The sequence below is a fragment of the Magallana gigas genome, chromosome 5, assembly GCF_963853765.1.
Source record: "Magallana gigas chromosome 5, xbMagGiga1.1, whole genome shotgun sequence".
NCBI lineage: Eukaryota > Metazoa > Mollusca > Bivalvia > Ostreida > Ostreidae > Magallana > Magallana gigas.
Genome location: NC_088857.1, coordinates 16,642,229 through 16,786,407, shown reverse-complemented (window position 1 = coordinate 16,786,407; position 144,179 = coordinate 16,642,229). Strand labels below are relative to the sequence as shown.

The 144,179-nt window shown below is 33.3% G+C and overlaps 6 protein-coding genes across 25 annotated transcripts; 3 read left to right on the top strand and 3 right to left on the bottom strand.

Annotated features, from left to right (window-relative positions):
- Window positions 1-22,915: 22,915 nt before the first annotated feature.
- LOC136275502 (uncharacterized) lies at window positions 22,916-24,621 on the top strand. Its single transcript, XM_066084914.1, has one exon. It carries the CDS (start codon window positions 23,422-23,424, stop codon window positions 24,454-24,456), a length of 1,035 nt encoding a protein of 344 aa, XP_065940986.1. The 5' UTR covers window positions 22,916-23,421; the 3' UTR covers window positions 24,457-24,621.
- A 4,191-nt stretch (window positions 24,622-28,812) lies between these two features.
- On the top strand, window positions 28,813-31,813 carry LOC136275487 (uncharacterized). Its single transcript, XM_066084861.1, has one exon. It carries the CDS (start codon window positions 28,866-28,868, stop codon window positions 30,036-30,038), a length of 1,173 nt encoding a protein of 390 aa, XP_065940933.1. The 5' UTR covers window positions 28,813-28,865; the 3' UTR covers window positions 30,039-31,813.
- Window positions 31,814-50,651: 18,838 nt separating this feature from the next.
- On the bottom strand, window positions 50,652-69,102 carry LOC105326846 (uncharacterized). Its single transcript, XM_011427053.4, has 15 exons — window positions 68,145-69,102; window positions 57,841-57,987; window positions 56,993-57,498; window positions 56,695-56,772; window positions 56,326-56,485; window positions 56,023-56,199; window positions 55,806-55,898; window positions 55,581-55,673; window positions 55,371-55,466; window positions 55,145-55,240; window positions 54,794-54,889; window positions 54,237-54,332; window positions 53,762-53,855; window positions 51,638-51,754; window positions 50,652-51,403 (listed from the first exon to the last, which is right to left on the bottom strand). Exons 1-15 carry the CDS (start codon window positions 68,605-68,607, stop codon window positions 51,346-51,348), a joined length of 2,370 nt encoding a protein of 789 aa, XP_011425355.3. The 5' UTR covers window positions 68,608-69,102; the 3' UTR covers window positions 50,652-51,345.
- Window positions 69,103-75,071: 5,969 nt separating this feature from the next.
- LOC105326845 (CLIP-associating protein 1) lies at window positions 75,072-126,751 on the bottom strand. Of its 20 annotated transcripts, none has more exons than XM_066085372.1 (42): window positions 126,709-126,751; window positions 125,632-125,968; window positions 124,288-124,366; window positions 123,841-123,884; window positions 123,056-123,115; window positions 122,454-122,545; window positions 122,133-122,208; window positions 121,295-121,392; window positions 120,183-120,253; window positions 106,631-106,780; window positions 106,143-106,193; window positions 103,622-103,686; window positions 102,891-102,983; window positions 102,301-102,446; window positions 101,796-101,931; window positions 100,841-100,911; window positions 100,548-100,685; window positions 99,809-100,009; window positions 99,567-99,625; window positions 99,414-99,446; window positions 97,589-97,762; window positions 94,432-94,524; window positions 93,795-93,950; window positions 93,382-93,509; window positions 93,001-93,108; window positions 91,274-91,333; window positions 90,456-90,559; window positions 90,122-90,185; window positions 88,928-89,091; window positions 88,590-88,668; window positions 87,229-87,372; window positions 86,812-87,026; window positions 86,174-86,417; window positions 85,622-85,694; window positions 85,295-85,321; window positions 84,321-84,365; window positions 83,279-83,339; window positions 82,359-82,485; window positions 81,876-82,142; window positions 81,358-81,426; window positions 81,097-81,213; window positions 75,072-77,288 (listed from the first exon to the last, which is right to left on the bottom strand). In XM_066085372.1, exons 2-42 carry the CDS (start codon window positions 125,806-125,808, stop codon window positions 77,211-77,213), a joined length of 4,437 nt encoding a protein of 1,478 aa, XP_065941444.1. In that variant the 5' UTR covers window positions 125,809-125,968; window positions 126,709-126,751; the 3' UTR covers window positions 75,072-77,210. The 20 variants fall into 20 exon arrangements, with proteins under 20 accessions (XP_065941444.1, XP_065941447.1, XP_065941446.1 ...); XM_066085375.1 differs by lacking the exons at window positions 91,274-91,333; window positions 99,414-99,446 and adding exons at window positions 92,614-92,634; window positions 98,606-98,644; XM_066085374.1 differs by lacking the exons at window positions 91,274-91,333; window positions 99,414-99,446 and adding exons at window positions 92,273-92,302; window positions 98,606-98,644.
- A 3,479-nt stretch (window positions 126,752-130,230) lies between these two features.
- LOC105326850 (zygotic DNA replication licensing factor mcm6) lies at window positions 130,231-137,770 on the bottom strand. Its single transcript, XM_034473704.2, has 17 exons — window positions 137,589-137,770; window positions 137,140-137,283; window positions 136,728-136,838; window positions 136,480-136,642; window positions 135,947-136,086; window positions 135,721-135,833; window positions 134,597-134,742; window positions 134,175-134,325; window positions 133,942-134,087; window positions 133,566-133,811; window positions 133,300-133,455; window positions 132,971-133,099; window positions 132,564-132,725; window positions 132,323-132,449; window positions 131,996-132,145; window positions 131,770-131,909; window positions 130,231-131,254 (listed from the first exon to the last, which is right to left on the bottom strand). The coding sequence occupies exons 1-17, from the start codon at window positions 137,678-137,680 to the stop codon at window positions 131,144-131,146; spliced, it is 2,427 nt and encodes an 808-aa protein (XP_034329595.2). The 5' UTR covers window positions 137,681-137,770; the 3' UTR covers window positions 130,231-131,143.
- A 106-nt stretch (window positions 137,771-137,876) lies between these two features.
- LOC105326844 (protein lifeguard 1) lies at window positions 137,877-143,428 on the top strand. The gene is made up of 11 exons (XM_066084265.1): window positions 137,877-137,897; window positions 138,348-138,449; window positions 138,612-138,690; window positions 138,975-139,028; window positions 139,597-139,687; window positions 140,058-140,095; window positions 140,876-140,921; window positions 141,180-141,221; window positions 141,398-141,487; window positions 141,850-141,897; window positions 142,234-143,428. The coding sequence occupies exons 2-11, from the start codon at window positions 138,377-138,379 to the stop codon at window positions 142,384-142,386; spliced, it is 714 nt and encodes a 237-aa protein (XP_065940337.1). The 5' UTR covers window positions 137,877-137,897; window positions 138,348-138,376; the 3' UTR covers window positions 142,387-143,428.
- The last annotated feature ends 751 nt before the right edge of the window (window positions 143,429-144,179 follow it).

The following is a 144,179-nucleotide window of genomic DNA, read 5'->3' as shown; positions in this document are numbered from 1 at the left end:
TCCATTATTCAAGCGGGGCCCTTTAAGATGGCCACCCTCTCAATGTTGTCTAGTTGTGTATTATTTTAGGCATAACTTAACTTAATTGACATTTGTAGCTTACGTAAGCGATTCTTGATTTAATTGTATCTAATGTTGTATGTTAAATACTGCGGAGAACTGTTTAAAAGTATTCACATATATATGCATGTCGTCCTTTGGTTTTGAATGACATTGAATTTTGTACCTGTGCTATATCTGAGTTCAATCATAGATATAAACCGAGCAAACATTAATTAAACTTTAGATTTTCAAATATTAAGTACATGAAATGACATCTGAAATCAACACGCCATTTTGCGTCAAAAATACTATTACAACAGATATTTCAAATTCATTTTTTGTGACACTACGCAAACGTTTGAGATTAAATTTAATTTTCATGCAAATTCTTTTGACGTTGGAGCTATACTTGCTTAATACGCAAATTTTCAAATATTTATGTAGATGATTTTGTAATAATTATTAATCTTAACTTATAATCTGTACTAATTAATAAACTTTTCAACTGGGTAATTACAATTTAACATTGGTGTTTGGAAATGAATAAAATGATAACTTCTTTCTTTTTAAATGTACCATGTAAAGTTTAATTAGAACAACTGTGAAAAGCTATGGTATATAGTTTGCATCATATTATTATAGTTAACTTTATATATATGTTAGTAAAGTTAGATATTTACAAACATGTAAGCATCGATCAATTAAGCAAAATGTGATGTGTTGATAGCTTGGAACATAGCTCAGCCCTATTGCGAGTGAAAACCTTCTCATAAATTATTTTGTTTTAGCAATTGTTCTGGAAAATACTGTTGTTTAGGAGGTTGTTTAAGTTTAGAGTAACATAAATGTATTCCTAAAGTCAAATATTGTCAAACTTTGTTACATATACACGAAATATATATAATTATTTAAATTCATTTATTCACTAGATTAAACGTCATTTGTCGATTTATTTCATTATCTTTAGCATCAACCTGGTCTCATGCTTGCATTTTAAGTGAGGCAGAACCAGTGTTTTTAGTATCCTTGATGATGGAGATCTGATTATTTATCTGAAACTAGCCTTCATTGTCTTTGAGATCCAAAGTCACAGGAATCAGACAAATTGGTCAATGTAACATTTGATTTTAACATTCAAACCCGTTTTGAACTACTTGAATAAAAACATTTCACCTCACTCGGCATCCAGACAATCAAGATCTGATCAACCTCTATATTACACATCAATAATTACATTACCTGTCTGATTTGGCATGGACAGGATATATTATATAACAAACTTCATCCAGAGCATCCAGACTAGGCGAATCAGTATTACAAGACACATCATTCAAACATGTATATGTGTATATGTATCAGAAGATGCACAATCAATGAAAGTCTGGTGAAGATAGAACAAATAATAATTTGTAAATGGTAATCAAAAGGCACCTGCTTAAGAAACCTTACCTGAATTACACATTGCAATATAGTTAACAATATTGCAGTATATCACCATTTGAAAGTCCAATGCAATACTAAGCCCAAACTTTTAGGTTAACTTATACTCAATTTGGTTGTTTTGTTTTCTGTTCAAGGTATTATATTTCTTTTCACGTATAAATTGTTTAAAAAACTCCATATCGTTAGAACGGTCTTCCTTAATTGTGTGCATTCAACTGGTTTTCTTTCAAGGCTGCCAATTTCAGTAAATGCACAGTTATTTATAAACTAAGAATTTGGAAAACCCCCAAAAAGATTTGCGGTTAAACTTGGAATGTATTGTGTTGCCAGCTACCAAAAAAGAAAGTATATTTAACAATGTATCTAAGACCATCAGATATCAGATTTAGCCAAGATTCAATTGGACGTACGTTTGGCCGTTGCACTTCACATCCATACAAACCCATTGGGGAAACGCTGGACGATATCCTCAAAGGTTTGATAAATGTGAACTATATTCCTGGTATATCTGTTTACAAAAAAGATGGACTATGGTTTACTGCTGGCAACAGAAGATTGTGGGTGCTCCAAGAAGCAGAGAAACGGGGAATGTGTAGTGAGATTTATGTTAGAGAGACATTTTGTATTGATTATTACAAATTTACTACCATAAACAATGGCATTTCCGTGTTTGTTCGAGGAAATCCGGGTGGATATCTTTGGCAAACCATGCCAATTACGAAGATGAAACTAAACAGACCACCTAAAACAGCGTTTTGTCCAACAAAACCTCCCGGTTTAACAAGTTCTTTCAAATACAAAAGACATACTGAGAAGAAAAATACTGGTGAGTTACCTGCAAAACATAGTAAACACAGGGTTCCGACAATCCATGAGCGGATAATGTCGAAGCGTGGAGAAGGTTTACGTTTTGGACAGAAGGTTTCAAACAATTTTGACAAAATGTCTGCACACATGGGAAACCAATACAGTACTAATGTTGACTCTTATTCGGAAAACGATAATGTTGATGAAAATATATCCAATCTTTCCCCGGGATCGGGAGCCTCACAACAAAATGACATAGCCTATGGTTGGTGTCAAAAGTGTGGAATAGCTAAACCAAGGGAGTCGGAAGTAAAAGTCAACACAACAAAAGAGAAAAAAATTGTGGAAAAAAAGAAAATAAGAGATGACACATCTGCTCTTATAAATGGGCCTAGCATTTCAGGAATCCAAAATTATAATACTTTTTTGAGATCAAATTCAGACACATTTAGACGACCGGAAAATAAAAATGTTGCAGTGACCATATCTGATGAAACCAATGCCCGCTTTCACAAATGTACCATCTATGATCACTGCTTGGCTTTCTTTGTATTTTTCTTGATTGTTGCTTTCATTGTTTTATTGGGATTTATCATAAGTATTGCAACATTTTAAATGAGATATGTAGCCCACAAATGAAAAGTTATTGTTTTGACATGCTTTATCTCTTTGTTTCGCAAATCACTGAACTTATTCATGCAATGATATATATTTATTACATACATATATTACATGGTTTTGATTTCGTTACATACTCTGCTATATTTTACTTTACCGGTATCCTTAAAAACAGAGACACATGCATGGTATTGATTTGGTCACACAGTGTGTTATATTTTTAACTATATCTTAACAATTATCAAACAAAACCGTTCGTAATGTGAACAATGTACAATATCTGTACAATGTTTGAGAGAAATAAAATTGAGTATTAATGTGTAAATATTACTACATTAACGAAATATACATGTTTTCTAAATCACTATATTCAAACCACTATGATGTCCTACAACATGACTTGTTGATTGATACACCATTACACAAACTTTCAACTTGCTGTAGAAGGATCTCATTTGTTAAGAAATTTCACAAAAATGCATACATGAATTAATGATGTCGTCATTCATGTGAAGTACTCGTCTTCTAGTAATTTTGAAATACAGAGCGACCCGAGTTGTTTTCCTTACAAAACTATGCACATGAATTGCTGTTTACATGTCGCATTACCTATTTAGTTCATAATTTGATTCTACAATAAAATTTTGAAAAAGACTTTACAATGTGACATTCTTAAAATGGCCTTTTTATTCAGACAATATATTTTCCTCTTTTAATTGTATATTTTGTCTTAGAAAAGGATGAATTAGTTAAATGTTAAGCCGAGGCAATATTCATGTACTAGTGTCTGATTGTTGAGCAGAAATTTAGCTTAGAACCGTTTTGAGAAGAGCTTGGACTTTCGTAAAAAAAACAAAACTCCGATTCGATGAAGTTAACTCAGGTTAACTGTTCAGTCATTGGCTTCAACGCAATGACTATCGTCCGACTTCATCCAGGAATGTACATTTCGTTGATGTAGCGTCAATTTCACACAACATAGCAGATGATGGCAAACAACTTTTCGGTTTTGACAATCAGTGAATGTTAATGAGCTTCTGATATCTAATCAGAAGAAAAGAGATCAATATTTGAAAGCTGTATGTATTTCAAAATGATAGCCGTTACTTTTGGGCATTTAAAACTGTATAAATTCAGAGCAATGATAAATGATGGAAGGTACCCCTTCTTTAACACTTACTAAATACTAATATACAAATTGCTAAACAATCAGGCCTTTCTAGTTCAGAAAGACTGTGTTTATGACTTTTTACATTGTATTATTAGGATTATTGATACTTCTGAATGGTTCACTAATCACAAAAACTTCGAATAAATTCTTTTGTTTATTGTAATATTATATGTTTTTGGAAAAAACACTTTCCTATTTTTTTACTTAATAAATGAACAATAAAATTCCCCTCACAATATATTGTGTTGCATTGTGTCAAACTAAGCACGACCCTATTAGTTATCCATAACAGGTCTTTGGGGATCGAATAAACCCACTAAACAATCTCATGGATAGCAGGTTTATTGTCAGTTACTGCCTCCAAAGTTCTCCGATAAGACATTGAACTCTTTACAACATCTTAGGTCCTTGATTACTGCATTTCCTGAACGTTTGTTACTTTGTTTTTGTATTTCATTATCCAGTCAAAGAGAACTAAAAGTTCTCAGTGATATTTTACTTGAAACTTGAACAGTTTGAGAAAAGAGATGTTGCTTTGAGCATATGCGATGAACCTTCAAATGGTCTAAATCTAAAAAGTGTATTTTATTTCTATTTTGCCTAATTCTGGTTTCCGTTGCTTTATGTGCACTATTTTAAGCATAACGTTTACTTAAATGACATTTGTATCCCGCGTAAGAGAATTCTTATTTATTGTATATATACGTACATGTTTGTTTTATACTGCAGAGAACTATATGGTAGTATTCATCAATAAATGTATACAACCATTTCTTCATCGGTTTGAATTATGTTACACATTGTGCCACTGTCATATTAAAGTTCAATTTAAGAAAATAGCTAGCAAAAATTAATTGAGTTTTTGTTTGCTAGATATTCAGTATATGAAAAAACATGTGAAAAAAACCCACCCCATATTAGGTCAATAATACTAGTAAAGGTATTTTAAATTTAATCATTTGTAACACTATGCAAATATTTGATATAAGATAATGATGTTGCTAGTAAGGGACTATATTTTGTGGTGGAAGGTTTTCAAGAAGAAAATAAGAAATTTTCATAACTCAATAGTTTTAGAGTACTGTTACTTTAGCCTCCTAATTTTCAGTGCAAACTAAGCATTGATTTTTACATGTAAACAAATTTAGTGTTATATATGTATGAAGTTATTAATTTAAGCATATTTAGGTATATTATTTATGTTCTTAGCTTTTATGCCAATAACTTTTATATGTACAGCACTGTAGAGTAATTTTACATAAATTAAATTTGGCGCTTTATAGATTTTGTATAATATTAATAATTTCCAGATAGTTTGTGTATAACGATATATTTATGTTGTTCTGAAAAAAAATTTTGAACAATAAATTGATATTTCTATGGATATATTATGGCATATTAAGCTTATATTTCATAGAAGTCAAGAAAAAATTAACTCCAATTTTTGCTAAAATTATCTTATTTCATGTCATATCTCAATTTTTTGAGATGTGACCCCTATTTTTTTTCTTTTATATGAGACATTAAATATATGTCCATTTGTATGCAAAGTTTTGGAAAGTTGACCTTACTATTATATTTTTATTTGCGTTATAACTTGTTTACTCCAAACTTTTGTAACAATCTTTACGTTTGCTGTTGTATTCGTTATATACTAGCCTTTGAAGCTTTCAGTAAAACAAGGTTTTTTAAACTTTGACTTTGATATTACTTTAATAGTCACTATATGTGTTTAACTTCATATTGTATTGAAATTATAAAAAAGTAATAGTTCAAATTATAAATATTTGTTTGAGTCTTCAAATAATCACTTTCCATGCCAAGCAATAATTTCAGGAAAATGATCATTTCTGTTTGGGGATAAAAAAAAATGGCATATGACATAGCTCACAAATTAAATAAATGAAAATAGTAGGCCCCCATCTTTATATCGAAGATGTTTTTGGATGATTGACATTACTAGTATTTCAAGTGCAAACCTCCTTAAAGGACAGATGACACAATAACAAAAACATTGAAAAATTGTCTCGAAATATAAAGTGTGATTCTCGCATAACGATTTTTTTTCTCTACATGGTTTGTATTGATTTTACCTCAACAGTTAGATCACACTCAATCATAATTAGAATTAAATCAGACCAAGAAAGATTCTGAGTCAAAAGGAAAAAGTAATGGTGATGATGGTGTGTATTTAAGCTGAACTTAGATAAAATTTTGTTCATTACTATTCCATTCATAATTTATATTTGTTTTACTTTTCCTGGCTATTTTAAACATCGAATCATCCGTTTAAATTTTTTTAAGAAAAAAGTTTTTAAGGAAATACTACTTGTAGCTTTATAGATTTTAGAAGAGTACTTTTTTTGCAAAAAAAAGTATGGTTCGCGCTACCTTACGTATATTATGTTCTTTGTACAATGCTATTTGCTTTTTTAAGCAAACAACGTGTGATCCAATTGAATATGTTAAAGTGTTGGTTTAACGTAGTGAAAAGGGAACTCGGACCTTTTACGAAATTCATTTTCAGGAGACTTGTGTTTTTTAAAGTCATTCATTAATTTATTTTGTTTGTGAAGTTTGATATGATGACATCAAATCATAAAATAAATAATGACAGCTTTAAATAAAGCCATGAAGTTAATCATTGGCTTTTGTTTTAAAAATTACTATTCGTTATACAGTGTAATCTTTATGATTTCAACAAAGTTTAAGAATTCTTTCTGATTCCCAAAAAGAGTCAAAGGAACAGATATCGACGGCAAATAAGTTTTAGATTTTTAGTAATTCATCTTGGATTGTTCCTACACCCTTTTTTGTTAAACTGTAACAGTAGAAGTAGTATCTTGTATGCTGTACCCATGAACGTATATTGTTTGTAGTTAAAGAAACATAAAAAATTACACCCCTTAATAAAACGTTTATGCAGTACATAGAGGACAAAACTAGTGAAACATTGACATCGTAACTGCTGCATACTAGTTTTAAAAAGTGATCAGTTAATATGTTTTTTTAATTACTAGGTTGTAAGTTTACTAGTGCTCTCCTCATTCACCTCTGTATTATCTGTGAGTGTGAAAAAATAAGCATATCATGCAGTCATGTATTATTCTGAAAAAATGTACGAGACATGTGTGTCGTATTACAATGCACCGGTTTAAATATAATATAAAATAGACGGAAGTTTTCACATGCATGAATGGGATTGTGTTCTAAATTGTAATAATACTTTAATTTTTTTCAAGGCTCTCTTGATTTCAGAAAATGCTAAGTTATTTATAAACCAAAATATTGGAGAACCTCCAAACAAGGGCTTATTAAACGTGGAGTAAATTGTGGACAAGTTACATGTTTCTGAAAAAGAAAGTATACATGTATTCAGCAATACAATGTATCTACGGCCATCTGAAATCCGATTTAGTCACGACTCTATTGGGCGTACCTTTGGCCGTTACACTCCTCATCCATACAAACCGATTGGTGAAACACTGGATGATATTCTCACTGGAAAAATCAACGTTAACTCCATTCCCACTATTTCTGTGTACAAAAAAGATGGACAGTGGTTCACCGCTAACAACAGAAGATTATGGGTGCTTCAAGAAGTAGAGAAACGAGGAAAGTGTTGTGAAATTTATGTTAGTGAGACAACGTTTGTTAATTTGAGAATCTTTACTACCACAAACAATGGCGTTTCCGTTCTGGTCCGAGGAAATCCGGGTGGTTATTTTTGGCAAACCATGCCAATTAAGACGATGCAGTCAAATGAACCCCTTGCGTCTGTGCCACCAACAAAACTCCCCGATCTACCAAGTTCTTTTCATTGCCAAAGGTATTCCGAGGAGATAGATAATGATGAGATATGTGCAAAGACAAGTGTACGCCTTGATTCCAAAACCGTTAATGTTGATGATAATGTTGATAATATTGATGTTGATGATGATTTTTCTTCCAGTTTGGAAGCCTCGCAACAGAATGACATAGTGTGGGCTTTTTGTCATCAATATGGTACAGCTGAACCAAAAGGGAATGAAATTATAGGCGAAACAACGATAGAGAAAGTTATAGAAAAAACAAAAAAGACAGATATTGAATTGGCTGTTATGAATGGGCCTAACATTTCTGGAATTCACGAAAATAATACTCTGTTGAGACCGAACGCAGGGGCATCTAGACAATTGGAGAATAGAAACATTGCAATGACTATACTTACCATAATCTATGGTCGCCCTTACGAATTACCTATTGCTAGATCATTTCATTACTGGGCTTGCTTTGGATTTATCTTGATTATTTTTTTCATTGTTTTGTGGACATTAATTATATGCCAAACGGCAACTTAAAAGAAATATGTAGTCAACAAAAGAAAAAAATCATCGTACTAGCATGCTTTTTTGTAAGTTTGTTGCACAGAGCTGTGAAATATCTTGATGTGTTGTTATACATTCATAACATACTACATTACAGAGAATAAAAAACAAATATAAACGCAAAGATATATTATAGTCTGTCCCAAGATATTTATGCAGCACATTTGGACGATTTTTAATAAAAATACACATACCTGTGAAAGAGGTGCATTTAAAATAGTTGAAATTTCCAAGATAATTCCATTGACACATTGTCATCTATCACTCGGAAAATTCACAGGAACAAAAACAGATTCCTTACGGAGATATATAATGGGGAATGTTTACATCTTTTCTCCATTCGGAATACATCGTGCAATTTTTCAACGTTATCATCCGGGCTTGCTGCAATACAAAATCCCCGTAGACACCATATTTTTTAGCATTGTATTGAAACCTGATAAGCTAACAAGGGCGTTTCGACTGAGAAGTCTTGGACAATTTTCATACTTTTGAATGAACATCGTTTGGACCCTAGGGTATTTCTAAATATCAAGCAATTAAGCAGAATCTATATTCAGGATATCTCGGGACAGACTATAGCACAATGTAAAATTTACTACTACATGTATGTCAGACCTGGGGTAATGGTAATTTGTAATTGTAATGCATTATAGTGCTCTATTTTAGTAAAGTAAGGTAATGCATTACTTTCATAAAAATGCCAGTAAAGACCATTACTTATCAATTACATTTGAATTACACTTAGCCTATTTTTAGCTCACCTGAGCTGAAAGCTCAAGTGAGCTATTCTGATCACATTTTGTCCGTCTGTCCGTCCGTCCGTCTGTCCGTCTGTAAACTTTTTACATTTTGAACTTCTTCTCTAAAACCGCTTATCCAATTTCAACCAAATTTGGCACAAAGCATCCTTATGGGAGGACGAATATAAATTGCAGAAATAAAAGTCCGATCTGTATTCAAAGCGGAGAAAACCTTGAAACTGTAGAAAAAGGGGGGTGCATTTTTAAAAAACTTCTTCTTAAGAACTACCGAGGCAAATTCAACGTAGTTTAGCATAAATTATCCTTATGGGAAGGAAAATATAAACTGCAAAAATTAAGGGGTAATTCTGTTTCAAATCTGAGTTATTACGAAAATAATAATAAAGGAAAGGCGTGTTTCAATCAGTTTAATAGCTTCGGGCTCAGCATCCGGTAAAATGGGTAGACAAGACTTGGCCTGGGCAAAACAAAAGATTGGCAGTTATTAATCTGCCAATCTCATCAAAATTTCAGGGTATTTGATGGACTAGTATATTTGTAGTCGCTGTAAATATTGCTGCAAAATAATATGCGTATTTGGAATTGACGATTGCCGATCTGCCCCGGCTTTTATTTTGCCACGGCCCGGGTTTGCATACCCATTTTACCAAGACTCGTATTCCATACTTCTAAAACGAGGTTCTTTGTTTAAAGCAGCCATGACATTATACGAAAAAGGGTCGATCTGACTATGATGAATTTGCTTGTTGTGCAACAGATCGCGCATGAAGGGAAATTTTGAAACATGCAAAATATATTGGTGCCGATTTTGTGAAGTAAATTGAGGCTAAATATTTCAATGCGTTGACAGTTTTCACACATGACGTTGGTGTTAGCTGTTCTGATTTTCGTTTCGTTTTCATTATTTATGCTTTGTAACCTGGAAACTATCGTCTGTATTTCGTGATTTTTACTTATCAAATCAAACAGAGACTTCGGTAAATCAAACAGTTAACCGTTTACCTGCGCAAATTAAGCAAAATCTGATGTAGGGGTACTGAAATACAATTCATTCTATCGGTAATTCGGCATTATCTTTTGCGTAATGGTAGATTAATGCAATATGTTTTGTTGAGATGCTCGGCATTTTCTCGAGTTTATTCAGTTTAAACAGTTAAATAGAGTTTGATATCGCTGACGGAAATATGTAGGTAAATACATGTATATATATGATTCATTTCGAAAAAATAAATTGTGTTCTTTATTTGTTATACATGTAGTGCATGTTTCTTGTGTTTAATTGTTTACAATTTCTATTTACTAACCATATTTGAGTGTTAAGCTTCGAATTATAAGCAAGATACAGAGATTTACTCACAATTCTATGTTTGTACACAGATCTTAAAAACTAAAGATTAAAAAAGTAAAAAATTTGTCAATATTTATTAAGAAAATTTTCAAAGTCTGTTCTTCCAGAAACCAACTTTAACAACTTATTGTATTGTAAACTTAACCTTTTTAGCTCACCTGAGGGTGGGGCCACAATGGGGGGTCAAAGTTTAACAAATGAATATATAGAGTAAATCTTTAAAAATCTTCTTCTCAGAAACTAATCAGCCAGGAAAGCTGACGCTTGTGTGAAAGTATCATCAGGTAGTGTAGATTCAAATTTGTGAAAATCATGACCCCCGGGGGTAGGGTGGGACCACAATGGGAGATCGAAGTTTTACATAGGAATCTATAAAGTAAATCTTTGAAAATCTTCTTCTCAGAAAGTAATCAGCCGGCAAGCTGAAACTTGTGTGGAAGCATCCTCAGGTAGTGTAGATTCAAAGTTGTGAAAATAACAACCCCTGGGGGTAGGCTGGGGCCACAATGGGGGGTCGAAGTTTAACATATGATTATATAGAGTAAATCTTTATACATCTTCTTCTCAGAAACTAATTAGCCAGGAAAGCTGAAACTTGTGTGGAAGCATCGTCAGGTAGTGTAGATTCATATTTGTGAAAATCATAACCCTGTGGGTAGGTTTGGGCCACAATGGGGGGTCGATGTTTTACATAGGAATAAACAGAGTAAATCTTTAAAAATCTTCTTCTCAGAAACTAATCAGCCAGGAAAGCTGAAACTTGTGTGAAATCATTCTCAGGTAGTGTAGATTTAAAGTTGTGAAAATCATGATCCCCAGGGGTAGGGTGGGGCCACAATGGGGGGTCAAAGTTTAACAAAGGAATATATAGGGTAAATCTTTAAAAATCTTCTCAGAAACTAATCAGCCAGATGATTCTTTATAATTGTTAAGACTTTGGCCCCAGAACAATTCTATGGCCTCACGAGAAGATTCAGAGTTTGATGTACGTTTATATCCCATATATAAACTATTGTTAAGGATCTTTTTGAGAACTGCAATACTCAACATATGATATGACTATAAAATCATCCTGTTAGAAAAGGGACTAATGATTATAAACATAAGACTATCCAGGGGAAAATGGGTTTTATTTATACAGGATCTACAGGTATTATTGTACATTGTCCAGATAGTTTGTATTATGACTCCATTAAGCTGATTTTATCATACCTATTGTTCCTCAGGTGAGCGATGTGGCCCATGAGCCTCTTGTTTATTTAAAGGTCATATGAACCGATATCCTAACCATATTGAGTTATATACAAGAATGAGTTCATAAGTGCCTATTTAATAAGACTGACATTGTTTTTTGGATATTTTATGCAAAATGTGAGCGCCTCAGTCGATCAAAATCAAAATAGGGAAAAGGAACATTGACTTACGCGGCTTACCTCCCTTGCTTATGACGTCAGTAAGACCCAATAGCCGTATAAACTTAAAGCTATCCTGTGAATACAAATATCCATGTCATTCTGCAGCATTTTAAAAGAAAATAAATACTATTTTATATAAAAACTTGTATAATTATACAATAAACAACCACGTCAATATTTTTTCTCTCAAGAAATGAAATCATGTGCGTTTATATTTAATAGCGTGTACATACGAGACTGCACGGAAAATGAATGATTTTCCTCATAGATCCACATGCAAGTATAATATAATTTTAATATATGCATGTATAGATGTTTTATTTCGATCTTTTTGATGAAATTGACAAATTCAAAAATAACTGATCGTTTTTGCCCATTTGCACGTTCATGCAAAAGATTTTTTTTCTAAACAACTTATAGGCCTCATTGTGCATCATATTCGCTTCACGATTATATTGTTTGTTTCGCTTTCAAATTCACAAATATGTTACCATTTAATTATTTTTAGTCTAAGAGAAATTTCTTCAAATGTTTTGTTTTTGAAACGTGTATACTTGTATGTGCGGTGTTTTAATTTTACAACGTGTATATGCGGTGTTGACTCACAGATCCCTTCTATCTCACTTTCTTCCGCAATGTTTTCTTTCGTGTTTTTTTTTATCATTATTGATGCTTGTTCTTAATAAAATCTGTTGATTATCTTCACATTCGTTCACAACTATTTTTATCAAACAATCGATTTATCTTACCGGTACATTTCTAAATCCTTAAATGCCACATTTCCGCGATCTAATTTAATAAAACGTTAATACACGTGTACACAAAGTATTTTCTAAAGATATTGCTACATGTATATATCAATAAGTCAGAAATTTATATTATTTTAAAATAAAATTTAAGAATAATTTTGCGGCATTTTATAGCAGCTCTTAAATACAAACTATGTACACAATGCCTCAAACATTTTCGAATTCATTGGCCTGCCTTATATTTATTTAAATGACAAAATAAATCAAATCAATTAAAATGCTTTAATTCCCTTTAAATGTAGCTCAATCATTATACGTACCGAAGAAGAAAATGATGTTTCTATTTCAAAAGGATAAGGATAATTCATTAATCAGCTGTTAATGTTTGAGCATTTCTTTCGTTAAATTTCCATTGCAGTACGGGATCTTCTTCATGATTTTACTCTGGTTAGAAAGCTGATATTAGATTTATTCATTAACGACCAATTAAAACTAAGTCATCTCTAGGTTACTACGAAATCAAATGATCTCATTTGAAAAGAAAGACACGTTCATATATGCCAAAATTACTAAAACTTAATCGATAAACTACTGTAAAATTACACTAGTTTTAATGCATTGTTTACATTGGTGGGTCTGTGTGACGTCATAAATCCACAAAATCAAGAACGATAAGCGGGCAAGATTTTTTTCATGTGCTCAGTTTTCACGGTTATTTCTCAGTAATGCAAAGGCAAAAAAAAACTTACATCACGTATTTTAACATTTGTTTACACCAAGCTTTATATTTATGAAAGAAAATCATAGTGTTAAAAAATCGTTTCATATGACCTTCAATGAAATAAACTGATTATCCTTTCAAAAATTAAAAATAATTTTTCAAGATTAATATGACTCATTCTTTTTTTAAGTGTTAACATATATTCGACTGTCACCTATAAACTTTTAAATATTTCTTTTAATTTTTAGAAGAAGTTAAATTACTGACCCATGATGATAGTCAACCAGTTCGTGTGATAAAAACAGTTTAACAAAACATCACCATCTTGTGACGTATTGTCTTAAAATATTAGTCTTTGGGTAGTGAGGTACCTTAAACCGTGTAAAAATTACTGTAGGTGTTAGAAACATTTAATCACACAGGTTGTTTTAACAAATAGTTGACTCCTGACAGTTATGTGCTACTGTTGGTGGAGATAATAGAGAGGTTAAGTATTTGAACGTGTATATGTACGAGTACGTCTAAATGTAACTAAGGGAATCCCCTAATTTTATATGTATTACATGTATGTCATAATATCTGCATACCGCGTAATTCTACAAGCTGTACAAAACGTGTAGAATCAAAAAGAACACGGAGGTGAATACTTGTAGCATTTTTAATTAGAAATACAATCTCTATATATACCAAACGTTGTTTTAATTAATTTTATTTAACATATGCCAAATGTTGGTACGTGCACGTGTAAACATACTTGCAGCTCTACAGGTATTCGTAGACGTACACGTTCAAATGCTTACCCCCTCTAATTACTAATTGGCCTCTGTTTAGGTCTTTTGCAGACTAAGGTAGTGATAATTGTATAGATTGCATCTTTACCTGTTCCAAGTTTTGATACGGAATACAATCAACCATGTTTTAATTATGCATAAGTAGATACCCTGCACATCAGTGGGTAGACACTTTAAGGTTTATTTTGTAGTTTATTTCTCAGTACAGTACCTCTTACACTAGTGAAACTCACACATTTTAGCCATCCCTGAATTAAGATATGTTTAGAGACATTCATTCAATACATGAACTGATTGTTCAATTCCAAGTATAGCCTCAAACTAATGTTACCGGTTCACTTTTCTCAGCTTTGGCTACTTTTAAGCATGCTAACGTCAAACTTAGAAAGTTAAATGAAAATGATTTGTTACCAGAAATTATTCCTTTTTTGTGGTGTAATTTATTAATTTTAATTTGTAATTTAAATTATTACTTTTGTAAATGAAAGTAATGGTAATTGTAGTTGTAATGGAAAGAATTCCCATCTAGTTGTAAGATATTGCATTGCATCTTAAATTAATTGACTCTTGACTCCAGGTCTGGTGTAAGTGTATGTATTCTAAATCACTTGTTTAAACAACTACATTATAATATGTAATAATGATTTTGATAATAATTCTTCTAACCTGTAAACTACACAGATCATACGCAAAAAATAGACAATGTTGTTATAAAATGCAAGATTTTTGTGAGTTTCAAAAAATGCAGATGCAAACAATATTGATTTTATAAAAGACAAAAGAAACAGTAAGAAATGTTTAATTGCCGCTGATCTGGTAAGAATTGATATATACCTTGCATGTACACCATTTTTTCTCTTTCCAAGAAAACGTAATTATATTTCCTGCATTTTATCTGAAAGAACTATCTCTACCCAGTACTCAAATACAATATTGTGCAACCGAACGCAATTTTGAAGAATAAGAAAGCAAATACAATCAAAATTAAATAAAACATACATTAACTTTTATAAAAACACACATTAACACATCCCACATTAAATATAATAAACGATGTGATTGTCAGTAGTGATTGGTCAGCATCTGTATCTTGATTGACACAACATTTAGCAAACTTTCAACTTTCAACTTGTAAAATCATCTCATTGGATGAAATATTCCACGAATATTTAGGCATGAATTAACAAGGTTGTCAGAAAAATCACTTCACTAGGCAGGTAGCTATGTAGAGTACTCATCTTCTGTAAGTTTTAAAATACATGGCAGTCCGAGTGGGTTTTACTTGCATAACTCTGCACATAAATTTCTATGTACGTGTCGCATTACCCATTTAGTTTTAGATTTAATTTTGCGATAGTATTTGAAAGAGACTATACTACATGTATATTACAAATATACAAATGATCTTTATATTAAGATGTTTAAAGTCAATGACAAAATATTTTCCTTTACATTTTTCTATTGTAAATTTTGTCTTAAAAAAAAAGAATTGATGCCGGGCCAATAATCATTTTATTTACACACCTATGCACATAAATGTCTGTATACATGTTGCCTTACCAATTTAGTTTGAATTCAAATCTATGATAAAATTTGACAGAGATTGTACAATAATAAAATGTTAAAAGAATGATTTAGTTTGTCATTTAACGTGGCAATACACATGTACTAGTATCTCATATAGGTGAGCATTGGCACATAAAATGTAACCATTTTTGCTACCTATTTAGGCATTGAATGCTTATTTTTGGATGTTGTCGGTCCTATGACACACCAAGCGGTGTAAACAAATTGAATACCGCGTGGTAGCGGGGATCTGGCAATCATAAATGTTAAAGGTTTTTAACGTAGAATGGCACTAATTTAATATGTAAATAATCAGGGTTAATAAGTTCAGGTTTATTCAAACACAAATTGGTTTTGACTAATTATTTTGCACCTCATTTTTAGGATTAAGGCAACTTATTAAGGTTTAACTAATCACAATTACTTCTAATGAATTCTTTTGTTTATTGTTATATCAAATGTTAAATATGTTCTTGGCAAAAAATAAACATCTATTTACTTAACAAATTACAATTCAAATTCCTCTAACAATATGTATACTTTCAAGTTAAATACTAAAATCTGATTGGTCTATACGCAGATTATAAACCGTTCTATTACCCTCAGCGTTATCAACAAACTTGACTACGGGTAACACGACAAATTTTTACCTGCGCGTAAATATTGCGCGAACGGTTCGCCGTAGAATTTACGCCAAGCAGTAACATTTTTTACAAAATTAAGACATTCAGAAGAATTAAATGAATATTGCCTGTTGGGGGATTGGTTGGGGGTGGGGGTTGATGTCAGTTGAAATTGACAACCTCGAAAACCATTGTCAACCGATGCGAAGCATCGATAACCATTCTGAACCGTCGCGAAGCGGCGGTTGACAATGGTTTTCTCGGGGTGTCAATTTCAACTATTACCCCCCTACCCATAAAAAACAGGCACTATTCATATAGTGTTGCATGATGTCAAACTGAGCACTGTCCTATCAGTTATCCATAAAAGGTTTTCGGGGATCGAATCAATTCACTCAGTCTCATGGATAACAGGTTAATTGTCAGTTACTACCTTCAACTTTCATTCTTTCTATTTAGAAGGGGGGTATTAATTTATTTTTGTTTGTTTGTTGTTTGTTTTTTTTTTAAATATTGAACTTTTTACAACATCCTAGCTCCTACATTTCCTGAATATTTATAAATTTGGGTTTTTTTAGGGTTTTTTTGTTGTTGTTTTTTGGTGTTTTTTTTAATTCATTATCCAGCCTAAAAGGAGGTAAAAGTTCTTGGTGATATTTTGCTGTTTATGAATTTATGCATGTACCCTATTCATTTTCTTATAATATAGATAAAATAGCTAAATTAGAATTAGCATGTCAACATAATTATATCATATGTCAACCTTATTTTGGAAATAAAACAAACTTTATGGTTACTAACCTTACAGCAATGCCTTTTCTATCGGTAAAAAAATTGGTTTTTACCCAATTGTAAGAAAAAATATAAATATTACATATAGTTTAAGAACAATGAGAATTCAAGGGAAACAACAGTGGATTTAAATAAAGGCCGCATTTAAATGCTCTAAATCTTAATCTCAACGAGCGATGACAACTTTGCTTTTTTGCAGAGTCTTTCCAAATGATTAACATACAATGAACTTATACATAAACTACTGAAGGGGCTTCGTGTCATTGTTGTTCAATTGTAAACTTTCAATGCAAATGCAATGGTACTTGAGCAAACAAAATCACGAAATCGCTTCTTTTTATTTCTTTAGATGGAGAAAATGGTAAGTATAAAACATCATGTGTATATTCCGACCATTAACCTTGCAAATTCAATTGATGCTTGCATTTATGTTAGTATCTTGATTTTTTTCAGGCAAAGTTTAACCATGCAAGGGTCAAATAGTATAACGTAAAATTATAAAGGGATTTCCCAGCATCTATAAATAGAATATTATGTAATTCCCTGTTTGTTGGCGGCATATAATGTGCACAGTATTGATTAATGGTATTTTCAGCTCATCCAGTTTCAGAAAATCTAAAGTTATTTATAACTAACGGTAGTGAAGACTGCAAGATATCGGATAGTTAAATCTCAGGTGTATTAAAGCTTTTAGCCATTGAATAAGAGTGTCCTTAGCGAAATAATATGTATCTGCGACCATCAGAAATTTGTTTCAGCCAGGACTCTATTGGCTGTACTTTTGGTCGTTGTACCTCCCATCGATACAGACCAATTGGAGATACACTGGACGATATTCTGACTGGGAGGATTAATGTCAACTCCATTCCATGTATTTCTGTTTATCAAAAAAATGGAAAATGGTTCACAGCTGACAACAGGAGATTGTGGGTGTTCCAGGAGGCAGAAAAACGAGGAAAATGTACTGAAATTATTGTCCGAGAGACCTTCTACATTGATAACAACAAATTTACGACAATGAACAATGGTGAATCCGTTTATGTCCGAGGAAATCCGGGTGGTTATCTCTGGCGAAACATACCTACAAAGAACATACAACCGAACGAAAACCCTAAAATCACGTCTTTGCAAACGATCCCAAAGAGTTCCTACACAAACCAAAATTATATCGAGGATGTGGATACTACTGATATATGTTCGACGGAACTTGAACGGAATGTCCCAACGATCGATGAGATGTCAACGGCAGAACGTAAAGAAACTTTATCTCTTGAAAAAAATATTTCTAGAGATGACAGCGTAATGTCTGTAGATAGTGGAAACCAATATAATATAGATGTTGACTCCGATTCTGAAGAAAATAATGTTGATGAAATATCACGCGATTTCTCCTTCATTTCAATGGCTTCAAATCAACAGGACAGTATACTGTGTCAGCAAAACAACACAGCAAAACCAAATGCAATGAAGAGAGCAATGGAAGAACAAGTTGAAGACGACAGAGAAATTATAAACAATGAACAGACTGTAATAAATTCATCTAACATTCCAGGAAGCCTTATCGGCAGTACCTTTTTAAATTCAAATTCAGAGACTCTTGAGCAGTTGGAGAATAGAGATGTTGCTGTAACCATGTGCGACGAAGACAATGCCAAGTCCTCAAAATGTTCTAATTCTAAAAAGTGTATTTTATTTGTATTTTGCTTGATTCTGGTTTTTGTTGCTTTATTGTGTACCATATTAAGCATAACATTGACTTAAATGACAGTTGTAGCATGCGTTAGAGAATTCTTATTTATTGTATATATACGTACATGTATGCTTTATACTGCAGAGAACTGTGAGGTACACTTCATCAATAAATGTAAACAATCAAACTTCATGTGGTTGAACTATGTTACACGTTGTTGTTGTGTCAAATTTCAGTTCAATTTTAAAAAATATCGAGCAAAAATTAATTCAATAATTATACGGGTTTTTTTTACTATTCAGTAGATGCAATAACGTGTGAAAAAATACCCCTTTTTGTGTAAAAATACTACTAAATATATTTTGAATTTAATCATTTGTGACACTATGCAGATATTGATATAAAAATCATGATGTGATTTTGAAGTTATTATTCATCTAAGCGTCAAGTAAAGTGTATCTAATAAACTGTCGAAGTTTCGATTGGTTTATCAGAATTAAACGTTGGTGCTGGGGAATAAATTAAAAGATATCTTTTTTTTAATGTACCATGTGCAGTTTTACATGGTTATCATCAAAGTAATAGAGTAAACTACAATGTGTATTCTTTTTTGTAAAATTATGTATTTGCAAACATGTAAGCATCGCTTAACTAAGCAGAATGAATTTCAACACTGTTTTATCGGAAGAGACTTTCTGAAGATTACAGACACACATTGGATTTCCTAATTCTCGTTATTAGGGGTTTTACACAGTTGACCGTCCCGTATTTTTTTTTCTGGATAATATCAATATTCTTGAATCAAAACAATCGATGGATGGAACCCTCATAGTTTTCCAAGGTACATGTATGGCAGGGTCTGGAGTTCATGAACCCACTTCTATTTACAGAAGGGACTTTGTTTCATTATTAATCAAGTGTAAATTACCTTTTTAGTAAACACAATAAAAACAATTTAGCGGTAACTTATCAAAATCACTTTTTTATAAGAAAATATTTTGATAAAGATATCTGTTAGAATGAACATATCATGTATTAATCCTGATCATTATTTATGCACTTAGATTGATGCTAGAAACTTGATTCTAACCTGTCATAGAAAATGAAGAAAGCTACAAATATTATGAAAATTATAAAGAGAATCTCTAGCATGTATAAATTGTCTGTTTATCTTGTAGTAGGCACAATATAATATGCACCATATCGATTGTTTTACGGCAAGATTAAGAAAATTTAAAGTTATTCATAACCCACAATAGTTAAATCCCAAACGATATCAGCTGATAACCTTGTTATGTACGATGTTATTAAATGTTTTCAGCTATTCAAAGGTTGTATTTTTTGCAAAGCAACATGATTCTGCAACCGTTAGAAATATGTTTCAGTCACGAGCCTATTGGCCGTACTTTTGGTCGTTGTACCTCTCATCCATACAGACCGATTGGAGAAACACTGGACGATATTTTGACTGGAAAGATTAATGTCAACTCCATTTCAAGTATTTCTGTTTACAAAAAGAATGAAAAAATGGTTCACAGCTGACAACAGAAGATTGTGGGTGTTCCAAGAGGCAGAAAAACGTGGGAAGTGTAGTGAAATTTATGTCCGAGAGACCCTCTACATTGATTACAACAAATTTACGACAAAAAACAATGGTGTATCCGTTTATGTCCGAGGGAATCCGGGCGGTTATCTATGGAGAAACGTACCTAAAAAGAACATACAACCGAACAAAAACCATAAAATCACGTCTTTGCAAACGAACCCGACCAGTTCGGCCTACACACACCAAAAGTGTAGTAAGGAGACGGATACCAGTGGTATACGTTCGACGAAACTTGAACGAAATTTTCCAACGTTTAATGAAATCTCCATGAAGTACCGTGAAGAAGATTTATGTTTTAAAAAAGAAACAAGAGATATTGAGCCAATGTATGTAGATTATATAGAAACAAGAGATATTGAGCCAATGTCTCTAGATTATGAATATAATTATGGAAACCAATATTATAGTATTGATGTTGACTCTGTTTCTGAAGAAAAAAAATTACCCAATGTTCGTTTCGTTTCAAAACTTTCAAACCAACAGGACAACACCAATGTCTTTTGTCAGCATTGTAGCAAAGCAAAGCGAAAGGTAACTAAATCAGCGATGGAAGAAAAGGTTGGAGACGAAAGCAAAATAAAATATAGAGAAGAGGCTGCAATCAATTCACATGATATTCCAATAAATTCCATTTATAGTCCCTTTTTGAGTTCTAATTCAAAGAGATATGAATCATTGGAGAACATGGATGTTGTTGTGACTGTTCGTAATGAAACCACATACGTGATTGACAACTTCCGTAAATGCTCCGAATTAAAACACTGTAATTTTGCTCCAGTTTGCTTTATTTTGTTAGTTATAGCTACATTGTGTTTATTTGGAAGCATAATACATGAAGTAACTTAAATAACATTTTAGCCGACTTCAGAGAAATAATCTTCTTGCTTGTTTCTATAGTTATGATGAAGAATACAGAGTATTGTACATGTAGTATTCATCTATAAAAAACATTTCTTCGTTGGTTTTGAATTACGTTACACCCTAAGACTGTGCCATATTTGAATTGCATCTTAGAAATATAGCGAGCAAAAATTGGATTATACATTTTGTTATATTTATAGTATATGAAACAACGCCATTTTGTGTTTTTAAAAAGAATACTACTACTACTACTAAAGTAAGTCCCTAGTCAATACTTTGTTGATAAAAGTAATGTGATCTGGTTCAATATTCTTTAAATCAATGGGAAAATACTATGTAAACTATTTTTTTAATATTTAAAAAATACATGTCTTGACTCTTGACCATACTATGCAGATCATTAATATGAAATGATGATTCTGTTTACTCAAATTGTGAGTTTAACGTGGTCTTCACGCCAATAAATATAGATGAATTTCAAATCATTATTTATCGTAAATTCTTGTGTAATATGTACAAATGAATTTCAAAAGTTTAAGCTGATTTATTGCTATAAAATATTGGTGTTTGAAATTTGAAAATGAACAAGAATAGAATTCCTGGGTCCCCCGCCGGTCAAGCAGTATACTAGTATCGACCAAGGCTGATTTAGGAACTTGACCAAGGTATTAGTGGTATAAACATTTGGTATAAATTTAATGAAAATCCGTCAAAATTCGTAGGCATGAGAGCGCTTACAAGGTCAATTTTTGGATAAAACATTATTGTGGTCAAAGTCCTATAACTCCAACAAAAAGTATCGACCAATGCTGATTTTCGAACTTGACCAAGGTAATAGTGGTATAAACATTTGGTATAAATTTAATGAAAATCCGTCAAAATTTGTAGGCATGAGAGCGCTTACAAAAAAAAATGTGACGGACGCACGGACACACGGACGGACGCCCGGCATTTCTATGTCCCCGCTCCGCGTTGCGGCGGGGGACAATAAAAAAAAAAATTTAAATGTACCATTTACAGTTTTTACCTGGTACAAATGTGTAAACTATGGTATTTATCTTTTAATTGGAATATAAAATTGAACGATATAGTTACCCTTCAAATCTTCTAGTAAGATCCCTATTTACATGTACATATTGGGCCATTCAGACATGAGTTTGTTTGCATCAAACAACCTTCCGCAAACAAACATCAAAAATAAAATTAATCTAGAGATAAGGGCTTATTAAGGTTGACCCTGTCGCGGGTGGAAATCCCCTAATGTTCGGGAAATTGAAAAATGCATGACGTCATTTTGGAGAAAACTCCTGCGACCAAAATAGACTATCGAAAACACATGACACACTGATACTATTGTTTTGAACACAAATAACGACGTTCGTGCATTTCATAAGCCACATGTTGACTTACATTTTTGCATGTTAGTTCATTAAATGTCTAAACCGTTTAACGAACATGCACTTTTATCGTTTTTATCATAAAACTATATCTTATAAAAAAAACATTTTCAGAAAATAGATTGTTCTTTATTGCGCAAACTCTACTTTCGATTCTATTACCAAGAATATATACCCAAGCTATAGACATTAGTAATGCTTCCCGTATTGTTTTTACTGCAAAGATTCTCGTAACATGGAGCTTAGACCATCTGAAATACGATACAGCCAAGATTCTATCGCAAAACAATTTGGCCGTAGCACTGGACACCCTTTCGACCTATTGGTCAAACACTGAACGATATCTTATCCGGACGATGTAATGTGAATTCGATTCCTCGGATATCTGTGATATACAGACACGGCCATGTAACGTAAAATTATAAAGGGATTTCCCAGCATCTATAAATAGAATATTATGTTATTCCCTGTTTGTTGGCAGCATATAATGTGCACAGAATTGATTACTGGTATTTATAACTCATTCAGTTTCGGAAAATCTAAAGTTATTTATAAACCACGGAAGTGAAGACTCCAAGATATCGGCTGATAAACTTTAAGGTATATGAAAGCTTTTAGCCATTGAATAAGAGTGTCCTTAGCGAAGTAATATGTATCTGCGACCATCAGAAATTTGTTTCAGCCAGGACTCTATTGGCTGTACTTTTGGTCGTTGTACCTCCCATCCATACAGACCGATTGGTGAAACATTGGACGATATTCTGACTGGGAGGATTAATGTCAACTCAATTCCAAGTATTTCTGTTTACAATAAAAATGGAAAATGGTTCACAGCTGACAACAGGAGATTGTGGGTGTTCCAAGAGGCTGAAAAACGTGGAAAGTGTAGCGAAATTTATGTCCGCGAGACCTTCTACATTGTTTACAACAAATTTACGACAATGAACAATGGTGCATCCGTTTATGTCCGAGGAAATCCGGGTGGTTATCAATGGCAAAGAATGCCAATAAAGGAAATACAACCGAACGAAACCCCAAAAATTACGTCTTTACAAACGATCCCGACCAGTTCCTACACAAACCAAAATTATATCGAGGATATGGATACTGCTGATATATGTTTGAAGAAACTTGAACAAAATGTCCCAACATTCAATGAAATTTCAACGGCAGAACGTAAAGAAACTTTATCTCTTGAAAAAAATATTTCTAGAGATGACAGTGTAATGTCTATAGATAATGGAAACCAATATAATATAGATGTTGACTCCGATTCTGAAGAAAATAATGTTGATGAAATATCACGCGATTTCTCCTTCATTTCAATGGCTTCAAATCAACAGGACAGTATGCTGTGTCAGCAAAACAACACAGCAAAACCAAATGCAATGAAGAGAGCAATGGAAGAACATGTTGAAGACGAAAGAGAAATTAGAGATAATGAGCAGACTGTAATAAATTCATCTAACATTCCAGGAAGCCTTATCAGCAGTACCTTTTTAAATTCAAATTCAGAGACTCTTGAGCTGTTGGAGAATAGAGATGTAGCTGTAACCATGTGCGACGAAGACAATGCCAAGTCCTCAAAATGTTCTAAATCTAAAAAGTGTATTTTATTTGTATTTTGCTTGATTCTGGTTTTCGTTGCTTTATTGTGTACCATATTAAGCATAACATTGACTTAAATGACAGTTGTAGCCTGCGTTAGAGAATTCTTATTTATTGTATATATACGTACATGTATGCCTTAAACTGCAGAGAACTGTGTGGTACACTTCATCAATAAATGTAAACAATCATTTCTTCATGTGGTTGAACTATGTTACACGTTGTTGTTGTGTCAAATTTCAGTTCAATTTTAAAAAATAGCGAGCAAAAATTAATTCAACTAGACTCTTGTTGCTATAGCAACAAAAAGGTCTTCCGTTCCTGATGTATAAATCTGTACAAAAAGTTCATTTCTCTTGTAAACAGAAAATGGATATAATTTATACCGTTAAGGAATTCCCAAGAAATAAACAAAACAAAAAGACAAAACGTCATTTTTTAGTACTTTCTGTGACGACCGGAAGTTACGCCGGATTATACAAAACATAGTAAACATATCTTCATACATTGCTTTGTCTTTCCTCAAAGTTTGGATGTTCAAGTTTTTGTTAGTTATAATATCTCGTTGAGAAAAGGTTTTTATCTCGGGCCCGGAAACGAACGAACGGAAGTGATTAAGAAATTGCAAATACGTATTTTAGTACATTTACCTATGATGCGTTTTTGTTCATCACATTGAGTAAAATGTTAAAAAAATTCTAATGTTAAAAAAAAACAACTTATATTGCTTAAACACTTCGAGTGAAAACCGGAAGTGATGTACGACCAAACGGAACCCGTTAAACACATGTTCATTCAAATGTCCATTATCCATTCAAGTTTTGTGTATTGATCTCTCACAGTTTCTGAGATCTTGGGTGTAGTTTTTTTTTTAAAAAAAGAAGGCTACCTAAGATATTTGAGATGTCTCACCGGAAGTAGATCTTTTTAAGGTTTTTTTTACCATGTGTGGATGACCTCTTGTATTTTTATAACTAAAATGTTACTTCCTTGCTAAATAACCAAAATATTTTTTAAAAATCAGAATTTGGTGTACTTCCTGTGACGACCGGAAGTTACGCCGGATGAAACAAAATAGTGCTAACACATGTCCATACACAGGTCTATAATCCTACAAAGTTTGGTTGTTGAAGTCGTTACCGTTTTTGAGATCTCGTCGATATACATTTTTTTGTCTCGGGACAGGAAACGGACAAACGGAAGTGCTTAATAAAATTTAAATGTTTTATATCTTGTTATTTTCCTATTTTACATTATTATTCATCGAAATAGCTAAAACTATCAAATAAAAACAGTTTAACGGATAAACAGTTTGATTTGTTTGAACTCTTCCGCTGTGGACCGGAAGTGACGGAAGACAAAATGAAACTGTTTAAACACATCTTCAATCAAATGTCTATGATTAGTGATAGTTTCGTGTCTTGATCACGTACAGTACCTGAGAACTTGCGGGTACAAAATATGTTTTAAAAAAGCTTCCTGAGATAATCGAGATATCTCACCGGAAGTAGAATTTTTTTGTTTATTTAACATTGTATAGATGATATATGTAAGGATCTATACTAATATCTTTATTCTATGGAAAATAAATTAAATACGTAAAAACAAAAAAAATTGAAGAGCTTCCGGTGACGACCGGAAGTTACGACGAGCAAAACAAAAATGTTTAAACACATCTACAACTATAGGTCTATCATCCCACAAAGTTTGGATGTTCAAGTCTTTACCGTTTCTGGGATCTCGTTGGTACAAGCTTTGTCAACGCGGGACAGGAAACGGACGACCGGAAACGATTTTTGACAAAATGAAAAAAAGCCTCGAGATATTGTCATTCTCTTTCCTTCCAGAAAATTTCACATAAACCTATCCAGTCATCTCTGAGAAATCTTGTGGACAAAAACTGGGAAAAAAATAATAATAACTAGACTCTTGTTGCTATAGCAACAAAAAGGTCTTCCGTTCCTCATGTATTAATCTGCACAAAAAATCCAGTTATCTTGTAAACAGAAAATGGATACATGCACATTTTTTCTTTCCTCAAAGTTTGGATGTTCAAGTTTTCGTTAGTTATAATTTCTCGTTGAAAAACGAACCAACAGAAGTGATTTAAGAAACGGAAAGTAGATATTTTAGTTCATTTACCTACGTACGTTACTGTTCATCACATTGAGTAAACTGTTTTTGAAAAAGTTAAAAGTTTTTAAAAAAGTTATATTGCTTTTGAACGTTTCAAGTATTAACCGGAAGTGACGTAGGACCAAATGAAACCCGTTAAACACATGTTCAATCAATGTGCATTATCTATATAAGTCTTGATCTATCACAGTTTCTGAGATCTTGTGGGTACTTTGTTTTTAAAAAAAGAAGGCTACCTGAGATATTTGAGATGTCTCACCGGAAGTAGATCTTTTTTTTACCATGTGTAGATGCCTTTTTGTATTTCTATAGCTAAATGTTACTTCAATGCTAAATAACCAAAATATTTCTAAAAAATCAAAATTGGGTGTACTTCCTGTGACGACCGGAAGTTACGCCGGATAAAACAAAATAGTGTTAACACATGTACATACATAGGTCTATCATCCCACAAAGTTTGGTTGTTCAAGTCGTTACTGTTTTTGAGATCTCGTCGAAATAAGGTTTTTGGTTTCTGGACAGGAAACGGGCAAACGGAAGTGCTCAATCTAAATTGTATTCAATATTTCTTGTATACTTGCCATTTGTACATTATTTTTCATTTATCTAACTAAAAAATATCAAAGGAAAACAGTTAAACTGATAAACAGCTCGATTTTTTTTATCATCCATGAAAGTTTCGTGTCTTGATCGCTTATAGTTCCTGAGATCTCGCGGGTACAAAATGTGTTTTTAAAAAGCTACCTGAGATAATTGAGATATCTCACCGGAAGTAGAATTTTTTTGTTGATATTACATTGCAGAGATTTCCTATGTATAGATTTATTCTTATATATTTATTCTATGGACAAAAAATTTGATGCGTAAAAAAAATATTTTTTAAGTGCTTCCAGTGACGACCGGAAGTTATGACGAACAAAACAAAAGTGTTTAAACACATCTACAGCTATAGGTCTATCATCCCACAAAGTTTGAATGTTTAAGTCTTTACCGTTTTTTAGATCTCGAGGTGACAAGCTTTTTGTCGCGGGACAGGAAACGGACGACCGGAAGTGAATTTAGAACAATTTTAATTAAAATCCTCTAGATCTTTTTATTTTCTGTCATTCCTGAAAATTTTATAAAAATCCATCAAAACATCTCTGAGAAATTCACGATAGAAAAAGGGGAAAAAAATAAGAAGAAGAAGAAGAAGAAAGAAAAAACCTAACAATCACTATAAGGTCTTCCGTTGGAAACGGAAGACCTTAATAAAAAAACCTTACAATCACTATAAGGTCTTCCGTTGGAAACGGAAGACCTTAATAATTATACGGTTTTTTTACTATTCAGTAAATGCAATAACGTGTGAAAAAATACCCCTTTTTGTGTAAAAATACTACTAAATATATTTTGAATTTAATCATTTGTGACACTATGCAGATATTGATATAAAAATCATGATGTGATTTTGAAGTTATTATTCATCTAAGCGTCAAGTAAAGTGTATCTAATAAACTGTCGTAGTTTCGATTGGTTTATCAGAATTAAACGTTGGTGCTGGGGAATAAATTAAAAGATAATTTCTTTTTTTTTTAATGTACCATGTACAGTTTTACATGGTTATCATCAAAGTAATAGAGTAAACTACAATGTGTATTCTTTTTGGTAAAATTATGTATTTGCAAACATGTAAGCATCGCTTAACTAAGCAGAATGAATTTCAACACTGTTTTATCGAAAGAGACTTTCTGAAGATTACAGACACACATTGGATTTCCTAATTCTCGTTATTAGGGGTTTTACACAGTTGACCGTCCCGTATTTTTTTTTTCTGGATAATATCAATATTCTTGAATCAAAACAATCGATGGATGGAACCCTCATAGTTTTCCAAGGTACATGTATGGCAGGGCCTGGAGTTCATGAACCCACTTCTAACTACAGAAGGGACTTTGTTTCATTATTAATCAAGTGTAAATTACCTTTTTAGTAAACACAATAAAAACAATTTAGCGGTAACTTATCAAAATCACTTTTTTATAAGAAAACATTTTGATAAAGATATCAGTTAGAATGAACATATCATGTATTAATCCTGATCATTATTTACCCACTTACATTGATGCTAGAAACTTGATTCTAACCTGTCATAGAAAATGAAGAAAGCAACAAATATTATGAAAATTATAAAGGGAATTCCCAGCATGTATAAATAGTCTCTTGATCTTGTAGTTAGCACAATATAATATGCACCATATCGATTATTTTACGGCAGCCAGTTTTAAAACAATTAAAGTTATTCATAACCCACAATAGTTAAATCCCAAAAGATATCAGCTGATAGCCTTGTTATGTATGATATTATTTAATGTTTAGAGCTATTCGAAGTTTTTGTCTTTGGCAAAGTAACATGTATCTGCGACCATTAGAAATATGTTTCAGTCACGACTCTATTGGCCGTTCTTTTGGTCGTTGTACTTCTCATCCATACAGACCGATTGGTGAAACATTGGACGATATTCTGACTGGAAAGATTAATGTCGACTCCATTTCTAGTATTTCTGTTTACAAAAAGAATAAAAAATGGTTCACAGCTGACAACAGAAGATCGTGGGTGTTCCAGGAGGCAGAAAAACGTGGGAAGTGTAGCGAAATTTATGTCCGAGAGACCCTCTACATTGATTACAACAAATTTACGACAAAGAACAATGGTGAATCCGTTTATGTCCGAGGGAATCCGGGTGGTTATCTATGGAGAAACGTACCTAAAAAGAGCATACAACCGAACAAAAACCCTAAAATCACGTCTTTGCAAACGATCCCGACCAGTTCGGCCTACACACACCAAAAGTGTAGTAAGGAGACGGATACCAGTGGTACATTTTTGACGAAACTTGAACGAAATGTTCCAGCGTTTTATGAAATTTCCATGAAGGACCGTGAAGAAGATTTGTGTTCTGAAAAAGAAACAAGAGATATTGAGCCAATGGCTGTAGACTCTATAGAAACAAGAGATATTGAGCCAATGGCTGTAGACTATATAGAAACAAGAGATATTGAGCCAATGGCTGTAGATTATAAATATGGAACCCAATATTATAGTATTGATGTTGACTCTGATTCTGAAGATAAAAAATTACCCAATTTTCCTTTCGTTTCAAAACCTTCAAACCAACAGGACAACACCAATGTCTTTTGTCATCATTGTAGCCAAGCAAAGCGAGAAGTAACTAAAACAGCGATGGAAGAAAAGGTTGGAGACGAAAGGAAAATAAAATATAGAGATGAGGCTGTAATCAATTCACATGATATTCCAAGAAATTCCGTTTATAGTCCCTTTTTGAGTTCCAATTCAGAGAGATATGAATCATTGGAGAATATGGATGTTGTTGTGACTATTCGTAATGAAACCACATACGTGATTGACAACTTCCGTAAATGCTCCGAATTAAAACACAGTAATTTTGGTCGATTTTGTTTAATTTTGTTAGTTATAGCTTTATTGTGTTTATTTGGAATCATAATACATGAAGTAACTTAATGACATTTTAGCCGACTTCAGAGAAATAATCTTCAATCTTGTTTTTATAGGTATGATGAAGAATACAGAGTACTGTACATGTAGTATTCATCTATAAAAAACATTTCTTCGTTGGTTTTGAATTACGTTACATCCTAAGACTGTGTCATATTTGAATTGGATCTTGGAAAATACGAAGCAAAAATTAGATTTTTCATTTTGTTATATTTATAGTAAATAAGATACCGCCATTTTGTGTTTAAAAAAGTTACTACTTGTTTTTCAAACTAAGGAAAGTCCCTAGTCAGGACTTTGTTGATAAAAAATAATGTGGTTCAATCAGTGGGAAAATACTATGTATTTTTTTTTAAATCAAAAATACATGTTTTGACCATTGAATCGTCTGATTAGAGTCTCCATAAGATGTTTCTTTTTGCAGATGATAATGGCCTTCAACATGCTGCAATCAATGTACACGATATGGAATCTTATCTTAATCGGGATCTTTTAACTTTAGAGGTTTGGTCTAAGAAATGGCTTTTAAATTTTAATCCTTCAAAAACTAAGGCTGTTTATTTTAGTAATAAACCTAACACAGTAACCCCTACGTTAAGATTTCAAGGATGCGATTTGGAATTCGTACCCACCCATAAACACTTAGGTGTTATATTTTCTGAGGACCTTTCCTGGTCATCTTATATAAATTCTATTATAGCAAATGCTCAAAAGAAATTGGGATTAATGAAAAAACTTAAATTTAAACTCAATAGAAAATTACTGTCACTATTATATACTTCATTTATAAGGCCTCAGTTAGAATATGCATCTGTATTGGGCGGATGTTCTATTAATGATTCTGACAAATTAGAAAAAATACAATTGATTGCAGCAAGAATTGTTACAGGTTTACCTATTTTTGCATCTCGGGAATCTCTTTACTTTGAAACAAGGTGGGAAACGCTTTATAGTAGAAGGAAAATATCCAGGCTAAGAACAATGTATAAAATTGACCGAAACCTTTTACCCAGTTATGTAATGGATATTTTTTCCAAAATAAGCGTGCTAATGTATCTAACTATTCTACCAGAAATGCACATAATTACTTAATACCAAAATGTCGTTTGGAATTGTATAAATTTTCGTTTGTTCCTACTGTTGTTGATGAATGGAATGCGCTTTCAACGGATGTCCTCGGAAGCGACTCTGTTCGCATTTTTAAGGGAAAAATACATGTTTCTGTCAAAAATGAAAATGTACTTACATGTAGAACTAGACCTAATTTTTTTATATATGGGGATAGATTTTTGAATATTATTCATACTAAACTTTGTCACAATTGTGCACTAAATAATGATTTATTTCGATGTAATATTATCAACAGTCCACTCTGTTCGTGTGGTAAGATAGAAGATACTTACCATTATTTTTTTACATGTAATAAATATAAAGATGCTAGAGATGTTCTATTTAATGACGTTTTTCAAATTGTGGATCTTAACATTGTCAATACTCATGTTTTACTTTGGGGTGACAGTTCAATAAGTGACAATGAAAATAAGCATTTATTTACATTAGTTTATAATTTTATCAAAAATACTGAAAGATTTCTTTAACTGATCTTATAACTACGAGTACACCGTTGTTAATTATATACATGTCAATTGCATATATGTATATGTCCATTCTATCCACTGACCTTTATTTATGTTGTGTACACATATATTGTATTATATCTTTGTATTGGGAGAGGGCGGTCTAAGTTATGGAACTTGTGCCCAATCCCAATTGTAATTTTGTACAATTAAAATATGTTCAAATCAAATCACAAGATGTTACTCCATTCTTTAATCTGACAGATGATTTCAGCCCGAATCATAAAATTGCTCAGATTCAAAAATGATCATAACAAAACAAGTTTCTAAAATATTGATTTATTACGGAATATGTGAGAAAGTCATCACCAGGGTCACTTTTATCATTGGATTGATTAAAAAATTGTTTAAGTAATGTTACAAGAATGATATCCGAAAATTGTTACCAAATTTCACACACACACACACACACAGATAGATAGATAGATAGATGGATAGATGGATAGATAGATAGATAGATAGATAGATAGATAATTGGCATGAAATGATTTTGTTTACTTAATGTGGTCTTCACACCGATAAATATATTTAAAGAACTATATATGATAAGAGTTAAATTTGGCCCCCATAATTCGCCATTTTTTAAGTGTTTCAGGTACAATAAAATGTTAACTAATTTTTTAGAAGAGTTGATATAAAATATATCTTTCATCTATTTATTTGATTTGTTTGCACTCACTGGCAGTATATGACGTCAGAAGTGACGCCATTTCTATAATTCAATCAAAATCAGCCAAAAATTGACATTTTTCTTATCTATTTACGAATGGGGAATATAGAGCGCATGCTTGAACAAGGAAAATATTTTTGTCACTTATTAGTCTTGGCTAGATACATCTCTGATTAAAATATTTTATTTGTTCAAGAATGCGCTCTATGTTTTCGGAAGGAAAACATGCTTGAAGACAAGCTGTTTTACGCTAAAAATGCAAAAATGGCGGGGAAAGGTTGTCTTTACAATGTCATAATTCTAAATTGTGGGCACTTGAACCAAATGAATATTATGTAAACACATCACATACATATCTGTGCTAAGAAAACAAAGAATGATAGTAAAATGATAATGTTCATCTTAAGGGGCCATTTTAGGCCCTTATCATATATAGTCCTTTCAAATCATAATAATTTATCTTAAATTTTGTGTAATACTAGTATGTACTCATGAAATATCAAAAGTTTTAGCTGATTTATTGCAATAAAATATTGCTGTTTGAAAATGAATTAAAAAGTTATATTAAAAATGTACCATTTACAGTTTTACTGGTACAAATGCGTAAAGCTATGGTATTTAGTTTTCATCATAATATTAGAATTAAACTATATAGTTACCCTTGAAATCTTCTAGTAAGATCCCTTATTTACATATTGGGCCATTCAGACATGAGTTTGTTTGCATCAAACAAACTTCCGCAAACAAATATCAAAAATTCAAATAATCTCCGGGGGGGGGGGGGGGAGCTTGTTATAAATGGTTGACCCTGTCGCGGGTAAAAACCCTTAAGTTCGGGAAATTAAAAAATGCATGACGTCATTTTAGAGAAAACTCCTGCGACCAAAATAGACTATCGGAAACAACAACGCCGTTCGTGCATTTCTTAAGTCACATGTTGAATTACATTTGTGCATGTTAGTTCATTTGTTTCCTGAATTATAAATGTCGAAGCCATTTAACGAACATGAACCTTAATCTTTTTTATCATAAAACTACATGTACAGTATATCTAAAAATAATTCTTGACTTATAAAAAACATTTTCAGAAAATAAGTTGTTCCTTTTAGCGCATAGACGTCTACTTTCGATTCTACTACCAAGAATATATAACCAAGCTACTGACATTAGTAATGCTTCCCGTATTGTTTTTACTGCAAAGATTCTCGTAACATGGAGCTTAGACCATCTGAAATACGATACAGCCAAGATTCTATCGCAAGAAATTTTGGTCGTAGCACTGGACACCCGCTTCGGCCTATCGGTCAAACACTGGACGATATTTTATCCGGACAGAGTAATGTGAATTCGATTCCTCGGATATCAGTGGTATATAGACACGGCCATTGGTTTACTGTCGACAACCGTAGACTTTGGGTCTTTCAAAAAGCAGAGGAACGGGGCAAATGTGACAAGATATTTGTCTACGAAACAAGTTTCTTTGACGATGAAAAATTTACCACCACAAACGAGGGACGATCAGTGCAAGTGCGGGGAGACCCCGGTGGATATTTATGGAGGCGGTACCCTGTTAACAGGGAACGAAGAACCCCACGAACTTATAGCGTCGGAGCATCAGCATATGGTCAAAGAAGTCCAGTTCGTACAAGCAGACCCTCCTACGAGTATTCTACATCCACGGTGTCGTCTGCTTATCGTCCCGGGGAAAATTACTATAACTCCGTCTTGTACAACAATCGACCCTATTCAGCCCCAGTGAACTCATATGAACCAGAAAGAAGATACTCTTCTCCGTTGACTTCAGAGAGGAATTACTCGACAGACAGATCGACATCGAGTGGTTCTGGATTCTGGGACATGTGTGTCATATTATAAAAGCACGACAATCGATTTTGCTGATTCAGCTCAACTCACAGTATTTATTTATTGAATGCATGTATTTTTTTTTTTTTATTGTTAAAAGATTAAATTTCTTGTTATCATATACGAATCTTTTTCTTCTCTATTTGTTTATTCGTTTATTTATTACGCTGCAGCTACTGAAGTGTTACTTGGTAGTAAAGTGTGAAATAAAGCATAAACAGTCAGATAGGTAAAGTTAGCTACTAGTAACTGGCTACTAGTAACTGGCTACGAGAAGTAAAAAAAGCTAGCTACTAGTAACTGGCTACGAGATTAAATAAAAGTTAGCTACTAGTAACTGGCTACGAGAAGTAAGAAAAGCTAGCTACTAGTAAATGGCTACGAGATTAAAGAAACTTGGCTTCTAGATACTTCTTACCGTCCATGGGAGAACACATACCAAGGATTTCTATTTTTGTTCTTAAGATGTACATTGCACTATATCACTGTCAATTGTCAATATATCTCAAGTAGCTGTATATATAGACTGAAGATATATGCCTGACTTGCTAATATCAACATTCTGCCGAGTCATCCACATAATATTACCACACAATTACTCAGATATCTCTCTTTATGTAGTCAGCTACTTGTGCGTTTCGTTACAAATATCTTTATTTTTTGGCTGTTTTGTCAATATATCTCAAGTAGCTGTATATATAGATTGAAGATATATGCCAGACATGCTAATATCAACATTCTGTCAAGTCATCCACATAATATTATGACACAATTACTCAGATATCTCTCTTTATGTAGTCAGCTACTTGTGCATTTCGTTACAAATAACATTCTTTTTTGGCAGTTTTGTCAATATATCTCAAGTAGCTGAATATATAGATTAAAGATATATGCCAGACATGCTAATATCAACATTCTGTCAAGTCATCCACATAATTTTACAACACAATTACTCAGATATCTCTCTTGATGTAGTCAGCTACTTGTGCATTTCATTTTAAATATCTTTATTTTTGCCAGTTTTGTCAATATATCTCAAGTAGCTGAATATATAGATGTAAGATATATGCCAGTCTTGCTAAAATCAACATTCTGTCAAGTCATCCACATAATATTACGACACAATTATTCAGATATCTCAATTTATGTAGTCAGCTACTTGTGCATTTCGTTACAAATATCATTCTTTTTTTGCAGTTTTGTCAATATATCTCAAGTAGCTGAATATATAGATTAAAGATATATGCCAGACATGCTAATATCAACATTCTGTCAAGTCATCCACATAATATTACAACACAATTACTCAGATATCTCTCTTGATGTAGTCAGCTACTTGTGCATTTCGTTACAAATATCTTTATTTTTGGCAGTTTTGTCAATATATCTCAAGTAGCTGAATATATAGATTGAAGATATATGCCAGACATGCTAATATCAACATTCTGTCAAGTCATCCACATAATATTATGACACAATTACTCAGATATCTCTCTTTATGTAGTCAGCTACTTGTGCATTTCGTTACAAATAACATTCTTTTTTGGCAGTTTTGTCAATATATCTCAAGTAGCTGAATATATAGATTAAAGATATATGCCATACATGCTAATATCAACATTCTGTCAAGTCATCCACATAATATTACAACACAATTACTCAGATATCTCTCTTGATGTAGTCAGCTACTTGTGCATTTCGTTACAAATATCTTTATTTTTGGCAGTTTTGTCAATATATCTCAAGTAGCTGAATATATAGATTAAAGATATATGCCAGACATGCTAATATCAACATTTTGTCAAGTCATCCACATAATATTACGACACAATTACTCAGATATCTCAATTTATGTAGTCAGCTACTTGTGCGTTTCGTTACAAATATCTTTATTTTTTGCTGGTTTTGTCAATATATCTCAAGTAGCTGAATATATAGATTGAAGATATGTGTCAAACATGCTAATATCAACATTCTGTTAAGTCATCCACATAATATTACGACACAATTACTCAGATATCTCTCTTTATGTAGTCAGCTACTTGTGCATTTCGTTACAAATAACATTCTTTATTGGCAGTTTTGTCAATATATCTCAAGTAGCTGAATATAAAGATTGAAGATATATGTCAGACATGCTAATATCAAAATTTTTTCAATTCATCCACATAATATTACGACACAATAACTCAGATATCTCTCTTGATGTAGTCAGCTACTTGTGCATTTTGTTACAAATATCTTTATTTTTTGCTGTTTTGTCTATATCTCTCAAGTAGCTGTATATATAGATTGTAGATATATGCCAGACATGCTAATATAAACATTATGTCAAGTCATCCACGTTATATAATCACACAATTACTCAGATATCTCTCTTTATGTAGTCAGCTACTAGTGTGTTCCGTTACAAATATCTTTATTTTTTGGCGGTTTTGTCAATATACCTCAAGTAGCTGAATATATACATTTTGTAGATTGAAGATATATGTCAGACATGCTAATATCAACATTCTGTCAAGTCATCCACATAATATTACGACACAATTACTCAGATATCTCTCTTGATGTAGTCAGCTACTTGTGCATTTTGTTACAAATATCTTTATTTTTTGCTGTTTTGTCTATATATCTCAAGTAGCTGAATATATAGGTTGCAGATATATGCCAGTCTTGCTATATCAACATTTTGTCAAGTCATCCACATAATATTACGACACAATTACTCAGATATCTCAATTTATGTAGTCAGCTACTTTTGCATTTTGTTACAAATATCTTTATTTTTTGCTGTTTTGTCTATATCTCTCAAGTAGCTGTATATATAGATTGTAGATATATGCCAGACATGCTAATATCAACATTCTGTCAAGTCATCCACATAATAGAATCACACAATTACTCAGATATCTCAATTTATGTAGTCAGCTACTTGTGCATTATGTTTGAAATATCATTCTTTTTTGGCGGTTTTGTCGATATATTTCAAGTAGCTGAATATATAGATTGAAGATATATGCCAGTTTTGCTAATATAAACATTATGTCAAGTCATCCACGTAATATAATCACACAATTACTCAGATATCTCTCTTTATGTAGTCATCTACTTGTGCATTTTGTCTCAAATATCATTCTTTTTTGGCGGTTTTGTCGATATATTTCAAGTAGCTGAATATATAGGTTGCAGATATATGCCAGTCTTGCTAATATCAACATTTCTTCAAGTCATCCACAGAATATTACAACACAATTACTCAGATATCTCTCTTGATGTAGTCAGCTACTTGTGCATTTCGTTACAAATATCATTCTTTTTTTGCAGTTTTGTCAACATATCTCAAGTAGCTGAATATATAGATGTAAGATATATGCCAGTCTTGCTAAAATCAACACTCTGTCAAGTCATCCACATAATATTACGACACAATTACTCAGATATCTCTCTTTATGTAGTCAGCTACTTGTGCGTTTCGTTACAAATATCTTTATTTTTTGGCGGTTTTGTCAATATACCTCAAGTAGCTGAATATATAGATTGAAGATATATGTCAGACATGCTAATATCAACATTCTGTTAAGTCATCCACATAATATTACGACACAATTACTCAGATATCTCTCTTGATGTAGTCAGCTACTTGTGCATTTTGTTACAAATATCTTTATTTTTAGCTGTTTTGTCTATATCTCTCAAGTAGCTGTATATATAGATTGTAGATATATGCCAGACATGCTAATATAAACATTCTGTCAAGTCATCCACATAATATTATCACACAATTACTCAGATATCTCTCTTTATGTAGTCAGCTACTTGTGCATTTTGTTTCAAATATCATTCTTTTTTGGCGGTTTTGTCGATATATTTCAAGTAGCTGAATATATAGGTTGCAGATATATGCCAGTCTTGCTAATATCAACATTCTGTCAAGTCATCTACATAATATTTTCACACAATTACTCAGATATCTCTCTTGATGTAGTCAGCTACTTGTGCATTTCGTTACAAATATCTTTATTTTTTGGCGGTTTTGTCAACATATCTCAAGTAGCTGAATATATATATTGAAGATATATGCCAGACATGCTAATATCAACATTCTGTCAAGTCATCCACATAATATTACCACACAATTACTCAGATATCTCTCTTTATGTAGTCAGCTACTTGTGCATGTTGTTACAAATATCTTTATCTTTTTGCTGTTTTTTCTATATATCTCAAGTAGCTGTATATATAGATTGAAGATATATGCCAGTCTTGCTAATATAAACATTCTGTCAAGTCATCCACATAATATGATCACACAATTACTCAGATATCTCTCTTTATGTAGTCAGCTACTTGTGCATTTCGTTACAAATATCTTTAGTTTTTTGCTGTTTTTTCAGTATATCTCAAGTAGCTAAATATATAGATTGGAGATATATGCCAGTCTTGCTAAAATCAACATTTTGTCAAGTCATCCACATAATATTACGACACAATTACTCAGATATCTCTCTTTATGTAGTCAGCTACTTGTGCATTTCGTTACAAACATCTTCATTTTTTTGGCGGTTTTGTCAATATACCTCAAGTAGCTGAATATATAGATTGAAGATATATGTCAGACATGCTAATATCAACATTCTGGTAAGTCATCCACATAATATTACGACACAATTACTCAGATATCTCTCTTGATGTAGTCAGCTACTTGTGCATTTTGTTACAAATATCTTCATTTTTTGCTGTTTTGTCTATATCTCTCAAGTAGCTGTATATATAGATTGTAGATATATGCCAGACATGCTAATATAAACATTATGTCAAGTCATCCACGTAATATAATCACACAATTACTCAGATATTTCTCTTTATGTAGTCAGCTACTTGTGCATTTTGTCTCAAATATCATTCTTTTTTGGCGGTTTTGCCGATATATTTCAAGTAGCTGAATATATAGGTTGCAGATATATGCCAGTCTTGCTAATATCAACATTTCTTCAAGTCATCCACATAATATTACAACACAATTACTCAGATATCTCTCTTGATGTAGTCAGCTACTTGTGCATTTCGTTATAAATATCTTTATTTTTGGCAGTTTTGTCAACATATCTCAAGTAGCTGAATATATAGATTGAAGATATATGTCAGACATGCTAATATCAACATTCTGTCAAGTCATCCACATAATGTGATCACACAATTACTCAGATATCTCTCTTTATGTAGTCAGCTACTAGTGTGTTCCGTTACAAATATCTTTATTTTTTGGCGGTTTTGTCAATATACCTCAAGTAGCTGAATATATAGATTAAAGATATATGTCAGACATGCTAATATCAACTTTCTGTCAAGTCATCCACATAATATTATGACACAATTACTCAGATATCTCTCTTGATGTAGTCAGCTACTTGTGCATTTTGTTACAAATATCTTTATTTTTTGCTGTTTTGTCTATATATCTCAAGTAGCTGTATATATAGATTGTAGATATATGCCAGACATGCTAATATAAACAATATGTCAAGTCATCCACGTAATATTATCACACAATTACTCAGATATCTCTCTTTATGTAGTCAGCTACTTGTGCATTATGTTTCAAATATCATTCTTTTTTGGCGGTTTTGTCGATATATTTCAAGTAGCTGAATACATAGGTTGCAGATATATGCCAGTCTTGCTATATCAACATTTCTTCAAGTCATCCACATAATATTACGACACAATTACTCAGATATCTCAATTTATGTAGTCAGCTACTGGTGCATTTTGTTACAAATATCTTTATTTTTTGCTGCTTTGTCTATATCTCTCAAGTAGCTGTATATATAGATTGTAGATATATGCCAGACATGCTAATATCAACATTCTGTCAAGTCATCCACATAATAGAATCACACAATTACTCAGATATCTCTCTTTATGTAGTCAGCTACTTGTGCATTATGTTTCAAATATCATTCTTTTTTGGCAGTTTTGTCGATATATTTCAAGTAGCTGAATATATAGATTGAAGATATATGCCAGTTTTGCTAATATAAACATTCTGTCAAGTCATCCTCATAATATGATCACACAATTACTCAGATATCTCTCTTTATGCTGTCAGGTACCTGTGCATTTTGTTTCAAATATCATTTTTTTGGCGGTTTTGTCAATATATCTCAAGTAACTGAATATATAGATTGAAGATATGTGCCAGACATGCTAATATAAACTTTCTGTCAAGTCATCCACATAATAGAATCACACAATTACTCAGATATCTCTCTTTATGTAGTCAGCTACTTGTGCATTATGTTTCAAATATCATTCTTTTTTGGCGGTTTTGTCGATATATTTCAAGTAGCTGAATATATAGATTGAAGATATATGCCAGTTTTGCTAATATAAACATTCTGTCAAGTCATCCACATAATATGATCACACAATTACTCAGATATCTCTCTTTATGCTGTCAGGTACCTGTGCATTTCGTTACAAATATCATTTTTTTTTTTGGCGGTTTTGTCAATATATCTCAAGTAGCTGAATATATAGATTGAAGATATGTGCCAGACATGCTAATATAAACTTTCTGTCAAGTCATCCACATAATATAATCACACAATTACTCAGATATCTCTCTTTGTTGATATTAGCATGTCTGGCATATATCTTACATCTATATATTTAGCTACTTGAGATATATTGATAAAACCGCAAAAATATGAAGATATTTGTAACAAAATGCACAAGTAGCTGACTACATCAAGAGAGATATCTGAGTAATTGTGTGGTAATATTATGTGGATGACTTGACAGAATGTTGATATTAGCATGTCTGGCATATATCTTACATCTATATATTCAGCTACTTGAGATATATTCACAAAACCGCCAAGAAATGAAAATATTTGTAACGAAATGCACAAGTAGCTGACTACATAAAGAGAGATATCTGAGTAATTGTGTGGTAATATTATGTGGATGACTTGACAGAATGTTGATATTAGCATGTCTGACATATATCTTACATCTATATATTCAGCTACTTGAGATATATTGATAAAACCGCAAAAAAATGAAAATATTTGTAACGAAATGCACAAGTAGCTGACTACATAAAGAGAGATATCTGAGTAATTGTGTGATCATATTATGTGGATGACTTGACAGAATGTTAATATTAGCATGTCTGACATATATCTTACATCTATATATTCAGCTACTTGAGATATATTGATAAAACCACAAAAAAATGAAAATATTTGTAACGAAATGCACAAGTAGCTGACTACATAAACAGAGATATCTGAGTAATTGTGTCGTAATATTATGTGGATGACTTGACAGAATGTTAATATTAGCATGTCTAGCATATATCGTACATCTCTATATTTAGCTACTTGAGATATATTGACAAAACTGCCAAAAAATGATGATATTTATAACGAAATGCACAAGTAGCTGACTACATCAAGAGAGATATCTGAGTAATTGTGTCGTAATATTATGTGGATGACTTGACAGAATGTTAATATTAGCATGTCTGGCATATATCTTACATCTCTATATTTAGCTACTTGAGATATATTGACAAAACTGCCAAAAAATGAAGATATTTATAACGAAATGCACAAGTAGCTGACTACAAAAAGAGAGATATCTGAGTAATTGTGTGATCATATTATGTGGATGACTTGACAGAATGTTGATATTAGCATGTCTGACATATATCTTCAATCTATATATTCAGCTACTTGAGATATATTGATAAAACCGCAAAAAAATGAAGATATTTGTAACGAAATGCACAAGTAGCTGACTTTATAAAGAGAGATATCTGAGTAATTGTGTCGTAATATTATGTTGATGACTTGACAGAATGTTGATATTAGCATGTCTGGCATATATCTTCAATCTATATATTCAGCTACTTGAGATATATTGATAAAACCGCAAAAAAATGAAGATATTTGTAACGAAATGCACAATTAGCTGACTACATAAAGAGAGATATCTGAGTAATTGTGTCGTAATATTATGTGGATGACTTGACAGAATGTTAATATTAGCATGTCTGGCATATATCGTACATCTCTATATTTAGCTACTTGAGATATATTGACAAAACTGCCAAAAAATGAAGATATTTATAACGAAATGCACAAGTAGCTGACTACAAAAAGAGAGATATCTGAGTAATTGTGTGATCATATTATGTGGATGACTTGACAGAATGTTGATATTAGCATGTCTGACATATATCTTCAATCTATATATTCAGCTACTTGAGATATATTGATAAAACCGCAAAAAAATGAAGATATTTGTAACGAAATGCACAAGTAGCTGACTACATAAAGAGAGATATCTGAGTAATTGTGTCGTAATATTATGTGGATGACTTGACAGAATGTTGATATTAGCATGTCTGGCATATATCTTCAATCTATATATTCAGCTACTTGAGATATATTGATAAAACCGCAAAAAAATGAAGATATTTGTAACGAAATGCACCAGTAGCTGACTACATAAAGAGAGATATCTGAGTAATTGTGTCGTAATATTATGTGGATAACTTGACAGAATGTTGATATTAGCATGTCTGGCATATATCTTCAATCTACATGTATATATTCAGCTACTTGAGATATATTGATAAAACTGCAAAAAAATAAAGATATTTGTAACGAAATGCACAAGTAGCTGACTACATAAAGAGAGATATCTGAGTAATTGTGTCGTAATATTATGTGGATGACTTGACAGAATGTTAATATTAGCATGTCTGGCATATATCGTACATCTCTATATTTAGCTACTTGAGATATATTGACAAAACTGCCAAAAAATGATGATATTTATAACGAAATGCACAAGTAGCTGACTACATAAAGAGAGATATCTGAGTAATTGTGTCGTAATATTATGTGGATGACTTGACAGAATGTTAATATTAGCATGTCTAGCATATATCGTACATCTCTATATTTAGCTACTTGAGATATATTGACAAAACTGCCAAAAAATGATGATAATTATAACGAAATGCACAAGTAGCTGACTACATAAAGAGAGATATCTGAGTAATTGTGTCGTAATATTATGTGGATGACTTGACAGAATGTTAATATTAGCATGCCTGGCATATATCTTACATCTATATATTTAGCTACTTGAGATATATTGACAAAACTGCCAAAAAATGAAGATATTTATAACGAAATGCACAAGTAGCTGACTACAAAAAGAGAGATATCTGAGTAATTGTGTGATCATATTATGTGGATGACTTGACAGAATGTTGATATTAGCATGTCTGACATATATCTTCAATCTATATATTCAGCTACTTGAGATATATTGATAAAACCGCAAAAAAATAAAGATATTTGTAACGAAATGCACAAGTAGCTGACTACATAAAGAGAGATATCTGAGTAATTGTGTCGTAATATTATGTAGATGACTTGACAGAATGTTGATATTAGCATGTCTGGCATATATCTTACATCTATATATTCAGCTACTTGAGATATATTGATAAAACCGCAAAAAAATGAAGATATTTGTAACGAAATGCACAAGTAGCTGACTACATAAAGAGAGATATCTGAGTAATTGTGTCGTAATATTATGTGGATGACTTGACAGAATGTTAATATTAGCATGTCTGGCATATATCGTACATCTCTATATTTAGCTACTTGAGATATATTGACAAAACTGCCAAAAAATGATGATATTTATAACGAAATGCACAAGTAGCTGACTACATAAAGAGAGATATCTGAGTAATTGTGTGATCATATTATGTGGATGACTTGACAGAATGTTGATATTAGCATGTCTGACATATATCTTCAATCTATATATTCAGCTACTTGAGATATATTGATAAAACCGCAAAAAATGAAGATATTTGTAACGAAATGCACAAGTAGCTGACTTTATAAAGAGAGATATCTGAGTAATTGTGTCGTAATATTATGTTGATGACTTGACAGAATGTTGATATTAGCATGTCTGGCATATATCTTCAATCTATATATTCAGCTACTTGAGATATATTGATAAAACCGCAAAAAAATGAAGATATTTGTAACGAAATGCACAATTAGCTGACTACATAAAGAGAGATATCTGAGTAATTGTGTCGTAATATTATGTGGATGACTTGACAGAATGTTAATATTAGCATGTCTGGCATATATCGTACATCTCTATATTTAGCTACTTGAGATATATTGACAAAACTGCCAAAAAATGAAGATATTTATAACGAAATGCACAAGTAGCTGACTACAAAAAGAGAGATATCTGAGTAATTGTGTGATCATATTATGTGGATGACTTGACAGAATGTTGATATTAGCATGTCTGACATATATCTTCAATCTATATATTCAGCTACTTGAGATATATTGATAAAACCGCAAAAAAATGAAGATATTTGTAACGAAATGCACAAGTAGCTGACTACATAAAGAGAGATATCTGAGTAATTGTGTCGTAATATTATGTGGATGACTTGACAGAATGTTGATATTAGCATGTCTGGCATATATCTTCAATCTATATATTCAGCTACTTGAGATATATTGATAAAACCGCAAAAAAATGAAGATATTTGTAACGAAATGCACCAGTAGCTGACTACATAAAGAGAGATATCTGAGTAATTGTGTCGTAATATTATGTGGATGACTTGACAGAATGTTGATATTAGCATGTCTGGCATATATCTTCAATCTACATGTATATATTCAGCTACTTGAGATATATTGATAAAACTGCAAAAAAATAAAGATATTTGTAACGAAATGCACAAGTAGCTGACTACATAAAGAGAGATATCTGAGTAATTGTGTCGTAATATTATGTGGATGACTTGACAGAATGTTAATATTAGCATGTCTGGCATATATCGTACATCTCTATATTTAGCTACTTGAGATATATTGACAAAACTGCCAAAAAATGATGATATTTATAACGAAATGCACAAGTAGCTGACTACATAAAGAGAGATATCTGAGTAATTGTGTCGTAATATTATGTGGATGACTTGACAGAATGTTAATATTAGCATGTCTAGCATATATCGTACATCTCTATATTTAGCTACTTGAGATATATTGACAAAACTGCCAAAAAATGATGATAATTATAACGAAATGCACAAGTAGCTGACTACATAAAGAGAGATATCTGAGTAATTGTGTCGTAATATTATGTGGATGACTTGACAGAATGTTAATATTAGCATGTCTGGCATATATCTTACATCTATATATTTAGCTACTTGAGATATATTGACAAAACTGCCAAAAAATGAAGATATTTATAACGAAATGCACAAGTAGCTGACTACAAAAAGAGAGATATCTGAGTAATTGTGTGATCATATTATGTGGATGACTTGACAGAATGTTGATATTAGCATGTCTGACATATATCTTCAATCTATATATTCAGCTACTTGAGATATATTGATAAAACCGCAAAAAAATAAAGATATTTGTAACGAAATGCACAAGTAGCTGACTACATAAAGAGAGATATCTGAGTAATTGTGTCGTAATATTATGTAGATGACTTGACAGAATGTTGATATTAGCATGTCTGGCATATATCTTACATCTATATATTCAGCTACTTGAGATATATTGATAAAACCGCAAAAAAATGAAGATATTTGTAACGAAATGCACAATTAGCTGACTACATAAAGAGAGATATCTGAGTAATTGTGTCGTAATATTATGTGGATGACTTGACAGAATGTTAATATTAGCATGTCTGGCATATATCGTACATCTCTATATTTAGCTACTTGAGATATATTGACAAAACTGCCAAAAAATGATGATATTTATAACGAAATGCACAAGTAGCTGACTACATAAAGAGAGATATCTGAGTAATTGTGTCGTAATATTATGTGGATGACTTGACAGAATGTTAATATTAGCATGTCTAGCATATATCGTACATCTCTATATTTAGCTACTTGAGATATATTGACAAAACTGCCAAAAAATGATGATAATTATAACGAAATGCACAAGTAGCTGACTACATAAAGAGAGATATCTGAGTAATTGTGTCGTAATATTATGTGGATGACTTGACAGAATGTTGATATTAGCATGTCTGACATATATCTTACATCTATATATTTAGCTACTTGAGATATATTGACAAAACTGCCAAAAAATGAAGATATTTATAACGAAATGCACAAGTAGCTGACTACAAAAAGAGAGATATCTGAGTAATTGTGTGATCATATTATGTGGATGACTTGACAGAATGTTGATATTAGCATGTCTGGCATATATCTTCAATCTATATATTCAGCTACTTGAGATATATTGATAAAACCGCAAAAAAATGAAGATATTTGTAACGAAATGCACAAGTAGCTGACTACATAAAGAGAGATATCTGAGTAATTGTGTCGTAATATTATGTGGATGACTTGACAGAATGTTGATATTAGCATGTCTGGCATATATCTTCAATCTATATATTCAGCTACTTGAGATATATTGATAAAACCGCAAAAAAATGAAGATATTTGTAACGAAATGCACAATTAGCTGACTACATAAAGAGAGATATCTGAGTAATTGTGTCGTAATATTATGTGGATGACTTGACAGAATGTTAATATTAGCATGTCTGGCATATATCGTACATCTCTATATTTAGCTACTTGAGATATATTGACAAAACTGCAAAAAAATGATGATATTTATAACGAAATGCACAAGTAGCTGACTACATAAAGAGAGATATCTGAGTAATTGTGTCGTAATATTATGTGGATGACTTGACAGAATGTTAATATTAGCATGTCTGGCATATATCGTACATCTCTATATTTAGCTACTTGAGATATATTGACAAAACTGCCAAAAAATGATGATAATTATAACGAAATGCACAAGTAGCTGACTACATAAAGAGAGATATCTGAGTAATTGTGTCGTAATATTATGTGGATGACTTGACAGAATGTTAATATTAGCATGTCTGGCATATATCTTACATCTATATATTTAGCTACTTGAGATATATTGACAAAACAGCAAAAAATGAAGATATTTATAACGAAATGCACAAGTAGCTGACTACAAAAAGAGAGATATCTGAGTAATTGTGTGATCATATTATGTGGATGACTTGACAGAATGTTGATATTAGCATGTCTGGCATATATCTTCAATCTATATATTCAGCTACTTGAGATATATTGATAAAACCGCAAAAAAATGAAGATATTTGTAACGAAATGCACAAGTAGCTGACTACATAAAGAGAGATATCTGAGTAATTGTGTCGTAATATTATGTGGATGACTTGACAGAATGTTGATATTAGCATGTCTGGCATATATCTTCAATCTATATATTCAGCTACTTGAGATATATTGATAAAACCGCAAAAAAATGAAGATATTTGTAACGAAATGCACAATTAGCTGACTACATAAAGAGAGATATCTGAGTAATTGTGTCGTAATATTATGTGGATGACTTGACAGAATGTTGATATTAGCATGTCTGGCATATATCGTACATCTCTATATTTAGCTACTTGAGATATATTGACAAAACTGCCAAAAAATGAAGATATTTATAACGAAATGCACAAGTAGCTGACTACATAAAGAGAGATATCTGAGTAATTGTGTGATCATATTATGTGGATGACTTGACAGAATGTTGATATTAGCATGTCTGACATATATCTTCAATCTATATATTCAGCTACTTGAGATATATTGATAAAACCGCAAAAAAATGAAGATATTTGTAACGAAATGCACAAGTAGCTGACTACATAAAGAGAGATATCTGAGTAATTGTGTCGTAATATTATGTGGATGACTTGACAGAATGTTGATATTAGCATGTCTGGCATATATCTTCAATCTATATATTCAGCTACTTGAGATATATTGATAAAACCGCAAAAAAATGAAGATATTTGTAACGAAATGCACAAGTAGCTGACTACATAAAGAGAGATATCTGAGTAATTGTGTCGTAATATTATGTGGATGACTTGACAGAATGTTGATATTAGCATGTCTGGCATATATCTTCAATCTATATATACAGCTACTTGAGATATATTGAAAAAACAGCCAAAAAAAAAAGATATTTGTAACGAAACGCACAAGTAGCTGACTACATAAAGAGAGATATCTGAGTATTTGTGTGGTAATATTATGTGGATGACTCGGCAGAATGTTGATATTAGCAAGTCAGGCATATATCTTCAGTCTATATATACAGCTACTTGAGATATATTGACAATTGACAGTGATATAGTGCAATGTACATCTTAAGAACAAAAATAGAAATCCTTGGTATGTGTTCTCCCATGGACAGTAAGAAGTATCTAGAAGCCAAGTTTCTTTAATCTCGTAGCCAGTTACTAGTAGCTAGCTTTTCTTACTTCTCGTAGCCAGTTACTAGTAGCCAGTTACTAGTAGCTAACTTTTATTTAATCTCGTAGCCAGTTACTAGTAGCTAGCTTTTCTTACTTCTCGTAGCCAGTTACTAGTAGCCAGTTACTAGTAGCTAACTTTACCTATCTTAAACAGTCCTGAAATTCTTCGCAAGAGTTACCTCTCTTTCTACGTACACTTTGAGGTAATTCAAAAGTACAGCACAGTGAGAAACTGTTCAATTTTCTATTATGATAACTTTATTTGATTTATAAAAAATATACATGTGAAACGTGTGCGGATCTAAAGAGGTCGTGGGAAGGGTCTGGTCTCCCTCTGAAAAATTCAAACTCGACCCCCCCCCCCCCCCCCGAATAAATTCATCGCTTGGACACCCTCCCATCCCCCCCCCCCTTTGAAATTGTTGTTTTTGAGCAACGCATATGTAAGGCTTATTTTTATTTTATTTTTAAAAAAAAATTGAAAGGGAAGCTCCTGCGCATCTGCTCAACCTCCTATATATCGCATAATGGTGTAGCAGTATAAAAATAAATAGTACTTAGCATTTTTCAAGATATTATTGACCTTTTTTTAATAAAACGAAAGTTTGATCATAACTGACCCTGGGAGCATTTGTTTAACTTATTATAAATGCATCGTCACTTATAAGCAATATTATATACTGTTTTGAGGGACAAAAAAACCAACTTTTTACATGTAATACTGATATCATATCAGTTGTAAAATAAATTGTAGGTTGGGTAGATGAACCAGAAGCTTATTACTATTTGTAAAGAGGTGCATTATGTATATCTCTTATATTTGTATGGTTAACTGGTGAAGCAGTGAGGCTCAGACTACTACTAGTATTGGATACTGTTACATGTAGTTGGTGGCCAATGCTTTGCCCATGGAGATGAGTTTCTCAATAGTTAAAACATAATAGTAAATTGTATTTGAAAAGATGTTCAAAAATTTTGGGTCCACCTCCTTTCCCGTTTATTGGGAGCGGACTGGACCGAAATCCCTGGCTAGCGAAAGTGATAATTCTTAACTTTAATATGTATAAACAATATTACAGTGTATATAATTATGTTTACAGATTTGCAATATATGTATATGGTATTCATGACATTTTCTAAAAGCAAATTGTGTGTGTAAAAAAATATTTATTGAAAATATAGAACAATGCCGCTACAATTGCAACATTTAAAAAGTACTGATTGGTAAAACGATAAGTTTATCATATATACTTAAGAAATAAAGTACGAGTTTTCGTGAATGTTGCAGAATAACCTCCGAGGTCGAGAAATGTTGTTTTGAAATATAAAGGCCGAGGCGTTAGCCGAGGCTTTTATATTTCAAACAACATTTTGAGACCGAGGAGGTTATCCTGCAACATTCACGAAAACAAGAACTTTATTTCTATTCTGCTAACAGCACAGTATTTCTACAGATCGTTTCTCCTATAGAGAGACGATCTAGGTCATTTTGACGGCTGTTCCGTGTAACCCCAACGGTTTAGTTAGTAATGTTTACATGTGTATCGATCAAAGGAATCACATGCAGACGACAGAATTTTTCTTTGGATTTTTAATACTCTTCACTTATTTATAAAATATATTTGAATCATGTTCCTAATATTTTAAGGACAATTTAATACGATTATTACTACTACACGTGGTATATTTTATGTAAAAATACGCAGTGAAAATGTGGTAGGGAGGTCCTAGGAACAGCCGCATTGATCTCTTAGAAATAAACATTTGAGGCAATACACATCGTTTTGACTGGAACTAACACGTGAAATTGACATGGTTTTAAAAAGGTTTACGGTTTGAATTTGTACTTTCATGATCAGTGCGAGACAAATAGGTATTTCTGATCTGATAATTTACTGATGACGTTCGTTATATATTGGAGAATAATGTCCGCGGCATCTCTTTGATCTCGGCAATAACTGTAGTAGAATTGGTAATAATATTCAAGCAATGGTATGATTTTGTAAATGAATATGTTTTATGAAATACATAATTTGTGCCACTTGATGGCAAGTAAAATGATAATTACAAATCAACATAAAATGTTGTAAATGAATATTCATGAATTAAATTTGATAAAGGGTTCCACATTTTATTTCTCCCCATAATTTGGTTATCTTTCATTTTTTCTGCCACTGAATGCTTCACAAGTCCAAATGTTTCTGGATGAAATTACCAAATATAAATACAGTACATGGAATGCTTGTGAATGAAATGAGCTGAGGTATCTTAAGAATGAGGATTTGATTCCATGGTAGTCACTATTTCTTGTCATGTGACTTTATCACGGTTCCAGCCGTGAATTGTCTCCCCCTTTTTCGGGCGTCTGTCTAATTCGTATTCGGGTACAACACATACCCCAAGATGAAAAGTTTAATCAAATTTGTAGATTTTTTCAATTAGAGCGTTAAAATCTACTGAAAATGGTCCGATAAAAGTCGTCTTGAAAATGACCAGCACACTAGGGACGTCAGATATAACAAGATGCGTTGTACTTGGACATTGTTGTTATCAACAGACGTCGGTTTTGTTGCTGTTGCTGTGAATGTTGCTTCTGCCTTTTGTCGCTATTGCTCCTGGTGCCGCTAACTCAGAAGTATTTTGATAACGGGCCTTGCACTTCTATTCTTAGTTTTGGTTCTATTTTTTCTCAGACACACTTGTAGGAATATTTGTAAGTTGTTTTCGTCACAATTTCATAACGAATTCTGTTTAAAAAAAAAAGAAAAAGAAACATAGTTTGAAATCAAAAGAATTTGAAAACTACATGTAAAGAGTCAAAATTCTGAATTGGGAATTTTAAGAACTGTTTTATTTTAGAGAATTTATTTTTTAAACACAAATTATTCAAACAGCATCGCAGTATAGATTTGTTAGAAGTTCTTGTTCATTTCTCAGTTACCTCGCTTCGAAGGTACAGCACACGGGCATTGTAAACTGACCTGGTTTTGACACAGGATTTCCAGCTCCAGGGTCCACACTTAGTGACGTATTCTTCCCTGACCATTCTCTTGTAGGATCTGTCGTACGGAACAGTGTACCGCTCATAGCTACAGCCTCTGTCAAATAATCAGATATACAGTGAGACAGTATTCTTATAAATTATGCACATCACTGCGATAATCTCAACATATTATCGATAAAGCAAGTTGAAATCATTGTTGCTATTTTAATTAAAATCATAAAGATTATAAAAATTGTGTTATTTCAATATTACATTGTATTTCAATATGTTGAGAGATTCATAGAATAATATCGACAGAATATCTGAAGATAAACAGGAGCTATGGAATTTGAATTTGCATGTGTATTAAATATGCCAAAACTTTTCATTAGGAATTTTAACATGATATCTGATAGATAGAAAAAGTATTATAATATCATGTATTCATACATTATATTGGTGTAACATCAGACTGAGATTGAGCTCACTAATATCGGACTGCCGAAATGACATCACGGCAATATTCATTGGTGTCAAAAAAAGGCTGAAAATGGGCAGCTTTGCATACACTTAATCCCGTATTCTAACTAAATGCTGATTTCATGGTGAATTTCAATATGCCAGGGTGACTGAAATTGATGCATTTGATGAAAACGTGTCAAAACTCTGTAACCACTACCTTTTAAGTCTAGAGTTACTCCTAAATTTTTATAATTAAAGTGTCAGAGATTAAAACAATTTCACCTTTGTAAATTGAATTTGAAATATATCTCTATATTATTGCAAAGCACACGTAGTTCATGTTCCGTAATTGGGGTATCAGATTGCGAATTTACTCTGTTTTTAAGCATTCGGTGTTAAGACTTTTTACGGTTCTTGAGAAAATTACAGACTTTTACATTTGAGCATATAAACAACTTAAATGTCAAAGACCCAAGACTGAAAAAACCGTAAGGTATAATTCAATAGCAAATAAAAGATGAGATTTATTACCTAAAAGAAGGATTTTTCTGCATTCGTTTTTTTTCTCTCAAGCTTAAGTACGCTGCTATTTGCATTTGGAATTTAACTGGCTATATTGTCTAATATTACGTTTTAAACTAACGCCAAAAAATGGAATGCTTAATTGTTACTCTAGACACACCACTTTTTGGTAGCCGAACAGATAATTTATTGGAATATTTTATTGGCTGTCGATTGTCAAACAACACTGATAGCATTTCAGTTCCAGGAAATGAGTTATGACCATGATTTTAATATTTTTAGAGTTATATATCCCCCCTTTGTTCTTGTTAACTGCATGATCTGTGAAATTTTTCCAGGAGGTTTTGATGACCAAGAAAAATTCTTGCTATCTAGGAACCAATTTAAAAACAATATTAAGTGAAAGATTTTTTTTTTTCAATTAAAAAACCAATTCTTCTAGTGGGTTAATTTTGATGTTATTTCTTATCATGCTCTGAAATTCTTCAGGGCAAATAAACGCTCTACTCAAAATGTCAAATCTAAATTCGGAAACTAGAAACGATGATTTTTTAAATAATTTTTCTGATTTAGAATAACATGAAATCAAGCAACATGAAAAAAACCTGCACGTGGCATGCCATTTTTATGCACATTTCTAAGTAAATTGAAATCTAAAAAAATCAATCACAAGTTGACTTTAATGATAAAATGACGAATAGCTGATTCAGTAACTTTCACTAACAAACTTACACAAACGCAAGTGTCTTTTTGATACCTAAACTTTCAAAGTCTCTATTAATAATACTAGTATTACAAGTTTGGTCATTTCAGTTATGCAGTTCCCATAATTAGGGAATTTTTTATCGAGTTTGAGACTTCTGAATTTAAAAAATGCGTCTTAACGTTAGTTTGCGCGAATCTAGAATTTTTTTCAAGGGGAGGGTCCGAGTGATATTTAAATTTGCAGGGGGGGTGGGGGGGGGGGGGGGTCCGAGATATATTTTCCTTAGTTTTCTACATGTATGTAAATTTTAAAAAAAAAATGAATTTTCCGCGGGGATTCCGGGCCCCCGATCCCCCTCTATATCTAATAGCTGCATTTAGACACAATATAAGAAGCAAAGACATCAAGATAGGTAATTCCTATATGTTATACCTGACGGTGCATCTCTCCCCTTTCCATCCGGCAGTACATCTGCATTTGTTGTTTCGACATTTCCCGCCATTTAGACAAGGATGATTGCATCGACCTGAAAGCACATAAAATAAAGTTCTGTCTTTTTATTTTCTGTTTAGTCAAAACAGCTAAAATTAACACTTTAACACTTGATTATTTTTCCCTTCCCAAACGTGTCGCGAGTAGAAAACAATGGAAAAATTATTTACCAAAACTTTGGTTAAATTTTGATTAATTTTGATTAAAGAAAGAAAATTCGTATAAAATTGCGGAAAACTGAATAGACTTTTCTTCACATTTTGCATGACTTAAGTTTGACTTTTTTATGTCTTATAAATACAAAACAGATTAATACAATAGAACGATGCCATTATATTTCACTCCTAGTTTATGACCAACAAGAGTCACAGATACTTGTCCCTGTTAATTTGTCCTGTATATATGTGTTACATACCTATTTGACACCATTTCCCCGAGTAGCCCGGCTGACAGCTACATTTGTTGGGCCCCACACAGAATCCGCCGTTCTTACAACGTCTTCTGCACTTATCTGAAATATCAGTCAATAAAAATTAAATTAATGTAACTTTACTTCATAAATATACATATATTTATTTTATTTGTTAGGCACATTAACTTGGATTCCTCAAACTAATATTTTTGCGCCAACTTTTGAATGACTTTTTTCATTCTAACGTTATTAAAATTCTTAAGAACATTGTTTAATTAATGATTTCTAATAGCAGTCATGAATTTAAAAATGCGTGAATTTATCAATTTAAATTCACATGTACTAGCAAAGTACATTTTAGCAAAGTAGCACCGTACATTCAACAATTTGTTGCAAGTTAATCAGAAATATAAGAGTGCATTTGGCTCTCTGGATATATTTTATGCACTGCGCCGATTTATCCCCCTTTTCTTTTTTTTTCTTGTTTATCAGCATGAACATGACATTTTAAGATGACCAAATCAACCCAGATCTTGAAACTGCTGACATCCTTTACTTACATTGTTCGCAGTGGGGACCATAAAATCCCGCATTGCACTTGCAGACGTTGGGAAATATGCATGATCCGCCATTTTTACATTTAGGCTTGCAAATTGCTGAGAGAAAAAATACCAACAACATAAATTGATCAGACGTATGATGCAAGAAATAAATTGTATCTATCACAAACGTCAGCCATTAAATTTGACAAAAATATTATTTATAGGCGATGAATCGCAAAAAACTGTGACAAAAATATTTCGTGATTATTTTTTTCCTCCGGGAATCTACAGTATTTTATCTCGATGACGGGATATTTCATTCCAAGAATGATGTCAAGGATTATAAAAAAAACACGAAATGCACTTTACCTTTTTGACATCGTCTCCCCTTGTAATCCCGCCGACATGAACACTTATTTGGTGCTACACATTTACCGCCATTACTGCACTTGCGCCGACAGACCGCTGTTAGTGAAACATAAAACTATGAATTCAAATCGGTTTACATTCATGTAGCATACATCTATGAATCTTTTAAAAATGTCTGTTATATCGTTTTCAAGATATTTTAGCACAAAATAATTATGTTGCTTACGAATAGAACAGTCCTTTCCTTTGTAACCCTTTTTACACTTGCATTTGTTTTTTCTCCAACATTCTCCTCCATTTTGGCACTTAATATTACATCCACCTACAATAAAATGATAATATATTTACTTGAAACTTACTGCATGAAGTATTTTATTATGATTGATTTATATATTTCACATAAAATTTATACTTGAAAAATAACGTTTTCACTCACCTTTGCAGGTGGGCTTTCTGTAGCCCGGGGGACAGTAACACACCCCCGGGCGTACGCATTTCCCGCCGTTTTTACAACGTGGACTGCATATTGCTAAAAATAATTACCTAATTATATAATATTTGAATCATCAACCAAACAAATGCTCTGCTTTTTTGTAATGGTAATGGTTCTATGCGGAATTATTGGAATAACTGAATTTGACATCACGTGACTAGTAAGTACCTTTTTGGCACTGTTTTCCTTTGTAACCTTTGGGACAAACACAATTTCCGTCCGACCTGCATGACCCCCCATTAAAGCAGACAGAAGCACAATCTGTAATGAGGAATATTGCAATGATAAAAAATATTCGTCATAAACATAAACACACGAAGAAAAATATATTATTAATTTAGAAAATATTCTATAATAGCTGACATCAATGACTTCAGGATGATACCTTTAACAGCATTATCAGAACATGTTTTGCCCCCACAAGGCCTCGTTTGGATCAGTTGATTTTCTTTTTCTAGACAATTGTCAAGGTCATTGTTGCCACAGTAACGGGTGCGGGACTGAAATCCCATCCCACAGGAGGCGCTGCATGTTGACCACTCCGACCAATCAACATACACGTCTGTGAAAAGATGTGATTTTCAAAAGGATTATTTCTCAATCTCTTATTCGCGAGTAATGATATTAATGTTAGAAATCATTATTTTTAATGCATTTAATTTCTTTGAAAAACAACAAGTGGTCATACATTGGTTTGCTTGAGTATTCAGTGTTGATGTGGTTGCGTTTTTTACAGCAGGTTTGGAATCCGTTTTATCCGGCTGGGATTGTTCGGACTGAGTCTGCCTCTGTGCGGTGCTGACCTGACTGTCGTCTTTGACAGCTTGCTCACGTACACTTCTGTTGCCCTGTTGGCATAGTGAGAAGTTGAAATAGGATGTTTACAAAATTAAGAAAGTGAACTGAATTCGATATTTGGAAATTTTTAAAATGTAATATTTTACGGTGAAAACCGCCTCGTGTATCATCGACAACTTGAAGGGTTTTGCTCCTGCAATGTTGTTTTGAAATGGAAAACAACATCAGTAGATCAGTGTCTGACACTAATTCGTCTTACCCCATTCTGAAGTTTGGTCGAACACTGCTGTTCGGCTGCAGAAGGGTCCTGAGCAACTACCAACTGCTGGATGGAGCCCTACGAACAAATATCAATAAACATATCGTTTTAAAGGATGTTTTTACTTACAAGTTTTCCAGCCTCTGTATCTATAGAACGGTTAACGAAATAGTCCATATGAAATTTTATATGTATTTCATTTATTATTCCATTTTTGTCTTAAATGTTTCACTATAGAAACCAGTCTTTTACCGTATGACAACGATGCAAATGGTTCTTGTATGTAACATATTCTAACCTCGAAAGGAGAGCCGTATCTCGCAAAGTAGGGACCCAGAGCCAGCATAAGGTTGACCCCTACATACGGGTCCTTTGCCCGCCCAAAGAACTGGGACTTCACTTTCTCACAGTCAACAAACAGCGTCACAAGCTGGTCCTCCACACTAAAGGCAAACTGGTGCCAAGTGGAATCACTCAGACTCTCCCTAAATCCGGGAGATTTGGGCCCAGGCAGTCCGTTCTGATCGTAGTATTCCAACGTAAGTCCTTCGCCATACTTTATGGCCATTTTCTGTTGGCCCATGATATCACTAAAGGTTAATAAATATCCATCGGACGATGTGTTAAGCTTGGCAGTGATTAATATGGAGAAATCCTTCGGAAATTTACCTCTGTAGAGGTCGGAGAGCGGGATGTATAAATTAGCTTCACTGTTTACAATGTAAGCCGAAGTTCTATTGAGATCTGTAGAAACACCGTGAGGGAACTTTGGTAGTCCTAATGCTTGGAGTACATCTGTGGTTCCTAAAACAACAGTATACAGAATAAACAGTCCATAAACATGACTCGAGATCACTCGAAAGCTTACTTAACACAGCAAAACGAAATTCCACTAAAGGTTGAAGATGTAATACTTAGTACGTGCATGTGCATGTAAGTGGGAAATGTCACCATAGAGGGACCGAGTTCTACAAGTAATTTATGTAATCAACCATCTGACGAAATTAACCTTTCTATTCCTTGTATACCATCAAAACACCCCAAAAAAATTTAATTTATACTTTCCTTAATTGTAGATACAGATTTATGCAATATATTATGTATTTTTGAAACTCTTTTATATGGAGTCTGTTGTTCGTGTGTTACCTTTGCATGAGAAACCATTGCAGGCTCTGTTCTCTGAAGCCTCGCTCGAACAGGAAGTGGCTGGAGTGCTGCAGCCCCGTCGTCTGACCTGAGTTCCTCCCCCACAGGTGGCGCTGCAGGATTCCCATGGCGACCAGAAATTCCAACCTTAATGTATAAAGTTACCATTGGAATAAACTGTATAACTAAGAAGTATTTTTATAAAATGACCAAATGCAAGCAATACAACGAAGAACAGTTTTTTAAATATATTTATCTATTTTTTGGTAGAAGAGCGATGACCTTACTAAACGAAGCTTATGTATAATAGAGTGCTAAGTTAAACAGATAAAAAAGAAATGAACAGTCGAGGGTTGTTCAAAAAGAATGTTTAAAACGCAAATATGACACTATATCGAAAAAAGTTTTAAAAATCATAATGCAGGCATTCTGCTACGACCGATATGAATTTTTGTATTGCTGAATAGAGATATTGGCCTTTTCTTTCTGAAGCATCTACTGTACTTTAACAGCTAATAATGCTATAGTAGGGGTAATATTTGTCATTAAGGGGGATACCGAGTAAATTGTTACGGCTAAACTATATGACAGTATTCAATTTTTCAACTGTTTAAACTAGACAATAAACAGAAATGGTACAAATATTACTAAAACCTCTTTTTTCTATATTTTAATTGAACTTTCTCTACTTTTTAAACCACACTCTTTCATATTTTTCATATATTTTAATTCACTGAAAATACGTATTGTTTACTCTTTGTATCTTTTCAACCCAGTATAATTTACCAAATCATTACAATATACTAATGTAAAATATCCGTAAAACAAAGCAATAATTTACTACAACTATTCCTTTTAAGTAAATGCATGATACAAGTTTTCTCACGGAGAGGGAATTCAGAAAAGAAATCTTAACTACAACTTAAAACCATTTTAACAAGAGCTTGGACTTTGGGTAGTTGTGTTAAACAGCAATGTGACGTAGGCCTGTCTATTTTATTGTCAGCCACTCATCTATGGCTCTCTGAAATGAACACGATTTGTCTGGCTTTTGAGCTAAGACTACGCAATCGGTGCATATTTCGCTTGAAACCGCGTCATTTTTAACTTCTTTTGTCGCAAGAAATAGATAGCTACGTCCTACTGAAAGTCCAAGGTTGTTAAAATGGTTCTAAATAATATTAACAATTATTTCACACAATACTTTACTATAACATACATAAACACCACATTTTACTTGAAGAAGCCAGTATACTTGAATTAATATAAACATAAAATATTCTAATCATAATTTGCCATAACTGCATGTCTTACATACTAAATATCAAACTCGCCAATGTACTATAATTTGCTGTAATAAGTATGACTATCTATGTGCTATTTTTTCCCATACATTGTTACTCGATCATACTTCATATTTCTACAAACTTAAAGAAGCAATGTGCTCCAATAAAAATATCATGAATTATAAATATTGCCAAAAACAATCAAGGTTCCTTACAGTGTTTTGTTTTTTACGTGCTCTGAGTGCTTGGCATTTTATTACGCTGTCCCAGGGTATCTTTGATCATCTTTGTGAATGACCCTGGTTACAAAATTCACAGGTGCTCGATTCGGAAGTTGTCAAATTATGTTTTTTAATTACTTGCTCCATGATTAGCAGTATGAATGGCGCTGTCACGTGACTGGGTAGTTATCCTGTCCCATCTACGTCACATGTCTACCGTTTGTAACCTTAACTGTCTTTAGACATTTGACAGAGGCATTTCGCGTGTGATAATCTATAGATATATCCCACTGATAAGGGACCTTATCGGATCCCTGATCTGACAGAGACATATTAAGTGTCATGAAACTCGTTGGGACAGTTATTCCGCTAACTTGGAGGAACACGTATGCGCTTCTTGTGTCTTTTGCTCTAATGCAACGAGCTCGAGGGGCTGGGTAAATCTGGCATACCTGTTTTTTAAGATGTTCCCGTTTTGTGGTCATCTACACCTAACTCATCACGACAGGTTCTTTGCTGTGCCAATTTGATTATTTAAAAATCATTACAATACAAGATTATCGATTAGGTGTTTGCTATACAATCCAGATTACATCTTATCACCCGAATCCTGTCTTACGTATGAAACAATATTCTTTTTTTTATTCCTGCTCGTCATGAACAAAAAATATTTCTAAATACTATTAAATGCATGCAACATAGATTTGTTATAAAACTGTGTTGTCAATAGATATAAAACATTGATATTATGATAAAGCTTTAATGACCATATGACTGGGTCAAATAATATTCTTACTTAGAAAAAAGTACGAGTTCAAAATAATGTGCTTTGATTTAAATGTGTTTAATAGGCTTTTGACTAGGTATCAAGTGACAAAAGTAGTTCTAGTTCTAATTGAAAGTTGTTCGCAAACAGCAATTAATCAGTGAAAACCACTAAGTAACTTTGTCACCCTAACATGGTACTAACAACAATTATTCACCTGAAATGGCAAATCTGTATCAAACTAAACACTGGAGGAAATGAGGTGGAAATTTTAATGCTAAAACTTTTAATATTCTTCTCATTTTTTAAGTATCTAAAGCCAGTGGAAGGTCAGTTAAAAATCCATTGAGACAGATCAAAGAAATATTACATATTATACCAAGATATAATTTATTGACTGGGAACCCATAATAACTTAATCTCAACTAAACCTCCCCTCCAGACATTTCGAAAATTCTTGGTATATTACGGAGCAAATCTTTTCAGAAGCAGCTTCGCGCCCTGCGGCCAATCGGCGGCACTATATTTTTCACTTGGCTGCTCTTTTGAAAAGAAGGTGAAAAAGGTTTAAACGTCTCTAGAAAAGGAGGCGAGAAAAGTATTAAATTGCTCTTGTGAGATATAACGAAACACTTGAGCAGCTTAAATAGACCTCTTAAAAGTTGTTGTTTTGATTAGAAAGATCGTTTTGAAGTGCTAAGATGCTACTCAACTGCGACAAACCGTTTGAAAAGTCTGTAGGGTATCTAAAGACTACCGGAGTCAAACTCACATTCAACAAATTTATACAAACCAATGGGTTTTAACTATTAAAGTGCTTGCTTCGACTAATTATGTATCACAGATCATTTATAAACCGACTGTGGGGTCTCGGAATGTATTCGCGTCTAACATTTCTTGAGAGAAGTTTATTCAGCTTATGAATTTCAATTTACTCAAGATTTTAGTTCCATTTCGACCAACAAAGAAAAATGAGACAATATCGACACAAGTCTGGCCGCCTGGCGAGGGCAGAGAGACGGATTTATTCCGTGAGCATTACCCGCTATTTTTCGCATCATTTTCATACCTAACTTTCATATGTTATTACATGGGAGGCATCGTAGATATGTGCCACATTCTGAGCAGTAACGAAATTCCATGGACCGAATCAAAATAGAAATTCGAAATACCTCTTTGTGATAATTTGCGAAACAAAAAGTTAAGTTTTTGCCTTAAAATTGGAAACTTGCAGTTGTAGTGTCTACGAAAGTCTGAAAATATATATGTGCCAGTTATATGCATGCACTTATATTATGTAACTAAGTCTTAATCAATATATCACGTCTGGTTTTCGTGAACATTCATGATAGTTTCTCGATTAGAGTAATTTTAGCTCACAGAAACAGATAAATACTACTTCTAAAATAGTTTCCTTTTCTGAAGATTACGAAAATTTTCCAAAATACTCTTTTAAGAAAAATGAAAAAAATTGTTTTGATAAACTATAAAACTATCGTGTCTCACAACAGTTATTGATGTCTGTAGAACTTTGGAATGATCAATCCTTTTACATAAATATTGACACGTAAACTTCATGGAGATGATATCATGTTCTTCTTTAATGTGGCGGTTCTCACCGATGTTTGGTAAACCTGCCAGCGTTAGAGCTATCGGGATGAGACCCCTAAGCCGATAAACTTTATTTGCTTATAAATCTATCCTTAAACAGGTTAAATAACTGTACGAAATTCCAATTAATGTTTATTTACTGTTCAATTATTTAAGAATTTTTGATCAATATTGATTTTCGCATGCGTGACATTCCGGAAGGGGGACCCTGATTGACAAAGTAAACAGAGGAAGCCAAAAGGGGTGCGAAGACTCGCACACAATTCTCTCTCTCTCTCTCTCTCTCTCTCTCTCTCTCTCTCTCTCTCTCTCTCTCTCTCTCTCTCTCTCTCTCTCTTTCTCTCTCTCTCTCTCCAACAAAAAAAACAGAATTCAAAGTCGTGACCCCTCTGAAACACATGGAAAATATGAGCTTAAAAAAGATTCAAAATTGACAAGATAATCAAATAAACCAATTCTAAAAAATTTACTATTTCTGATTGAGCAAAAACAGAGGCATGAAATGATGCTCTTCTGGAGTTTGAAAGGTTAAAAACAGCATAAAAAAACCTTTGCATCACTGGAAGTGTGCAAGAGGAAAATGTATTTTCGTAACCTTGACAATTTTATTTTAAAACAAACATCTTGAAATAGAATTTGAAAACTTAACTTTGCATCATTTGATTAGGATTAGGTTCCATGGTGTCTTTAATATTTAATTTTATGGGGATCACACACAACTGCAACGTTCTATGTAATCCAACCAAAGGAAAGGACAAAAGACAAATATTGGGAAATCTGATTAATTTCTCACATCTCTATACGATTTTCCAACACCTTGTTAGCTTACAATTTTCTAAATAAATATTTGATGCTGTATAGTCTGTAAGTATTTCTGAATAGGATATAAATATTGTCAGAATTTGGGAGGTTGTCTACACAAAAACTGTGTACATCCGGGTATTTTTACACCTTGCGAATGTACTCTTTAGTTAGACACCCGTAGAGTCGGTTTGATATCAACAAGCACCTCGTTTTCGTATGATTTTCTCCTTGCCAAAATATTTGATGTTTTTGAAAACTCGTTTTCAATCAATTTTTGGAAATACATAAAATTTTATATTTAGACATCAATTACCAAAAGTTTGAAAATAAAAAGGACGGCGTGAAATTAATAATAAAATTTGCATGGAACCTAAACTTTTGCATTGAAATATTGATAGAAAAAAATTGCGCAGTGTCGTGTAGCTTTCCATGTTCGTTAGCTGCAACATAGTATGTATTGAGAGAATACATTAATTCATTTATACATGAATTTTTAATGTCATCGTCAAGACATACTGAAAAACACTTACATATATTGACATTTTTATGTAAGTTTTCAGTATTATTATTACTGTTTCAAATACTAAAGTTTTTTTTATACTACGACTAAAAAAATAGAACAATTCTACTTTAAGAAAGGGGTCTCTAAATGGAATGACAAAGGTTGGTTTCAATTCTTTATTTTTTTAAAAGAAATAGTAAGGTGACAGGATTGAAAGACTTTGCGAATGTTCCACATTTTTTATCATTTCCGCTTGGTATACGAGGGTTAAATTAAAAACAAATCTTGGGTACAGGAAACTGGTCTGAAAAGCGTTAAATGCCGCTTAACTCTACATTAACCAGGAGACCACACTCAAACAATAGATCCCTGCAAAGAGAAAATCAGACTTTAGGATTAACCAAGGAGTATATTCCTGTTAAAGACTCGCATCATGCTAGGGGGATTTGATTGTGACCAAGAAAATGAAGTCATTTTGTCGTATTAATTACCGGGTACAAAACGTATTTCCGTGCAGTGTCGTCAACCAACTGTCGTCTGCTGAGATCACGACAGGGGTCACACAAGGAACATCATTGTAGGGGACACAATACTCACTATGTAGGGGGAGGGATACCTCAGAGGCGGGGAGAGGACCCGTTTTGTTCCTGGCTTATTAAGGAGTTTACTTAGGTCTATTGAGTCACTGCCACCCATCTTGAAAAACTCGCTTTACGACATCCCGTAAATGAAGCCAATATAATTTTTTATGCTACTGTATTGTTCAATGATGAAGAAAATCTGTCCTTGTTATATTTTAAGCTTTTTGGTTAAATCTATGGCCGGTTGTCCTTGGCATTTTATAATCATTGATATCTGATTCAATCAATTGATTAAAATCATTGATCAGATAATAGAATACCCTTTAACATTTTTTAATTTAAGTACATTTGTTCTAACACTGCGTGGATGTTGTTCATTTTTGCACAGGAACTCGCATTAACAATTTCATTTTTCTTTGTTCATTTTTGCATTTTTTGAATTCTTGTTTTGTGGTGTGGTTTTTTTGCTTGTTTAGAGGTTTGATTTTGGATTTTTTTGTTTAATATCATTTTAAGAGATGCATTTTAGCGTTTAATTCTATATTGTATGTATATGAGTGATTTCAGAATGACAGACGACCAACTGACAGATGATAACAAGAGAAGAAGAGTATTGTGAAACCACGCAAGTCAATAACACCCAGTCATCTCTTTAAACAGAAAACTCTTAACTTCTGAAATGTGGATATTTGTGGAAAATAAATCGCTACAATACTCTATTCAGATTTCTGAAATTCAAGCTCCGGATTCACAGATCAAGCTGTAATGAACCGCTGTGAACAAACAATGCAAATAGTTAATAACTGTCCCGCACTGAAGAAATAATTATATGTCCATTGGTCACCCGCTATCAATCCCTCACCCATACAAAAGATGGCTGTCTTAATCCGACTGGCTATCATGCGATAAATGGCATGATCTCCGCTAAATAAGCTGTTCTGATCATACGCTGGGTAATTTTAAGAGGATGGGGTAGAATTTATTTCTCTATAAAATTTTAATTGTAGATCACTTAAAGGAGTATTTAATCCCGCGGTTAAAAGTATTGTAAAGGGGACTTGAAATGTCTTAAGGAGTTTTTGAATTTTACATGTAAATTTATTCATGTAGGTAATAAATGCATTTCATTCAAATTGAGTGCATTACTTTGCTGATTCAATATTCTTTTACTAAATATACAGAGACATAAACGTGATTTTCTTTTGAAATTGAATATTAAAAAAACCTTAATAACTTTATAACGTTCTTTTCAAGCACTGTTCAACGTTTGCAAAGATACAATAAAATATGCATGTTGAATAATAAAAAATTCATGATTGATGCAAAATGTATCATGTTCATGATTGATACAAACTGTGTCATATTCATAGATGATTCAAATCAATCAAATATTACATCGTTTCTTACACAAAAATATTTTAATGAATGTGTCATAGTTTTAATAAAATCATTTGATTAGTTTTGATTTTTTGCCCATAATTAAATGATTGATTTAAAATATATTAAATTGGCAACTATTTTTTCATGGAGTGTATGTCATGTGTGAGTAACATTAGGACTAAAAAATCAAGATAATTTATCATTCTACTTGCACTTTTTTTATTTAAAATATAAAAGATCTATTTTCTATAACAATTTTTTGTAACATTTGAGAAAATCTAATGATGATACAATTAGTACTTCTTTATAAAATAAATATTGAACATATTACATAATCTTTGATACCCATACAAAATATACTATAATCACATATTTTGTTTGCAGGACGAAAATTTTAACTTGTTAAAAACTATGCGCCTGCTGCACTTTTACATATACTAAACTCGTATGCATAGGAATTTTTTTTAGAACAATTGAATTACGATTTTTCAGCATTTCCAAATCTAAAAAAAGAAATGGAAATAAAATCTTATCGTTATGTTGTTCCCCCAATGAATTCTTATACCCGCTGTTTCACACGGGGGATTTTGAGTACAGTATATGTGAACTGGTGTATATGTGGTTTTCATTTCGCCAGTTCTTGTGGTTTAACGATTAAATTAAGATTTTTCTTACTTCAAGGTTGACAAATACAAAAAACCAACGATAGGATATCAAATATATGTCACGTTTATTAAAATTGTGCCATAAATTTTGTGTTAAAAAAATTCTGCTGACAGGCAAATGTTCAAAAAAGATATTATGTCTAGAACGTCGTATGCCCTTTTTCTAATATTTTGTATCTTACTTATCATCTAAATATAGATAATAACTGACGACAATGTCGTTAAGATTATGATTAACAGAGCTCGTTTTATCGATTTTCCATCAAACCAGTCACCGGGGACACACGGGGGGATTGATTCAAGTGTTCAGCACTGACAATCTTGTCGCAACGGACAAAACCTGGGGGGACATAGATCGCCTTAACCCCCCTAGTTATGTGTGACCTGATGTTTCAAACTAACTGATAATCCTCCAATAATATTCCGGTAAATATCCGGCCGATATTGACAGGGAAAAAATTGTATTTTATGATCTATATATATCAAATCGGCTGATAAGGTTTTTCTAAAAATCAATTTCATAGATAACTACCTAAGAATTTATCGAATTAAATATCAATTTTCATTGAATAAAGGTATGAAATTGGCCTTTTCGATCGTTCGAATTCCGGCGATTTATGAGCACGAAATTATGACCCCCAGATCCCAGACCAAACAGAAGCTAAACTAAACGCCGGAGTCCAACTCCATAAACCTTGCAAATCAGAAAAAAACCCAGACTTAATCAAACATCGCAAATCAGGCAGTGATCCGCCACATTCAATTTCAATGAATCTCTCTCTCTTTCTCTCTCTCTCTCTTTCTCTCTCTCTCTCTTTTCTTCTGAAACATTTCTGAAAACATATTCTTCATATTTATGAGGGGAAATTAGGCTTACTCCTAACAATTACTCATACTTTTACATAAAGGGTCATACCAAAAAAATTCTCATTATTACGAGACGATTAAGTTTGTTTAGATCTCTATGAAGATTGAGATAGCCTAAATTAGAAATCATATCCTTAATTTGTGAGGTTTAGAGGCTATTATCTCAATGTCAAAGAACCAGATCTATATCATTAACGACTGGCCAAGGTTGTTCTACATTTAGAAGGAAAAAAAAGTATCCAAAACTTCCTATCAATCTGGCCGAACTTTCCAAATCAAAGACAGCAAGTGCTGATACCGTGATCTCTCTCCATTTTTCTGACCCCCCAAATCCTATCTGTGCATATATCGTTGTTGCGTCATATAATTGCAAAAAAGTATCAATGTTTTCTTGCGATTTAAAAGATTTTCCATTGAAAAAAGGTAAATATTTGTCAATAGGCATAAATAATCGGGATATTTGATCAGTTCTCAAGTCTTTCTTTCGGTTAGCTGTTAGTCACTTGAGGGGAATTTCGTTACATGAACCTTACACATGGAGATCACATCAAGCTAAAAATTATACAATTTAAAAGTCAAAATGGAATCTGTAATTAACAGAGATAATTCTCTCTCTCTCTCTCTCTCTCTCTCTCTCTCTCTCTCTCTCCATTCTATGTTTTTGCAAAAGAGTTCAATTTCAAAAGTATATTTTCAGTTTTCTTGTTATAATAACCGATCTTAATCAGTATGCGAAATTGGAAGCAAGAATTTGGGTGACATTCATTTATCAATAGTTTAACCTGTTGGTGCTTCAAGTGACTAATGAGTAAAAATCGCTAATTACAGTTAGACAATACAAAAGAACAGAAATTACTTGGCAACTGGTAAACATTTTTCGTGTTTTAAGTAATGTTTGAAATTCTCCCAGACTCGGGTGATTGAGATTTATTTTCATAAATCAGATTCAGAAATGTTAGCGTTGTTGAGGTACAAATCTCTCAATACGTAATTGCCAAGTTTAAGGGAGGTATTATAAAACAGATAATTTGACCTGATGTTACACACTTGATTTTCAAAAACATTTGGCTTCTTTACATTATCCTAACATTTAAATTTCAATTACTCAACACTTTAGAAAAAAGCCAAAATGTTTATTTAATTTTACAAGGTGCAATATTTGCACAGTTCGATTTTTTGAGCATTAAATGGCTATATTTCGCCGCAATGAACTCAGCGATTGGCAATGCATAATCGCACATTAGTATAGAATGATCATGTTCAGAAATGTATCAGAAGATATGAGTAGGTTAACAGGAGCACGAGATAGAAAAAATGCGTGTTTTTGTACATGGACATAGTTTTTTCTAGACATTGACAGCATTCATTTACTCAAATTCTATAAACTCTGACAACTTTAATTTCATAACATCCGTTTTCACTATTTGCTAAACTACTGGTCAGAGAGAGAAGGGGGGGGGGGTATTTTGCAGGGGCGCATTTTTTCCCGTACTCTAAGAATAAAAAAAAATACCGGGGTCAATAACTAACGCTTGGTGGATATGTAAGTCATGCTGTAAAGATGGGTGAACCAGATCGCAGTTGAGTTTTATTGGTAGAAATGGAGAAATGACCAACGTACCTAAGTGAGTGAGTATCTCTTCCTCCCTGGGTTTTGTGAGTTCGGTGGCAGCGCCGAAGATATCATCATACTTGGCTGACAGCCGCCGCTTGTACACCGTCAAAAACAATATGTACATTTCATTCTCCTGGATGTCGGCATAACACATTTTCTTATCCCCGAAATTACTGATGACAAATGTATTCTTGGCCACAGAAGTCAGATTGTCGACCAGTTCCTGACCTTTATAAACGGTAACCAGTTCTATTTTGGCACTGTACGTCAAATCCTGGGACCGGAAGTCCTTGTAAGTTTCATGCACGAAACCGGAAACGACAACGTCTGCTAGGAGCGTTCGGTTGTAAACGGACATTGGTGTCCAACCATTTAGCAATAGAATACAGCCTTGTGTCAAGAACGCAACCTCCAACAATGTAAGATATGTTAATATTAATCCATTGAGTCGATGTCTGTTGAGCCACATATCTGATCGGCAAATCTCAGGTGTCGGGTGGATTGTTTAAGCGGCAGGGTAAATAATATTGCGTTTGTATACGAGATCATATTTCATCATGAGATGAAAATAATTCTCAAAGTAGAGTGACAAAATTATAATCTTCACAAATAAATATTTTTATAACAGAAAAATCACAGTTTTGTCTTATCTTCAAAGATTTTCACAAAGTATATTGAAGTTTTCTCTGAAAGAAACGAACTACCAAAAATCAACTCACATATTTTTTTTTCCGCTTTCAAATACCGAAGATAGCGGCGGCACCATTGAATTAAAATTCCATAAAACTAAATAAAATCCATTTTTCGGTTTTCTCCTCATTAACCGTTAATTGAGAAATGAATTAATGAAGTTGACATCTCGGGTACTAGTCCTATGATGATAGTAGAACAGCGTCGAGTTCCATTTAATACCATTCATAATTCTCTCTCGCCCGTACACCCGAGCGCGCATTGGCTGTTTCCTCTGATCGACACACTCCCTCCAGAGATCTTTAGATATGATGTTCCATGGTTGAAGTCCTGCCTCGAGAATTGACATTGAATTAGATTATCATTTAGGAATTCATATGCAGGTTTTTTTAAAATGTGTTTTCACTGACAATCTTACACAAAAGGTGATAAGGTAGTGAAGACTCCTAAAGTAATAGCGAGAGTAATTTTCTTGTTGAAAGGCATTTTCATATTTTCTAACATTTCGCTAAGATGAGACTTTAAAGATTAAACTGGAGATAAATCTTTCATTTTTATTTTAAATTTTTGGAAAGAAATCCTATTTTTACTTCAAACATTGATGATTAATGCTGCCTTGAATACAAGGCCTTTTCAACGGTTGATAAATTTTTTTTTCAGTTCAACACACATACTATTTATATAAATGTACTTTTATGGAATACTTTCTGCTGTTATACTTAAATATATTGAACAACTTAGATCTGAATATAAGTGGGTACAATAATTGAATTTTTGGAATGAATATCTATAAATGTTTCATGTACGAAGATTTCAATATCGAGTTTTTGTCACGACTACTAAAATTAGGACCTATACAGCAGTAAAACAGATGTATATAGAATCGAAGGTAGGTTTTGGAGAATGGTTTAGTATTAAAAAATAATAAATGTTTTTAGACCACCCAAGTAAAATAATATATAAATGAAATACAAAAACACGAATTTATCATAGAGTGGAATAAAAACTTTGTATATATCGACAATCTTTAATGTTAAGAGAGATGCTGATATGGCGGTGTTTTAAAAGTTTGTTTCAAAACAAATAACCTGACATACTTCATGAGAATATTTTCCTATGAGTCATTTTCTTAAGATGCAGGAGGAAAAAAAATAACAACGCTTTCGCACATTGTTTCGTGTATTCTTTAAGTGTTAACAAAATATTCCATCGACATTTTCTTGAGTTGGGTGTGCAAAACGTTTTAATTCATGTTCTTTTTCCAGTACTTTAACAGGTGTCAAGACGAAACAGATGCTACGATGCTCGCTTAAAAAACAATTGTTTTAAAAAATGCACAGGGCATCACAGATATGGATGAGAGAAAAAGCTAGCGGCAAACATACACTGCGGTTGGTAAAAATCAAAGAATTTTTGTTTGACTGCACGCGAATTTGTACATAAAGTAAGAGCTTTTAAAAGCACGCTGTGGCCCATCTTGTAGGGGGTGGGGGTTTAAATGATATATCTGTTGATTAGATATTATAGTAAACTTTTTTATTGTCTTCAATATCATATTTAACCTTTGTGTTTTTGTTGTCTTAATTATTATCTTATTTATCTTTCATCATGGCTGAAAAGTTGTTTTAAAAAAATTGATTTCTGTGCGCGGGGGGGGGGGGGTCTATGAATATCAAATGAGCTTTTGAATATTTATGACAATATTTGCATATTTAGTATCATTAAATTTTCTTGTTTATTGATTATTGTTAACTATTCATAGGTTTGAAAACCGGTTCAGTTTGAACAACCACAGCCACATCATTCAAGATTGCACAAGTTTGAGGAGTTTTTAAAAAAATCTATACTTAAAATTTAAACTTTGAGTATCCTTAATTGGTGCAGTAATTTTTGAAAACTCTAAATTTCTTGTGATAAAACTGTATGCATGATTTCCATAAATGATTAATTTGGTTCGTTGTATATCTTCTCTTAGAGTACAATGTGGTGATTTTCAAGATATATTGGAATTTTTATACTAAAAAAAAAATGGTTCTATAATCATTATCTAATAGTTCCATCGGACCTAAAACAATGAACCGCGGTACAGGTCATGATGAATAGGTTATTGCCAATAATGTATTAATTGGGAAAAACATAGATATTTATCAGTTTTGTGAATATGTCCAAGTCACTTATATCAAAATGAAAAGTCGTGTGCCATTCAACATAGGTGGCGAGAGAAGAATTTTATTTCTGTACTAAAAATTACCATCGGAATGGTTTTCAATATTACATTTGCACCTAAAGCTTACGAAAATATTATTATATTTCCTGTTGATATTACCGATATATCCTGAAATATAGCGAGCTATCTGTCCCCCGGGTTTTTGGCATGCCTAAGCCAGGGCTAAAGATTATAAGAAACATTAAATTTCTATATTCCCGGCGATTATCTAACGATTCTGTCTCTTGCTATTTCACATTCGTCACTCCTTGCTGAGTTTTCATTCACAAACGGCCAACAATTTTTTTATTGCTCAAGAGATGGAAAGAAACACTTAATATTGAAGAAGAATTGGGTGAAGATATATTCTAAACTATATACATCTTGTACCTCACACTTGACATATTTTTTTAATAAGACTTACACTTTGTTGGGAAAAAAATATACGATGCATATGTATCAAGAAAGGTAATACTATTATGTATCTAATTTTTGCAATTTAAAAGCATAATCAAATCTGAAAGATTCTTTATCTCCAGAAAAATATCTCCCCTTCATACTTTTATGGTAACGACTTGAAGTAAAATAGGTTATGAAATATACCCCAGATATTAACTTCGTAAAGTTGAATTTTATTTAACTTGACTTTTTATTGCAGTTAACGCACTAGTATCTCTTAAAGTGTAACGACAAGCTATCCTGATAGAACATTGATAATTTTTTTACTACGACATCATTTAATACAAAACACAGAGCGATTATTCAATTAATTTCATATATCCTGTATTTTTGCACTATTGGAATAACTTTGAGCAGAATTCGCTCGATTTTAAAAGTATGATATTTCAAAAGTGCAACTTAAATTCTCCATTTTCCTTTTTAGAAGTGCGAAGAAAATCACGCGAACAATGTAGAAATGTCCTTGGCATATCAGCAAATTTTCACCAGCAAGTTCCTCGAAATCGGCGGTCGATGGCATTTTTCCTTACAAAAAATGAAAAAGGATTTTCCTGTTAGTTAACACGTCATCAACCAATTGTCGTCTGCGAGTTGATGCATGTGATCAAAATCACGGTATTTTTGAATTGTTCTGCCTCGTAATAGTAAACTCGACCAGAAATTCAACCCCTCTTACCTCAGTTATAAGGATAAGTTTTCTACCCTATCAATCATTCTTTCTCCACTAAATAATATTGTACTGAATTTAATCACCAATGTTGGAATTCTTTACTTGAATTTTTCGTATAGGCTAGTACAGACGTTAAAAAAATTATGGGGGAAAAGGATGCATGGAAGTACCCCGTCGATAAGCGGGTGAAAAAAAAATTGACAGATCAACCCAACTGCTGAACAAATGTTCGCTAGCTTTTAAGTGAAAGAGAAATTTGTAAAGCCATTGTGAAAAGTCTAATGGCCAGAGATGTGGCGATAGTGATAGGAGATGATAGACGGTTATAAAGAGATAATTTAACCTGCGCAGTGTGAGATAATCGTTTTCATTACGAGAGGCGACCGAGCTGAAAAATGCCTTTATCACAACTGACGAGACTATGATGTGAATGTTCTTGGCCGATCTTTATCAGTTAACTTCAAACACTGTCCATAGACTCCCCCCATATCTGTAGCCATTGCTCTCTATGGCTACAACCGGGTACCAGTAAAAATTGGTTCATGCAACAATAGACACGAGAGATATCGATGCTTGCTTTTAACGTTTACATGAATTTATTTTGATAGAAAAAGGCATCAGAGTAATAAGTGTCTGGAAATTAATTAATGGCATATATCAGCGCCATTAAACTTTCAAACAGCGGGGGAGCGGAGTGAAAAGTGAGATATATGTGACAGAAATCAAATCCTGCGGAATTCCAGCGCCTCAAAATTGACTTCCCTGAATTTTTGAACTGATGAAAGATTGATATTACCGATAAAAGAAATGAAAAGCAATCATTTTTTGAAAAATTGTTAATTTCAGGGTCCACATTTTAAAAAAAATACTGATATAGAAATTTTCGTCCGGCTCAATCACTCAGGTTTTCAAAAGCAACTGACACTTTATCATTCAAACAGGCGGACGTTCTTTAAGAGAGAAAAGTCTGTGGTCCTATGGACAATTAGATTGATATAACTTCTTTAAATATCTTTATAATAAATTCGTTAAAATAAGTAAAGCGAATTCGTAATATACATGTTTTCTTCTGTATGACTACGATATATATGCTAATTGGTGCATTTAATGCAAAAACATTCTTAATTAAGCCAGCTTATATTGTTATATTTTAAATTACAAACAATTTGTTATAAAGAAAATGAAGATTTCGCTATTTTTCACTTCATGACTCGTTATGTATACGAGAGCGTTAAAACCATAAATAGTTAAAATTGTAGCCGGAGAGTCCGCTTTATCCAAGATTTCGGTATATCCGTGTTCGTATTAAACTCATTTTAATGTACATAGTCTGGTTCTAGGTTAATTAACAAATGTTGTCATGAACCGTAAAGTAACCACAAGAGATAAGTTACAATAAAAGTGCTTTTGTTTGCTTTTGGCTTCTTTTAAAACTCAATAACTTCTTAGGCAGCATCTCTACATTCTTAGACGATGTACGAAACAATAAAACTGCTAATTTCAAATCATATTTATTGTACATCTATAATATCTGGGGTTGCATTATAGTATGAAGCTTCATTTCAAAGACAAAGCTGTACAAAATACATCCAATCCTCTTATGAGCGTAACCATCTATGAGTTTCAATGCATCTTTTTAAATTTTGAACTTTAAAATTTATATATTTACTTTAAATAAAAGTATTCTCGAAATCATATAAACGAAAATATAAAGAACCACCACTGCAAGCTACATTTGCACGAATGACTTAAAAATTCATTTATCCCTTTTCTTCATCGACCAGTTGTTCCCTAAAATAAAGTACAGAAAAAAAACCCTAGATGAATTGTTCACTTTATTATTGTGTTATACATGTGCAGTGGGATTGTTGATGCTGCTGTTGGGGGTTCCCAGCACTTTCCATAACTTACATTGTTAATGCATTAAAACTTAATCTTTATGCACCGTACGGCACGTTCCGCCCAGTAAAAACATGACGATGTATGCGAGGATCTGTCTCTCGAACCAATGACGTCATTTACCAGCGTATGAACAACCAAACCTTTACATTTACGCTACATGTAAGGTCTCCAAAACATTTTTAAATGTATAGTTTCCTCTGTAGTGTTAAACATCGTCATTAAACAGACCTTGTGTTCTTGAGCTCAATCCCAATACGTGAAAACCCCGAAATTAGCATCCAGTAAGCAGTAATTGTGTTGCTTAATAATACACTCTTGCTAAAGAAGCGATAGCTGCTGGCACAGAACGTATATTAGCAGACGTTGGTATGACGAAGGCCCCTCGCTGTTCCTCCTCTCTTAGGGGCCATACAACGATCACGTGGCTCTTGGTTAATATGGGTGAAATCTCGCCGAGTCAAATAGTCTCGAACTGGATGTTAAACAACAATCGATCAATCTAATCAATAAAGGCATCTCTTTTAATGTCTCGATTAACAAATTGGACTGCAGTGTATCACCCATTAAGTTACTTGACTTGTGGATAGAAAATACTAATTGAATCTTATTAAGGCTAATATTTACCACCTAGTTAAATTGTACCCACATGACATATACAGGTTGAAAATGCTTCACTAGCATTTACCAACAGAAGTCTTTCCCTGGCATATATGGTACATGTTTAACGTCAGAATTAAACACCCATCATTAGCAATAACTGTGTGATATTATTGATGGGCTTAACCAAGTCTTGCGTTATTTTCCAGATAATAGTAATTATCTAGCAGTCAAATATACTTTGTAGGTCAAGGTCATTCATTTATAAACCTTGTAGAAGCTAAAGCTATTTCTGCTTACATTTGTTTTGCTGGGCTCTTTTTCTCAATCAGCCCTATGACATATAATGTAAACTGACATTGACCTTTAACACTACAGTATATCAAGAAAACAAACAAAAAAGAGCATGTCCCGTTTTATGATGACTTTATTCTTGTCAGTCATGTTGTTCATAGATGAAGTTATACACATTATAATTAATTAAGATTTGTACATCAAAAGCATTTACAACTCATGCATGTCGACACAACCCACACATGACATTGACTCCCTGACCCTGGACTGGTTCTGACCAACCTGAGGGTCTGGGGAACAAGCTTACACAAGATAGACAAGATTTCTTATACACAGACACAACAACAAATAATTTCACAACAGTGGCTCCTCTCTTTAAGCCAAAAAACCTTTCTGATCAAATTTCTATTTCATGAAAGGTTAACTTTATGATATCTGGGGTTAAAATGTAATATTACATGCAAATTGTGCATAAGAGTTTTTCATTGAGAACCTCGATTCGCGGAGATTTGTCTGAGAACTTCCTTTGTAAGCTGATCTATACAAGTGTCAAGATGGAGACAATTATATGAGAATGAATGATAAAAAACAATGATAAGGTGAAAAACACCACTTTTTGTATACACAGTAAAAAGTCCTACAACAAACCCCTATAATATTTTGTTCAGGTTAAAAAAAAATATGTATGATACACTGAATATACCATTAACATAATAATCTACATTTTTCTCTACATCATTGTCAAGTTTACTCTGCTTCCATAGCCTACATGTACACTTGAGAGAAATTTCTGTGAGACTAAAAGACTCATGACCCTGTGTTGCTTTCCTATAAACTTCTATTCTAGTCAACTATGAGACAAATTATTACCTTTTTTTTTTGAGAAAAAAAAAATCTGATTGGCAAGAATAACAGTCTTTGGAATATTTGTAATATGTTAATTATTTTCTCTCTATCAGTACTACAAGACATAACATGACAAAAAGAACATGCAATCTCCATACAGACCAACCAATCTCATTCTTTTACACCTGAAAGACACAGTTAACTGAATTTCATTATAATTTCAATGCTTAGAAGAATTCCAACATGATTTGTATGCCAACTTCATTTCCTCACAAGGAAATTCCTTTCCTCTAACACAAGACTGTTACAATACTGAATGGGTTTTCTTATCTCTTTCCCTTTTGTTCCTTGGGCCAACACAAGCCCCACCCATATCAAAAGCCAAGTTGAGGCAAACAACCAATAAACTGACAACAAATCATTCATGAACAGCTTAAATATATTTTTTTCTGTCTCTTTCTTCATACACTGAGCATTCATAAGCTTACAATAGATCCTACAATAATGGATGAGCTCCCCTGATAGGTCCTATAACAATAGGTTAGCTCCCCTTGTTGGATTTTTTAATCACTTGTTCAAATACTGGCCTCACACCCATTTCTGTTACATGATGATTTTTAAAAAATTACATGAATGACATTTTTTTTCGTTTCATCTAGTACAGTTGTAGAATACACCCATTTTACTGACTCAGGTCTACAAAACATAACTGTGATCTATTGTCCAACACAAAATGTGATTATGTCTCTGGGGTGAAGAGTACAAGCTACGATAGTGAAAACTTAACTTATGAATATCATTATCTGTTCAGGTTAAATAGTTAAGAGGTGCCTCTAAATAGTTTTAGCATTTTTTGTGTGATATATAGAGTCAATAACTTTATATCAAGGTGTACATTATTAATAAGACATTAAAAACTTTCAGAGAACCGTACAAATCCTTAATTACTTTCTTGAAGATCCTCCATCTTTCCTGTCATTTTTAATTCCCTTGTCAGGGAATACACTCTTTCTTATGAACACACTACAATTAAAAAAAGAAAAAAAAAGAAATAATATCATTAAGTATACTCCTGATAAAGTACAACATGGATTCTGACGCCAAGCACATAGAATGTTCATCGGTGTACTGTGAAGCCAACATCGGGCTGAATTCAACAATGCAAGCCATGAAGATATGTTATGTCCTTGACATCTGTATTTCTCCTTGACCTCCAAATCCTGGCTCTAAAACTATCACCACCAAGTGAGTCCATTAAAAAGCTGTGTTTCTTTCACAATTTTCACTCAAGGACACACAGTTCAGTTGTACTTTTAAGTTTTCACATGGAATAAACCTTTTAAGCTCTTCCTGTGGAATGGTATCATCGGTTTCTATGGCAATGTAACATGTTGCTATGGAACTTGTCTCATGTATCTAAGGAAGATGCTGAAGTACCACTACTAGACTGCTGAGCTCGTTTGATGTATAAATTCAATAATTTTACCTGAAACAAAATAAAGGAATTAGAAGTATTTCATAATGAGACAAAGTGGTGAGGCCCCCTTAAAATATTGTTTGCTTTCTCCTGATTTGAAATATTTTGATAAACATTGGGAGCCCCAAAAAAATTTTTTTTTTTTGAAAATCATTTGTTTGCAGATTTGGTTCCTAATTAATTTTAGTAAAAACTTTAAAAAACAGAAATGATTTTTTATCTACCAATCTCTATTTTAAACATTCAAAAGGGAAAGAAAACAATTTTTTCTTCACATGGACCTAATGTAACAAACATGGTTACCCTATAGGTCATTATCCAGTTGCTAGTGTGAGGTATTTCTAAATTTTTATTTAAAACTAAATTAGGCTAAAGTTAAAATACCTCACACTTAGAAATATGATCAATCCATTAAAAAAACAGGTCTTATAATTCCATAAATCCAAAAGGTGAGTCAAAATTGTTCACGAGATATATTTTCTTTCAGCAGATAACGACAATCATATATCACCTACTCCAATAGCCTGCACTTGCTAATCCTACTACAAATCACATTATTGATGTGTCTAAAATTACAGCCCAGATAATTTTGGAAATTTATCGCTGACAAAAACTTGAGATTTACGAGATTTGTCATACCCCGGCTGTATTAAATATTGGACCATAATTTCATAATTTTCTATCTTTTAAATTTTGAAAAGAGATACATTGATGTCACTGCACTGATAATGGTAATAGGTGGGCTCCATAAACTATATGTGGAGGCACGCACTAAATTTAATTGGACACTTTTAACAAAAAAAGATATCTACCATGCTATAAAAGTTATATCACTCGTGTAAGTTTTTATTTTTCATATGAAGACAGTTTAGTCTGAAATCGTTTCAATATTTTGATTTTTACGTGATTTCAGATAAACAATATAAATAGTAATGAAAGAATGTTCTAAATTGAAAGGGACGTCCATTGAACGGATCCATGAGAATCAGCTAGAATATCATCTAAATTATGAATCGTTTCAAGTTTAAGAAATGGCTATAAAAAAAAACTGCATGGACCATTAAACCGGAATACGGCATGAAAAATATTGCAGGCAAGCGACAGATCCTAATCTATTCACATACGACTTTGAACTCTTTACAGATTCATAAAATGCATTTTCATATTCCCATAAATCTAGTCACAGCATTTTGTCTCTCCAGCCGATTCTGATCACAAAATTCAAAAGCATCAAATTCAAATTCCGATGCAGAGAGGACACCTGCATCTCAATGTTGACTTCATAATCAAGTGTATGATAAGGTGCATAAATAGTCGTCAAATAAGCTGATTAAGAAGCACATCTATGTCAAATCTCTATCTATATGGTGTAAACTGAGACCTACGAGGTGATAATATTTCCCCCCTTCTTTCAAATTTATATCGTTTACATCTTCTTACCAAAAAAGAATTATGGCTAGGAGAGAAAAACAACTGAATTCATTATCTATCAAAGCTGAAAAATATAAATGTGGAGAAATTCGAATGTGTGAAAGAGAGAGAGTGCTTGAAAGTCAAACTCCTAAAGTTCTCCTGGTGAATTTAACACCATTATATACACACAATATGGATGCTGGGCTCTTTGATTACAGTGAGTATTCACTTGGTTATTAACCAGAGGCATCGTTTGACAGCACCTTTTCATCAAACCAACCTCCCTCACTGCTAACACAAAAACAAAAAACAAGGCCGAGAGCCTCTGTAAAACAAACTACTCATCTTGTGTTTACAAACTCATCGCAAGCAAAAGTACACACATCAATTTCATTGCCCGAAAATGTCTCTCTGTCAGGAATTACATAAGATGGGGAGAAAATTTTCCAGTTTTATTTTTCCATCAAATTCAATTACCCCTCAAATCCCTGGCCAATCCTTCCACAGAGCAAACCCCATAAGCTTGGCTCAGCGGTGGTCTGTTGTGGTGGTGTTCAAATCCCGGTGCAAACACCTTACCCCTTTCATATGTGGCTTAGCATTAACATATAAACATTACACCACACAGATATATTTATTAAGATATATCTGTATGACTACACTGCAAGCTGCCTAAATCCTGATCTCCACATTTAATATGTATTCCTTCTTCTTAACACCTTCTCATTTACGAAAAAGAATTCTTGAAGCTCTCATGGCCCTGACACAAAAATGATAATATTGTTTATCACTCAAGACTGCATCACACTTATCTAAGAACAAAACAAAACCCACATCAATTCACCGCAAATTTAATAGCCGACATTAAAATCTTCTTTGGAATATACCTCTTTGATGGATTACCACTAGTGTCTGATAACATCTTTTAAATTAAATGGAAAATTGCCCGACTGTTGCTTAAATATAAAATACATATGAAATCCAGATTCCTAACCATACAAATTATCTCTTTTTCACAGAGAAATGAATAATACAAATTTAACTGACTTGTGATTTCCAATACAAGAGATGCCGAATAAAAAGGCACTAAATCGTCAAGCCATATTAAAGGAAAATGTTCAAAGTCTACTAAGCACCATTTAACACTTTGTGTGCAGTGAGAGTGAGAGGAAGGGGAGTTTAACTCTAGTCTGATTGGAGAGATTATCCCTTCTACTTGCATACATTAAAGTGCAATCAATTTTTCATTTCTTGCAAGAATACTCTTGTATAGAGGACAGTCATTCATATTCTATGTAGAACCCTGTCTTAAAATTTCTTATTTCAATACAGTCGATTAATGCTCATCAGTGAATAAGGTAGGAGGACAACATTTAACTTTCTTTTATCTTTCAGGTCACACCCAATGTAAAGTCAGAAAATTCTTTCACTCTTTATTTTCAGAGTTCAATAGCTGGATAAGAAATCAAAAATAAAACCTTTAAATGATGTGAACGTATAAACAATAATAACTCTTCCTGTATATCTGTTAATTGTTGTAATATCTTAATCCTCCAAAGATTTAACGAACCTAACTGATAATCCAATCCTGATTGCACCAAGATAACTTGAGCCTGGAAGAGTATCAATACAAAAATTTGTAATCTTCTTTCTACTAAAAACTAGTGGAAACAACCTGATATCCCGAGTGATGTATGTGTTGATTTCCCAGGGCTGGGTGTGATCCTCTCAACACACCGATTACAAGGGTAAATATCAAGTTCTGTTCATTTATCATCCAATATTAGCCCTGATTTAATGTGTTCCATAAACCCTCCGTAATCTGACAGTAAATGAGCTAACAGTTTGTCTTAACACAGAATACATCAACCTTGTTTCCTGCATTCCAATACGAAATTCCTGATAATACAACAACCAGTAATGACCCAAGATTATCAAAGCTGCAAGAGTGACTTCCCTTGCCTCGTGTTCATCCCAGAATTCTGAGCTCTCAGCAGGAACAGGAAGTTTGAGTGACTGGTTTATATCACATTTTAACACTAACTTCTCCATCCTCCCTCACTCCTTTATATATTTTTATCAGCTATCCTAGAGCTACATGTCTGCACTGATCACAACAGATACCATACCTGTTTAACATCTAGCATGTATTTATACACTGTGTTTTTGGGCACCGAATGTCAAAGAAATTTTGCTTAAATGAATGAAATATCCTGCATAGTACACAAAACAAGCAAGTTTGATTGAAGGCAAGAAACTGATACACATGCATTACAATAAATCTAACACAGTCTTGTTCTAAAATAGATGTGAAGAGGGATTAGGAACAAGATTACACCAGCATCTACAGACATCAAAACCTATCTGAGCTTGATACAGCTTTTTCTACAGCTTTTGTACTTACTTTACTATAGTTGAGCTTAGTGAGGTGATTCCAGATCCCCTCGCCGACCTTCAGATAAATGGCTACCAGGCAGAAGACAGCCGACTTCCTGACTGTACTCTGCTGGTCATCATATCCCTGGAAGACAGAAAATATTACACTCACACCTCTCAAAGAATGGGACCAAAATAACACATAGTTTGACAGCAAATGACATTAAAGTGAAATATCAATTTGAAGGTTAACACCGCCAATTGAAGTGTCTATATACAGGTTCCTTACCCTTAGTAATCCAGGAATGATTTCTGCCATCTGTGCTTCTAATGTGTCTTTAGGTAACAGCTCTAGCACCTGAAGAAAGACAAACAATGCATACTTTAATACATAAACACTTTGTATACATGGAGGCATGAAATGAAAGCAATGGCATCAATCCTAGTCAAATTGTACCCAACTGTATTTACTCAACAGGTTAAAACAGTAAACCTTGAAAAAGGATGGTTACTCAGGACAAAATTGGCATTTACCATGCAATTAAAGTATTTATTAAACTGGCAGCAAGATATTTTGGAAAAATTTTACTTTGACAAACTAGTTTGGAATACATATACTGACATATCATATTTTCGAAGACTTTCAGTTCAAATAAATAACAAACTTTTACTTCTTTGGAAATTTATTGTTATCCGCCATAAAACCAACAATATTACATCGTACCAAAATTATCTGATTTATATGATACACGTCATCTTTCAATCATGAATAGGAAGCACAGTATGCCAATTTACAATGATGCCCACCTTATTCTGCATCTTAATGGCGGCCAGGCTGACCGGGTAGTTAGCGGTGCTGATGATGGGGTTCAAGATTCGAACACAGGTTTCGGGTGGCAGGTAATTAGCCAGCGTATCGGCACACTCTTCCGCCGATCGCACCACCTCCCGCTCCGAGTCCTTGTGAGCCTCCAGAATCCGAAGAATCGTCAGCTCTGTGTAATCCTTGAATCGACTAGGTTGATTTTTAAGAATTTCTCTAAGTACCCGTAATGCTAATGCCCTTATATGGCCCTGGGAAAAATTAAAGATACAATCATAATTGCATTGTCATTCTACCAAAAACATTAACATTCAATCTAGTAATATTTTCAAGATTTGCAAATAATTATGTCTCAGAAATTTTCCCACTAAGTTTTTATTTTTATGAGTGCTAGAATGATTAAATAGAGGACAGAAAGTTTTCATTTCACTCTGTGTACATGTATGCACTTTTACTTATTTTCTTACATTTGTGTCCCCAAGAGTTTCCAATAAAACAAAAAGAATGGTTTTGAAATGTTCATCCCAGAAGTTGAAATTTCCTTCTCTCGTCATTTTGATCAAGGAAAGCATGGCATCCTTTCGTTCATTATTCCTGGGAATCAAAGAAATTAAAACAGATTTAAAACACATGTAAATACAACATCTTTTCATGTTCAATCTACAGTATGCTTTAAAAACCATTTTTATAACTATGCCAAAACATAATACATACATGTAAATAGATAAGGTACCATATAATAAAATTAAAATAATGTTGATGAATACTGTATACAGGGTTACTTTCACCCCGTGTTATTTTGCCTTTCTACACTTGCAAACAATTTCACTCTGTCCTCAAATCCCCCCAACAAAGTTGTGTTAAAAGAGAGATAACCTTAGACAAAGGAATTTACAGAGTCTTAAATCTGTCCACTGAAAATATGGGCGAAAGGGGCGAAAATAAAATGGGGAGAAAATATTTCAATGTATACAGTAAGTCATATTGTACATATATATTTACATTTTCCAGTGTCTTCGCCTGTGATAACACTACGTATCGATTTTGTACTATATAACCCATAATACAAATGACGCCAAATTGAGGCGCCAGCGCGGTTTGCTTATTGATATTTAAATATTTAATCGTACGATGGCTTAAAATTATATAAATATTAGTAATAAGGAATCATTCTTTGAATATTATGAGGTGATAATTTTGGTCGGGGCGTGATCAAATCTATCATTAAGCCCTTCGGGCTGTATTGGATTTGATCACGCCCCGACCAAAATTATCACCTCATAATACAATTGTACTCAAAGAATGATTCCTTATTCCTTATATATTTACTGGTACACATTTTAAGAAATTTTTACAGGTGCTCCTGTAATTATTAGTAATAATTCACCTCTTGTTATGATTGGATAATTCCGTTAAAATGGTGGTGATGACATCATTATCTGTAGACTCTGAAATGACATCAACAAATCTTGTCTTATACAAATGAAAGGCTTTCTTTTTTCATCTTTAAATTTTAAATAAATACAATGATGATGAAAGATAATACATCTGTACATGTTTAAGGAAAGAATATACAAATCATATATCATAATATAACTTTATATAAGAAAATTATATATGATAACTAATGTTGACTTATTAAACATAATTCAACTAACCTAGAAAAATTTCAAACCAACATAAAAATACTTCACATGCTTTCAGATAAATGAAATTTGATTTGTTTCAAAACATGATATGATATAAATGTACATGGTAATTCCAAACCAGCTTCCATCAAGGATTCTGATTAATTTATGATTTATAGAGAGTCTGATAATGGTGCAGAACTATAATATGAACACAAAAGTGAAAGTGAAACTTGAGCAGGCAAATAATACTACATAAAAGCATGCATACACATTAGTTTTGTGTTAGAGGTATTCTCATAACGCACTGTATTCCCTTGTTTTTGTTTTTTTTTTCTCATTTAGTTTTGAAAAATGTGAGAATGATTTTGGATGCAGTGAAAACTTCCAGAACAAAGAAAAAATGATATATGACATTTTAATGGTGCAGAAAACAAAACCCTAAACAATAGCTATTCAAAATAATAATGTGTAAACTTTGCTGCAATAATGTAGACTCCCCACTTTTTCCTTAGGACAATTTTTGGGGGAAGGACTACATTACCTAAGCTGTCCTTTACTATACATCAGAAGCACTAGAATAATTTAACAAGTAAAAATTCCATTCCTTGATTTGGATACATACATTAAAACACAAACACTGACTATATAGGAACTTTCACTCTAAAGTCACATGACTATGCATGCGACTTACATTACAAGTTAGAAAGTTAAGTTTTAATCAGTGAACATGACAACTGTCACATAACAAAAGGGGAACAAAAAATGGATTCCAAAATAAACACCATGAAAATGACCTACCATCATGCTCAGAGCATGAGAATCCTAATATGGCTTTCCAGGGATCTATATAAAAACAAATAGGTTGTAACCTTTGGAGCAATGATTCTTGACCTTTATTAACTCGGCCAGAGAAAAAAAATCTAGTTTCTACAGCATTTTTTACTCATGACGATGAAATGATTAAATGCAATAAAATGAATATGTGTAGTTTTAAAATGCATGATTTCTCTCTCTCCCCCCCCCCCCCCCCCCCCCCCGGAGACATTTATTGTTAAATTATTTTTTTTTCCAAAACATTTTTTTTCCCCAAATTTATCTTCCCTTCCCAATTTCCAATCTTCAAAAAAAAAACTCATCAAAATTCAGTAAAATATATGTCAAGATTCTGTATCATAATAATTTTAAAAAATCCCATCTTCCTTTCTAGCAAAACATCTGTAATTAACAACACATAATTCTTACTGCAACCACAATGAAAGAATATAATAGCAGGTAAACCAAATGAGATACTAAATCAGAATGCTTATAGCAAAATTTTGCAAATAAAAGCCAAAGTGTGATGCATGAATTCATAAATATCAGCCACCACAAATTGTGCTTGCCAGGCTAAAGATTACATGTGATATCAACGATATGTAAATTTCCTCATAAATTACACCAAACCTTAAAGTTTTAAAGCATACAGTATTAGCATTATTTTTATTACTAACGTACATTTACTTAGTACTACAAAAACTTCTTTAATCTACAGTGCTATATTCATATTGTGATTATCTAATATTGTATTGCATAAATATCAACCCCACCCAACCCCAACCCCCTTTTTTTTTTCTTTAAATTTCAATAAAAAATTCTTCCCCTTTTTTAGTTGATACACATTTTAAAGTGGTAGATAATTGAAGTAAATACCAGGTTGTAAATGTATGAACACAGATAAGTAAATAGGAATATATCGCTACAGAATATACAGGCCAGTGGCCAGCACAACTAACCTGGAAGAACTATTGAGTTTATCAAGTCTGAAAATTTCAGGAAATTTTTAATCAATTTTTTACAAATTCGGAAATCAAGAATCTTGCCTGAATTCATTCTCTTGAGTTGAAATGTACATCAAAATCTAATATTTTTTTTCTTTGATACAGTTTTTAACAATAAATATTTGGATATACACATGCAGCAAGAAACTGTTTATATTTGTACTGCTGGTAAACTCACATATACAAATATAATCTTCTCTGGCAAAAGAACATGTTTTATGAAGTTGTGTACAAAGACGTGTACTGATATAACAGTGTTTAATATTCACAAACTTTTATTACCTTCGTTAAATAGTTCACTATCATCTAGTTCAGCATCTGCTAGGCGAGACCTGTTGTTGTACCCATTCATTGCCTAAAACAAAACAGAAAGTTGTATCCAATATTGTTTCGTATAGCTTACATTTCACCAAACTTCCAAGGATCACATCATTTATGACCTCTGTAAAGTCATTCAAATTAAAGGAGGCCAATTTTTTCGTAATTCAAGATTCTTACAGGTTCATCAGGATATATTGTTGTGGGTATGCTTTACATGTAATAAAGAAAGAGCAGGCTTTTTCAACTTTACAACAATCAAGCTTCTATGAATTCCATTGATCCACAGTCCCCTTTCAGTTATTCAAAAATTGAATACCCAGCAATATTCAAAAACAATTTGAAAATCTTATAAAATTAAAATTCAATTATCATTCCATGACAATTCTACAAATTTTACATTTTTTATAAAATCATCAATAACGTCTGTGAAAATTTTAAAACTGATATCTTTCACAAAATAACGTTGAAAATCATGCATCACGTATTGGTATGTATAGTTAAAGCAAGCGTCACCTCATCTGAGTATTGGGAGGGGTTGTAGTTGCCTTTCCTGGAATCAACGGCATCTGGACTATCGTTCCGGAGATCCTGGATCCCGCTGTCCTGGGAGGTAAACTCCCGCTTCTTCTTGACCGGATCATAACTCTCTAGCTTACTGTGGAAGCTCAGGTTCTGAATGTCGGTCGTCGTCTGCTTGATGGAGTTGTAGATGTCCTCGGGGTTCATGTTCTCTGTCTCCATCTCATCATGGTGACCCCTGGAAAACATCAAGTACAACATCAGATTCAATGTCTGAATGAGATTCTCAATAGTAATTCAATAGTAAAAGCAACGTATTCCTCAGATGAAAATAAACTCTAAGATTCCCTCCAAAAAGGGTCACAGAATTAAAAAGTTCAGCAAAGCTACTCTTACACTACATTACTTCATGTTCTTTGCAATGAAGTGCTGTATCTAATGTCATTAAGTTTCCTCCTGATATCAAATATGACTATATCAGGGTAAAAAAAACAAATTAAAATAAATCACGACAATATCTCTAGGGGTTTTTTTTCTTTGAGCTCTTTTCCTAAAATTTTCAAATGTGCAAGATGTTTCTTAAGATTCCTACTTTTAAAACTCCTTCACTAAATGCACAACATCAGCCTTACCTGGAGGGGGGTCGGCTCCTGTTCTGTTGTGGGGTGACGTTTTTGGGTGACAGCACATCACTGGTACTGTCGCGACTCTCACGACTGGCACTCCTCATGTGGGTCTGTAGGATCTTGGTGGCACTGTCTTGGAATGGTTTAGGCAGATTTGTCAACATCATAGACAGTTCTGGGGCATTCAGGTTAAACAAGTCAATCAGTACTAACTGGGCGGCCTGAAAATTAAAACATGAGAAAAATGAATTACTGTTGTCAACAACAAATTTTTATTTAAAGTCATGAAGTTCATATTATACATTAGATGACAATCGAATCAAGTTTACACATATTTCTGGAAATTTTTGCATATTTTGCTCAAGTTCATGTTATTGATGATGATGATGATGATGATGATGATGATGTAGAAGCAAAACCTACCTTCCTGACTTCCACACTTTTGGGTTCCGTCGTGAAGTTGATGATGCGTGACAGCACAAGCCTCGTGTCGGCAGAGTTGACAAAGTCTGTATCATTCATCACTAACACCAGATTATGCATGTAGTTCAACAGAGAAGCCTTCACCTAGAGGTACGCAAAAACTGATCATGTTAGCTTTCATTTCTTTTTGAGAAAATTTCAAAAAGGAATACAAAAGGATTACCACAAATTGTTTGCTGAAAATAAAATAAAATTCACATGACTGGCCTAATTAACAAATTGAAATTACTGCCCAGCTGACACTGCAGATTAATAAAATTGCAAATAAAGTTATTATATTGCTAGGAGTATTAATGGGTTTTTTTCTCTTTGCTTTATCAAAGCTGTAGGCACCAGTGAAGCAATTTACGAGACATGTGCTATTGTACACAGAACGAGGGCAGGCAGTGAAATATTTTAAAAGAGTCAAGAATAAGACCACCTCCTGTTGAGTAACTGACACATTTAGCACACAGACATGAACCCTTAATTCTGTAATTCATCAAGAAATGTAGAAAAACAAAATTTTTTTTTTCTTTTGCTTCTCATTTTTGACAACACAGTTTGAATTGACAACATTAACTCCATGCTAGCATAGTGTTCAAAATTAAAACCACATGAAAAACAAGTTTAATCCAACAAATTCTACATCCTAGATGAAAATTATTTTTTCTATACACCAATCATGCTTGTTATTAAGAGTTAGTTCTAACACCGATGAAAAACAGAAATTACTAAAACCATATACTTTAATTAACTTTCTCGTTTGAATGACAAGATATTTTTCATGGAATTTTAAAAAATTTTAAAAGGTTTTTGAGAACCCGTTAAAGAAAGTTTATAAAATTTTACACTAAGATTTCCAATGGAAGGAAAATGTAAATTTCATGACAATACATATCTTAAAAGCACACAGGGCCATTATAAGACATAAAGGAAAGGATCATTTTTAAAGGTTACCTTTGGCTATGTTGGCAAAATTAAAATAAAAAAAATTGAATTAATAAGAAATTCTCATTCCAAGAAATTATCAATGCAATACCAATTTAAAAAAAACCCTTCTTTACATTTCATTCTGACATGAAATCATCATGCATAAAGAAACTAAATAAAGATGGTATTTTTCAAATGCACAACTGATGCAATCTTTATCCAATATTAGAATACACATGATATGCTTTCAAATTATACGAATTATACATGTTAATGCAAATTAGGAGAAAATGAATTACAATTGAATGATAATGAACTAATTAAAATGAATTGAAAATGATCGAACATCAAAACATGGGTATAGAGAAATCCCATTTCGAACTACTCACCTTCAGACTGGCTGATTGAGTTTGATCCACAATGTACTTGGACAATGCACTAAACTGTTGTTCTGCTGGAAAATTTTCTCTGGAAAAGATGAAAGAGATTCAATCACATCGCTGCCACTTTCACCTTTAAATTGTCCTCTGGACAGGAGTTATACATGTACCCCGTACATTGTGATGAAATTTTACCTCTTTCTTTTGGAAATGCAATTAACAGAACTCTATATCCATTTGAGGAATTAAATTATCATTTCCACATCAGAATGATCTACACCCCTTTACACGTACCCCACCCCACAAATATAATCCACCCTTACTTGATCTCCCTCCTCATGACTTACCTGACGGCATCCAGGGCCCTCTGTACCCGATTCTGAACGGAGCCCAGCAAATCCTGTCCAGACTTGTTCAGTAGACGAGTTAAAAATGGAAACATTTGATTGGTCAAGTCTTGGCTGTGGACTTGAATCAAATCAACTAATGTATCTAAAAATAAACTTAAAACCTGCAAAACAAAATTAGTAAATTAATTTCTTAGAAGACTATTTCGCTCTGTTTTATATTACTGCTCAACAAGTTTTAAATTGTTATAACAATCTTATTGAAACTATTACAGAACAATCAATTTGTCAACTCTAAATCACTCTCAGTTAAAGTTTAATTGGCAGTAATATTTCTGCAATGGCAAGTTCTACATCCCTTTAACGATTTTTAGGCGAAATTTTTTTTAAAAATTGGATTACGGATTTTTTATTTTAAAAATTGGGTCGGTAGGTCGAAAAAAAAAAAGAATAAAAAACCTGGCAAACTTCAAAAAAATAAAATATGTCTTATGTTTTTATTTTTTTTAATTTTTTATTTACTATTCCATGTACACATGCTTAAGTGTGTCTTTGGGCCACTTTCAGGGCATTCCTAACCGCATGTCTCACACCTCTATTGACACACGATTTACTTAAAAACTTTGATTTACTTTGAAAACTTTGAAACATAATACGTGGGCTCTTTCACTTTCAAGAACTTCTGACACCGCTTGCCCCACAGTATCTGTGGGACAACACTGTTTCAAGGTCTTAAACGACAGTTTAATGTCATTTTTGCAAATGACAGGTATGTGAAAGTATGCCATTTAAATGATAAAACACAAACCACCGTTAGACAACATGGCACGTGTGTGATAGAGAAGTCCATATTCCAAACCCGATCAATTTTAAAACCGAAAGTGTAAAAGTTAAGGTATTTTTTTTCGTGAATGAAACAAATTTATGTGGTTTTTATTGATATTTTTCACCAGTCATTTTATTTTATTTTTTGTATTTCTTTTAATTGATGTCGGTCAGTAAAAAAAAATTTGGAAAAGTGCATTTTATTTTTTTTCTAAAAGTCAAAAAAATTCGGTCGGCGGATCCGTAATCCAACTAATAAAAAAACGTTCGCCTTATTTTATTTAAACAAATGTATACTTATTCAGAATAATTCTTATTTATTAACATCACAAAGAATTACACCTTCACAAGACTTGAATAGTGCCTTACTTTGCTGTGAGGATCATGGAACATTCTGTTAAAAACTTCGCACACTTTCTGCAGTTCCACCCGACTGAAAAAACAATTAAGAACATGAATTCATTCATCTATTGTTTAAAAACACTTCATTCAACAACAGTAACAACATACAATTTTTTTTCTTCTTTTTTTAAAGGTCTCTATATTAATCAAAACAGAGGAAAAATGTGATATAAATTGTTCAAACACATAAATTTCCAAATAAATTTTTACTTCACAGAAACAGAAAGAGTTTTTTTTTTAACCAACTTGTTAACTTAAAAGTAACCCATCGAAATTTTTTTTAATCAAAATATTAAAGTACCTTAAAAATCTGCCATTCCTAAGAAGGTTCTGCAGTGCTATAAGTCCTTCCTTCCTATCGCCATGGGAACCGCTCCCTAACAACGCAATAATTTCTGTTGTGTCCTACAAAAACAAGAAGGAAATTTTAACAGAAAGAAATATAAATCAAGATTAAAATGAATCAAGCAAGTTAAAAACAAGCATAAAATCCACACTTCAAGTTTTTCTTTAATTATGAAGTTTATTTATTTTTATTTTTTTGATAAATTTAAATAACATAGATAGAAAAAAAAATTAAAATTGCAACATTAGCATTAATTCAATTTTATACCCACATTGCTATATTCTATATAAAATTAATATTTTAAGGATATTGTGATATTATAAATTATCATGTGTTTATCAAACTCAGTGTACATGTGTATCAATGTTAAGCAGTTATCACTGAAAATAAAGACTGTTGCATGCAATTGAATTAAGATGCATCATCATGTCAAAACACATTTCCAGAACTAACAGAGCTCTCTGAAAACCAAGCCAAACACAAAATGCACTTGAATCCAGGAAAACTTTCTAGCTGGTTTCTTATACAATATAGCACAATTCTTGCTTCGAAAGCATTACTTAATTAGAAAACTATCATAGAAAGGCAAATATTCTTAACTTTCAGTATTTAAATAATCTTAACAATAAGTCCAAAGCAACAAAAAACACACTGATTGAAAATTTAACTTTTTTTAATAATAATTTTTAGATATAAAAAAAAAATCAACACAATTACAAAGCCAAAGTAAACTGTTTCTGACAACAGCTGGTTTGCCAAATACTGTTTGTTACCTTTGGGGTTTTCACACTTTCTACAGTTGGAGGCGAACAGATTGAATCCTTACTCGTAGACTAACCAAGAAATCAAATTATTGATTACACCATTCAAATTAAATTTAACTTGAATTTATGCCCTAAAATGACATAAAATAATAAAAAAAAAATGAAATGAAAATAATCTAGTAGCTTCAAAATCTGAACATGCCTAAATGATTTTTTTTTAAAAATGCAAATCCATAGCAATTTTGATCAAGCCTAAAATCAAAACTATAAGTACTACCAAAAATTGCATAAGACACAGATATTTTGTAAATTAAAAAAAAAAAAATAAATAAAAGTGAGAGCAAGAAAATTTCAACCACAATGCAAATATTTTATCTGGAAAAAAAAATTGATATAGAACAACACCAAGCACTACTGCGTTACGACATCTGTGATTCGTTCAGGGTTTGTAATACCTGTGTAGGGGTAGGTAGACGATAATACCACTTATCAAAATCAGTTGATGAGGCCTTTAGCAGCAGAAGAAAAGAAAAAGCCAATCAAAAGCCACATATTCTCAAATAGTTTTAACTCAGTCTAAAAAAAAATTTGCCACTTTGGAAAAAATGACCTGCACAGATGCAACCAAACATTTGGTACAAAACAAATAATAAACAAAACTAATTAACCCAAAACTTAATAAATTAAAAACTGAAGACAAGTGATGGATGAAAGTATTTGGTTATAGGGTTAAAAAGGCCAAACTGTAGGCTTGGAATAATCATCAGAGAGAGAGAGAGAGGAGATTTCATGCAGTGAGTGTCATTGAGGACTTGGTGTGGTCTGAGAATCATGCCTGCAGGCTCTTCCCAAGACGACTACAGATTCTGTGAATTCATCGCATCACCATTCTCAAAGGGAAAGGACAGAATAATTCAACTGTAATAACGTTACAATGGCGGAGGTAAGATGAGATCTAGAATAATTTTTCATAGAAAAAAGGTGGATTTCTGTCCACGTTTGCATTACCTGTGTTCTTATTTTTCTTTTGAAGCGACTCTGTATAAAATACTACCTATTAACACTTTTTGAAAAAATATCTCATGAGGTCAAACAATATAATTGAGAATTGGAAACTCCTGACTCTCGGGGAATGGGAATTTCGCTAATTATCATCCCCACCCCCATTCCTTCTCCATTCCAAACCATCCCACCAACCAGCCCTCGGGATTGTTAATGTTACAGTGCAACAACGGGCCACCACAAGTTAGAATACTGCACACGGTCACACAAATGGTTAATAAGTGTAAAACATTGACAATCGTCTCCAGAACTGAGTGTGCCATGCCATTGTGTGGAGTGGTCTATACCTGATATCCCCATAAATAGTACTGAAAAGGACCAGACATGGATTTGATCAAGACAGTGAGGTGTGCTGGTCAACAGCATGGCTTCAGTGTTTGTACATGTACATGGTGGAAAGTATTATCAATATGATTTTGCATGGCCATCTGAACTATAGTCGAGTGTGGGCCAATAGACAGAAAGACAGCATGATGTGAAAAACATGAACACAACACAAAATGACGTGTCTTCAATTTGCAGAAATAAAATGTACATTTGATGGCAAAATTGCATAATTAAATTGGTATGGATACTTCATTTTCATGAAAAACTTTCATTAATTCAGCTTTAAAATAGTAAAGTTGATTCATTTTTCTCCGTTTACGGTTTTATTACAACAGAATGCTCCTTACCTCCGAGGTTTGCCCTATTGACCTGTAGGACCTCTCTGAGCACACACTGGAGGTTTCACTCGCCGCATCATCCGAGTCGTACTCATACCGCCGCCTGTTCTGAGTTCTCTGTCAAGAAAGAGTTGTGAATGTTCAATAAATACAAAAATTTGCTAGCCATTGGAACATAACATTTTTATCCTTCCTCCATCTCATTTAATACTGAATCAACTCAACTTCAGGACCCATGGCCATAAAACTTGGACTAACTCCTTTTTTTAACCTCAAGTCTCCCCTCTTCATAAGGAACATTTAATGAAAAAGTGAGACCAAGTTCAAAAGTGAGCTCGTCTTAGTTTTTTCGCCCCCAGGGTCCAGAACTTGTATAATTCTGTGCCTCACCAGTGCATCTGTGAGTGCCTCCTCTACATCCTGCCCTGGCCTGAGGGTGCGCTGTGCAAGTACCCCGGCCTTCCTCCTGCCAGCAGAAGTGGGCAGGGTCTTCCCACCACTTAAGCGCCTCTCTCTCCCTACAATAGATTTAAATGTGTATCAGTAGCTTTACAAACCTAAGATAAACCAAAATCATACTCAGTATGTACTTGATATAGAAAAAATTATGCCTCAGTTACAGCAGAAATAGTTTATTGAAAAACGGTGGAAAAAAAGTTGACAAAGCCATCTAATTGATTTCCAAATTTTAAAATGCATTACGAAAATTAGTTTACCAGTAACAAAATATTATGTTAATCTGGGTGCTTGAAAATTTACACCACCTACACACTCCATTCACTTTTATCAAATGAAAAACCTACCTGGCTGCATATGAACCCTGTTGGGACTGCCCTCCCTACTTGCCCCCTGACTGCGAGCGGCCCCTGACCTCCTCATTGACCTTGGGGTCATTGGGTCCTTTTGGGTGTGTGTCAAGTAACTGATTCTGGAGGTTGGTGAACTAGATCTACTATTGGCTGCAAATCACAGAAAAAAAACACATAAAACACCTTGCTGGCTCAGAAAATTCACTGTAATGAAAGCGGCAAAGAACTCATGCTTCCAAGGTTTTTTTATAACAAACAAAAACAAATACATGAACAAAATGCTGTAAAGAGAGGATACAAATGGGACTACTTCTGAAAGTATAAGCCTTCAAGCTGTACTATTAAAAGCCAGGGTTAACAAACACTGGTAAAAGCAAAGCTTACTACAATTCAATGGTTAATGATATGATCATCAAATGGTGTCTTACAATACAATAATAACTAAGAACACTGATATAAATCATGTTAGATTAAATTTAAAGATTTCCATTACAGGAGCACTCATGTTAGTATATCAGCAGCATGTTAATTTCTTTTTATTCCGTCCAATCAGGATCCAGAAAACACTGGAAACAGGGGAAGGGAAACGGGGGTTGAAAATGGAGGATAAGTCTTTGTTGTTGGTACTTACGCTGCGATTGGGAGCTACCATTTTTGTTGCGGGTCCGACTATTACGATCCAAGGTGCCAAGATTTTGATGAGTTGAGCTACTTCGATGACGTGCTGAAAGTAACAAGCAAGTCGCACCGCTATGACACAGCCACACAATAGAGAGAAAGGGGAGAGCAATATACCTCCAGCCATTATTCAACAGGGGACTATATCAACAAAAAGGAAACTAAAGCAACAGAGATATGACTGATTCATATAATTTAAAAGACCATATATGCATTGAACTGTTTTCCTTCATGGTCATGCTATCAAAATAGGTAAATGGAAAGTTTAAGAATGCATGATTTGAATTTGAATTTATTCCATTAACATGCTTGTATCGATATTATGAGGCATATTTCATTCTGTAAGATATATTCCTGAAGGATTTTTTATTGGATAGCTTTCTGCTACAATTTAAGAACATGTTCTATGATTTGTCTGATATCATACACCAGTTAATTACATACACCAAGCATTCCGATACACATAAACATTAGTACTGTTTCTGATTATATACATACATGTAAGAAATTGGTTAACAAAGCCAAGCAGAAAATACATAGGTTTTGTAGACAAAATATTTTGTAGACAAAAGACTTTTACAAACAATTCTTTCATTATTTTACAACAGGACAAAACATTGGATTGCCACATCTGATTAAATTATGATTTTTTGGTGAATCCGTATGACATTAGCCAATGGGCATCAAATGTGTGAGTTTGACCTGGCCGACCCTCGACTGTTGACCTGTTTTTGCCTCCTAAGAGATGTCAAACCAGTGATGGTGTGAAGAAATGATGTCAAGTTCCCTCCCTGGGGCCCAGGATGAGTAGGGTCATGATGGATGATCATATGAGGATGATGCGATGAAGTACCTCCAGGGCAAATGAACTTAATCTTTTTCTATACAAATTACAACAATAATAACTTTTTCCAAATTTGAGTTATTTTAAATCCTTACTACACCTGCCAAAACCACACCCAACTGTAACCAACTTCTTTCAAAACGAAAACCAAGCAAACTTTTGAAAAGTTATGTGAACTTACAGCCAATTTGTATTAACTGAATTCATTGTCCACAGGATTTATTAGGAAGAACCTGTATACCCCTAACTAACATCAAGAGACAAGATTACCCTGGACTGGTTCCACAAAATCACTCTCCTCTTCCTCCCACTCCTCTTCCCCGGAGAAGAACCCTTCCTCATCATCCTCATCCCATTCCGGTCCTCGAGGAGGAATTTCTACCACATACGGAAACACAGCAAACCTGACCTGCTTTTTAACATCACAAGATCCCATTGTTGACGGTCATCCAGTAACACCTAGCTAACATTGGTAGGTAAACCATTCACAGTCTCTATGCCCCTTTTCTTCAGCTTTGCATTCAAAATCATTGTTCACTGCATGTTCAAATACACTGCACACACTCGAATCACAAATGTTTCACTATTTTCCAGTGTACATAATGGAACATAACACTATACAAAATATTTAAATCACCACTGAGAACAATGAACAAGACTCCTTCCTTTTCTATGAAGAACAAACTCTAGTTTGATCATGAAATCAACTTGTCCATCCATGTACCAGAAAAAACGAAGAAATATCCTTAGGTCATCAGAAATCTATTTTACAGATAATATGTATTAGAAAAATCCTTCTTCCACCGGTACATCATAATGTCCACTCCATGCAAGACTATGAGATCATAGGACACTGACTCCAATCCTAATCTCTGCTAATCTCCTTAATCTCCTCTAAATACACAGACCAGGCTTTGATACATGGTGCTGTCACAATTTCTACGACCCAGGTGTCTACATGTCCCATTCATAACTGACCCGTCTCTACACAGCCTCACTCCCTGAGCATCTGAACAGTAAGCACCTGAAAAACCCACAGCACTCTAAATCTCCAAAAACTAACGCATCATCTACCAAGTCAAATTGCTCATATCTGGATGGTCAATTCCAGATCTCAAAGATATGGAGAATCCATGCATCTTATGTGTGGAGGCTAACTCTGATTTGTTGGTCCTCTCCACATTTATGCCCAAATAACACTATTTTTCTCAGTATATGCAGCAAAACAAGTGATACACAACAGGAGCACTGGACTGTGACTAATTTATGTTTTGACCCCTGACCCACACGCTCTCTCTTCCCGGTTCTTTGATTACAGTTCAGCAATGTTTACTAAGCTTTTAATCTGCTTATTCAGTCCTTGCCTCATAATTCACTTTTTCCCTATTCAATACTTTGTCTTTGGTGTAAAGGTACGTAGACGAAGTCTCAAATCTGTGCCTACATGTTCCATTAGCATTGGTAAATACAAATTACTAATAGCCAAGTGAAATAAAATGGACCCTTTTTTTTTTTAAACAACTGAGTAAATACGACGGAAATTTAAATTTGTACTTTTATAGATGAAATTAAAAATCCATATAATAGATAAAATGTAAAGTGAAAGCGCTATATTGGTTAAGAATTGTTGAGTTCCGTTTACTTGTATTTTGATTAAATGATATACACTTGTCAAAAGTTTAAGGATAGGAGTACTTAAAGCTCTTTTTAAAACATTTCTTTTAATGCGTCATATCTACCGTATATGCCACTCCACAATTCTACAGAGATCAAAACAAATTAACGGTAAGCTTATTAACTAAGAAAATTAAATGAAAAATTGTAAAGTTTTTCAACTGACTGAAGAGTCCCTGATCCAACACTTCAAATCTTAATTCACTGAGATATCAAAACAACACCCAGCACAACAGGTCCTGTAACTTACTACCGATAGTCATACAACAACTCAAACTGACGTATCACAAAATTAAACCTATCAAAGATTTTTGTTAGACGCGTGAGATTCCATGCAGGGCAGTGCTTATTTTATGAGAGCAATAGAAATTGCAACTCTCCATGCAAAGTCCATTTTTCAGAATAATATTCTCTCCTTTAAAAAGCATGCATGAAAGAATAGAATTTCTCTTTTCACTGAAGCCCCCTTATGTAAATGAGATGAAATGGTCCCACCCATGACATGCAGTTGACAGATGACACACCCCTTTTTTGGAATGACTGACAGCCATGACACACCTAGAGCTAAAGACAGAACACACAGAGTTCTTACGCAGTGAGTAAGTGGCTCCTGGCATCATTCGAGAGGCAGCCGCCATTTGAGGCGACCGCCGTTTCGGTGAGGCGTAACTGGAATAGGATGGGCTCATCCCATTTGCTAGATCGACGGCACTACTAGAGCGGATAATGCGATCCTTAACAGACTTACTTAAAGTTTTGTCTAAATCTGCAAGAGGTCATGAAAGCAACTCAAGAAACAATGACAATACGGACACAGATAGAGAAATCATCTAAAATAATATTCACTACACCAAATATTGACATTTGCTTTGCACATTAAAGAGCATTACTCATGCAAAATATTTACCCATCACTTTCTTCAAAATCTTAGTACCATTAATTCACTTTACAATTATTATGATTACTTATATTACCTTATTAGATAGGTCAGTAAAAGTCAATATTCTAATTTCAAACACTGTGTTTTCAAAGTGCTAATTCTACATGCTATTATGTTTTTACTCCAACTAATTTCATTCCCATTCAAAATTTTATCTTTATTCCCCCTGCCCTGTCCCCTCAAAACAAAAAGCCATGAAATGTTTTTATATCAGATGCTGCTGTTTTTGTTCTAGGAAAAGCTAATGATGCTCTTTTTCTAAACATGTACAAACAAAAGAATTTAACTGATTTTAAATTACTTGTATAACGTCATTCAAAACAAAAATGAAAGAAATTTACTGTTTCCGAAAATTGAATATCATTAAAAACCAAAATGATTGATCTCCAAAAAAAAAAAATAAGGTACAAAGATTTAGACTATGATATATATGATACAGCTACACTAAATTTACTAATACAGAATGAGATAGTACTGATCAAGTGCTTTAACTTTGTATCAAAAGTGCAATCTAAGATAATTAACCAGTAACACAGAACTACAGTGAGGATTATCTGCCCTTGCCCCTCTACTGCTAGTATAAACCAATGTAACACACCACACACTGTGACAAGCAGCGCCGCTAAAGTCACATGATACCCAATATGACAGGTCATGTGACTGTCTTACCTGCCCCATGGTGGCGTGCAGCACCACTGACATCCACGTCTGGATGTGAGACAAAAATAAAATCAGAACTCATGCAAAAAAAAAAAAATCTAAATTTTTTAAAAAATCTTTAAAACCATATTGATTTCGTGGAAAAAAAAGAAGACGAGAGAATCTTAATTTTCATTACATTTTATCAGCCTCCAATAAGGATAGCAAGTAATTAAGAATTTTTGTGAGTCAGGGTTAGACTTCCTTTATATATAAACATATTTATCTTCTTGCTATCCAACAGTTACAACAAAATGTACTGAAGTTCAAGATTGAATGTTCAAAAGAAAAATCCACAAATAGGGATGGAAGGGTGAACACCATGCTATACACTTGTATTGAATACACAAATGATATTTCATAACTCGACATTATAGTGTGACCTTTATCAATTCACTATCCATGCTAAGTTTTAATTTTATTTTTGAAATATACTGTAAAGTGAAAAATGTTCACAATATTTATGATCAAAACAAAATTATTTTATTCTTAAAAAGCAATCTGAATAAACTCAGCCTTTGATAATTTTTTTATTTCTGGCTACGCATTTATTCCTATTATTTTGAATTATTGTAATTTCCACTGCATATAAATTGGTTTTTTATTTTATTTTTTAATTTTGAGGTTTATTTTTCTATGGTTTACTTTCTTATATTTTTCAGTTTGGTTGATTTTTTTCTTGAACAATCACAACATTCAAAAGCCAAGACCTCCTAAAATTTTCCTCATAATAAAAATATACTACATCTATCACACGGACATGCAATGGAAAATTTACCTTTCGAAAATTTAAGAGAACGTGACCTAATTTCTGTAAGGTAATGATTAAACGGTTATGCAAAAAATTCATTTGCAAGATATATTTACATTGATGATAATGTACGATGCCAACAGAGTTATTTCCCTTAGCCTTAAACATAATCCAACATACCTGCTCCAGTATCACTCCTAGCTGAGCTAAAATTTGAATGCTTCTTTTTTCCGATTCGTCTGTAAATGACATTTGAAAAGATTTATTTAAATTAAAAGCATCAGCTCTCATAAAACTTAAAAGCATATATACAATGATCTACGTTTTCTGATCAAACAGGTTAAGTGTTAACTAATACACACATATGATTCATAGTTGGCTATGATGTACCTTTCCTCATTTATGTGGATTAATGAACTCACCCTAAGGTACTGGAATCGAACCCTGTACTTCGGTCCTGACTGGCCGATCGGGGCCGTGATTTTCCAGCGTAATCACTGCTGACAGAATTACTGGAGGAGCCACTGCACTGATCGTTCAGCAGCTTCTGATCTCGAGGCTCCAGCGCGTTCATCAACATGTCTGCCTGCTCCTTGAAGTGCTCGGCAAACCCCCAGAAGCATCTAAAATGCAAAGGAAAACATGTTAAAAGAAATTGACATCTAGACCTCAGAGATATGATAAAATTGGCTCTATTTCACCCTTAAAAGGATGTGTTACTTGAGAATTTATCTTTTTAAATGACATCCATTTAGACAACCGACCACTCTACAATAAGTCATTTCTAATTAGAGAATGTTAAGCTTTAACTGACTAGCTTGTATTCTTGTATTCTCTAAATTTTGACGAGAACTGAAAATTATACAGATATTATTGTTATGATTGTAGATGTTTTGTTGTTGCTGATGATATTTTGTTCTTGATATTAATATATTAATCGTGCACAACATTGGGGGAAAAAAAGTTAGCGTGTGGATTGATTTAGCAGATTGCTGAATGTCCCCATTTTCATACATTCATGCATGGCATCTAGTAATGTGTTTGATTAAGCAGATGCCTCTTTCCACAAAAAATACACAGCCAAATGTACAATGTTTACACTGTTTTGTTGACAGTTGTTTTGTTGTCATTGTTATTGTTGTTACTGCGGTAGTGACTTACTTTCTGGCAAACACCCTGGCCTCTGCGTCGGCGTCAGAGATTCCCCGCTTTATCGCGTCCTGAAGTCCAGCTATGTGTTTCTCTAAGTAATGTGTACTCCAATTTTGAAGTGCTACGTTTAAAAATTCAAAACAGTGTCTGAAAGAGAAGAAGAATGCAAATATGTCATACACAGGTAGGAAAAAGACAAGGTTTCAAAAAATGCCAAGATGCAAATAAAACAAATTGTGTGATTCTTCAATGTACAAATGGTACTGCTTTGTTGGAGCAGATTTTCATGAACAGTTGCTTACCTCCTAATGATGTTGGACTTTGATGAAAGGTTGCTAATGAGGATTGGTATGAGGCGTGATGATTGGGTATACTGTAAAACAAAGCACAAGTATTTCAGTATCAACGGGGTAAATGAATACTGTGGAATCACCTTAATTTGTAGAGGCCAAATTTCATGGATTGTGGGTTTTTTGCTTATTCGTGGGGGTGTGATTTTGTGGATGCTTCGATTGTCAGTTTCAGTGAAAAAGATAGCCCTTTTAAATTTGATTACTTTGAGGCTGTAAATTCATGGGGGAGGACAACCCACAACCACGAAAATTGAGCAACCATGAATTCTTGCGATTCCACAGTAGTACAAAAAATAAACAATACAAACTAATGGCATATTAGATAATTCATTTTTGATTTAAATCCATTAAAATAATACAAATCTACTATTTCTTTAAACCTCATCTTTTAACATCAGAGGGGAAACTGAATCATAGCAAGCTTGTATAAATTGATAATTTTAAGTGCAAAAATCAAACTTTAAATATATGGTTAAAAATTGATCCCAAATGGCTTACTAGATCAATAATTTGCTTAAAGATTTAAAAAATAGATGATCCAACTAGCATTCAGTACTTGAAAACTATCGTTATCTGTTAGAAACTACATGCCAATGGATCATCAAAATAATGACGCTGCAATTAAAAAGCGGTTACTTGGTATCCTATAATGTTGAAGCAAGTTAATATGTTTCTATATTTGGTGAAAAAAAAAATCTAAATTTACCAATATCTGAATATTTATATCTTGACATAAACATACTTTGCTTTAAGGATATTTTTTTCAAAATGTATTGATAACCCATTAATTATGTACGACGTATGAACAGTATGTGGGTATCTAATGGGAGGTACATTCCAGGCTGTCAATGGGGATCCCCATGTAATCCTCAAACCCTGCTCCCACAAGGATCCAGGAACTTACCTGAATGATGAAGTAAATGCAGGTGACTCCCGAGGAGGCCATCACCTTGGCACTGTTGGGAATGAGGTTGATCAGGTGAGGTAACAGAACCTCCGCCAGGTGTTCAAACCGGGAACCCATCCGCTGAGACAGGTACCTACAGGAACACAATAGAATACATCACCTAATGCATCTTATTTTAAGGTTTAGGGTCAGTGCCTTTAAAAGTGTAAAGTCTACTGATATACAACATCTACATTATATATGAATTTTCCATCTTCTAACATAATTTTATATTTTCAGTCTTTATAAGTTCCACAGAATTGGTATTCAGTATCAGCCATGTTGATAATTTCCTCTAAAAGGGCCTTTGTCATATGACAATACATACTGATAAAATATTTTCTAGCACTGTGCAATGGTTTGATTCTATAGGTGTTATTCCACAAAGCACTGCTTATAGCACAATCATTCAAGAGCTTTTGCCGAAACTTAATAATCACAACATCGCAACAAATGTCCTTACGCTAGTGTGATGCAGGTCTCGCGGACAATCTGGGACCTCAGGTCTTTGACAGAGGTGATCAGACTCACATCCAGGGACCGCATGCTCTGCTGGAAATCGTCGTACTCCATCCCACCGGCCACTATCACAGACCTGATACTTTTTACCTGAAAATTAATCAGGTAATTTGTTTTAATAAACATTGTATTGAGATTTGAAAACATCTGTCTTTAAATATAGCTACTGAAGAACAAAAAGGTACATCTCTGCATGAACTTTTAAAATGGTCAAGAGGTAATACCTATGATGTCACAATGATATATAGGTAAATATATGCAATGAATTTCATTTTTATAAAGATTCATGAAGTTATCAACAATGAGGCTTAACATCAATAAAACTTGGATGTGCTTCAAGATATTTGTCTGGAAATTAAAGCCTTGTAATTCACTTCCTAAATCTGCAGAAATGAAATTCACCTGATATATCATACACTTAAAATTTTTTAAAAAATCAACCTAATTCTATAATGTATCCAGAAGAAAATAATTGTATAAAATTCAACAGAATAAGAATGAATACAGGGAAGAGAGGATAAATCTGGTACATACAGCCTCACAGCGCTTCTCCCAGATACTGTTGGTGTCACTCAGTATGGTCTGGATCTTGGATAGTTGATCCTGAACATCTCGGGAGGAAAAGATCTGTAAGCAAAAATATTCATAACTTCATGCATGAGAGATTAACTTTTATGAATTAAGTTATGGGATGCTGTTGTCAGAGAAAGAGGAAAGCTTTCCTTCAGTTTCAAAAATCTATATACACATAATTAAACAGCTTAGTTTACTTCAATTGTACCATTGATTAAATAGCTTAATGCTTCTTCGTGTTGAGTACTTTGCATAATAAGAAATTATATATAGCTTGGCATTCCCCATAGTCATTATAAACTACATCAGTTATTTTGATATATCATAAACACATGACTCACATGTAATATAGTATTCATGTATAAGATTTTGTCATACAATATAGTACTCATGTACAGTAAAACAGGCTTATAACGAAGTGCCAGGGACGGGTGATTTTACTTCGTTATAAGCGTAATTCGTTATATCCATCAAGTTTACAACACGTAATAAAGTCTTGGGGAATGAAAATCACTTCGCTGTAAGCATCAATTCATTGTAAGCGTGTTCGCTATAACCGTGTTTTACTGTATAAGGTTTTGTCATACAATGCAATACTCATGTATAAGATTTTGTCATACAATAGTTTTCGTGTGCAAGATTTTGTTTGTTGGATATCTACGCGTTTATTTTCCCAAGAAAGACAACCCCACCTGCACTTTTGGAACATCTTCAAAAGACTTGGTAAAAAGTTCTTCATCCATACCTCCAGACTGGCCTAAAAATAGAATTAAAAAAATAATAAATAAATCAAAGATTGAAATAATAAAGCATATCATGCTTATCTTGGGTGTCGAATCCACCAAACAATTCAGAATGAAAACACTTGAAAAGGACAGTTGTATTATCAAAGAATGAGTCATCATATGGGAGAAAATCAGAAGATTCTGTGCGAACTCTACGAGATGTGCTGATATAAAGCTTTTAATGTTTTTTTTTTTTTTATAAATACAAAAACTGGGTGCTTTGTAGAGGTATCCACTTTGCATAAGTGCCAAAAAAGCTCAAAACAACAAAAGCAACAACCACAAGAACCTAGAGTAAATCATTGAGGGTGTCCTAAGCCTTGCTTCAACCTCACATAAAAAAAAAAAATAGAAAATACACAGTCTATTTCACACAGACACCATTCATAAAAACAACATTCATTCATTAATAAAATAGGACCAAAAACTTATAATAACTTTTTCCTTGCATAAAACAAATGGTGACACATGATGTAGAAATGTCTTATAGTTAAAGCATGCATAATTATCCCCTTTTCAGTGCAAAATAATCATCTTATAAATTCATACCGAGAAATAAAAAAAAACCTTAGCATTCGTTTCAGAATGGAGGAATTGATCATAAAAAGAGGTGGAGGCAAGCCAATTGATCAAATTGATAATTTATCACTCTGTATATACCACACAGATGCTTCACAATTTATTATTTGCATAAATTAGAATTACATTAAATTTTTTTATTTTTAAATTCAAACCTGTAAATTCCTTATGGCTTTTGACAACGTTATACATGTACTCATATTATTTCAGATCCAAAAACATGTTAAGTACATATGTCTGCAGTGTGGAGGGAACTGGTATAACAGGTGGTGTATACAAAGTTATATTGGCATGTGGAATATTCTATCATAATTCATTCTTAAAAACATAGCTTCAGATAATATAGGCCCATTAAAATTTTGTAGTAAACAAACATTTTCATTGAATTACAAGATGGAATATAACATGAAAGGGAAAAAATTGGACATGTAGTTTTTTTGGCAATTATGTTGGAGTTTTAACAAATCCACTATTTAAAGAATTTTTTTTAACTAGACATAGCAGGATGTTTGAAGATAACTTATTTCTGTATTTTATGATAATCTTACATCCCCTTTTATATATTTTTCATCACATTTTCCTCGAAGTTAAACAAACTTATGTACCAGTATATATTTGCACCATTCTTTATCTAAATAAATCAATTTCAGTTTTCAATGTAAGCAATTTCTGTCAGTTCCACTTGCATGGCCCCTGCAATAAATACATTACTCCCGAGTGCATCTTCAACATCAAAAGTTCTCCTGAACATGCATGCATAATCTATCCCCTTTGTACTCATCTGAACTAGATCATACTTCAGCTTTTAAACTGACATCTAGAGGGTAAGACAACAAACCACAAAATCTAAACAAAAAAAGCTACAGTACAAAATGAAGCTCCAAAATAATTTTTTCTTCTTTTTCAAATCTACTCTCACTATGCATGCAGCTTGAATTGAGAGAAAATCCTATGATCTGGTATTGTCTTTTTTTTTTTTTAAACATGCAAAATGCCTGTAAAGGAAGGAAGGGAAAGTCTTTCTGTACCAAAAACACTGGTCATTGTTTTGACATGGTGGAATATAGGAGGGGGGTGGTGTTGGGGGGTGTATCAAAACTGACAACTATCCAAAAGTTCTGGTAAATGATCTGTAAGCTTAATGAGATTAAGTTGCTGATGCCTGTGTGAAGGTTGGACATTTAAAACCACTCATAAACAACTAGGTAATTACAGGTCTCTGTAGGAACTAGCCAACAAAATTTACATTCATTCTGCAACCTAACATACCAACCCCTTCTAAAACCTAGGATATGGAAATAAAGAACTCAATTTCCCTCTAAATCACTCGGTACATGGAGGGAAAAATGCAGGTATTTGAAATATGTCCAAATATTGATTTCTTTCATTTTATTTGCCAAAGACTGACTAAAAAGTTTCACACATGAAGTATGTTTACCCTTGAAAGGCAAACATCCTATCTATCCAAACTTGGTGTAACAACTTTCATCACTGTCTCGCAAACACAGGGCTTAGTATGGCAACAGAAGGCTAACACTGCTATTGACAAATCAACATCAAATGTAGGCTATGCTCATATCATATACCCAACTAATTCTTCTTCTTAATTTAATATTAAAGAAAGACTGTAAAAAAATCTAAAGTTGGCAAACAAACCAAGTGCACCTGCACGCAAGTCCTTTTTACTGAAAATTTTTTGCTTAGTACAGTACTCTCAAAAACTGCTCTTTAAAATATTCCTGCCTAGATCTAGAAACAAATCGACTTTCCTCCTTTTCAATAAATCTTGACCAGTTTTTGGTACAGAGAGACAGGCAAGGGGAAGCGACTCTAGTGGTGACACGATTACCTGATGTAGGAGGGCCCGCTATGGAGCGTCGTCTCTTCAGAGAGGTTGAGGCTAATATCAGTAAAGTACAGTTAGTTATCTTAGCCATAACCAAAGACTGACACCAATAAAAGACAGAATATCTACTGCATAGTCTCTATATAATATCTAAATTGCTAACCATAGTTCATTCATAGATTCCAAACAGATATTTCAATGTCATAACTGAATTCTTTCTCATCTTGCCAAGTTTATCCCTAAAACATGTCTCTTGTTTTTACAATGCACATGCTAACTATAGCTAGAAGCCTGGGGTATATATTTACATAAAGATTATTATTTCTGGCCAATATCATATTTTTACAGAGCCAATAATTTTATGTAAAAATAGTTGCATTTTGAGTAAACAGAGCTTACGAATATCATATATACATGTAGCAGATTAAGAAAAGGAATCATGATTTTTAGTAGGTTAAATTCCAAAACTCCTTCCACCCAATGACATTTACCTGAGCTTGACCGGTTGGTGGGGAGCAGGCTTTTCCTGGCCCCCACGGAGGAGGAGGCTGAGGAGGCAGAGGAAGCCCTCTTGGCTTGGGGTACTTTGGTGGAGAGAGGTTTGGCAAAGTCCGCATCATCATCAGATCTATGGCTTGGAGCTACAACAGAAAAATAATACATTTGCAATTTACTTTTCAAACAAGAAGTTCTTTACATAACATTTAAAACCAAGAAAGAAATATCAAAATAAATGAAGAGACTAATCTTATAAGTATCAAGCAGATCAGAAATGCACATTAAATTTTAATACCACTACAAAATAGAATGAAGTCATAAAGCTGCAAATCCTATCATATGTCTCAAATTCAGAAGTGTTATAAAACGGATCTGTACATCATGTAAGATTTTTGGTTGGGGTTGGGTTTTTTTTTTACCTTTCTTGCTAGACCCAATAAAGTCCCTGCATTTTTGCAAAAAAGATTTTTTTACAGTGGACATTGCGCATCCTCCTCAGAAATGAAAAGCCAACACTTATAAGTCACTCATCTTCACATCACAGACATCTCAACCCAACTCACACTCCAAGCCTCAGCAACCCTTCCAAAACCCCGAGCACGAAAAAACATGAACTGCTTAACACATACTTCTTCACTTTTAACACAGATACAAAGATTCTCAGCGAAAAAAAAGCCACTTGAATAGATTCAAACAAATGAAAAATCACTGCTTTTGAAAACAATACAAGAATTTTGCATCAGATAGCACTTTCTGCCTCCGTTCCGAACATGATGCAGCAACAAAGCAGTATATGCACACCCTGCGATAATAGGGACTCAACTCCCTGTCAGCTTTCTCTCCAGACCAAAAAAATATGGATTCCCTCGATCATCTTTGTAGATAATTGACAGTTTGTTATTATGGAGCCTGAAACCATGATAAGCTTGTCTTGCACAAAATTAGGAACACTGCTTCTTCAAATTCAAGTTGCAATGGAAAAAAATTATAACACAACCAAACACTTAAGTCTCTAAATTGCATTTTAATTGAAAACATCCTGATTACAATTTCAAGCAAAATTTACCTGTCAAGCAATTTTCTTTTGTTATTAAATTAAAAAATTCAAAATAGAAAATAGAGGGTTACATGGGCTGCCAAAATCGTCTCTGTGTGCTGATGTTGGGCAGGAGACTGATAATAGACAAGCATTACTATTATTTCTCTATGGTGAACATGAATTCACACAATAACAATACCAGAATGTGCAACTAAAAAAAGAGAAACAATGTAAAGGATTCCAACCAGATGGTATTTCCCCTGAGAAAACTGGAAACCTCTTCTGATTATCATCTCCAACATATGTTATCATACTTCCCCAGAAGCTAGGCTCTGACCCTCTTTCATGTAGGTCAAAGTGAAAGGTATGATTACATAATTAAAATCCAGGTGAGATCCTGGTAAGCTGTTGAAATGTATGTTTATTCCTATTAATTATCATGCATATAAAAATGCAAAAAAAAAAAAAAAAAAAAAATTCCCAATTAAAATCATATGAAAACTAAACATGTAATAGGAAGAAAATTCAAAACTTTGTGCATACATGTAAAAATGTTTTCAAAAATTTAAATGCAGGGGGAAATGTATAAACATGCAAGTAACTGTTATGCGCCAGGTATTAAAATAAATAAAACATACCCAAGACATTAAAGTTGCACTGCATGTCAATGCATTTCATCAAAATTTTAAAACATGAAAAAAAAAAATCAGTTTTCCAACTATGACCTGAAGATACTCATTTGTCCAACGATTGACAGCTGATATATCTTACAACATCAAAGACTACAAACTTCCTTGTATTGCGCAAGACCTGTCAGCTGGTCACGCAAAGAGTGTGAAATGTATGAGGATGTCAACTATCACATCTATCTATATAACAACAAAATTTACACTGCAATTAACAGAAAAATGACATACTCTATAAGAGCTATGGGGAAACTGGGGACTTATTCTATATATCAAGATTTCGTAACTGATATAATGAAACTTCCCCCCAAATTACCAATAGATTAGATGGCTTAAACTGGTGCCGGTAGATCTACAGATGATCTGTGTGATTATTTGTTTCAATGTACATAAAAAACAGTGATCAGTTATATCAGAGATTAGGCAATCAGGTCACCACGGTCTCCTTTAAATCAAAAGATCAATCTGCTATCCTAACAATATGTATAAGTTGTCTATTAGATTAAATGAGCTGTACATGGAATGCATTCTTCAGGAGCTTTGTAGAGCAAAACCAACGAGTCCTCAACAAAAACACACAAAAGACCTGGAATATCTTTATTTCTTACTCGATCTTAAAAAATCTTACTACGATGTTACAAAATCTGGTGTGTGTCTTGTAAGGACTTTTTAACTAGCAAGTTATAAATAAGGTACTAGAAGACTAATTTAGCAACAACAGCAATACCAAAACAATATAGGTAGCTATCTGTCATGGAAGACATAATGTGTGACTTTTTTTATTTTACTCTGCATCCATATATAAACAGTCAACTGTGCATTGTTCAAATCTATCTATTTTTAGACTTTTAAGATTAGTGCTTGTAGGTTAAGTAAAAAATGTGTAAATTAAAATATTTTTTTTCCATAATCCTATGAACAATGGCCTGTTGGACATTCATCTAAACCATGACTTGGCACATTGCTTGATTGTTACCAAAAAAAAACCACACCACCATGGACCATGAACAAACACAGCTAAGGTAACAGACATTATGGCCAAACCTTTGGCCAGCTGATCGTAAATTGCCAGACAATGCCGCACCTGGGAGAGCCATAAACGTCCCAGAAAACAATCTTCTTTACAGGCAGTGGAGCTCAACTGTCTCTATGGTGTACTAGTGTGAGTGTGAGGGGACACCTCTGTATTCTGGTAACATGCACATACCAGTATATTTATTGTGACCACAGCCCAAAATGTGTGCACATACATAAATCACCCTAATGTCCATTATGTCATAAAACAGATGCATTATTCTCTATAGTGATAGGTCAAGGCCATATTAAATGATCCTAAAGATATTTTGCTCTTAGTTTTGCAGTTAGTTAAAAAAAAATTTCGTCATCTCTCTCTCTCCCCTCCCCCTCTCCGCTTCCCGCTCTCTCCTCTCTCTCTCACATAATTTTTTAGTGTCAGTATTGCTGACATCACACATTGACTTCAGGTCACATTGCGGACCATATTCCTAAATAGCAGTCAACGATAATCTTGTAAAAATGTTGGAGCATTATCAAAATAATGGGTACTTGGATAAGAGTCCGAACAATGGGCTTAGTGTATTACACAAGAGGCAGTTTCAATTTTCTTCAGTCCACAGAAAATATAAGACCCCATTAGTGACCACCGGAGTTAAATCTTTTCTTTAAACAATTAGTCACATGTAATAGGCTTTCACTGGTTCCATACCAGATTGGAGGTCTTATGCAAGAGAGATTGGCAAAGCTCTGTTATACACTCTAATACTGAAACCATGTCACACAAAATTTAAAGTCAAGATCTACAAACTTGATGACAGCTGAAGTTGTGTCATTTCAGGTTAAACAAAAACCAGCTGTTTTAATTAAAAACAAAGTAATGATCAAAATATTGGCTGCAATACTGGGCAACCTGTTCATGAAATACACATAGAAGGAATATGTGCTAATTGAGATCTCATGACTGTTAATACACGATGTAAATATAGAAACAACTGATATCCCAACAAACCATCATTGGTTTCTATTCAATACACATTCTTGCATGGTCAATTGTTGACACAGATTTGGAGTTCTGAACCAGGACAAACTGAAGCGAAGCATGCACATATATCCATTTACAAACATAAAAAAAATTCCCCACTTTGCCCACAATAACTTATCTTGAAACTAAGAACTGAATGTTCTTAGACCTAGCTTGAAAATGGACCCAGGTCCAAAAGCATTTAATGAACCCTTCAAAAAATCAATGCCTTTAAATTTAATTAGAAATTCATGTCCTAAATGTCAGCTATTTGCGACAAGCACTTTTGATCACAGCTAAAAGAATCTGGATAAAATCTGATCTGAGACCACGGCACTATCATAAAGACTTAGGATTTACAATGGTTCCCTCCAAAAATCAATGTTATTAGACCTAGAGTTTTAATACACGATTCGAAATACTGCCCTGTTGATACAACTACTTAGAACACACTCAACAATGTCATACTAGTAATGGCCGTTTTGTTTTGACCTTTCCTTCACGCCTTGTGTTGAGTTTTTTTAACTTCTTTAAAAGTTTGGACCATTTTTCTTCAAAATTATTGTTTTGTTTTCTATTGACATTTCCTGCAGCAAAAATTTGTCTTCAATGAAAATCTTCAAACTAAACAACTCAGTGTTGTACCTTAATCATTGGTATAGCATCAATTTCAAAAAGAAGTGTTTCTTTCAGCAATTTTTTCCTGACCCCCTAATCAATCCAATGACCCCTTTTCACAGGGGTAATCTAAAAGTTATGGGCCAAAATGTTGTTTGAAAATCTCTGAAAATTCTAAACTTAATCGTAAGCTCTGATAAATTTAAGTAAATCAAACAAATCTCCGCATTTAAATTACAAATTTGAGAGTTAGTCATTGTATGTTCAATGTATATCGCACAGTCAATACCTATGTAAATTGTTTTTATCTGCGCATGCATCTGATATTTTTCAGTAAGTCTATCGGGATAGAAGAAAACACCCAAGTGTGAACCAGCAAAAAATGAAATCCAATCTCCATGAAATTCTACCCCAATGGCCATAGTCAAAAGACCACAAAGGGGTATAAATTTGGCCAATATTAAACGTTATAGCTCAAATTGCGATAAACAAGTAGGTTTCATGTAAAGGTCCGATCAGTTGAACTTCATGGGTATATGCACCCATTAAGTTTCGACACAAGGGGTACTTATTTAACGGGTGTGTATCAAAACAGAAAATGACCTCCAACTTAGGCCAGTTTTTATAACCACAGAGCCCTGCACAGAATTGTACATATCAAGTTGAACAAACAGAATCTTGGTAATCCTTCCAAATATGCCCAGTTTCAAGAATCAAATACAGGCAAGAACTTTGGCCAAGAAGTTTTTTTTCAAATGGAAGTTTGTACACCCTAAAGCCTCCCCATTTAATCAAAGACACTGCAAATACACTACGATTTATTCAACAGTATTTGTCAAACATTCTCGGCTACTGGGCAAACCCACTTGAACTCATTTAAATTTCCTTCATCATCATTGCATGTTTAATGCACCCTAGCTCTTACAGGCTTTCAAGTGTCTCAAATTTCAACCTGTTGTAGGAATATTTTGATTATTTTTTTGTAATGTGACAATTTCTCATTTTTCACTCGCTGATGAATACCGAAATGATGTCGGTACCCTCTTTGTAAGAGTTCTCCGATTACTTGGGTGGAGGGCCTCCCCAGAGCACTAAGAAGAACCTCGAGATATCCACTCTCCTGTCGAGATCATCAGTAACTCGATATCCCATATCTCATGACATTGTCTTGCAGACAATTCCAGCAATTACAAATGCAGCAATTACAAACTATCAACATATCAATACCCAAATCTTAAGCTAATCATTGGGGGTTTGTTTGAACATGAAATCTTTCATCACTATTAAAAAACACACAACAAACTCCATTCCCAAAAACTAAACCTAAACTAAATCCCAGCAATTTTCAAATTAAATGAAGAGGTTTTTTAAAGGTTGTTAATAAGAAAGTGCTTCTTACTTTTCTTATTATATGCAACTTGCAAAGAAAAAATTCAGTTTTTGCAAAGACTTTTGCAATATGCTTTCCTTCAGGAAAACATATGTTTGTACTCTTCTCTCAGATCTGTTTTATTTACTATCCAACGAAAAATAAATCATTCCAGCATGCACTAAAGTCACTTCTATCTTATGTGTTATGCAACCGTCTCCTATACCATTTTTTGGTGCCAACAAAATCATACTTTTTTCAATGGAATCCTGTTGATAGAACATTGATTTTTTTTTTTTTTAAGAAAAAAGATAATCATTTCAAAAACACCAAATTCAATTCAATTTCCAATAAAACATTAAATAAATAAAAAATTTTTAAAAAGGGTATTCTTGATGCCAAACAAGACCATTTGCAAGCCCATTTAAAGAAGCCTGGAATGAATAGTTATACTGACACAATAAATAAGCTGACACAATAAATAAGCTGACACAATAAATAAGCTGACACAATAAATAAGCTATCAATGTACCCAAGGTAAAAGCTTTGTTGATTGTACTTATATTACATGGATTATGATAATAATCTCCATTTCTATATCTGACAGGTTAACAGGACTGGTCAGTCAAATTCCACCTACACACCCCTAGGACAAACAACAATTGACCCACACCCAACATACGACCTGACATCCAGTCTAATCAAGTTAACAGCTAGTCATCATGTTATTGATACCAAGTGACATCTGATCGGAGAAACAGTAGATCACATTGTCCAACATTACAACTTTTCAGTGTGAAAATAAATTGTATATTATATACAAAGATTAAATGATGGGTAAAAAAAGAAGAAGACACATATGAATGTCTCTGTTGTTGCATAATGGAGTAACATCTGTCTGGCTGTGAGCAAGAATGTGATTGTTGATAGCCTTTTTACCTTGCAATTTAGCAAAAGAGATAAAAAGCGCCAAAAAACGTTAACTGGTTCTGCTTAGAGTCCTTATCAAGCAGCCTACACAGAGTATCAACATATATCATCTATAATTTTTTTTCAAACCAACCCTGAACCGTTTGTCACAGGGTCAGCTACCTTAGCACACTTACATGGTGTGGTGTCCTGACAGAGAGGGGAGGTGGGGAGGGTGGGGGATCTCTGGGGCACGGGCAGTTTGGTGGGTCCTGAGGTAGGTTTGGCTGCAGGGTCTGGAAACTGGAACACATTGGTATCTTTGGGGATTTGATCAAACAGATCTTTGTAGTCATCAAAAGGTGAGGTATAGTGCATGAGGGGAGAAGACCACAGCTCCGCGTCCAGGTCCCCATTCAGTGGAGGACTTTCACCCATAGCAGCACAGGCCACAGAAACACCACAAATCAATTCCTAACACAACGTGAGAAAACTTTCACATGGCAGAAGTAACTCCCTTGTCAAGTTGCATTGACCAGAAACACAAGATCCTCCATATTTGTTGATTTTTGCACAGTACACTCAAATAAAACTTCCCTCATTGAATTTTCTTTCCGTAATAGTAGCCAACAAAAGAGAAGGAGATTTTTTTTTTTCGAATGGCAGTTTAGAATTCTTCACTGTTGGAAACGACACAATCGCATCAGCTTGAAGTATACATGTTTACAATGCTTCCAGTCTTTTTAATTTACTTCAGTGTAAATCATTTGGATTCTTGTTTTCTCTTTTCTTATTGGACGCGTGATGTTACACATCTGAGATAAACTTTCCATATTAATTACAGCCTGGCTTGATAAATACCATAACATTCTCTCTGATCATGACATGCTTCCATGATTTTAAATGTCCAATCTCCAATTCTTGCAGAAGTTTTTTTTTTTTTTTTTATCAATGAAAATATTCACACTTAATAGAGTGGAACACACATCATCACTTGCCCTGGTTTAAAAATGAAAACAGCAAAAGAAAAGAAATTGATGCATAGGAAAATGACATTTAAATTCCTGAATGAAATACTCTGGTAGCTAGTTCATCTGTCACAGAGCTCTAGTGTTTCTGAGTGTTGTCTAAATCACACTGTAGAAAGGACCTTCAGGCACTATATTAGCAGTGCTCAAGAATTTATCACACCAAATGTTGTGTGTAACATCATAAATTATGCATCACACAGTCCCCGTAGAAGAATTGGGTAACACTGTCTCTTTTTGACATCACAGGCTTGTGTATTTTGGTAATTCACCACTCGTCAACAAAATCTTTTCCTCTGCAGGAACTAAAACATTCGCACATGGCAGAAAAAAGCCCTCATGTGTTAATCAACTAGTAAGTATTGGAACGGAGCACGGCCCGCTAGCGGTCTCTTTGGACCTTTAAATTCCCTGTTCCTGAGCAGTTCTATTTTATTGGAATGGTGCCCACTCCACATTGTAACATAAGACCCAATTCTACAACCATCCAACAGTCCATTTAATTCGAATGAGATATGCAGATAAATATCATATTATCTATCTATATGTTTTCATTAGGTAAACAAACATTGACGAAACGGAGTCGCCCCAATCTGGTCTCCTTACGTTCACTCCTTATTGTAATTCGGCCCACGCTTAATTACAATGTGACTGGTCCCGTCCAGATGCCCGCCCAGCTGTGACTTTTTGCTGACCAACAGGCTATTTTCTGACCATTGATGTAAAATTACTCACAAGACAAAAAAAAAATCCATTTAAAACTTTAGGCAGAGTTCGATAATTTCCTCCCAATCTATACTGCCAATTTCAAATATTTGTCAATAATGCCATAACTGGCTCCTCTGAACTTGCTGATAAATGTAATCCCTTATTTATCAGTATGTAAGAAATGACAACATTTGACCCTAAATAAATTCTTATCTAGTTTAATCAAAGCCTTGTAATTGAACCTCAAACATCTCAAAAATCACTAGATATTTTAAAAGAAAAGCATATGAAACTCTAACTATGGGAGAGAAAAAACAAGAATATCTTAAGGTGGTATGGTACACCTCCATATTGTGATGTACTTTCTATCAAAATAAACAATAAAATAAATTTTAATTTTGAATATTTTTTCTTCTCCAAAACTTAACAGTGTAGTGCAGTGGGTTAGAGCATAACCTATGGGTCTGTAAGTAAGGAGTTGGAATCACACTGGGGTTTTAGTAATTTCTAAATTTCAAACAAATTTTAAAACACAATTTTTGGTAAAACTCTGTAAAATTTGAAAACTCTAAACTGGTGAAAGTATTTTGATTCTAATGTACTTTTATCTACATTAATATCAACAGATGTCCCATACAACCTTTAAAAAATCCATATGAAAAATTTTTTTATGGTAATAATTCACAATTTTTTTTAAAGTACAATATGCCTCAATTTTTCAATATGAAAATAAGTAAAACCCAAGTTTATTCTGTATGTTTTTTTAAAACCAGTTTGTAAACAAATAAAAATATCATTTAGTATAATAATCAATAAAAAGATTATCAACTTTTTTAAAATTGAAAAATGTACCACGACCCCTTACCATAAAGTCAACTTTGAATAAATATAATCAAACTTCCAAAATTTTCTTAATAATTGTCATGAGAAAGCACTCTCATTTTCTATCTAAAATCCTTGAAGCATTTCTGATAGCCTATCAACTGCCCCTCATAAAAATCCCCAATGAAACTTCACAAGAAAAGTTTAATATATCTCAAATTATTATGAAGTGTCATAAATGTTTACATAGATTTCCTTTTAAGTCTGGGAGGATTCCAAATGAAAGTGAGAAACAATACACTGCCAAATTTTATTGTCAGCCAAAGGAAATTTGTCTCAAGTGGAGGATCATTTTATTAAATTTTTCTCTTCAAATTACTTTTCCTTTTTAACCTGTGACCGGGTCTTGCTGAAATTAACAAGCCTCGTCTGTGTGCGTTTATTTCCTAGCTATTACCCGCTTTGACAACTGAACAAGAAGAATGGGAAATATTTCAACAAATACATGTCTACATTAAATCCCATTAATTTCAATGATATTGTGGTCAAATATCATTAAACATTTTGCTAACGGCTAACCTTCTTAGTACACAAGAGATTAGGTACATGCCCAGAGCACTTTATGAATGTAAAATACCTGGAATTTCATTAATTCTTATAAGACAATACCATGCTTTAAACAGTTTTGCTTAATGTTATTTCATTGGAATATAAACTTAACTTGGCAACAGATGATTATCTTTTTTTCCAATCCCTTATGGAGAATAGAATTGAATCTTTATTTTGCTAGATGTAATAAGTTTAACTTTGTAGAAAATGACCATCTGACCATTTTTTCTCTCTCTTTAATCCCTTAAACATAGGGAAACATACACAGACTTGATTCTTCATTAGACATGGCTGCTGGCATGTAATGAAATGATAACTGGTGTATTGTTTTATCATTAATCAGCTGCAGCTTTGTGACAGACCCCCAGAGAAGGGGACAGACTATTGGCACTGACCCCATTACCTATGATCATTTCTCCCAGCTCCAAGCACCCACAGCACTTGGCAGCTTACAGTCCCATTATCATTAGATTTTTATGGGGCATAGAGAAATTTACAGCTTAAGAAAAGATATATACATGTATGTGTGCCCCCTTATTTGATATTGATTTGGGATTACTCGGCATATCTTGGTGTTCTTTAGCTCAACTCAGAAGGAATATCACACGTTATAAATACCTTGTTTAGATAATCAGAAAAAGAAACCCAAGCAAATAACCTGTTTTTAAAGAAGCATTATTTATTTATTTTTCAAACCAATGTTTTTATTTCCCAAAAATTTCATTAAAATATCAATAGGAAGGATGAGAACTGATGGCAATGAAAGAAAGAACAGGTAACTAACAGCCCCGAGAGCGTCTCTGACAATGCGCAGATTTTTTTCGAACCATCTGCGGAATGGTGACACAGTTATGAAAGGTATCACCCTGTCTCTTTCTCCACTGGAAAAACAAACTGACCTGGCCCCATCAGGCTTACAGCCTGGCAGTTTTGTAGACCACCTAATACCTTAAACCTCTCTCTTGTCATTATCTATTGCCCTCAAAGACCGCCAAAAGAGCCCTCGTTAAGCACCCCACATTCAGATTTCCTCCCTTTTAAAATCTAGCAATTACATCTTTTGTTAGTCTCGATCTTTCGCAATTAGGCCAGGGATTTTGATCTTTATTAGAGTTTCATTTGTTGGACCCTGCAAGATCATTTTTATGCTTGTTCACACCTTCAAGGACAGCGTTACAGGTGTAAATTTTATACCTTACCCTGAGACTTAATCAAACAGGTGCTTCATAAACGAGTACACATATCTTATACCTACTAATTAGCAAACTTAAAAAAAAAAAAATTCTGGTTATATGTACAATTACACGCTTGTCTGATTCCAACACATTTATTTTCTACAATTTTTACATATTAAGCCCCCCAAGCAACACCCATTCAGCTGTAAGCCTTCACACATAAGCATCGCCCATAGAACCACTCAGCGGGATGTTAATTACCACTCAAGAGGTCATTAATTAAAGCCTGTTAGGGATTTGAACCTGTGTCTATTGTGGTTCTTGAGATGGGTCTTTATGGGCTGGCACGACACACAGTATTATCCTGGTCCTAGGATTAACACATAAATTTGTCTGGATCGGCCTTTGAAGTTTCCTCAAGGTCATCAATATATCAACACAGTACAATGCCTGTATCTCTGTGTGTCAGCTAAAGTGAATCTCATTACTACATGTATCTATAAAAGGGGGAAAGTTGTATATCTAGAGGCCAGAAAACTTTAAAACACAGGGATCAAAGTCTTACATGCTGTGACACAGCAGAATTTGTGTATTTTAACTCAAATTGTGCAATATTGAATAAAAAATTGATCTTTAACCCAAATAACTGAAACCAACATGACACAAATATTTCTAAGAGATAACATTTAGCCAAAGGTTGTTTTTCTCTTCACTACAAGTTCAAACCTATTTCATGAAATTTGCATAAAATGTTTAAAATCATCTCCTTTTTCTTCCTACTTTTACCAGGCTAATATTTTTTCACCTACAATTTTAAAACCAGTTCAAAATAGTTTTCTGAGGAATGAGAATGAGTCTTTTTAAAAAATCTTTTGCAAACATTATACTTAAAAATAACATTCAAATAAATTAAATCCATTTTCATTTTTATATGAACAGACCTGTAGTCTCCAATGCAGTGGTGCATTTTTACGGCTTTGTTAATTTTTGTACACACATTAAATTAAAATAATCATGGTATGTTTGCTTTAACCTCACAAGAAAACACAGATGTGTATTTACCTGACCTAATTTCGCTAACGTAATAATGGGCAGATTATTTCTTGGGCCGAATATGGGTCACTTCTGGGGCAAAGCTGTGGACATTAACTCATTTAATCATTAAAGCCTGTCAACTGTCCACAGATTTACATTTCAGCTGAAGAGATAACACTTCTAACTCCCGATACAGCACCAGTTCCTAACACTTCCATTCATGATGTACCAAATTAAAAACACTTTACCCATTTATTTTCATTATTTTCATTAAAATGCATGCATCGCTATTTGATTAGATAAACAATTTTGTTTACTCAAAAAGATTACCCGATCTCATATAAACTACCTTAAAATTTGCCTTCAAGCTATATCTTATATGTTATACTGAAGAAAGGGGAGTAACCTACAGTATAGTTTCTTCATGATAATTATGCACCTGATAGAAAAATTTGTAATAAAATGCGTAACATGCATTTCAAAGTGTAAAATTTTCCAATACATGGATACAGAATTTGGTCATTGTTCTCTCTATTGACTAAATCCTACAAAATATGCACAAATTGAGAGATTTCACACACAAAACTGTACCAGGTGTGACAGATGGTGGCAGTCAATACAGGGGACAATTTGCTGTATAATCTGAAGCAATGCACTCGAAGCACTTAACCCTCATAAGTAATGAACCAACGCAGACATAATCACTTGAGCTTGAAACATACCAAATATATTCACTCTGTCAATGAGAAACCCAACATCATGCGTACTTGAAAATAGGTACATGTACTCAAGTGAATGAAAATTTATATAAGAATTCTATGAAATAAAAAATTAAAAATGCACATCCCCTCATCTTTTAAGACCACACATGGTCTTTTTTCTATAAGCTTTGTCACATGAAAGGCCCGGTGTCAGACAGAATGGTAATACTGAACCCCCGCTGGGAATAAGCTTATGTAATTCATATCATGCTGAGACAAAAAACACATGTTTATTCAGCATGACAAAAAAGTTTATATATAAAGAAAATGGATTGTAGCAGATATTGATTATTGAAATTTTTCTCTGCAGTCAGTGCAACTAAAAATCATTTTGTATTGCCAATTAAATCAGACCTCCACATAGGGCACAAAATTGAGTCAATTACATTTTTATACATGTCCAATGTACGTCTTAACTAATACTTAGCCTATCCCAAGATAATGCCCACCGACATCCAAAACACATCTTCCAGCATCAAGAGTTCCCAAAGGAAATCAGATTTTCTACTGCTAATTTCAACTACGGTACTTTCTATATGTATTTGACTGCTGGTTCCTATGCTTCTATACATGTATGATGTATAAATCGCACACACAATACATTTATTGGATTTTACCAAGTGCTTACATCTCAATTTCATTTAGCCATGCACAATTTGCATAACAAAGTATTTGGGGTTTCATCAGCTATGTCACATAGAAGATCTGCAAAATTTCCCTTGTAGATCTAAATATGAATTGTACTCACCAAAATCTGCTGTTGCAAGCATCCCACCAGAATGTTTCACTTCATCAAACTTTGCATAGATTTGGTTAAGTCTACAACACACAAATTGCAAACCATGTTGAGAATTACTATGGCACTTCCCACCAAATACAACCAGAAAAAATCTGAGTCAATTTAATAACAATGTCGGCTATAAATGTGCACAATAAAAAAATCTCCCAGATAGTTAATTGCTCAGGGCTTGTGGACCCTGTGACCACACGTTAATAATCACTTAAGGAAAATTGTCATGAATACACAAACTAAAACACAAACAACAGTTGATTTCAAATGCAGAGCACAACATGAACCTCTTATAAATTATGCAATGCAGCACTTAGGAAAAAGTAGGAAAATTATCTTGCGAACTAAATTACAAATTATTGTTTGTTTTTTTTCTTCTCTCAAAGAAATCGATGGATTTTTCAAAAGGCTAGTTTAGATAACAAATAAACTGTTCTTGCAGTATTCCTCTTAATATCAGTAAGTCTTGGAAGTTTTAAAATCATTCAGTTTAATTTAAACTAATCTAAAGATAAAATTGGGACCAAATGAAAGTAAAATTAAATTCTAACTGCCTCAGAATCCTTTCCAAAGCCAATCTATTATATTTCAATTCACATATGCAAGCAAGTCAGAGCATACTGTAATGTATTATCATAATATCTATTTTGAGGCTAGTTAAACTAATGATAATAAAATTCCTTAACCACAGGTCAAAATCAACTTTTATATGTATACTGTTTCTTTAATCAAGTTAAAGTTTTATTTTTTTTTTCTTGGTATCAGAAAAAAAATATATCCCTATACTCTCTTTTAAGATGCCTGTCTGTCTTATGTCTATAATATACAATGTACATGTCCATGTCTGATATTTTAACATACATGTACAACTTCTATACTGCTTTTTTAAAAACATACACTTCATTATTTCTTTTAGTTAACACAAGAAAAAAACCTTGTTTTCTCTTTCTAAAATGTCTGTCTTGCATGTTTATATTACAAAGTGCACATGTCTGGAATTTTGACACAAATAATGACCAATTAGATTGCTACATTACATTAACTGGCTCATTTTGAGCCTCAATTATCACCTCTGTGGAGCAATTCCTTTCTTGGCCAGGTCCTGCCGCACGCGCTCACCAACATGTCTGTAGACTTCTGCCAAGGTCATTATTGCCGTCTCTCTCACCTGGGGAAATCAGCAACGTAAATTTCAGAGAAAATTAACATAGAAACAATGTTAATAGCCTAAATTGGTAATAAACATCTCGATCCAGGTAAAAACCTCAAAAGAGCTGTCAAAAACTACAGCTGACCTTTTCAAAGAGAAGAAATTTATAGAGCATGGAAAAAATATTGCTTGTGCATAAATTAGAGTTTTATTGACAAAAAGAGCATAACTAGGTAAACTTCAAATGAATATCCATCAAAAAGGACTGAGATAGAATTCCAATACTTATTTGGAAGAATGCTCGATCTCTCTGAATCATCATTAGTGTTATAGGGGTCCAAAATTTACCTGAATTTGAACAAATTTAAAACAAACGACAAGGAAATACAGAAATTCCCTGTGACAAATTTTTATGATGAATATAAAGATCTGTCTCCATAACAATCCATATTAGTACAAAATAGACTAACGACACCATTAATTCAAGTTTAGAATAAAGAAAGAGTGCATGTTTAAGGATTTTGTACAAAAAATACACGTACTAAATCTGTAGTCAAGTAGAAAAGTTAATTTACCACAACATAAGCTACGTACATAGCTGACATTATAGCTAGAGCAATTAACAATATCTATTTTATCAGCGACTAACAGATGCTAATAGATTTTATGTTCTTACCCCTGCATGAATGAATGGTAACTATGAGTACTTATTACTGTTTTATCTACACTTTATCTGAAGATATACAAAGACTTCTCACCTGGCTATTTTGATCATCTAGGAGTTTACAAATGGAGGGTACAATTTTTGACAGTTGAAGACTTCTAGCACCATATCTAAAACCATCAAGAAAATTATCAACTGTCAAAACTATTCAAAATGAGCAAACAATAAAATATGGATGCATTTGATTTTTATTGTTAATATGTATAAATTTCATTTTTCAGTTATACTTCAAATGTGCAATCTAATGTGTTTACATGTGCATTATAAAAAGAGTCAACCAAATGAATAAAAATGAAAACAAACTAATTTTGTCATAAATTGCTAAGTTTACAGTAGTTTATACAAATATACTTACGTGTTGACGGTATTTTGGAGACAAATCAACACTTCGTCTCTAACTCGCCAAAGCTTATGTGTGAAAGAACCTTGGATTCTATCAAACACAAACTGCAAAAGAAACACCAAAAACATTCACATTGTTTTGATGTGTATTGTACACAAAATGAATCAATAAAACAACCAAAGTAATATTTTTGTCTTTCATTATGCTTTATTCTTATTTTATCTGCATTTTCCTGTGTATTCCTGATGAAATAAATTAAGATGTTCTTCATACCCAGTTAAGCAAGCAGTAGACTTAATTAGGTAATCAAAATACTAATGATTAGGATAAAAGCATTGGCATCAAACTATCTTTTTATGATTCTTGTCTTACTTTCATAATACGGGTAATAAATAACACACACGAAATACTGATTCAATTTAGGTCATCATTTCAAGTACAGAATTTCACAAGTTATTTGTGTGCATTATAAGTGAAATTGTCATGCAAATAGGTATAATTTACATAAAAGTATTTAAGAATAAGTCTTGAGTCACTGTTTAAAAACAGGTAATGCTCTTCTCCAAAAACACCTGTACCAGGTATATGGAACTGATGCACCTGAGATGACATACCTGTGGCGATGTAGCTGGCATCATTATTTTCAGTAACAACTGCTGTGCCATTTCTCGCACCTGTCAATCAAAATACAAAGGTCAATGAGTGCCATTCAAAATGATCTAATTTCTGACAATCTTTATCAAAGTAAGTGGTAAGAGCAATCTAAAAGTATAGACAATTGGGTCTCTGATGAAGCAGTGCACCTTCTTGAAAACATTCAATCTAAATACGAGATGTGTGCATGAGCTAAATTTCTTCCAAGATATTTAAACTCCTCATTTCATTTAGCATTGCATTGTTATGGGTTTAATCTTAGTGCCGAGTGCATCAAATTCATTACTGGTATGCAGTGTCATTATTGAATTCAGTTGTTAGCCTTTCTCATTTCTATTTCTAAAACAACTCAATGCCATTTGACTTTGTTGGTATCATTTTATTCATATTACTTCCTTTGTTTAAACTAAAAACTATAACAGGAAGAAATACCCTATTTATGTCTGCATAATTTTTCACTAAAAAAGAATGCCCTTTAATTTAATTAACTAACATATCAATCTGGTGAGAGAAAACTTGGCTCATTCTTTACGCTGTTTTCTAATCTTCTACAAATATTTCACCCCTCATTCTAATAAATTTCCCTACTTATTTTGTTTCCTTGATAACCCTTAATTATCCACTTGCCAGTGAAAAAGCATTATTTACATGCACATTAGATGCCCAAAATGAATGAGTCATTATGTGCAGTGTTTTAACATTTTTTTTTTTTCTGAACAAGTTTTCATCCTGGTTTTCTACGCACCTGGTCTTTTGCATCACCCAATCGATCGACGACTGCAGGTAAAACTGCAAATACACACAAAAACAATAGAGATTAATCAGATGACAGGTACAAGTGTATACACAAATACAGATAACGCAGCAGGTTTTATTTACCACAGTGTAACCACTGCAGTGACTACTGCAGATCAATAGGCACATTTCATAATTCAGCCCAAGGTAGCACTAATACAAAATCAATTGCCGATGGAAAGCATCATTTCTCTCCTGCATCACTCTGCACATCCTACTTTCATTTCAAATACTTTGTTTCTATGGATGCTGATTCTTATTCATACACATTACATGAAATCATATAAACAATTTCTATGGCCTATACTCTATAATATCATTTTTCTCCTACAATATATCTTAATATTTTAATGCAATGTAAACTATGAATATGCATTTTGATACTTTAAGAACAAACCTGAAGATACGTGAATCTTGAAGTCTTCTCCCATGCGATCAACCATCAGACATAAGATTTCTAATCCATTCATAGAAATCTATAAGGAAAGAAAAGTACACATGAATTTTATACTATTATGTTCTATAATTATATTTTTTGAAGTTTTCTTTTGGGGTGGAAGGAGGGGGGACGTATACGTATAATTATAGCCGTTTTCTAGCCAAGAGCAACCATGCCAATACACACGATTTAGATACTGATGATCATCTCCAATTTGCATACCAGAATTTATGAGCTGATTGTTTGGAGGCATCAATCATAACAAACAATAAAGACAATGTAAACAGCATTTGTAGTGACAGTCTGTCATTTTTAAAAGTAAAGTAAACAATGAACTTGAACACTGTTGTTTAAATGTATCAAAAAGACCCCCAATCAAAGGACCCCCTGTCTGAACACATAAGATTTAAACTTGAAATACACAGATCATACCGAGTCCCAACTATAACAAAGGCACCACAATACGATTGAACACTGGTCTTGATTGAACCAGTCTGTTCATTATGTAACACATTGCGACTGGGTTTGGATTACAGATAAGTCTAACCAGGGATATACGTTGACCATGTTTAAGTCTTTTAAATCATCTGGGCAATGCTGCTCTTAAATGTATGTACAGCTTTTCTGTACCACTAGCCCCAAGGTTTAATAGTATAATTTGGAATTTTGTTGCATGATACAGTGCTCGTTCATGAAATAAATCCTTTACACCTGACACAAGCAATCTACCCATTCATTGAAACTGTCCCTGAATGTATAATGAAGTTTTTGATATCAAGTCAACAGGTCAAAGGGTTAGAATAAACTGCAATGGTTTACTGAACATGGGTATCTAAATATCCTATACTCTCAGATGCCTTAATCAAGTTGTACTGCTTATATTCAGATATATATTTATATAAAAATCAGGAGATTAAAAATAAGCTAACGAGGACATACTATTTAGTACTCAGTACTTACGGTACTACTTAAGATAGCAATCATTTTGTCAATGATTATTATATTGATGTGTAAAGAGATACAATCAATGCAAATAAAAAGCATCAACATTTTAACAGTTTTATTACTAGTAATATCATTTTAGCCCAATTCACTCACATCCTCAACTATAGGAAAATTATTCATGAAAAACATGTACAAAAACAGACATTTTTCGGGACAAAAGAGACAATACATTGTTTTTGTTATGCTGTATATAGAATAAAGCAAATTTCATTCTGAAAATAACGACATGTACACCCTTTTGCTCTTGTTCAATTTGGTTTTAAAATCAAAACAGACATGAATCAGAATGTGCCTTACCTTGTAGTTAGAGCAGTTGACCCATCCGACCAGCCCACCAATGAACTCATCCATCTCCGGACAAGTGAGTGAGCTATGAGGATCACTCAGATACGGAACCAGATCCTGGTGGGCCTGGATCCTCTTCCGAGTGTCCTGAGTAGTAACATTGGGGAGAAAGGAATCCAAAGTTTCCATATTGGGAAGAATGTGGAATAATCTAAGATACAATGTGTGGAGTGGGCAAAAATGCCCTGGAAAGCACTGTTTTTATTTTTATTTTCTAGACTATGTTAAAACACACTAGACTAGCTGATGTTCTTTGGTTCTAGTCGAGCTCAACCAGAGGCAACATCATCTGTAAACATAAATTATGAAGATTTGTAAATAACTAAACTTTGTAAACATATGATATTATAAATAGCATTTACAGATCTGTTAATATCTTCAAACTAAATTCATCAATCCATCCCATCATAAAACAATACTGAAACTAAATAATGATTTCTATTCTAAATATACTGACATGAACCCAAATAACTTCTAATGACCCACTTTTGGATACAATAAAATTTTAACTAGGTCATTAAACCACCCATCACATCATCAATCAGCTAATTCAGCTGATCTTGACACTTTATATTGCAATTGTTTTGTTATTATATCTTCATTGATTACGTTTTTTCTGTTTGTTAAGGAAACTATGAATCCCACGTCGGCATGCATCATCATTTTACTCATTAATTCACTCTATTAAGTCAATATTCTCATCAATCGAAAGTGAACAAAGAGACCCAAAGAAAAAATTGATCGGATTAACTGTCATGTTAAGAAAATAATAACATCTCAATCTGTTATAAACTAGACCAAAAGATACATCATGCCTCAATTTATTAAAACAATGAGCCAAGGTTGTCCAAAAATGACAACAGTCGGTTCGGCAACTAGGTGTGTGAATTTCAGCTTAATACAGACAAAATTAAAACCGATCGGTGATAAATCGAGATTCTTTGGTTATCTTTATGTGATCTTAGTTAAATATAAGTGAATTTGCAAATGTGCATCCTTCAATATATATGAAAATGATAGCAGACCTACCAACCCTACAGCATTTATCCGCCATATTGAATTTCAAATTCGTGACGTCATTATCCCGCAAAAACCCAAACCCAACGCGATTTCGTCTCGACATGATAAACGAAAGGGGGGGGGATGATGTGATGAACTAAACAAATGAAAAACATATGATGAAAGCAATTACAAAATTCATATAATCGCCGAATATATTAATGAAAAAATATATATTTTGTTTGTGATTCTATGAATCAAAATATACATGTATATTGTATTTTATCCACATTGTTAAAATTGCGATTTGCCCTTTATAAAATTTCGGCTCTCTAAAATTTAGTAACAAACGATTTTCTACAAAGAAATATATTTAACGTTAGATCCTTTGATAATGGAGGACTTCAAAAGTTGTTTCTACGAGGGAAAAACACAAAAATGAAAAGAAAACTTTTCCAAGGGAGGAGTTGGGACCAAGAGATATTTAAGTTTGTCAGAATGGCGGGTGATATACTATTATAGTAGGCATATTTTCGATTTTTTACAATGAAAATTTAGTAAATTTAAATTTACTACACGTAATTGATCAAGCTATATGATAGTTGATGAAAATTCTTGTCTTTCTATTTATTCTATTCCTCATAGATCATTTATTATTAAATATAATCGATATCTAGATATATCCCTCCCCTCTCCCTCTCTCCCCCCTCTCCCTCTCTCTCCCCCCTCTCTCTGTCTCTGTCTGTCTGTCTGTCTGTCTCTGTCTCTGTCTGTCTCTCTTTCTCTCTCTCTCTCTCTCTCTCTCTCTCTCTCTCTCTCTCTCTCTCTCTCTCTCTCTCTCTCTCTCTCTCCACAGTATTAAGTTTGATTTTAAAAAATAAGTCCACATCTTCCCTGACAGAATGCACCAACCCCTCGTCCTCGACCCAAGTACTAGAGTATAACGCTATATTTTCCCGATTTTAACTGGAGCTTTCATCTTAATAAATTAAAACAGATAATCCTTCAATCAACGAATCGTTGCTTTGGACAGCGTTTGGCTCAGAAGTCGGTCTGGGTGAGGAGAATAATTGGACGGGCGGACAGGCAGTGAGACAGGTGGTCAGAAAAAAATAAAATGAGGGCTTATACTATTCAAGGGTATCAATTTTCGTGGATAAAGTGAAAATCACAGTTTCAAAGATATGTAAATTCGTGGCCAATGACCCCATCAATACAAAATGTTAATAGAAATTGCATATCAATGAGCATTTAATTTCATGGATCAACTTAAAAACGAAATCCACGAAAATTGGTATTCAACGAAAATTGGCGAAACCACAGTAATGCATTTTCCTATTTTCAAGTATATTACACAATATACATGTAGTAACTTTGTGGATCAAAAACTTTTGGATATATAATGAAACGAAGAAGGGGGTGCAGAAAACTGTCAAAGAATCTGGGCGCACAAGATAGTGATTTTGCAGGAACCATCGACACGAACCAATTGGGGTTTAAATGTCTATATCCTCGAAATGCTATGTACAAGTTTGAACAAAAATTGATTACTCAAACTATATTATGTTGAGAGTTAAAGTACAAGTCTATTCTGGTTATTGAATAAAACTCACAAGCTTTCTGAAAAGGGAAATGAGGGGTAAACCGATAAAACTTTATATTGGAAATTTTAATACACATGCAGATATATTTTAATTGAATTATACTGTATATCATAAAAAACTAGTAATAAGAACAGAAAATAGTGTTCATACGGCAGAAATCAATAACGACTAATCAAAATATACCGGTATTCTGGTATAATTCAACATAATGTTACATTGTGTATACCAACAGGAAAGAAAAAAAAATTAATTTAAGTCTCGAGCAGGAATTGAACCCAAAACACTGCGTGAATGTCTTCAAATTCCAGAACGAAACCAGTGAGCCATGCGAGACATTGTCATATCTCTGGACTTTGTTTTATAATCATCCAAATTGTTTTTGAAAAAGTATATAATTATTCATCTCTGGGTCATTTCTCAATCTTTTTTTAAAAAGCAACGTTTTTTATGTTGAAATATGTCATTTTTACAAGTTTCATTTGTGGAGAGAAGACCCAGAGACATCAGAATTATTTAAAAAACAGTTGTAAATAAGTACGATTTTGCATCAATTCCGCCGTGTTGCTATATTTACGCCCATATTATGACAAAACCTTTTGTATTTCAAACTTAACTTTTAACACAACAGTGTAAAATAATAAATTAACAAAGTATCAAAATATTCAATTAATAAAGATTGTCTAAATAATGAGGAAGAATTATGATGTTAAAAATCACACAGCAACAGATGATCTTGTGCCAACCCCTTAAGCAAGCAGATTTCCAGTGATGTTCAGAATTAAAATTTATAGAAAAATATTTTTACAAACTCCAATGGATAACAAACTTTGAAAGGTCGATCGATGCATTCTGTTATTGATGTAAAATATAGACTATGCTTTTACACAAGTTTCAGCTTTTCTGGCTGATTGATTTTGGAGATTTTTAAAGATTTACTCAGTATTCCTACGTTAAAATACGACCCCCCAATTGTGGCCCACCCTACCCCCGGGGAGCATGATTTGAACAAAGTTGAATCTTAATTACCTGAGGATGCTTTTACACAAGTTTTTCGAAAAGATTTTGGAAAAATACCGATCATTCTTAATCATGTCCCCTTGAAATAGGGCGTGGTCCTTCATTTGAACAAACTTGGACCCCCTTCAACCGATAGTGTTTTGTGTCAAGTTTGGTTGAAATTGGCCTAGAGGTTCTGGAGAAGAATTTGAAATGTTTACAGACAGACGGACGGACGGACACCGGGCATAAAATGATCAGAAAAGCTCATTTGATCTTTTAGCTCAGGTGAGCTAAAATGTTTACTTGTCAGTAAATTTTAAGCCCAAATCTGAGACTTCTGTCTGTTAATCCTGCTTTTATTATTTATTGTTTGCAAGCATCAACTCCTAAAAAGGTGGGTGGGGGCAAGAGTCGGCAGAATCTGGACTATCTATATCCTAGCTACGTGGGACTCGGGGGTCATGGATTTACAATTTAGGTAGAGGGCTACATGAATATTTCAGTTTATCTCCCACTACTGTGTTAATAATACATTTTCATTATATGGCTACATTTGCCCCACCCTAGATTCAGGGGGCCATGAATTTCACAATTTTGGTAAAGGGCTTCATGGACACCATTATGAAGCATATATTTTTATCTCAAATACAGATGGATATTGTAATATTTAAATACATTTTCACTATATAGCAACGTTGGCCCCGCTCTAGGGTATGAACCCAGACCCAAGGGCCATGATTTTCACAATTATGGTAGAGGGCTTCAAGGACATAACCTTGCATGTAGTTTTTATCTCCAGTGTGTGAGAGTATTGAAGATTTTTGAACATTTGGCTTTGTTTGACATGTTTGGCTCTAAAGAAGTATCTTTTATCTCGACTGGTATAAAGAAAATACCCATTTTAAAGTAACTGTGGTAAAAATATTCTATAAGAAAGAAAACACTTCAATTCATTTTTCTTGAGCCATTTATTTCTTGTGATGGCATAATGTAAGAGACATTTCTATTACATGCACATAAATCTGTCTGTGAACCAAGCTGTTACACAAGATTTTTATTGTGTGCAGAACTTATTTTCACAACTGAATGTATAAACATGCAATCGCATGAAACACAGACTTTTTTCTAATAAGGTAATAGTGAACACATCTTTACTAGTCTTGATAAATCCTCAGTCTGTAACCAAAAGACTCACGTATCAAGACCTGAAGAGCCAGTTACATATGTACAAATCTATTAAGCACTCGTTTGCCATGTAAATAATTTTTTAATTAAGGGCTAGGTAAGAATATCTATATAAAAGATGATGACTAACAATGTAACATACACCATCCCAGCATGATTTCAAACAATACTGTACACAACATGGTGAGGCATGTAAATGGTAAAAAAGATTCAAATTTGATACATACAGTGTAGTAGGTCAAACTTTAGTATATTTACTGGTCAATGAATGACCTTCCAAATGAAATATGTACACGAGCACTTTTAAATTACCAGGTATACATTCTATCCAGTTTAGAAAATACTTCTTGATCAAGATACATTTAATGGAAATAAATAGACATAAAAATTTCATCAACATCTCAAAATTATACATATTGCAAAATTAAATATCTCCGATAGTTTTGAAAACTGGTAATATTGTCAGATTCAAAGTAATTTTACTCATAACATTTTCGTCACAAAATGTAAATGATTTTCCCAAGTTTACACATACTTCTAATAATCATGAACAAATATTCACTAGACCAGCATGACAAACAGGTCTATCTCATTTTGATGTTTGAAATGTGCACCATGTTAAGCAATGGTTTTTGCAGTCAATAACTCTAAGGAGTCTGAGGTATGTGCGGGCCTGTTCAAACATCAATGACATAGTTGGGGTGAACCACAACATAAGGATCCTCCTCTCTCACCAAGTCGTCCTGTCCTTTCATTCCTGTTTGAGTTAACTCAATTAACACATGATCCTGTAAAAGACATACTAATACTTATAAGAGAGTAAAAGCTAAATAAGCATCAGTAGAGAAACAGAACAGTAACCAATGTTGTCTTTCTCTAAACTCTCTAAAAATGTTAGGTAAAGTGCACACATTCTCTCCAGTTTTATACAGAGAAACTTTTTAATACTATACTTATTTGATGTAGCACCTGAATGAGACACAAAGGCCTGTATGACTAAGCCAGTGTGACACTTTAAAGTGCAGCAGCATGTAATGAATACTATAGGCATGTACAAATCAATTTATTTTAAAAAATACTTACTGGATAACAAATAATAAATATTATATTTTCCTTATTTTTTCTCAAATAAACTCAATATTTAAGAATTTTGCCTGGTACACACAAATAAGACAGAATCAATAATCACTTTAAAAAAATTATTCCTAAAAGATGTGGACAAATAAAGCATTTGTACCATAAACTTATCGAAAAAACAAAATAGACACCATTTGTACAAATATATGATACCCCTACTACTTACATGATGCACTAGTCTCTCAATGACTTTCTCAACAATTGTCTTCTTCTCTATCAACTCAGCTTCGGAGTCTATCTCAGACTCAATTTCCTTGAGATACCAGCCAACCAACTCGCTTCTTCTCAAACCTGGCGTCTCATCCTCTGCAAACCACATATAAACATTAAGAGAATATCTCAATTTGATGGGGAAAACCTCACTTGCTGTCAGTTTACAGTAGATCAGTTACCCATGGCCTCTTCCTCCTGCTTCCTCATGTACAGCACTATCAAGTTCGCTATCTGTTTATACTCCTCGTACGTCAGCTTTAATCCTTTTTTGTGAGGCTGTGGAGCATCTCCATCAGGACCTGTTGCTTCTGCAGGTGTTTGTTCAGGTTCTGTGAGGCAAATTATTTACATTAAATCTGGTGCACTCTGCTTACACTTAATACATGTATTTAATAATATGTGACCATGAAACACGCAAAAATAAGAAATAATCTCTCTGTCTTAGTACTGTTACATATTAAGCTACTGACCCTCTTGGTAAACTATCTGAGCTTATAAATGAATACCTTCAACATCCATCTCTTCCTGTTTGTCTTCCTCCTCCTCTTCTTCCAGGTGGACGTCTGGTTGTTCCACACGGATGATTGATTTATTGAGCAGACGGAAGGCTTCCTTCACATGCTTTGGCTGCACCTGTTTGTGTATACAATTCCATTTGTAGCAAATGCCTCAGAAGTGAAACACTGAAACTGGCTAACTTATGGCAAGCAGCACTGTAATTTTTTTTTTAAACACAAAGTTGTTTACCTCATCCACACAGTAGAGCCTGGCCATGGCTTCTGAGAGTCGGATCATGCTCTCTAGCTGTCGGACAGTGATCCTCCAGGCAGACTTGTGGGCCCCTGATCCGTCCCTCTGTCTCAGTCTCTTGTACTCCTCTATCATGTACTCCTGGGCATCAGGACTTATCTAAGAACACAACACCAAAACACATCAGCGACAAAAGAACCTTGTAGTCTTTTGTCTTCCTAAAATCACTTTTCAAAATGTTCTGCACATTGATATTTCTTCATGTAGTTAATTATGCTGATCTAAAGTGAAAACAATGCATTTCTAAAGATATGGTTTGTAAGATAGTCAATTTGTGTGTGAAAATTTCCACAAAATGTTCTGTTTGCATTCCACATTGTCAGTGTGCACCATCTCAAAAATACCTTAGGTTTGAACTGCCTGGCAAACATGAGATATCTGGTGACATCCTCCACAGAGTAGACACGGTCCACTGACTCCTCATTCCTGCTGTGTAAATCCACTATTCTCCTGGCAATGGCATAGTCTGTCACCTACATATCAAAAACATTTCTTAAATACATATTGCAATATATTTTTCTGACCAAAAAATAATAGACATGTTCTGAAATGGAAATGTGACAGAATTCCCATAAATGCCATTCTTCAGACAATCGATACCTTTTTATTCACTTAAAAATGCACAATCAAATACAAAAAGAGGAAATTTCAATTATACTGCTGATTGCTATACCTCATTACACTCATCCACAAGAATAAAGAATAGATCAAATCTGGACATGATGGGTGCAGTCAATGTGATATTTTGTTTCAGAGATTTCGTTCTGTCATATCTTCCTCCAATTGGATTGGCAGCAGCCAAAATAGATGTTCTGGCATTTAAGGTAGCCTGTAATCAGAGATACAAATACAATGCCCTCATTTTTTTCTTTTAAAAGAAAAGTGAAACTCTATAAAATGTTTTTGATAGTTGAAAATTGGCAATGTTGAAATTCAAACCTTGACTCCAGCCTTGGTAATGGAGATTGTCTGCTGTTCCATAGCCTCATGGATAGCCACCTGATCCTTGGGGTCCATTTTGTCAAATTCGTCTATACAACACACTCCATTGTCCGCCAACATAAGGGCACCTGCTTCAATCACAAACTCGTGAGATTCTTCATCCTTAACCACAGCAGCTGTCAAACCTGCAGCAGAACTGGCCTTTCCACTGGTGTACACAGCTCGTGGACTGAACTCTTCAACCTGGAAAAATTTATAGAGACCATGAAATTTCAGACACATGCACCAGTAGTTCCAAGGAATTTTATCAGAATGGTGGCATTATTGAATATTGAATGAAAAGATGTTTTATTTGTGTATATCTGCTTCTTACCTGTTTCAGGAACTGACTCTTCGCTGTGCTTGGGTCTCCAACTACACAAATGTTGATGTCACCACGGAGGTTGGTTTTCTCAAGGGTAATTTTTGGTACTCCTCCAAATAACATGAGAAGGATTCCCCGCTTAACCTCTTCATTGCCTACAAGATGATAACAATAATTACTTCACCATCACAAACTTCAAATTGCATGCAATGTGACGAAAAGGCATTTATTTCAATACACACCATGAATGGTAGGGAAGAGACTGCTACATAGGTTCTGGTAGAGGTTCTTGTCCTGTGACATGTCATACACCTTCTGCCATTCCTCAGCTGTCATCTGCTTCTTCACTGCCTCAGCAGTCATCTCATCATCCTTTAGATCACGTCCTCCAAACTGTTAAACACAACAAATCAAAGAAGCTTGTCTAGTAGTGCTTAACTCATTGAAAATTTGAATAATTAACTAAAGAGGGCATTGTAAACCTAGAAATTTAAATCTAGGGTAATTTTCTAACAATGAAGCAGTGTAAATCATTTATGTAAATTTAACCTGCATACTCACTAAAATGTTTTCATAATACTTTTCCATAGTGAACTTCAATTAACAACTCTCAGAACTATTCACATTTTACAAGTTACCTTTCCTGTATTTTGAAGATACCTACCCTTGGGTTACTTGAGGAGACAGAGCAAGCCAAGAAGGCTAGCCTGTAGGTGAGGTCTCGAACTCCAAGAGCCTTCAGGCCGCGGACTCCCTCTGTCTCATATCCTTCAGCCCCCTTTAATCTTGTTGAGGTTTCAGCCCGAGCACCTGACAAAAAGATTACAATCAAATCTTTACTTTATCAAGTTACCAAATACCACAAAAAATGGAAATGTTTTATACTCAACATTTTTTGCTAGTTTTGGAAGATATTTTCAGGGTTCGACACTATCGGTAGCCCACTGGCCCGGGACAACTGAAACTTGTGGTCAGGCTACCAAACAAGTCATAAAGGTTGTCCTGCGGGGCTACTGAAATTTTAAATACCATACTATCACTCAAACCAATGTGTTTACTTAATATTTTTTAAAATGTAATATACAAATTCCAAAGATTTTGAATCATTGGTGCGAGATAACTCGGTCTCTCTACTATGTTATTGTTCGACGTTGTTTTGGTCCGACTTCTCAAAAAATCTAGATTATTGAAGTGTTTGAAACGTCAATGAATTAACACCGATGTAGACAATTGATCTGGGAAAAATAAGGCATTACCTGGCAGATCAAGAATATCACCAATGGTTCTACCACTGTTAACGTTACTGGGTGTCAATTTTCCTTTGTAGATTTGGCATTATTATGGTTTTAACTCTTTACAATCTCTTTTTTCGGAAACAATAGATGGACTCGCATGATAGAAATCTTGTTACCAGTACTTTTTTTAAAGTAAAAATTGACAGATAAATGTAGGCCTACTTGCCTAAATAAAACTTGTTTCTTCCGTTAAGATAAAAAAATCATTTTACTTTTTATTGACATTTTAGCTCAAAAATACAATCAGAATGCAGGATTTAGTATGTTTATTTCCAAAATTTTCGCCACCCCCCGTACCCCTCTTCCCAGCAGGAGGGGAAAGCCCCTCCCGCACCTACCCTCCTCGTCACTCTGCGACTCAGCCAGCAGCCTATGGCTGCTGGGCTACTAATTCACGGACAGGGCTAGAAAGAAATGTAATTTGGTAGCTCTGCAGGCAACCATGGATTTTAAGTTAGTGTCTACCCCTGATTTTTAACAAATGAAACTATACCTGGTAAAGACATGGTGGCCACATCAGGAACCACAATGAGAGTGCCGGTGAAGTCAGATTTATCCCCAGCCTGAGCACACTCCACAGCCTCTGCTCTCAGAATTATTTCTACACTGTAAATGTACACAAAACATAGCAGGGAACAATAAATATTGATCAAATAAATTTATGACCTATTTTCTGGTCAATTAAAGGACTTTGAATTTATGCATCCTGGTAGTATTACCTTCGAGGAATGCTTCCCCTGGGAAGTTCAGCCTGTGTCTCCTGGATTCGAACTTTCTGGAAATCCACAAACCTGGATTTATTGACGTCCAGCATGAAGCGTGCCCTGTTGTTGCACACAGGATTTCTGCAAATGCTTGGCTAAAACAAAGACAACATCATTTGAGACTTAATCATGATACTAAGCAGTAATGGTCAACATTAGCAGTTCTATAGTTGATTGTCCAAAATTGACACCCAAAATGAATAATGCTTCGACCTAATAATGGTGAGTGAATAACAATATTTCAAAAACTTATGTATACATTTAATGTATTGGATAGAAATCAATTTTTTTTATATTTTTGATTTACATGTGTACATGAAAAAGTCATTACTTTGTATCAATTTGATAGCAAGTAAGTTCTCTTTATGAATGCTCCAAAAATTTTACTAGGCTTTTCTAAAGAATAATTTATTTCATCCATATAACCCTAACACTTTTCCAACCAATCCACTTAAATTACTACAACTTGCAGATGTGTATCAGTTTACCTGTGTGAATTTGAACTGCTGCTCTACATCGGGTATGACGGTTCTACAGTCCAGGCACATGAAAGTCCCCAATACTAGCTCAGGGTGAACTGGGTGAGTACGTACCACCTGGCCCGAGATTCTTAGTAGTGTACCAATTTTAGCTGTAGTCATCTCCCGCACCCTGCAAATGCATAAGTCAACACATGATTACAAATTCATCAAAGCTATAATAACAAATATTTGAATGTTCATAAAAGGTCACCCACTTAAGTCTTGTTGGAACATCTGTAAAGCTGACATAATATTCTTTTCCTTGAGGTGTCTGAGCATAGTCTTTCACAAAGTTTTTCACAGCTCTGCATAGATATGGGTACACTCTGCAAAATACAAACAACTGTGAGAAAATCATGGGCTAACTTTGATCTAGCTGATGAAAAATATCCAACCTAATTTTAAATGCATAAAATAGGCATGCTAAGTTCAGGTACATAAGCATTTTTCTGCCAAAGTGAGAAATTCCCTTTTGAGGGAACTTGGCACTGTGAATGAGACATATCATGCAAAATGGTGGAAGGGGGGGGCCAACAATAATTTAGAATATATCTTTTAAATTATAAACTTTAGAAGAACATAAAAATCAAGAGTCATAGAAGAAAGATGGTGTTGTTTAAAGTATACCTATAATACTCTTCAACAATTGTGGTTGCAAGATTTTGATTGAACTTGTCAACATCCTCAAAACTGACTGTCAATGTGTTTCTTTCAGGTCGACCAAGATCATTGATTCCTGCTGTGTATTTCTGCTCACCTTCAACCCTAAACCTACAAATCAATCAAAACAAACATAAGAGTTAAACAAAGAACATTTAAGTTCATATCACATTGTACATTTATTCTGATTGAATAAGAGATACCCCCCCCCCCCCCGACATTCTTCATAGTTTTCATTTGTAAAAGAAAAGTCTGTGGAATACACTAAATTATAAAAAGATAAATTATCATTAAACCTTTAATACTTCGGTTTGAAAAACAATCAGTTGCTTGATATAAAAACACCTAAACTATGTATGCATACTAGTGATACTACTTTCGTCAGAGTAAAACTACCGGGAATCTAAAATACTTACTCTTCAAGAAAATCCTGAAACAACTTTTGACATCTTTCTCCAACTTGATCTTTGACTTGCTTTGTAACAATCGTTTGTTCAGCAACATCCATGATTTTGTTATAAAGGCAATAATATTGGAAGGAAAACACCTAACGTGTTTACTATAGGTTAACAAAGATTTTCCCGCGATATTGATCACGTGATTATGTCGAGAGGTAGTCCGATCCCGACTCAATTACCAATTAAGTAAACTGGTTCCCATTTCTAGAACGTCAACGAGATACTGCGCTGACATTTACTGAAGCCTGAAACATTTGCTAAATTGAGGTAATTTCTTAAATTGTGATATAGCATCCCTTTTTATGAACAAAACAAAAATCTTTAGGGGATGACATAGTTGTTAGTTATCGCCAGTACTGGTATAACGTTAGCTTACATATATTCGCAATAGTTTTTATATGTTGAATCATCAGATGAGGAAAGATGCTCAGCACATGAACATTACATGTATGCACTAACAGACATCAAGGAAGTATATGCTTGAAAGAATTAGCTTCTTTAGCGTCATTTGAATCGTTTACTTCCTAGCTAATGCATCCATGTTCTTCAGTTAAAAATAACTATAGTATCACAGCATCAATGTAATGTATAAAATCATTAGTGTCTGAAGTTTTACCAGTAATAAACATCAACTGTCTTGGAATATAAGTAATGTGAGATTCATACAGTGCATTTTTCTTATCTGCATTTTGTATATGGTTTTATTTCATATTGCAGACTCGGGTCATTATATAGCCACCTGCATCATGTATTCAGAGGATTCCGATCTTGTCATGGACCAAGAGTTCTCTGCATTCTCTGAGAAGAATGTAAGATTAGGTAAGTGACCAAAAAATCCTTTATATGTAACACTGTACTAGGACAAGTCATATTTGACAAGGAAAAAAGCATAATGACATGATATAGTTGATAATTTTTGCGATGAATTTTAATTCAAACCAGAACTTGTTTTGTCATAAATAGTTATTTTCATATTTATAGGATTCATAAGAAAGGTGTATGGTATCCTTTTGTGTCAAATTTTGGTCACAATCCTGGTCATGGTGATGTTTATGTACATGTGAGTATGTAGTTAAATCATCCAAGTAATTTTACAAATCAATGAAATTTGAATTCTTTTAAAGCAAGAAATGTGTTCAGCTATTTTCATGACAGGAAATTGAACTGTAAATTTTTTAGTACCAGTAACCAATTTAATGACAGACTGAATCAATTAGGGTTTAAAAATTTTTGTTTTTTAATATTTTTGTGGGAAAAACAATTGAGATTAGAAAAACACATATTGTGTTGACTCTTTACCCATACTGATTTGTAAACATTTTTTTCAATCTTGATTGTTTACAGAGAACCAGTGAAACAGTATTCAATGCACAACCCTTGGATATGGTACACAGCATTGTAAGTTCTTGTAGATACTCTTTGAAGCAAATATTTCCCTTTGACAAGAACACAAGAACTTGGATGTACTGGGGGAGAAATTTGTTTTATGAATGTAATATTTAATCTCAATGAAATGACAGTTTTGATTGATACATGGAAAGCATAATGTGAAAAAAAAATTGTTTCTCCAAACTTCCATTGAGGCAGGCAGGTATTTTTATACATGTAATGCAATTTTATATTTTGAAATTTTGAAATTTGAATGATGATATTTTCTTCTTCCCTTCTCCATTTGGTTATAATAAAAAATAATTAGTAACCAAAGGATTAATCAATGCAAGCACTTTATGCCAAGCTGCTTGAGAAAAAAATCATTCATTTTTTTTGCTTTTAATATTTGAGGTAAAAATTGTTCACAGAAAAGAACTAACTTTATAGATTTTTTTTTTAATATTACAGTATACAGGACTATGGATGACTTGCATGATTAATTACAAAATGAACTTGATAACATGTATAAGTATTAAAGATGTCGTGTTAGTGAAATTTCATACTGTATCTTCTGTATCTTTTTCTCTCATTTCAGTGCGATAACTTTTGTGACTCTCATCATTCTCGCTTGCTGTGAAAATGTTCGTCGTCAGTTTCCAATGAACATGATTTTTCTAGGAATATTTGTAAGTTAGCTAAATATCTTGATGTATTGTTGTGAATTTATTTAATTAAAGTTCAGACCTGGTTAAAATGTTACACACATACATGTATCTATTTTATGTAATAAAATATGTCATGTACTAGTGTTGTTTTGATGTTACTGGTACAGATACTGGTAAATAATATTCATAATATTGTTTTCCAATTTAGAGTGCATTGTATTGCATTTTGTTCATTCAAATGTTTAACATGTTGAAAAGAAAAAAAAATAAAATTCAACCAGTTATAATCAATATTTCAACCATGGACATACTTTGTGTCATTAATAAATATTTATCTTTCAGACATTTTTAAAAGATGTGTAATACATACTATCTTATTTTTCACATACAGACCCTTTGTGAATCTATCTTGCTTGGAGCTGTGACTAGGTAAATATTTACAATATTTCTTCTAGTATTCTGAGTATTTCAAAGTTTTGTTCTTCATGTTTAAAATTGACAGGTTTGTACATTTGTCAAATTAGGGAAATATAACTCAAATTCAGTACCACAACCTGCAGGAGATTACACCAGATAGTGTATTGAGCTCTAATGAATTGGGTTTTGCTAAAACTAAAACCTCTTTGAAATTGGGTAAAAATTGAGGATGGTATATTTGTACATCACTTACATTTATTCCCTTGTATTATTTTCAAGTTGTGTGTTCATTTGATTGTTCTTCTTTGTCTGAATACTGTAAATTCCTTATATTACACAGGAACTTAATTCCGCTATCCCGCTGGTTTGTATCAAATCGCAAGAATATAAAACTGCAAGCGTTGAAATTTTCTCCTTATTACTTATAGTTTTCAACTCTCAAAAAATAATGGCAAGATTTTAAAATCCGCGAAGGATACTTCTCGCGATTTTATGTGGATATTAATTCCTCGCGTTTAATTAGGAATTTACAGTAAATCATGGAACATGCATCTTCCATAAACAGCCCAAATAGTGATACATAATATGTATATTCATGCCTATTCAATTCCCAATAACGATGATCAAAGCAGCATCTGACAACAGCATATTCAAAACATTTATTCAGCAACAAGAATATGCATTCGAGGTGTCAGTAAATTATCAGATGTATCTGGTAGCTGTTTTATGAATGAATATGTGATGGCTACCATTGTTTTATACTATACAATATGTTTCGTTTTTTGTCCATAGTCATTATGATGAGGTGTCTGTACTGCTGGCTGTTGGAATCACAGCTGTGAGTATAAACTACAGTCAACTTGATCTATTCTACCTTCTGAGATATACATGCATTAATACTTAGTGTATTCTACAGTCAATTCTCTTTCAAAATTCAAACTTTCATTTAGAAAAGGTTTATTTATTTATTTAGGTGATGATTGTAAGGATTCAATGTCAAGGGGAGACAAATATAAAAGATAATATCTATGAATACTGTACAATTATTCTGTGTAGAAATCAATGCTTTTACTTGGTAATTGTTTTTTTTCAAAAGGGTGTGTGCTTTGGACTTACCGTCTTTGCTTTCCAAACAAAAGTGAGTTTGTTTCAAACAAGGTTCAGGGTTATGTGTGTGTTGTAACTTTGGCACTGTAAAAATAAATGTACATGTAAAAGAAAATAAAACCAGTATATTTTTACAGTCCATATGAGTGCAATTGACCTATGTCTGTACATGTGTGTTCTCTTTCATATTCTGTTACTGTCTTGCAGTATGACTTCACCATGTGGGGAGGACTTCTCTTTGTGTTTCTGATCATCCTCATTCTGTTTGGACTTTTTGCAGCCATATTTCACACCAAAGTAAGAACCAAGTAACAGAGAACTGACTTGATATGTAACAAGACTTACTATGCTTATATAATTTTTAATATGGTGATATTTATCAAACGAATGTATTTTCAAGTGCATTTACATTAACGAAGTGTTAACCTAATACCAGATACACTTGAACTTTGATATCTCAAACACTGACATCTGAAAATCTATGGAAATGTTGAAGTGATTTGTAAGTCCCAACCACTTATTTTTTAAGTTTTTTACCCTCAATATCCTGAATACTTGGATATCTTGAAGTTTAAATACAAACCCATTTTGTTCGAGATTACAAAGTTTGACTGTAATTGTAATTTTGAGGAATTTTATCTGTGTCATTTTTATTACAGGTTTTGTCTGTTGTCTATGCTAGTCTTGGAGCTCTGCTATTTTCATTTGTAAGTATTTCTTTCGCTGCTTTTGAACAGGAATATAATGAACAAGTGCTTATCAGATAATTTCATGGCTGTTGCCAATACATGTACATAGGTAAATGCCTTTAGTTTTATAAGTTTATAAGTTACATTAAATAATTTTATGCTGAGATGATCATATTCCAAAGTCTTAGGTACAATCTATTTGAAGTAAATTTTCTGCTTCCGTGTGTGTCTCATTTGAATTTTATTGAAGATTTGTTATAACCATATATGAAGTTCATAATAAAAAATTTAAAAAGCTTATAGTTTATGCATGCTTGTACATGAAGATTTTTTTAGTCCAAATTCCTATTTCAGTACCTGGTTTTTGACACCCAGATGATGCTGGGAGGGAAACACAAGTACAGCCTGTCCCCAGAGGAATACATCTTTGCCGCCCTCAACCTGTACCTGGACATCGTCAATCTCTTCCTCTTTATCCTGTCCATTATTGGCAATGCTAGGAATTAGGTCACGGGTAAAGGGTTACGTAGTGCAACGAGGTCAAGGATTTTTACTTCGGGATTTGAATCATGTTTATGAGTGACTATTTGATGGATAAGCTTTAGTGATGGTCTTCTTGAGACTTTTCTTTTGATCTTTTCTTTTCAATTTTGTTTTGTTTTCAAATAAAGTTTATTGCAATGGTCATTGCAATGAGGTAAAGGTGAATGTTTAAAAAAAACAACACTTTGTATTTTGGTTTGGAGTTATAATTTTTGAATGATTATCCATGTGTCCTGTGCAATTTGCTGAAAACAAAGGTATTCAAGTACGTGTATTAATTTGAATTGTTATTATTTGAAACTTCCTGCAAATACCAATCAGCATAAAGTATACAGGGTTATTCTGTTTCTGAACGAGCCAATGATTGAATTTCATTACAATTTTTCTATTTATGGTATAAATATGTATTGTTAATGTTTATTGCAACGTTTATATTTCTTGTTTGATTTGTTTATGGTGCAATATACAATTACATTTAGTTGAATTTTGAGAAGAAAAGATGATTGTTTTCAATTTATCTAGACATGTTTGGGACCACTGAAATTGTTTTGTGTGTTTAGTGTTTGTAAATTCATTTTTCATCAATAGTGCACAGGGTTGATGTACATGAACTTGTATAAATGATGTATTTAATTTATTTCCTTTTTAGCTTTACGGGAAAAAGAGTTGTTAATTTAATATTTTATTTGTTCATTGCCATTACTTAATTTGCAGTATTGAAGAATGGGTATCTACATTTTTTTCTTGTGTTGTAAAATTCTAATCATTTACATAAATGTATGTATCAGTTATCAGTTAAGGAAATTTGTCCTGTTAGGAAGATTTCATGTTTTTTTTTATAATTCCATGACAATAAACAAGTATATATATAAAGTTTTAAAGCTAAAAGTTTAGGGAAAAAATGTTGGTATTCAGACAGGCCCTATTATACAAAGAATTCACAGCTGATACTACAAGCATAATAGTTGAATATTCTTTTTACAGTCCAAAAAGATACTGGTATTTGTTAGCAATTTTATTTTTATTTTGCCAAAAAAAAATATGTCCTTTGAATCTCTTTAGACATCTTAATGTATTTTAAACCATATTGTGCAAAATTCATCAATTTAACATGTGTTTCTCTATTCAGGGAAATTTAAATTTAATTTTATAACTGAATGAATTTGATTAAATTTCTGGTTCTACTTAATACCTAAAAAGTGTGTATTTTTTGTAATCTTTCTTCTGTTAATGTGTAGGGAATCTTACATTTATGTATTATGTCGACAGTTACATGAATAAGACAATACTTTTAAATTATTTAAGATCATGGCTATAAGTATAACTGATGACGTTATTAAGCCCAAAATTGAAAACCATAGAATTGTTTTTAAATTGAAGAGAAACATTCTATGCAGGTTCTTTTTAACTCGGAAAAAATAATCACAGCTGTTATTCATGCACTTTGTATGCTAAAAATTTATTCCATGTTCATAAATCATTTTCTCTCTGTTGTTGGTAATTGTGGATAAAACATGAATTTTAATAGATTTTGTTGTGTTTATACTGCAGATTGGTTGAAATTGATGAACAATTGTCGAATTCAGGCAATATAATCGCCGTGAATCAAACAAATTTTTCTTGTCTGAGGAACTCAAATCATGGTACTAGTAGCTCTCAGATGTCCACGGTCAATCATTTCAATTCAATTCAATTTATTTCACTCAAACCGTCAACATGACGGTACATGAGGTACATATATATATAATTATTTACAA

Bases quoted from the DNA above. Each gene is read 5' to 3' on its own strand.
- LOC105326844 (XM_066084265.1), top strand. From the start codon at position 138,377: ATGTATTCAGAGGATTCCGATCTTGTCATGGACCAAGAGTTCTCTGCA. The intron at 139,688-140,057 runs GTAAGTTAGCTA...TTTCACATACAG, and splicing joins TGATTTTTCTAGGAATATTT to ACCCTTTGTGAATCTATCTT. The intron at 140,096-140,875 runs GTAAATATTTAC...TTTTGTCCATAG, and splicing joins TTGCTTGGAGCTGTGACTAG to TCATTATGATGAGGTGTCTG.
- LOC105326845 (XM_066085370.1), bottom strand. From the start codon at position 125,808: ATGGAAACTTTGGATTCCTTTCTCCCCAATGTTACTACTCAGGACACT. The intron at 122,209-122,453 runs GTAAGTATATTT...TGATGGTTTTAG, and splicing joins CTCCAAAATACCGTCAACAC to ATATGGTGCTAGAAGTCTTC. The intron at 100,912-101,795 runs GTAAGTTCCTGG...TTTGTTTTACAG, and splicing joins GCATTTACTTCATCATTCAG to TATACCCAATCATCACGCCT.
- LOC136275502 (XM_066084914.1), top strand. From the start codon at position 23,422: ATGTATCTGCGACCATCAGAAATTTGTTTCAGCCAGGACTCTATTGGC.
- LOC136275487 (XM_066084861.1), top strand. From the start codon at position 28,866: ATGTTTAGAGCTATTCGAAGTTTTTGTCTTTGGCAAAGTAACATGTAT.
- LOC105326850 (XM_034473704.2), bottom strand. From the start codon at position 137,680: ATGGATGTTGCTGAACAAACGATTGTTACAAAGCAAGTCAAAGATCAA. The intron at 136,839-137,139 runs GTATACTTTAAA...TGTATTTTGCAG, and splicing joins ATTGTTGAAGAGTATTATAG to AGTGTACCCATATCTATGCA. The intron at 133,456-133,565 runs GTTTGAATTTCA...CTCTGATTACAG, and splicing joins TTACCAAGGCTGGAGTCAAG to GCTACCTTAAATGCCAGAAC.
- LOC105326846 (XM_011427053.4), bottom strand. From the start codon at position 68,607: ATGTGGCTCAACAGACATCGACTCAATGGATTAATATTAACATATCTT. The intron at 56,773-56,992 runs GTTAGAATATGT...ATTTGTTCGTAG, and splicing joins GATACGGCTCTCCTTTCGAG to GGCTCCATCCAGCAGTTGGT. The intron at 55,674-55,805 runs GTACTTACTAGT...AATTATTTTTAG, and splicing joins AGGAAAACAGTGCCAAAAAG to CAATATGCAGTCCACGTTGT.